General features: G+C 33.9%; 8 protein-coding genes and 1 long non-coding RNA gene across 9 annotated transcripts; 6 read left to right on the forward strand and 3 right to left on the reverse strand.

Annotated features, from left to right (window-relative positions):
* The first annotated feature begins 681 nt into the window (after positions 1-681).
* On the forward strand, positions 682-1,981 carry LOC123657899 (E3 ubiquitin-protein ligase RNF181). Its single transcript, XM_045593390.1, has 3 exons — positions 682-933; positions 1,498-1,675; positions 1,783-1,981. Exons 1-3 carry the CDS (start codon positions 800-802, stop codon positions 1,915-1,917), a joined length of 447 nt encoding a protein of 148 aa, XP_045449346.1. The 5' UTR covers positions 682-799; the 3' UTR covers positions 1,918-1,981.
* A 2,426-nt stretch (positions 1,982-4,407) lies between these two features.
* LOC123658038 lies at positions 4,408-27,244 on the forward strand. Its single transcript, XM_045593519.1, has 23 exons — positions 4,408-4,424; positions 4,534-4,645; positions 6,960-7,060; positions 7,533-7,586; positions 7,811-8,000; positions 13,918-14,018; positions 14,125-14,214; positions 14,540-14,575; positions 14,978-15,016; positions 15,522-15,566; positions 16,274-16,403; positions 16,854-16,992; positions 17,454-17,580; positions 17,660-17,893; positions 17,973-18,897; positions 19,106-19,258; positions 19,771-19,897; positions 21,504-21,640; positions 22,728-22,751; positions 23,319-23,480; positions 23,659-24,105; positions 24,644-24,900; positions 25,487-27,244. The coding sequence occupies exons 1-23, from the start codon at positions 4,408-4,410 to the stop codon at positions 27,228-27,230; spliced, it is 5,391 nt and encodes a 1,796-aa protein (XP_045449475.1). The 3' UTR covers positions 27,231-27,244.
* Positions 27,245-35,421: 8,177 nt separating this feature from the next.
* On the reverse strand, positions 35,422-36,196 carry LOC123657898 (uncharacterized protein CG16817-like). Its single transcript, XM_045593389.1, has one exon. It carries the CDS (start codon positions 36,011-36,013, stop codon positions 35,519-35,521), a length of 495 nt encoding a protein of 164 aa, XP_045449345.1. The 5' UTR covers positions 36,014-36,196; the 3' UTR covers positions 35,422-35,518.
* Positions 36,197-40,982: 4,786 nt separating this feature from the next.
* On the forward strand, positions 40,983-42,454 carry LOC123657901. Its single transcript, XR_006743797.1, has 2 exons — positions 40,983-41,372; positions 42,300-42,454. It is a non-coding gene; the product is annotated as an uncharacterized LOC123657901 (long non-coding RNA).
* A 2,526-nt stretch (positions 42,455-44,980) lies between these two features.
* On the reverse strand, positions 44,981-55,916 carry LOC123657884 (programmed cell death protein 2-like). The gene is made up of 8 exons (XM_045593376.1): positions 55,697-55,916; positions 55,339-55,505; positions 54,886-55,065; positions 54,458-54,567; positions 47,995-48,119; positions 47,613-47,766; positions 46,360-46,504; positions 44,981-45,272 (listed from the first exon to the last, which is right to left on the reverse strand). Exons 1-8 carry the CDS (start codon positions 55,802-55,804, stop codon positions 44,984-44,986), a joined length of 1,278 nt encoding a protein of 425 aa, XP_045449332.1. The 5' UTR covers positions 55,805-55,916; the 3' UTR covers positions 44,981-44,983.
* A 4,832-nt stretch (positions 55,917-60,748) lies between these two features.
* Positions 60,749-75,835, forward strand: LOC123658039. Its single transcript, XM_045593520.1, has 4 exons — positions 60,749-60,822; positions 65,901-66,187; positions 74,881-75,078; positions 75,522-75,835. Exons 1-4 carry the CDS (start codon positions 60,749-60,751, stop codon positions 75,788-75,790), a joined length of 828 nt encoding a protein of 275 aa, XP_045449476.1. The 3' UTR covers positions 75,791-75,835.
* Positions 75,836-76,576: 741 nt separating this feature from the next.
* Positions 76,577-84,139, forward strand: LOC123658040 (retinoid-inducible serine carboxypeptidase-like). The gene is made up of 9 exons (XM_045593521.1): positions 76,577-76,640; positions 76,772-77,019; positions 77,152-77,251; positions 78,713-78,843; positions 79,152-79,262; positions 80,528-80,855; positions 81,404-81,481; positions 82,375-82,523; positions 83,200-84,139. The coding sequence occupies exons 1-9, from the start codon at positions 76,577-76,579 to the stop codon at positions 83,263-83,265; spliced, it is 1,275 nt and encodes a 424-aa protein (XP_045449477.1). The 3' UTR covers positions 83,266-84,139.
* A 933-nt stretch (positions 84,140-85,072) lies between these two features.
* On the reverse strand, positions 85,073-104,655 carry LOC123658041 (RUN and FYVE domain-containing protein 2-like). Its single transcript, XM_045593522.1, is given in 14 exon segments — positions 85,073-85,250; positions 85,490-85,717; positions 85,920-85,994; positions 88,964-89,105; positions 91,283-91,380; positions 93,062-93,202; positions 94,032-94,157; positions 95,195-95,250; positions 96,527-96,663; positions 102,388-102,563; positions 102,799-103,006; positions 103,788-103,897; positions 103,982-104,207; positions 104,336-104,655. Coding segments are annotated over 14 exon segments (2,169 nt in total). The 3' UTR covers positions 85,073-85,124.
* Positions 104,656-107,777: 3,122 nt separating this feature from the next.
* On the forward strand, positions 107,778-117,977 carry LOC123658042 (malate dehydrogenase 3, cytoplasmic-like). Its single transcript, XM_045593523.1, has 6 exons — positions 107,778-108,031; positions 108,708-109,089; positions 111,478-111,693; positions 112,236-112,398; positions 116,289-116,419; positions 117,791-117,977. Exons 1-6 carry the CDS (start codon positions 107,778-107,780, stop codon positions 117,899-117,901), a joined length of 1,257 nt encoding a protein of 418 aa, XP_045449479.1. The 3' UTR covers positions 117,902-117,977.
* Positions 117,978-144,179: the final 26,202 nt, after the last annotated feature.

Genomic DNA, 144,179 nt, shown 5'->3' on the forward strand with positions numbered 1-144,179 from the left:
AATCCATACAGCCTAGTCTGAATTTGTAAGTTTCGTTCTGATATATCAAAAGGCCGGAGCCAAGTCTGAAGTAACTTTATTGTTCTTCTGATTCGATGACTGGTAGAGTAAGGCCGAAACCAAGTCTGAAATTTCATATTTTCGTCTACTCTTCTTTGTCTATAAGTGATAGGCGAGGTCGAAACCAAGTCTGTAATAGGCCGAAGCCGCTAGTATAATAATAAAAAGTTGATTTACCCTCGCCAACTTAAGAGAGCCCATATTACATCATACCAGCGTTGCCAACTTAGTAGTTTTACCACTAAGTTTTTATTTTTGGACAGTAGAAAAAATATTTATAGTAGGTAGTAGATTTTGTCAGTAGCATGGTTGGTCATCAGTATAATATACAAATTTTAATTTCTTAACCATCACATGTCAGCATACAAAGTTTAACACTTTAGTTACTTTTCTCATGAATGTTAAAATTAAATATGTATAACATACATACAGAGACGTACAGTTATGGTATATTAGCATTTACAGCGACATCTAATAGAATTATGATATAGGAGGAAAAAAAAAATCTCTGCAAATTTATCATAGTACATCTGCTGTACACCATAAACAAGTTATAATAATGGTTTTTTAATGGATGGGATTGGTCGAGGTCCTCTTAGATGCAGAGAATTCAGAATGCTGGCAACACTGCATCATAAATGACATACCATTTTTCATTTTGACTTTGACGTACATACTTGTCTCTTTTCTATTTACAAATAAATTCATCACCAAATCCCAGTACGTTAATATTTTAAAAATGGCCGATTATTATCAGGAAATGGGATGGAGAGAACTAGAAGATGGCGAACAGCCTAATCACCTTCTCCATATGGCCAGGTTTTTGATTGATTTTGGTCTTTATGAAGATAATTTTACAGGCGAATGGCCCAGGTAATTTGTATTAAATTTTGTACTTTACTCTTCTTTGCAATAACATGTATTTTCTATACCTACTGCTTTCTATATTTGAGTGTACTGATCATATAAATAAAATATTCACCACCGAAATGATGTTAAATAAACATGAGTTACATGGAATGTTTCACCAATTGCGGATAATGCTATTTGCGGATGATGCTACAAACTTTGCAAGGGGGAGGTAGAATAGGCCAGTAGGACCTGTTTCTCCTCAATTAAAAAATTCCAACTTTAAAATTAATGTATGAGAATAGAAATATCTCATAAATATAGTAGAATTTGATTGTAAAAAAGAACAATGAATCAAAAGCTTTACTGTCGGATACTGTCATCCATTAAATAACAATATCCACAAATAGTGAAACAGGCTATAGAGGTAAGATAGGTATATCATTGAAACAGGCCTTTTGAAAATAGAAATATCTGACGGATAAAGTGAAGCTTTAATAAATGCTTATTCAATTTAGAAAATAAAAATGTTGATAAATTCTTGCTTTCTTCATAATTTCACCAATATACATATGAATAATTTTTTAGATTACCACCAGCAGCATCAAAGGAAGCAGTCAAAAATTTAAAAGAGTTTGTTATAGAAAAAGAAAGTGACAAGAACTGTCCTATATGCTTGAAGAAATTTCACTTGAATGATAAAGCTAAGGAAATGCCATGTCAGCATTTATTTCATGAAAAATGTATTTTAACATGGCTCGATCAGGTAATTGTTAAAAGAAAAAAAAAATATGATAAAAAAAAACTACGAGAATTACTAACACTAATTGTATAACATTAGTAAAGCAACTCTCATCACATTTATTATTTCAGACAAATTCCTGTCCATTTTGCCGTTTTGAATTGCCAACGGACGATGAAGGTTATGAAACATTCAAAAAAGAAAAAAAGAGAGCAGAACAAAGAAGAGAAGATTTAGAAACTCTTCATAATTCCATGTTTAGTTGATTGTAAAAGAATTTGTTAATTATTTTTAACAAATTTAAATATGTACATTGTTGTACTAGGGTAATGGTTACTTTTATTTAACTTGAGTTCAATTAATTTATTTACCAAATTAATGACAAATCCATACTACATATCCCTACTACATATAATAAAGCAGAAGAGATTGTTTGTATGAATGCGCTAACCTCAGGAACTACTAGTCCTATTTAAAAAATTCGTTCAGTGTTAGATAGCCAATTTATTGAGGAAGGCTATAGGATATATATCATCACGCTAAGACCAATAGGATGGGAGTACCAATGAAGAATATTTCAAAATCGGTTTTTTTTTCCTTTTGAGAGCTACCACTGTGTGCGCTGCGTAAACAATTAAAGTTTTGCAAAAATCATGTATGACAGAATCGTTCCTATTCCACGCAGACGAAGTCGCGAGCAGAAGCTAGTTTATCAATAGATTCAAAATGGTTTATATCTTAAAAACAGTATAATTTATGTAATATTATGGTATTATTAATTGTTGTCTATATTATAAGTCCTTTTGTTATATATTTTTATTTTTACTATAAATTTGTGTTTTAGTGGTGTTTCTCATTTTTATATTAAAAACATTAAATTATATTGTTAAATACTTTACTTACATTACTTTTAATATCTAATGTAGGTAAAGTATATTGATATAATTGTGTTTGCTCGCAAACGAAAAAAAACCGCCTTCAATTACATCGAAGAGTAATACAACGTAGATCGACGAAAAAATAGTCAAGTAATTACGCGTTATCAGAGATTACTCAAAAATTAGTTATCAGATCTCGATAAAATTTATATGTAAATTTATATCTCGATAAACATCAGCTTTCGATTAAATTAAAAATTATCAAAATCGATACACCCAGTAAAAAGTTATTGCGGATTTTCGAGAGTTTCCCTAGATTTTTCTGGGATCCCATCATCAGATCCTGGTTTGCTTATCGTGGTACCAAACTAGGGATATCATCTTTCCAACAAAAAAAGAATTAACAAAATCGGTACATCAGTAGAAAGTTATGCGGTATAATAGTTTCATCAGTAGAAAGTTATGCGGTATAATAGTATCATCAGTAGAAAGTTATGCGGTATAATACAACGTAGTTCGACGAAAAAAGCGTCAAGTAAAAACGCATTATTAGATATAACTCGAAAACTAGTTGTTAGATCTCAAATAAATTTAAATGGGACCAATTGACACACACCACCTTTCGATTAAAAAAAAAAAATGTCGAAATCGGTCTACCCGGTCAAAAGTTCTGATGTAATATACATAAAAAAAAATACAGTCGACTTGAGAACTTCCTCCTTCTTTGGAACTCGTTTAAAAAGACTATTGATGACGTAGTTATTAGTTACATGTAAAACAAAATAAATCGATAAACTAATATAGATTGTAAAGAAAAGAGCATTTTCTGTCTCTTCCAAATATTTCCATTAATGTCTAATTTTTCGTATTTTTATTTCCTAAATTTATATTTATACTAGCTGACCTGGCGAACTTCGTACCGCTGTATTTTTTAGTTTTGCAATAAAAATATTGCGGTCATTAATCAAAATAAAATATAGCCTATATTTGAAGTTGGACAAAATTACATAATTATCTTAGCTGTGGTTACGGCAGTAAAGAATATAGCCACCCCCTCTTTTCCCGTGGGTGTCGTAAGAGGTAACTAAGAGATAACAAAGATCCACTACCACCTTGGAACTTAAAAAGCCGACCGATGGCGGGATAACCATCCAACTGCTGGCTTTGAAATACACAGGCCGAAGATAGGCAGCAGCGTCTTCGGTGCGACAAAGCTAGCCCTGCTGTCACCAACCCACCTACCCAGCGATATGACTATGGGCAAAACACATGAGGTCACCCCATTTTTGGCGCGAGCTTGTGGATGCCTATGTCCAGTAGTGAACTGTGATAGGCTGAAGTGATGACATAATTATCTGTGCAATATTTTGTATTTGAACAGAAGTCGAGATAGCTCAGTGAGTTGTGGTGGGTTGAAATCGCAAATAGGTAATAAATTTTGAGCAAGCAAGTTGCGTGTCAGGTGTCCTTAGTTAAAAAGTGCGCAAGTACTTATGTACTTAATAAAGTCATCTTGTGCCTGAAGATATAAGAAAAAGGGAGAATAGAAAGGTAGAGCGAACAATGCAAATGTCTGGAGAGATTTTTACGAATGTTTTGTGATGCAGTATAACTGTTATGCTCCAATAACGTTACACTAATTGATTTTATAATTTTTTAATGTTGAAATAAACGTTATGGAGAAAAAAAAATTAAAATACTCGAAAATTACGCCGTTTGTGTGTAATTGAGTACTTACTCTATGAATAAAATTATTTCCATAACCAACTAAATTAAAACCACTCCAAAGACAGTCGTGTCAAATTTCGAATTAAATTTGACAAATTAAAAGTAAACCGAAAATTATTTGTGTTGAAAAAATAACAAAAAATATATAAAATGAGTCAAAATAAAAGGTACTTTGTTTTTTTGAACATTAATTTACGTAGAGCGTATTTCCATTTTATTTATATTTACAAATAAATGTCTAAATTCTAATAAAAATAATTTATGAAATTATTTCAGGATTTGCAAATGCCCTAAAAAACTGCAACATATTTGCAAACACGCTAAAATAACAGAATGTAAAGATGTAGCTGAAATCATTGAGGCCTTAACCTACCAGGCTGAAAGTAAAGTGGTTCTTTTACATTTTTATTACTTTACTAGCTGTGCCCGCGACTTCGTTCGCGTGGAATTTAACAAAAAAAGTTATTGTTCAGTTCGCAGAGCAATAAAATAAATGAATTTCGAAAATAAAAATTACTTCTTACTACATCGGCTATCTGCCAGTAAAAGTCTCGTCAAAATCGGTCGAGCCGTTTCAGAGATTAGCCGGAACAAACAGACGGATAGACAGACAGACAAAAATTGTAAAAAATGTTATTTTGATATATGTATCGTGTATGCATCCTTATGCACTTAGTAAAAAGCGGTTATTTTAATATTAGAAACAGACACTCTAATTTTACTTATTCGTATAGATTTTTAGTGTACCTCTTACTAATTTTTTAATGAGTAAGATTTCTCTCTCTAGAATGGACGTTTACTTAATACTCTATGAATTTTATTATTATATTATTTACTAGCTGCTGCCCGCGACGTCGTCTGCGTGAACGCTATACAACACCAAAAATACCTACGATTATACCTTTTAAAATAACATTCATTTACCCGTTTCTTCTTTGCATTTCATATCTACAGAAAAATCTCATAGATGGCGGTGCTTTAAGATAGTCTTTTCTACTTATATTCACTTAATTATGTTTATCGGCTTAGTTACTTATATTGAGTGATTATTATATTGTGAAGCTAGCTTATATAGCATGGTTATTAACATAATAACAACAACATTCAAATATGCGTCGTTAGATAACACGTTGTTGCAGAATGCGTTGAGGAAATAAAGGTTCACTGCTCGTTCCCGGTAGGTGATAGAATGATAATATGTAGCCTATATGTTGACCCGACTTCTTAATAATATTCGTGCCAAATTTGAAGTAAATCCATGCGGTACTTTTTGAGTTTATCTCGGACATACATACAGACAAACAGACAAAAATTCTAAAAACTATATTTTTGGCTTCGGTATCGATTGTAGATTACACCCCAAGTATTCTTTAAAAAAAATATTTAATGTACAGTTTTGAATTTCCTACCATTTTATTAGGTATATGTATAGATACTACGTTAAGCCATCGGTCCCGGTTGTTATCATGTACACCTGATAGCGATCGTTACTCATAGTAGGGAATATATCCGCCAACCCGCATTGGAGCAGCGTGGTGGATTAAGCTCTGATCCTTCTTCTATATGGGGAAAGAGGCCCAGTAGTGGGATATTACAGGCTGAAGCGTATTATTTATTGCTTGATAAGTACCTTGAAAATTGTTCAATATTTAATACCCATTAGATGTAAAAATGCGTAAATAAAAACCAAATTCAGTTGAGGCAGATCATAGCTAGGTAGCTTCTTACCGCTCTAGTGTGGCTCTATAGGTGCGTGCGTGTGCGCGGTGCCTTGGCACACTGGTGGTTGCGGTTTCGATTCCCGCTCAGGTTGGATATTTGTACATTTATGTACTAATACTTGTTTCGGATCTGGGTGTCTGAGCTCGCGGGTCTCTCCATTGTTCATTGGAGAGTTCGTTAAGCTGTTAGTCACGGTTGTTATCATAAACACATGACAACGATCGTTACTCAGAGTAGGGAAAATATCCACTAATTCGCAGTGGTAGCGTAATAGGTTAAACTTTGAACTTTCAGAAGAAAAGAGGAATTAATCAATGGTAATAATAATAATAAAAACTAGCATACGCTGACTATCGTCCTGTTTTTGGTTTTCCTTTTCAATCTAATATTCTTGAGCGTCTAATCCATAAGAAATGAAAAATTTCACTAACCAGAAATATCTTCGAGTCCTTTACTCCTCTGTCTCGTTCCGGAGATAGTACCAACGACAACTGCTTTGATCAGAACAAACGATGATATCGTTAGGAATAGTTACGTTTTTTCTATGGGTCTTATATTCTCTTTAACATTATTATAATATTTCCAAATGTTATTTATCAATTGTTTTCAATTTTGCTTATCGTGTATAATCGTGCTGGTTACGGCGGTAGTGGTGTAGCGGCGGGGGAGGGGGGGCATCATGCCCCGAGCGCTACTCACAAAGGTCCGCAGCTGGACATATTATATGGTTTATGGTTATGGGGCGCTAAAAAGGTATTGTGCCCCGTGTGCGAGTTAGGCTCGCTACGTTACCGCTTGATTTCTACAATAATTATATTAAGTTCTGTTTATTGTGATACTTATAACTTATCCCTGCTACTTACATCCAGATCCTGAGATGAGGTGAGAGACCGTCACTTTTAAATATCTTCTATACATATTTTGACACTGTATTGTATTGTTCTAATGCAGTGTCTTCGTTTTTGTTTTTAGGTTCACAGAAAGTTCATAAAATAAAAACTCCACATTTTAAGACAAAACCTTTTAAGCCACGACACTATAAGGATACGTGTGTTCCTATGGTTCCTTCTATGCATACAAGGTATCATAAGAATAAAGATATATGTATTTTTATAACAATTATTTGTTTTATTTCATCATCATCATCATCATCATCACTGCTGGACTCAGGACTCCACAAGTTTGCGCCAAAAATGGCGTGAACTCATGTGTATTGCCCATAGTCACCACGCTGGGCAGGCGGGTTGGTGACCGCAGGGCTGGCTTTGTCGCACCGAAGACGCTGCTGCCCGTCTTCGGCCTGTGTATTTCTAAACCAGCAGTTGGATGGTTATGCCACCATCAGTCGGCTTTTTAAGTTTCAAGGTGATAGTGGAACTGTGTATCGTATTATAGTCGCCTCTTACGACACCCACGGGAAGAGATGGGGTGGCTATATTCTTTACTGCCGTAGCCACACAACAGATTTATTTGTTTATTTATTTTTTTAATATTTTTTTTATGATTAAAGAAATATTATTTTTTTTCTACTTTATAATTTCAATTGTTTTCAGGTTAAGATACATTGGCCATTGCTCTTTAGAGCCACAGAAAGATATGATGTCAAGGTAAACAAAATAACTATATCCAACATCCATAAACAAAGTCAATGCAAATAAATTTTTAATATCTTATTTTAATCTAAATAAAGAGATTAGTAGGTTCTTATTAATCATAATAATTAGGTGCCTATTTTTTTAAATTACATAATATCCAAATAGGTATTTAAGTACCTTCCTTACTTTAGCTTAGTATAAAAAATAAAGGTAATGGATACTTCGTTCTTCGGTAGACAAGCATATTCTGGTTATGATTTCGAATCGTCAGAAGAAGAAGAAGGTGGTGGTATTCTAAAAAAGAGAAAGAGAAAAGAAAAATATAAAAAGAAAGTACGATATTTCGATCTTCTACCAGGGGAGGTGTTGCTTCCGCCACCCGTACCAGTGATAAAACATTCGCCGTCGGATAAGTCTATTTTCAATGTAAGTTTATCCTCAATTATTTGGTATATACTGTATAATAAGAGCGTCAGGGGCAATTCATTAATTACGTCACACGAATTGCACAATTTTTTAACAAATTTTTAGTGTGATATGGTTGCACACTTTCATCACTTCAGCCTATCGCAGTCCACTGCTGGACATAGGCTTCCCCAAGTTCGCGCCACACATCCCGGTCTTCCGCAATCCTCATCCAGCCTACACCGGCAATCTTACGTAGATCGTCGGTCCAACGGGCCGGAGGACGTCCCACACTGCGTTTGCCAAGACGCGGTCTCCACTCTAGGACCCGTCTACTCCAACGGCCATCGGTCCTGCGACACAGATGACCAGCCCACTGCCACTTCAACTTGCTAATTCTGTGGGCTATGTCGGTTACCTTCGTTCTCTCGCGGATAGTCTCATTTCTAATCCTGTCTTTGAGAGAGACCCCAAGCATAGCCCGTTCCATTGCACGTTGAGCGACTTTAAACTTGTGGACCAGTCCCTTGGTCAGTGTCCACGTCTCGGCTCCGTATGTTAACACAGGCAGGACGCATTGCTCGAAAACTTTTGTCTTCAAGCATTGCGGAATCTTCGAAGTGAAGACTCGACGGAGTCTGCCAAACGCCGCCCAGCCCAACCGAATCCTCCTATCGGCCTCCTTCTCGAAGTTGTTGCGGCCTAGTTGGATAGTATGGCCTAGGTAAATATAATCCTGAACAACTTCGAGAAGGGTACCATCGACCGATACCGGTATCGGTATGACTTGGTTGTTAAACATAACTTTTGTCTTATCCAAGTTCATACAGAGATCGACACGTCGGGAGGACTCGTTTAGGCCGGCCAGCATTTGGCCTAACTCATCCAGCGTCTCCGCAAAGATGACAATATCGTCGGCGAAACGAAGGTGAGAGATGAATTCACCGTTGACGTTGATGCCCCGTTCCCCCCAATCCAAGGTCTTAAAAACATCCTCTAGCGCAGTGGTAAACAGTTTCGGTGATATTACATCCCCCTGTCTTACCCCGCGCCGGAGGGAAATAGGTCTTGTTCTTTGGTCATTGACATGAACGGTCATCGTCGCCGCGTCGTACATAGATTTTAGTACCTCGATATATCGCCAGTCGATATGACATCTCTGCAGAGAGTCCAGGACAGCCCAGGTCTCGACGGAGTCGAAGGCTTTCTCGTAGTCCACAAATGCCATACACAGCGGTTGATTATATTCTTCCGTCTTTTGGATAATCTGCCGAACAGTATGGATGTGGTCCACGGTGCTGTAGCCATTTCGAAACCCAGCCTGCTCTGGTGGTTGGAATTCGTCGAGTCTTCTGGCGAGACGATTCGTAACAACCCTCGAAAACAGCTTATAGACGTGGCTCAGAAGTGAGATCGGTCTGTAATTCTTTAACAGAGACTTATCGCCTCTCTTAAAGAACAGCACCACCACACTCCTGGACCACGCCTCCGGCGTGGTACCTCGGTGGATGACGGCGTTAAATAGTCTTGCCAAGGCTTTCAGGACAGGTCGCCCTGCGGCTTTAAGGAGTTCAGTGGTAACTCCGTCATCCCCCGGGGCCCTCCCGTTTTTAAGCTGCCCGAGCGCTGCACCAATCTCATCCTCTTCGAAGTCCGGGATACACTCCGAATAATGGCGCAACAATGGTGCCCGTGGATCTTCGGTGTCCCAAGTCGCAGGCTTGCGTGCGCTCGACGAGTACAGCTGTCCATAAAAATTCTCAACCTCTTCTCGGACCTGAGGGCGAGAGCAGACGGTTCTGCCATCTGCTGTTTTAAGCTTCGCAAGAAGGCTTCTCCCCAATTGTCTTTGGAAAACTTTGGACCCCCTATTCTGCTCAATCAGAGTAGCAACCTCTCTCGTATTTGAGCAGCGGAGGTCTCGGCGAATAATTTTCCGTACCCTCTTGGAAAGAGCCCTCTGTTCTGGCGAAGCAGCCGGCAACTCACGCCTCTGCCGCATCAGATCCAAGGCTTCGGGAGAAAGTTTGGACTGCTTCGTTGGCTTTGTTGGTGGAAAGTGCCTGCGACCCAGTGTACACACCGTCTTCACCACGTTGTCGGTTATCTCGTCCACGTCGCTAGTAGTTTCCAGCGAATCGAATCGGTTTTGGAGTTCCAACTGAAACTGCTCGGAGCCACATAGTATTTGGGGCAGCGTAGGTCGGAGAGTAGATTTCATCAAGCGGGTCCGCTCCTTTCGGAGACATATATTCAGAGTGCCCCGTACTAGCCGGTGGTCGCTGCCGGTGTTAAACCTGTTAACCACTGAGACATCTCTGAATATATGCCTTTTATCCGCTATGATGAAATCTATCTCGTTCCTCGTCACAGTATCGGGGCTTTGCCATGTCCACCTCCTTTGGGGCTTCTTCTCAAAAAATGAGTTCATCAAGAAGAGCCCCTCCGATTCGAGGAAGTTGACAAGCGTCTGCCCCCTGTGATTCCTGTGCCCCAATCCGTGTGGTCCGATGCTCGATCCGTCGCGGCCTTGTACTCCCACTTTAGCGTTGAAGTCTCCCATAACAACGCTGTAGAAGGTCGAAGTAGTGCCATGTATGGCCCTTGTAATATCTTCATACAAGGCTTCGACTTCATCGTCAGAGTGTGCCGAGGTCGGCGCATATACCTGTATCACTTTCAGGGAGTACCTGTCGGTGAGCTTAAGTACAAGGTACGCTACCCGGGTCGACACACTACTGACTTCCACAACGTTGTTAGTGAGAGTCTTGTGAACCAGAAAACCGACGCCACCTTGGGAAAGCCCATCACCTTCACGGAAGTAGAACAAGTGCCCGGAGTCCAGGATCATCGTGTCCTCTCCCTCTCTTCGGACTTCAGACAACCCCAGTATGCTCCACTTAATGTGACTAAGTTCTACCTCAAGTTCGGTGAGGTGATTGGTCCAACCGTAGCATGCGTCCATTATACGTAGCCAGGAATATTTTTCTATGGCAGCCTCCCGTACCCCGGTGATTCTTGGCACCCTCTACCCCACCGTTACCACGGCCGTTGCCGTAGCCGGGAATAGTGGGGCTGCCGGGAACTGAGGGCCTTATTTTTAAGTTCGAACTCATGGGGGTTTTTGCCCATAGTCACCACGCTGGGCAGGCGGGTTGGTGACCGCAGGGCTGACTTTGTCGCACCGAAGACGCTGCTGCCCGTCCTCGGTCTGTGCATTTAAAAAGCCAGCAGTTGGATGGCTATCCCGCCATCGGTCGGCCTTTTAAGTTCCAAGGTGGTAGTGGAACTGTGCTATCCCTTAGTCGCCTCTTACGACACCCACGGGAAGAGATGGGGTGGCTAAATTCTTTAGTGCCGTAACCACACAGCACACTTTGCAACTTTACAAATCAGTTTTAATATATTTTTAAAGTAAAACTTCTTTACGCACGCTTAACTTGGGGAGTAAGCTGGTGAATGCGTGACGAGAGCGTTACGAAAAGTGTGATTAGGCGAAGCGAACGGAAGTTGAGAGGGAGATATAAGTTAGTGAAGATAGAAAGAGAGAGTTGCGTTTCGTAAGTTTTACTTCAGTCGTGTCGTATAAAGCACACTAGATTTTTAACCGACTGCAAAGGAAGGGTTAGGTATGTTTCTCGCGCGTATCTTATATGTATGTGTGTAATATTCTTTATTACCTCACATCTCAAGAACCGCTGAACAGATTTACATAATTGAGGCTCGCCTTAGCAGTCCAAGTGTTCCATGGTAAAAAATCAAACATGGCGGCTTTGCGAAGCCATTGTAATTAATGAAAAAAAATTTTTTTTTTCGTATACTACAATATAATTATCAAATTAAAGGGCTCGATATAAAGATTTCAAAAAGATATATCATGATTGTTATTAACGCAATTGTTCTTCTTCTTTTACTTTGGCTCCCTGAACGATTTGCCAATATCTGAGTGAAGCTTAGTTTACGTTATAAGAATTGTTAAGTTAGGACAGAAAATTTTGCTTTGTGTAAGGCTTTGTGGGAGTGCAAGTCGTAAATCAAAAATAAAGACTAAGAAATGAATCAGAAAAAACGTCGGAGTTGTTGCCAGTTTTTCACAATTTTAAGTGCCGAATTAGTATCTGAAACAGAAAACAAACAAACATGTATAAACATTGGTTAGTAGGATTAATCAAGACAAACAGTGCTACAATCTAATGTTTTTTTTAAATTAATATATGTACATAAAATATCAATAAACTGAGAGTGAACTAATGATAAAAAGGACCTCAGGTTAGTTGGGCGAGGTATCTCAGGGGGAAGAACATTATAGAGGGAAAACTGGAGTTTTGGACAGTTAAAAATATGTGTTAAGAGTGCCTTCCTCAAGACCAAATTCGCAAAGTGAAGAGTCCTTTACTCTAATTATGTGAAGGAGAACAGGGGTGCAAGAATGACCTAACCTTATACGGCAGACAGTTGAGGTTACCCACTTACTAGCCTTTCTACACTTGAAAAACCATGGTTTGACAAGAATGGATCCCTGTAGCATAGAACATTCCTTTTGTTACACTTTAATGAGACCAGAAATCTTCAGACTTTGTAGTGGCTGAGGCCACCTGATGTTGTCGCTTCTTTTGCGAAAAAATCTACTTTCTCATTCTCTATAATACCACTGTGAGCCGGAATCCAAGCCATCTCGACACGGATGTTTTGTGCCAGATACCTAAGGAGGAGATGTCTAATTTTGAGAATAAAAGGGAGCTTAAATTTAGACTTGAATGGAGTCCGATAATATAACAGAGTTGTTTAATTGGTGTGACTCGATAAACGAAAGAGCCTCCAAGATAGCCACAGCTTACCCAGTAAAAACTGAGGAGGCAGGAGGCATTTCGCAGTTCAGAACTACATTAACTCTCGGAATCCAGACAGCTGATCCTATACATCCCTGTTCAGAAAGCTTAGAAGAGTTTGTGAATAAATGATACCAATCTTTGTAATATATGTTTATGGCATAGTTAAATTGCTGATTTGCTAAATGGGATCCCTTATCTATACCGAGATTGAAAGAAATATCGGGAAGCAGAACTAAAGCATCGAATGGAACCTCGTAAATACTTAAGATTCTACACTGACGGACAGGGGAAGGAAGGCCAATAAATTTATTATAGCTTTTAATTAGACATGGGGGAGATTTGTGAGACCAGTAGGATGAAGAAAGAACTAATTGAGAGAGTAGGTGTAGTCTATAGCTGACAGAGGATGGGAAGAGAGTTGGAGGGTTTTAAAGAGAAATCGGTCTGAGAGGTATTGGCGTCGCAAGTGTCGAGGAGGTTCCACCATTCCACCTATAGAGCGTTAATAGGAGAGGACTTCATGGTATCTAATATTATGCGGAGCGCTTTTGATTGAATTTTGTCCAGTTCGCGTATAATAGTTTTATGACATGGGTCCAGGATAAAAGATCCGTAGTCGAGATGGCTACGTATCAGAGCATTATATATTAACGTAATACTAATACAAAATACAATAAGAAAGTTAAAAAAAAATTTGTAATTTGCTCTTTCCCATTCCTATGCCAAGCAAGCTTTGAGCCGCGCTTCTTCCTCGCCTCCAAGGCGACGATCAACTTCAGACTATCAAATTCGGACTACTCTGTAAAAAGTTATGCATGATCAAACAAACAATATATATATAAGTAGGTACGTGGTGACTTTAGAACCCCTCTGTTAAACTATTTTAATGAATTGAACTGATTACGTAATTTGTCTATCTAAAAAGATATAAATAAAATAATAGTTAAAAAATGAAAAAAATGAAATTGAAGGATATGTGAATTGTTGTGGTTCGACACTTTTTTATATCAAGTTATTTGACCAAACAGTCAAAATACAACATTTTAATTTTATTACAAATTATTTCATAATTATATAGATTTTTCTTTGTTTGTTTTTAATTTTAGGTACCGAGTCCTAAGACCAGTGGCGAAGTAATCCAAGCCCAAAAAGCAACTGTTGTATCAGAAGATTATAAACCACCTTTGCCACCGAAATCTGGCTATGAGTGAGTTTAGTACGCGGACCACGAATTTCTTATATTAAATTATGATTATTCTTATTGCATTGGTGTTAGGAACGAGAAAATTGTCAATGTTATTTTATTTTTTTAGGCTGTTCAAACCACATAGCGGAATAATAGTAAATAAAGAAAAGTCCTTCATCCCCGACGTAGTACATATACCGGGTCCAAGAAAAGTTAGGTAAGATAACATACTTACGTTATGATTAACACATGAGTCGGTGTAAAATATTAGGTACCTACGTACATATGTATATGAGTACACTAAAATATTTTTTTATTGTTTTTCCTGGAATAGAATATATGTTAGAGTGCGTGGGTCATACGTATTTGAATTGGATCGATTAAATTAATTTTATCTGAGATAACCAACATTTCAATACGGAATGTTAACATATTAGTAATTAAAGAGTAAACAGTGTTTTAACAACTTTTATCTGAAAGTGTAAATTAAACTGTTACTGTTAAAAGACATTTGATGAAATATTTATATTTTATTCTTACAGCGATAAAGAGAAGAAATTACCGTGTCATAAAGGCGGGTGAGTCTTAAGTTTGATTCATTCGTTCTGCTAGCGTAGGTTTTTTCTGTAGGAGAAGGGTCGATGCTCCACTGCGGGCCGGCAAATCTATTACATCTATTTCTATGAGTAACAATCGCTATTAAGTTTCGAAGGTAAAAACCGGGACCGGCAAGTTTACGTGCTTTACGAAGCTCGGTGGGGCGACCCTTAAGGACTCAGGAACAAATCGGTAGATGTACAAATACAAGTATAAGCTCACAGAGGAAATCGAACTCGCGACCGCTATAGTTTTAGGCCACTACATACACCACTAAAGTCGAGCGGATGTTTAGACTTAACCTTAAGTTTATTAATATAATATTACTTATGTGTGTCAAAATAGAGTCAGGTATTTTAAATTATAATCAATATGTTTTACAGGGTTTGCTACAGAAAAACATGCCCTAGAAAGAAATGTCGGTAAGTAGTTATACTTATAATTATTTTTTTATGTATTATATGAACTTCTTTATATTGATTACTAGCTGTGCCCGAGACTTCGTCCTTGTGGAATCTAACAAAAAAGTTATTGATCAGTTCTCAGAGTTATAAAATAAATACATTTCTAAAATAAAAGTAGCCTAAGTTACTCCTTATTACATCAACTATCTGCCAGTGAAAGTCCTGTCAAAATTAGAGATTAGCCGGAACAAACAGGCAGACAGACAGACAAAAATTGTAAAAAAATATATTTTGGTACATGTCCCGTGTATACATCCATATTCATTTAGTAAAAAGCAGTTCTTTTAATGTTACAAACAGATCGGATAATTTTTATAGTTAAAGAACTGAAAACTAGTTTATATTGTAGTATTTTTGAGAGAAACACTATAATATATGTAATGACACAACAGCGCATTAATACAGAATAATTGACATTTATTTTCTGAACTTACATTTGATGTTTTTGTATACTTATTTCCAGAAGGTACGCAGCACTTAGAAAACGTAAAACGAAAGGAAAATCTAGGTAAAGAATCACTGTTAATTTTTTTTTAATTATAAAATCACTTTGCAAAAAAAATTTAATAAATTTAAGCTTATTAGGATCATTGCAAAAAGAATGGAATTCGAAAAACATAAAATAGTTATCCTTAGAAATAATCTCGATCTTAGTATTCTAAGATTCCAGAAAAAGTCAGATTTCTAAGGTATCAATTAACTGACTATGGTATAATTTAATTTTTTCCATTAAAATATAATTTTTCACTAACCGACTTCTTAAAAAAGAGGAGTTTCTCAATTCGACTGATTTTTTTTAATGTATGTACTTCAGAACTTTTGACTGGGTGGACTGATTTCGACAATTTTTTTTTAATCGAAAGGTAGTGTGTGTCATGTGGTCCCACTTAAATTTATTTGAGATGTAACAACGTCTTTTCGGGTTATATCTAATAATGTGTTTTTACTTGACTATTTTTTCGTCGATCTACGTTGTATTATATCGCATAACTTTTTACTGGGTGTACCGATTATGATAATTTTTAATTTAATCAAAAGCTATATATAGTTTATCGGGTGCTCATATTTAAATTTCATCGAGATCATAACTTTTTGAGTAATCTTTGATAACGCGTATTTACTTCACTATATTTTCGTCTCCCTACGTTGTATTACTTGTCGATGTAATTGAAGTCGGTTTTTTTCGTTTGCGAGCAAATGCAATTATTTTGATAGATATTCCGGAGATGTCCCGTATACAACATTGGGATCTATGGGCGAAAAGTCAAGAGCTAGAGGCACTCAGAAACACTTAAAAGACGATGATTCTGTTTGCGGCCTTGATGATATACCAAGACCGGAACATGTGAGTATCTAAAAAATATGTATAAGCGTATATTAGTTGCATGATGCATACAGGATGAATACAAGTGAGAAACATTAGTTAGAGCACTTGTACTGGATACCATAATTTTGTAGACTCAAGATATTTTTAGAACTGAACATCTCTTCTATTCTCTTTCTATTTGGCTGACCTTTGTTTACAGTAGGGAAAGGTATGTAATATATTTTCATTTAATGCCTCTCCAATGAATCTACCTGTTTAATATTTTTTTGTACTGAACATGAAACGACAACACTGAAATTAATTGGTTTTTACTATTTGGTACAAAGTAAAAACCAGTAACAAGTTTATAGTGAAAAGAAACTACGCTCTACAACAGTAACATTTCCAACTGACTTATACAGATTGTTTTAAAATATTAGTAGTTAATACGAGTAGTAGGTAAGTAAGATTTAATTTATTCACTTATAGGTCCGTATACCTGTCAATCTCAAACGCGGGACTCTACAAACTCATTCTTTAACAGTGTTACCGTGTACAAAGGAACGTAAACCAGAAATTCATTATGGGATACTTACTGGATCTTTTAATATGTACGATGCAAAATTCAGTAAGTTATAATAATATTCAAACCGATTTTTTTTATTTGTCACATAAATCATTCTTATTGATTATTTATATTATCAATACATCGACTGTGTCCCATTGGACTTAGTCTATTTTTAACCATATTTAATTCAGATTTTTTGGATAGTGATAGTCGTGCAATACAAATTTAAACTCAAACAATAACAAATATATTTATATATAGCTACATCATTAGAACTGAGTGGGGCTTGAAACCACGATCGATAGTGCTGCAGATAGTGACAACTGCGGTAGCTACCTGCCACTTGGTACTTGGTTGCCGTTTATATTGACTGTTCTGCTTGTAAAAACGTAGCACAATATTTTTAGATAAAGTGAGGAAGATTCCTCAACAAACAAGTCTACAATGTATTAAGAATACTTCTGTTTCATGAAATTAATATATTTACAATATACATGTTAAAAGTTTTTTTTTGTTTATAGGTGGTAGGTCTAAAGGACGACAAGCCCTTACAATGAGTGTCATGGCATATTGCTTAGCTTTTCATTATCATCCTAAGCAATGGACGATGAAATTAGTTGATAACTTGATAGACGCTGGTGACCAATGGTATATTGTCGTATATTAAATCCAAATATGAACTTACTATACAAACAATGTACTATTTATATTTCATATCTGACCTTAGGTATATACAATGCTTAGAAAAAGTCCATGACCATTCGGCGGTTCAAGGAATGTGTGAAGTTTTACCGTTTGGCAAGAAACAAACTTTGGTGTTAAACGGTAAACGAATGCAAGTTCTTCTCGGCGAGCCTGATATTGTAGGGTATACGATGTCTTTAGATCCCACAGTTTATAACCTTTGTAGAGGTCTCAAAGCTTTCTTTAAAGATAACCGTGCTGGAATTTTACTAACGAGGTGCTTAAAATTACAAAATTACTCAGGTATAATTTACTTGTAAATTTTAAAAAAATTACTAATTCAAAGTTATTTTAAGGGTGCTAAAAGTCGTAATATGGAAGGATAGAATATGCTACTATATATTTGATCCAGCTGGTAGAGATTCTAGAGCATATTCCAATTTTACTAACGGTTGCGCAGCTCTTATTAATGTTAAGGACTTGGACGCAGTGGCAGAAGTTCTATTAGCAAGAAGCGTAGTAGAAGATCAAAAATTTCTTTTGGCTTCAGTTAAAGTATTAAAAATGGTTGACGAAAAGTGTGATGAAGATTTTGAATCAGATAAAGAACTTACACAAACGGAAAAAGCTATGATGGGTTATAGAATTCTAAATGAAAATTGTGCCATAGTAAATGCTAACATGCATTTGGGCGATAAATGTTTCGAAGATGCTAAATACCGTCAAGCATTGACAATTGCTGTAGTAGCAATGACTTATGCGAAAATTTCTCCTCCCAATACATGGTTTTCTAAAACATTAGATAAAATCTTACGATTAGGCAATAAATTGTATGTCGATTGTGTTTATCCAAAAGTAATGATTGATATAACTATTGATAATATACCGAATGAAATCACTGTTGGTCCATATGCATGTGAAATAATCATATATCGAGAACGGGTTAAAGGACAATTGTTTACTACAAAAGAATGCCTACTCAATATACGGACAGGCTTAGAAGAAATCTTTAATCACGAGTATAACAGTGGTATTTTAGAGTTCAATAATTATGTTCTAGCAGTTTGGAGACAAAAAGATATGTACTATTTGTTTGACCCATATCCGAGAACAAATGATGGACTTAGATCATTCAAAGGTGGAAAAGCTTGTTGTTTTATGCTTTTAAACCCAGAAACAGTGGCAGATGTTTTCACAACGAATTGGGATTATTTACCAGCGACGACACAGTTTTGTATTCATGCATTTAAAGTTTTAAAACTGAAGAAAAAGGAACACAAAGTAATTAAAATATACCATTATACGACTATTTGATTACGTAAACACAGGTCACAAGTACTTTTAAGATCTAAAACGTTTAAAAAAATTTTTTCATATAATTTGCGTGTTGCAACTATGTTACTCTACAGACTTATAGCATTAGTAGTGCTGCTCAAAAAATTAGACCACAGACACAGTTACTTATTTTAACGCAAACTAATAATTCCAGGCTCAAATAATGTGTACATTGAGTGACGAACAGTTACCCGGTGTTAAGAAAGTGAAGCGAAAAGTCTTGCCAATGAGTCAATCTCGTGGTGATGGTAAAGAGCTATTCCATGACGTCTTCCCCGTTGAAGATTTTAAACAAATTTCAGTTAGGGTGTGTATTTTTTATCGAGGAGTTCATCAATTTTCATTAAACAAAACTACGTAATTGATTCTATTTTTGTACAATCAAGCCAAATTATTAAAACAGCAAAGAGCCCAAGCCTGAAGAGTGTTCTGCAATAATTAATAATATTTTATTAAATTATTTAAAAAACATTTAATTATTGTGAATTATTCATGATGACGGGTGAAATAAAATAAAGCAAAAAACTTAATGCATTTTTGACATTAGGTACTTTGAAGGATAAAATTGCTTTGGTATGATTAAGAATTAGATTAGCGGACTCCTTTCCTTTCCTTAATAAATGCTTAACGAAATTAGGGAGGTTTCGATGTCAACGGCCGTAGACTGTATAATTAATTTAAATAATCCTTCCTATACTTAATAATTTTTAAATTTAATAATGATGAAAGTGATCAAAAGTCATTATTTCTTTAACGAAGTAAGTACAGGTTCTCCTAATTTATTTATCAGTTTTTATAAATTCAAATTTTTTGCTTCAGCCGCAAGTTGATGAAGAGCAAATGGGAGAAATAATTTCTTTGGTTGATAGCATTCAAGAAGATTATCTACCACCAATACCCTTAAGATATAAAAATTTGCCTCCAGAGCCGATAGCGGAAAAAATAGGTAGGTATTTACTTTCTTTATGATAATTCTTTATTCAATTTTTGCGCAATTAGAAACAAAATAATTAACAATGTTGTGATCAGTAACTACATTAAGAGCCATTTCACAAAAATCGGTAACAATCCGCGAAATTGTAATATTTTGACGTCGTTAATCTCAGTGTTGGATGCAATAATGTAATTTATATTCTTGAAATATAATAGAGCAACCTTTGTTGTAGTCCATAGTCAGATCAGAATTTTGATTTATATTATGTGTATAAAATTATTAACCTTTTCATCAGCCTCCTCCCTGGATAAACGGTCGCAATGTATACTTTGAAGTCCTACTTTTCAATAACCTCTACGTTGAAACCATTTTAAAAAAATATCATAATATGTGGAATATAATTTTGTTGTCCACTATCATAGATTTTTATTCCATTTGTATCTCTATTAAACGATAAAAAAAATTTAAAGTTACGAATATTTTCCAAAGAAGTACAATTTTAAAAGCGATATTTCTCTTAGAAAACTAAGAAATTTTAACGAACTATCTTCATCAAAGTAAACTTACATCATTAAGGAATACAAAAAAAAAAAAAATAATTAAAAGATGTAATTATTTTTAATACATTTTATATTAAATAATAAAAAGATAGTATATATTGCCACGCATCAAGCCCGGTAAATCAGTCGAGCGCTAGCGCTCTTAGAGGTAAGGTCCACGCCAAATTCTGCGCAGCCGTCTCTTTCGCTCACACGCGCCAAGCGCCTGTTGTTATAGCGGATAAAACGCATTTGATACTTTCATAATAAAATATAAATAAAATAAACATATTACGAAAATGACTGTAAAATAATATAATGATAATTTCTGTAAACAAATGTATAATTTAATTTTCTTTTCTCACACTATCAATACAAATAGGCATTTCAATCTGTCTTGTTATTTGTTAATTAATATGTTTGTCGGTGTCGATGTCATAAAATACTATTTTATTCATATCGTAAATATTAGATTCATTCGTAAACTGAAAAAACTAAATCAATTTAAAAAAATTGTTTCATAAAATCTATTTTTTAAATTTTATTTTAAATTTATTGACTGTTGTTATATAACATACTTGAAATTTTTAACAAATTAATTATGTAAAAAACATTTTATACCATAGTTATAATTTTTATTATACATCAGAAAATGATCACGATGGTCTTTTGGTTGTCACACTATACGTACTAGCACAAAGATCGCGCGGCTCGTACGACTCGCGCGATGCGACCGAATTTACCTAAACTTGCAGAGCGTAAAATTGTGAAATGGCTCTTAATATTAATATTTAACGTGTGTCTGCAAATTAACCTTCGAAATACATAAATATTGTACGGGTACGTGCTATTCGATACATTTAACTGCTACGCCGACGATTCAGCCTGTAAAACTGCTGGGCATAGGCCATAAGGACAGGCATCCAAACAGGAAACAAATATTTGTAAAAATACAACTATCCATCCCGAGCGGAGATCAAACCCAGTGAACCGGTGTTTTATTGCCTATACGGCACACGCGCCACTACACCAGAGCAGTTGTACTACGCCGTTACATAAATATTGAACGTGTCTCCAAGTGAACCTAGACTCGCCGACGGTGTCGGTGACGCAGGTAGTCCCGCCGTGGCCGCGGCCGCGAGACAAGACTAACGAGCCGCCCGAGCCCGACCCGGAGCCCGAGCCCACCCCTCCACCCACTCCACCCCCAGCTCTGGTACGATCTTTATTGTAACAGTAGTTAGTAATAATAATAATAATAATATAAGCCTTTATTCAGACGTATACAGTTTCCAATAAAGTTTAACTTAATTTGACGACTGCTGAGTCGTCGACATCGACAGTACGGTCTGTCTGCCTTTTGGCAAAGGCCTCCTCCATTTCCTTCCACTCTGTTCTATTAAGTGCTCTTCTAGTCCATGTTTTTCCTGCCATATTTTTTATCTCATCTTCCCACCTCCTAAACTGTCTACCTCGATTTCTTTTCCCATTCCTCGGATACCAAAATATTGTGCTCTTATTCCATTTTTCGATCCCTCTTATTAGGTGACCAGTCCACCTCCACTTTAGCGATCTCACTTGTGTGGTTACACTCTTAATTTTTGTGCGTCTTCTGATATTTTTGTTTTGTGTTCTTTCAGACTTTCTTATACTTAGCATACTTCTTTCCATAGCAACTTGACACGTTTCTAGCCTTTTGTATTGCGCTTTAGTTAGGGCCCAAGTCTGACAGCCATACGTTAAGACGGGGAGTATACATGTATTATATAATTTTGTTTTGATGATGGTCTTAGTTTCTGTGTTCTTCATTATTTCTTTAAGCCCCCAGTAACGTTTCCATGCATTTCCGATTCTTGTGTCTATTTCCTTTGACATTATATCTGTGACTGAGATTTGTTGTCCTAGGTAAGTGTACTCTTTTACATACTCGACTGGCACGCCATATAAACAGTAGTTAGTAACAGTTTGTTAATAGCGGAAATTTTACTGATTTCAATTAATAGTATGATGTTTGCGACGTACTCGGAGTAAAAATCCTTATCATTATCATTACAGCCTATACAGTCCACTGCTGGACATAGGCCTCCACAAGTTTACGCCAAAAATAACGTGAACTCATGTGTTCAAAAATCCTTAATATTTTTATTTTCCTTAACTTTTTATTCCACTGTTGGACAAAGGTACATTTCTTAATATATAAGAAAGTTAGCTTATGTTAGCACTAAATACTCAAAATGTAGGAATGTTGTTATAAATTCCAAAAACTAACTAAATATAATAAAACAATATTTCTATTTTTTCAGCCTCCAGAGGGTGCTGAAGAAGAGGTGAGCTTAAAGATAAATTCGTCAACATTCAAGTTTTATATGTCATAGTACTCATAGTAACTATAAAGTACCGTCAGAATGCAGAAAGTTATCAAATACTATTATATATCATAACATTTTTTTTCTTTTTTCTTTTTACATTTTCGTAATAGGTATTGCTATGTTAATATTTCAAAGTTGAGAAGTTTGTGTGTTGTCTTAAAGCGTTTAACTGAGGATCTACCAACAAGAGTACCATTTTGAATTGTTCTAAATTATTTTCGATTTGGAAAGGCTGTTAAAAATTAAATCACGGGTCTTAAGAGCGAAGCAGTAACTGAATTTAACAGAAACAGCCTGTAAATATTCTAAAGCTGGACGAAGGTCACTTTTTAATGTCACTTTGCGGTTTGACGATATAATTTTGGTACCGTGACTAACAATCACTGTTAGCTGTCTATGATAACAACCAGGACCAACGGCTTTCCGAAGGGCAGAGTAAAACCGACAAAGACATTATATATTCTAGTTAATACTAAAATATTAATATAAAATTCATATGCTTTTTACCTGTAAACGACCTAGGAGGAGGAAGAAGGTGACGAAGACGATGAAGAAGCAATTTCTAAGAAAAAGAAAGAAGAGGAAGAAAGAAAGAGAGCTGAAGAAGAAGCTCGGAGGAAGGCCGAAGAACTTCCACCTCCTCTACCACCGCCACCGCCGTCGCCACAACCAGAACCAGAACTACCGGTTACTGTCACTTTTGTATACTTTTTAGGGAGTATTATCTAAAGGGTAATAACGATACTATTACTACGATTCAGCTGTCATGCTATCTATTTCTTACGTAGATCTACTCTTTACTGTATTAGTTTTTAAGCTTCCGCAGTCACTAGCCATATTAACGTACTTTATTTTGCAATTTTAGTTAGCGCAACCAATACAAATTGTTGAAGATGAAGTCCAAACCATGCCACCTGTGAAGGTAGACCGTGAAGTTCTACTCACGGAAGACGCCCAATATCGATTTAAATTGAGACAAATCCGGAAGAAAATGACTCCACCTTTAGTAGAGACGGAATTGGAAGTAACAGCCGAGGACGAACTTTCGAAACCGAGTAACTTTAAAAGTTTACCAGATAACACGCAAATAATAAGAGGAACGTCTGCAATAGCTGATGGAAAGACTATAGATATTTTACCTTTTGCTGCTATCATGGCAGTTGTTACATCCTATAAGTATTCAGTGAATACGTGGACGGTAGGCTTAGTAAATTTCGTGGTGGAAACGGCAAATAAATTATATCAAAACAAAAAAGAAAAGTTTCAACTCGCCCCTCTTCATATTATACCGAAGATAGCCATTGGGCATCAAGTGAGTTTTGGTCAAATTTATGTATTTCAACTTATTATAACAGTAAGTAGGTAAGGTGGATAGCAAAAGTTTTTTTTTTCAAACATTGTGCCACAAAATCTTTTAATTTAAGCTGCTGCTACTATTATTGTACGTAAAATATAATTGTCTTTGCTTGCAAATGAAAAAAAAATCCCGATTTTAATTACATGGACCAGTATACAACGTAGATCGACGACAAAAGAGTCAAGTAAATTCGCATTAGTAGCGTTAACTCAAAAAGTACTTGTCAAATCTGAATGAAATATAAATGAGACACGTACCACCTTTCTATTAAAAAAATCATCGAAATCGGTCAACCCAGTCATAAGTTTTGGTCACATAGGTACATTATAAATAAATAAATACAGTTGAATTGAAAACCTCCTTTTTTGGTAGTCGGTTAATATGATACTTTTTTAAAATATATAAAAAAAAACTGCAATAAAATTTTGATATTTGAAGTGTGTGTATTAAAAAAAATTGTATGTGAAATTATTTTTTGCTTAAATTTTTTTAGGCATATCATGCTACTATAGACGTGGTTGGAGAAGGCGCGACGTGGCAACTAGAAGATGTTTTAACTCGAAAATATTTACCCAAATATGACAGAGGAATGATAACCACAGTGGCTTATAGCTGCGCATTTTTTAAAAGAAATAACCTGTATTACTTATATGATGCCAGTTCTTGTAATGCTATGGGCTTAAGAGAAAACAACAATAAAGGAAAGGCGTGTTTTCTTCGATTCCAATCATTACATGATTTAGTAGTTAGGTAAGATTGACTATAAATAGTAATTGTTCTGTTAACGCAGTTAACAGTGTCTGTTTTCCGCTCAGAGTTGCGGCTTTAATTCCCGTCCTGTCCGTGAAGTCTGACGGTATTATTTATATACATATTTAGGTATAAACCATAGGGTTTATTTTACCTAGATTTTACCTAAAGCAAATAACAATACTACAATAAAAATAATTTGAATGTTCATTTTGGAATTTCAGAGATCTGATTCTGATGAGCTCTTCAAACTGCTAGATCGATTTTCACTAAACATACTTATTTAAGAACTAACGCTAGGAATCTCGCTTTCGCGAAAAAAATAATGTACAGACACACATGACAGTCAGACATTGCTGTTAAGCTTTATAGCTTCATATAAGTATAACTTCTATATTTTTGTTCTATGTTAGTTGTCAGTGTGTGTATTAAAGTTAATAGAGGAGGTTGAGGTAATCACCTAGTAGATAGTAGAGACTTTTAGACATTTTCATGAATCGTCATTTTATTTATAAAACCAAGAAGGTAATTTAAAACCTAATATTTTCTTTGTTTACACTGTATAATTCTGGTATCTTGTTTTTAGAGTGTTATACAACAAAGATGGGAAAACTGAAGATCAACAGTTTATACTAAGTAGAATAATAGTTAGAAGACTCTTAACTGAGCCAAGATTAAAATTACCTGAAGATTATGATTTCGCCACTGGTACACCGAAGTCTAAAAAGTCCAGATATTCACTTGTAGAATCTCCTAAAGTGTCGGATAAGAAAAAGTCATCCACCGTGACGACGACCGAGGCGAAGAGTGGAACATTAGTGGGATATCAACAAATTAATGGAATTTATAGAATTGAAGGTACAACAGCCTTGAGCGACAGAAAAGCTAGTTCTGACGTAAAATCATGTCATTTTGTATGCTTAATCGCTATGTTAATGGCAACAATGCACCCTATCCGGACGTGGGACCAGGTAATGGTAGACACTTGCGTAGAAAAAGGTTTAGAAATTAACGAAAAGGCTACAAATTTGAGTATTTGTGAGAAAAGAGTAATAAAAAATTTGATATTAGACGGTAAATTCGTTAATGTTAATATTAAAAAGATAATTGTTGTTAATGAAAACCCGGAAAAACGATTAGAACAATATTTGAAAGCGGTGCTCAATAGGCTCAGATATGTCATAATAAGATTTCCTACTTGTAGTATGGTAATTTGTCAGACCGAGGGATATTACCACTTGTTTGATCCATACCCGCCACCCGTTGAAAAAGCAGAACCAGGATTGATGAAAGAGGATAAAAAGAAAAGTGAAGGTATCGTGTCATCTGCCACCCCTCAAAAATTAAATGCAGTCGCTGGCTGGACACTATACGGCTCCATTGATTCACTAATACACAGAATAAACAAAGTAGTTGCAGTTACGAACTCTCCAGAATTTTATACATTTGAGTTAACTTCTATTAAAAATGCTCCACGCCGTTCGGCGCTCAACTACAGGCTTAGTCCTCTTTTCAAGCCGGACGTCAATCCGAACTTGCAATACTTAAAACGAAGAAGGATTCGTCCGATTGTGGACGAAAAGATTTACTGGCTAAATATTGAGTCTGTACCTTGGTCTCGTATGAATACAGTAAACGATCTAGGTTTGGAAAGAAAAACTCCTAAAACTATGTGGAAGGATTGGGATATTGAATTTCCCGGAGATCTTTATTCCCTTTGGGGAACTATACATCCTCTGGATGCGAAATTTGAAGAGGCTCATCGTGGGAAACAATATTTAGCTACATGTGTTATCGCCCTTGTAATGACAAAGGCGTGTAACTTGAGTGCCTGGACTAGTAGTCTCTTAGATGGTATAGTTGAATCAGGCAATAATTATCACAAAAAATGTCATGATAAAATTGCTGGCAATAAAAACCACGAAATCAGTCTTGATGACTTAGAGACAAAATATGATGAAATGTATCCTTATTCGTTCACAGTAAATTTCGATAAGGTTATATTCGGATTCTTATATAATATTTACCCTGACAGATTTAATCTTAGCAAGGCTTTAGTTTACTTTTTCGAAAATAATTCTTTAGGAATATTAATGAGTCCCGCAAAAAATTTAGCATTTGGTAAATTGGATAATTCGTATTTTATGTTTGATTGTCAGACTTATGGATTACCAATATTTAGCCCTGGTCAAGGTGCCTCTTACATATTAAAATGCGAAAGTCTCAATAGATTAATATACTGCATAACAGTAACATTGAATATTAGGCGACATGGACAACAATTTCATTTGTCTAGTGTAAATGTGAACCTGTCTGAAAAAAGTAAATAAAATTATTAAAACAATCGTATTTATTTACTTCTAAATATTAAAAGACAATGAAATGTATATTCTTAAATAGTTATAAAAAATCAATACAACAATTTTTTTATTTACTCCTTGTTTTTTTTTTTTGTTATTTAGTTTAAATTAGTTATAGCGTTAAGTAGTAAGGTTAAGGTGGGAAAGTGCGCCTAGCGGGCAAGTGCACCTACCACAAATATCTCGAAAACTACCGATTGGATACTAGTAGCCAAAGAGTAAAAGTAGCACCTTATATTGACGCTACAAACTAAACCATAGTTCTTGGTGAAAGTCACAGATCTAGACTCTAGTCATGTGAGTTTGAGACACGCGCCAATTTATTTTCACTCATATTCAAAGTGGTGAGGAGAGATGACTTTGGGGTGATCATCTTCGTAAATCTCAAGAAATCGAGTTTTTACTGATATACGAGTGAGGTAAGTGCCAAATTTAATTATTTTGCTTTAATATTCTGACCTTTTTTCACTCCTATCTAGTAAAATTTATATGTTTTTTGCAAGTTAAATATTCTAAACTCAAATTTATATAGTTGGGGAAGCGCGCCATACTGACTTTTTAAATGGCGCACTTCGCCGCAATCCAGAGGGTACAAACTTTTTAAAATGTGTGTCTTTGTTACAAGTATTTATGTAACTTGCAATGTTTGATTGCTTGTTTGCATGGTCGGGTCAAATCTTACAAATGAATTGTAAAGCAGTTATCTTAAACCGATTTAGATGTAATTTGCATATACGTTTAAAAAAGATGGTGCTTAATAAACACGTACCCCCTTAAAACTCTCCGATGACATTAACTAAATTGTGCCTGAACAAAATTAACTTTTCATTGAATTTTAACATAATTCCAATCAAAACTTCCACAAGCAACATAGACTCAAAAACCACTGAAATAATTTTTAACAAAAAAAACCGACTTCAAAAAGGAAACTAAAAAGTGAAAAATAAATTTACTTAGTACAAAGTAATTCGTATTTTGATTTAGTTAATCAGAAATGATTAAATAAATATTTTATAATTTTGAAGTCGGTGCCAAGTAAAACAATAACTACTCTAGTATCTACTCGTAAGTTGTATTCAGTTTTCTTTCATAATTTGTTTCATTGACTATTAGGTTGAATACTGTTATTATTCTGTTATTGTTTTGATATATAATAATATTTTTTGTACTTGTTTGTTGTGTGTGTGTTGTTTGTATTTGTTATTGTAGCCAGGTTGTATTTACTTGGCACCAATTTCAAAATTATAAAATATTTATTTAATCATTTCTGATTAACTAAATCAAAATACGAATTACTTTGTACTAAGTAAATTTATTTTTCACTTTTTATTTTCCTTTTTGAAGTCGGTTTTTTTATGTTAAAAATTATTTTATTTTACAATTTTTAGTGATGGGTAGACCTAACAAGGATGTTTTTTCTCTTATGTCGGGGGTCGGAAATATACACAATACACAAGCACTAACAGCCAGATCATGACAAACATCTATATGGCCAATACAAATGTCTGTCGTGCGCGGGGATTGAACCCACTAACGCCGGCGCAACAGCCAGTGCTGTGACCGCTGCGCTAACGCGTCGACATACTATGAGTAAAGTTCGCTATCAGGTGTACGTAATAACAACCGGGACTGACAGCCTAGCGTGTTCTCCGAAGCTAGGTTGGGAGAACCACAAGGATTAACAACTAGACCGAAAATAAATATTTGTATAAACATAACTATCCACTCCGAGCGGGAATTGAACCCGCGACCGTCGGTGTTTAGGCGCCACCGACACGGCACATGTACCATTATATCAAAGCGGTCGTCAAACAGCAAAAGGTAACTGCTGTAAATTGTTGAGAACTTCCCTGAGTGTTTATGGGCTCCATCATCAAACCTGGTCCTGTGACATAGATGATCACATAGCAGGTAATTGCTATAAATCGTTGAAAAGTTCCCTCGACTATCTTTCGTCTCCATCATCAGACTGTAATGGCACTTGTAACTCATATGGGTGCAAAGTTCCCATCAATAGAAACGAATTAAGTTCAAACAGCCGGTAATTGCTCTAAGTCGTTGAAGAGATCCCTCGACTATCTTTCGTCTCCATCATCAGACTGAAATGGTACTTATAACTCATATATATGCAAAGTTCTCATCAGTAGAAACGAATTAAGTTCAAACAGCAGGTAATTGCTTTAAATCGTTAAAGAGTACCCTCGACTATCTTTTGTCTCCATCATCAGACTGAAATGGCACTTATAACTCATATATATGCAAAGCTCTCATCAATAGAAACGAATTATGTTCAAAAAGCAGGTAATTGCTATAAATTGTTGAAGAGTTCCCTCGACTATCTTTCTTCTCTATCATCAGATCGACTCCCAGACATTTATTAAATAGTAATGCTTTATAGTACTTAATGAAAACATGATTAAATTTACTAGTCACCCGTACGATTTTTGAAAGTTTCCCTCGATTTCTTCGAAACAAGGGATATCTCCTTTCCAACAAAAAAAGAATTATCAAAATCGGTTCATAAACGAAGAAGTTATCTCCGAACATACATAATATATATATATATATATATATTCGACCGTATATATATATATATATATTTTTTTTTTTTTGAAAGTAGGTTAAAAAGTTTCATAGTCTCTGACTTAAGATTGTATGGCGCACTTAGCCGAAATTTGGTTTTAAATACACAGATTCTGGCGCGGCTGGCTGAGGTCAGGCTCGACCTCGTGATCAGCCGCATAAAGAGGTTGGGGCTCCGCCCGAACTTCGGAGGACCCAGCGCCGCCTGCAGACAGCTATATTTCGGAGTCTGCTGGAGTATGGCGACGTACGGTGCCCCGGTTTGGGCGGATCGCCTCACTGCGAGGAATAAGATCGCGCTGCGGTCGGCGCAGAGGATCATCGCGGTGAGGGTGATCCGGGGACCGTGCGGTATCGTGGGCTGCAGCTACTGCTCTAGCTGGCGACCGTCCATGGGAGCTCGTGGCGGAAGTCCTTGCCGAGACCTACTCATACGCCTCGGGTAGGAGGGCTTTCGGTGAGAACCCCACGTTGGATGGGATCCTACGGGTACGCCGGATGGGGCAAGAAGCGCTAATGCGGTGGGGGGAGGACTTGGCGGAGCAGCCGTATGACACACGCGTAACGGCTGCCTTGCGCCCGGTCCTTGAGCGGTGGATGCGCCGTAAGCGCAAGCCCCTCACCTTCCGTCTGACGCAATTTCTCACCGGGCACGGCTGCTTTGGTGAATACTTGTGTCGGACGGCCCAAAGGGAGCCGACGACTGGATGTCACGATTGTGGCGCGGCGGTGGACTCTGCCCAGCACACCCTTGAGGTGTGCCCGAGATGGGCGGCGCTGTGTCGCGATCTGACGACAGTTCTCGGAGGGGACTTGTCACTGCCGAGCGTTATCACCGCGATGCTCGGCGACGACGAGTCCTGGAAGGCGATGGTCTCCTTCTGCAAGACAGTAATGTAACAGAAGGAGAACGACGAGCAGATGAGAGAGGGGGCCGCCGACAAGGCCTCCGTCCGCAGGCGACGAACCCCCGTTCGTGCGTAGGAGACGCTACTTAATGCGCTTCCAGTAACGCCCCTGTGCTCGTGTCGGGCCGGGATGGGAACCCGGTCCTGCTAGACACGACGTCGTCGGGATTGTTCAGAGGCGAGCCGGACAGTCCACATGGAGGAGAAGTCTGGCCTTTTCGCCGAGGCCAGCCGGTCGCTGGAGGGATCCTGTTGCTTGCAGATCCAGGACCCTCAAATTAAAGCGGCTGAAGACTTCCGCAGGGGTTTTGGTCGGTAGTGCACTGCCCATGTGCCCCCAAGTGCTGAAGCCGACATACGGTCTAGGAATGCCTACCCGTGCATCCTGGGTATCACCCATAAATGGGTTCCCCTGCGATAACAAAAAAAAAAAACATGACTTAGTGCTCCCGCACACATACAATTAAGTTGGCCGACAACCGAACAACTAAATTGCGTACGTTTTCAATTTAGTTTTGATCAACTTTATTTTGTTGGCTGGTTAGCCGCAGACTATTCGATTTAATCGGTGACAGTGTTGCTAGCGCGGTGTGTGTGCGTGAAAATGCGAAAAAAAAAAACGTTTTAATTGCTCTAATAATAAAAAGAAGACGAAAACAAAAGAGAAAATTTTGAGTGCACCTTATATTAACTAATAGATTAGAATATGGAAAGCATCATACATTGCATTCTAAACTCAGATGTTATCCAGATAAAAATCATAATACAGAATGAGTATTTCGTCTTTTGATGAGCTCGTATATTTAATTGGGCCAGCAATAATCAAACAGGACACATCTTTTCGACTCGCTATAGCCGTTGAAGAAAGGATTTTTTTTTAAATATAATTAATATATATCCATGGGCTTTTGAAACCCGTGTCCTTTTTTATTTCTAAAACATGCTATTTTTTTTAAATTTAGGTTCATCTATAAGTTCTCCTACTTTTTCGTTTGCAACAAGTGATCGGGACGCAGACGTCGCGGTCGTATCCGTCGACGAAGATCCGGGCGTAGGGAAATCACGCGCACGCGTGTAGTCGTCTTCCATCTTGCCGTGCGACTGACCAACAGTTGGATAGTCAGCGAGCTTGTATAAGGTGCCCGTGCTAACGAACAGTTGGACAACTTTTTAATTGTACGTCGATCGGAAGTGAATTTCGATTCTGATGCAATCGGTATCCAATTAACTAGTTGGACAATTTAGTTGCAGAAGATGTGCGGGCTTCCATATGTCACTATACCTATTAGTATACTCTGCGATTTAGTCGGCCAACTTACAATTGTATGTGTGCGAGAGCACTTAGTGTCACTCATGAACTTAAACACAAGTAATATTGCACCAAAGTCAACTATGAAAAAAGTATGGCGCACTTTGCCCCCGTCACCTTAACAAAGTTGTATTTAGGTGTTATAATAATTTAATGTCGTATGACTATCTATACAAATAAATAAAATTGGAGTGTCTCCGCTTTTTACTAAATGCACATGGATGTATACACGGTACATAAACCAAAATAACATTTTTACAAATTTTTCTATCTGGCTGTCAGTTTGTTCCGGCTAATCTCTGAAACGGCTAGACTGATTTTGACGGGACTTTCACTGGCAGATAGCTGATGTAATAAGGAGTAACTTAGGCTACTTAAATCTGAGAGATGATCAATAACTTTTTTGTTAAATTCCACGCAAAGTCGCGGGCACAGCTAGTAATAATTAACTATAATATTAGTTGAACCCACCTGCTAAATAATATTTCTCTAAATGTCAGTTAAGCTTTAACAAATAGTAAATATCGTCTTAGTATCTAGACAAGTAATCTGATGACTGTGATGAAATCATGATGATGATGATGATGATGAAGTCAGTAACATCCCACTGCTGGGCATAGGCCCCGTTTTCTATATAGGAGATGGATCGAAACTTAACCCACCACGCTGCTCCACTAGAGGTTGACGGATATAATCGCTACTGTGAGTGATCGTTATCAGCTGTCTAACAACCAGGACCGACAACTCTACATGGTATGTGGTTGTCTACCAGTAGACAGCCATACCGAAAATAAATATTTAAACAAATACAAAAAAATCACTTAGCTGGAATTGACATTGTGAACACCGGTGTTTAGGCACCTATAAACATTACAACACCCTAAGCGGTGTGGATTAAAAATATGTACATACATATTTAGGACTGCTAAGATTTTTTTTAATTATTTCAATATGAGGCAGAATATTTGATGATTTTTATCACTAACTTTAATGGTCCCTGCCATTAAAATAGATTAATGATAATGTTGTACCCAAAAATCTGCATAAAGATTTTAGCAATTAGATTGGGCAAATAGGCATCAAGTTAAATAATAATAATAATAATAAATAACTTTATTGCACACAGTAACATATAACAATTACATAAGTATAAAGCTTAAAGGGAAAAAAAATAATAATTACGTCGCATGCGACGGGCGGTCTTATCACTAGATAGTAATCTCTTCCAGACAACCCACCAGAAAGGAGCTTGTTGAATTTAAGGGCTTGTGCAGCTTAAGAATATAATATATAATTAAATAATATATACAATCCATATATTATACATATATGTGGATACACATGCGCAATACTCACGGTATTGAAAAGTATAAATAGATAAAAAATAATTAAATGTATAATATAATAAATAAATAAATAATAATAATAAAAAAATAATACTTAATTGGGTACAACTATAAGTCGTTTTGGGAAAATAATGGCGAATGTATGCGTGTAAGAAATCAAGTCATAGTTTTCTAAAAGTTCTTAACTCGATTTTTGAAGACAGAGAACTAGAATGATGTATCTTTGCATTAAGATGATTAACTTTACCACTCGTAATGTCGATGACACTGATATCTAATAAAATTCTAATAAGTCTTACTGATTTTTGTAATTTATATTCTTTCTTTTATTTTTATGAATGAATTACACTTTTTTAAGGACACTGAGTAGGTTTTTTGGATCAAAATTTAAAACCATATTGGAGGTTTCAAATGATGTTGTATTTTAAATACATTTGATTTTTGAATATTTTTGATGATAGAAAAGAGGTAAAAGGCATTCTTAAAAAAGATGGTTACGACTATAAAATGGTAAACTAATTCATAATTTTTTTTGCTAGTAACATTTAAACTAGTTTTTTGTTTTTATTATAGTATAATTGTTTTCTCGCAAACGAAAAAAAAACCGACTTCAATTACATCGACGAATAATACAACGTAGATCGACGAAAAAATAGTCAAGTAACTACGCGTTATCAAAGATTACTCAAAAAGTAGTTATCAGATCTCAATAAAATTTATATGTGAACACATGACAAACATCAGCTTTCGATTAAATTAAAAATTATTAAAATCGGTACACCCAGTAAAAAGTTATTACGGATTTTCAAGAGTTTCCCTCGATTTCTCTAGGATCCCATCATCAGATCCTGGTTTCCTTATCATGGTACTAAACTAGGGATATCTCCTTTCCAACAAAAAAAGAATTATCAAAATCGGTACATCCAGTAGAAAGTTATGCGGTATAATACAACCTAGGTCGACGAAAAAAGCGTCAAGTAAAAACGCATTATTAGATATAACTCGAAAAGTAGTTGTTAGATCTCAAATAAATTTAAATGGGACTAATTGGCACACACCACCTTTCGATTAAAAAAAGTTGTCGAAATCGTTTCACACGGTCAAAAGTTCTGATGTAACATACATAATTAAAAAAAAAAAAAAAAAATACAGTCGAATTGAGAACCTCCTCCTTTTTTGGAAGTCGGTTAAAAATATGTACCTATAGTAGTCAAAATTAGTTTCATACTTTGTCATAAGAATCTAATTTGGCGGTAGTGTAATATTTATTCTAATTTTAGCCTTGAAAAAACTTGAAATAATTGTCATTAATAAAATAATTCATATTGGTCATTTCATTAAAAAAATATTAAGTATGAAGATTTTAAATTAATTAACTTCCCTTTTTGCATTAGTAATTTTCTTTGAGTTTTCAGCTTCCTGTATGTTTATTCAATTATAAAGCTTTAATGTTATTAAAACTATTGTGCTGTCAATATTCATGAAAAATTTGTAACTATTGACGGACAGCCTTACAATAGAAACTAAGAAATAATAGTTCAATATTAAAAAAAGTCACAATTAGGCTAGTTTTTGTAAAGTAAATTATTAATTATGAAGAGCGTTTGACTTACAAGAAATAAGTTTGTTTTTGTAATTTTATGTATGGCATATGTATCAGGTTCAATTTAATAGCACCCCAATTTGGTTCATTCATCACTTTTTTCTCACTAAAACAAAGTGAGGATATATAAAATAATATTTAAATTGCTAGTAAAATAAGAACACATTTATCTTAGTAAATAAATGTTCTCAGAATTAAATTTTTAGCTTCACATACTACTGATTTGGTGACTATGACTCAACATTTTGACCAACTATTTTCACTTCCATCATAAAACTAACCTAACAACATGTTGATTAATACATTATCTGTTTGTTATTAAAGCAGAACTTTAAATTGACATTTTCATAAGCTTACATTGATGTGTTTATTGTAATTTTAAGCAATCAATCAAACTGTAAATAAAAAAATATTTTTTTTTGTATGATTTTATTATAACTGTAAAAACCTTAATATAGGTACATAAAGTACTGAATTTTTAAACATAAGCTGTAGCACTACAATAGGTTTCATTCAAGATCAGGTAGGTTCTCATCGTCAGAATCGCTCTCTAGATCGTCAAATGAGGGTTTTTCGGCTTTATCACCGGCACCACCGCCCATCGACCGTAGCATCTCCTCGATGTCATAATTATTACCGCCACCTTCCTCATCTTCATCATCTTCGTCTTTCCATTTGTTAAAATCTATTTTAAGGTAATGAGGCTTCTTTTTGTCTTTTGTTAATGAAGGCCAATAAGGCGCGTCCTTCTTTTCTTTCCGGAGCACCATTTCTACACAGCGACCTTTATTTACAAAGCCGCTATTTTCTGGAACCACGGCATCATATAGCGGAATTGTCACCTCGTGGACCTTTTTATCTTGCGCATTAATGCCTTTAAAGTAAATTGAATCTTTTTCTATTTTAATAGCTGGGTCTTTGCATTCAACGCTAAATGTAAGTAAAACGTCTTCTTTTCGTTGTGCCCACAGTACTGGAGGAGGGACTGGTATTTCTCCTGACATATTTAATTTACACAATTTATAGCACACTATATAATATTTTCCACGTGAAAAACTGATTAAACGCGAACTACTATAGATATCACGATTCAAATTGCGATGATTGAAATTCTATTCTATGCACCAGTTGTAGACTCGCAAATTCATTTATGGAAAACTGGGTTGCCATAGAAAACTTGATAATAATACTGAGCCATTGCCAGTTTGGTAGCTTGGGATCGGTACTAAGTTACTAAACGTAGTAACTAATACTTAATCTGTGGTACTTTCTACCGAGAGGCTCCAAGGATACCTACCCCACCCCAGCTTGCAAAATAATGATGTTTGTAAAAAAGAAAAAATACTAATTGAAAGATTTTTAATAGCTCAATTCAACTACGTTGTCCTTTTAAATTGCTCACTTTAAACTATTTAATTAAAAATCGATTTTTTTTTAAAATCAAATATTTTCAAACTCTTTATATCTTTTGATGTATACAATATTTTAAATTGCTCAAAGTGTTAAAAAACTGCTCAAGTTGCATTTATAATTGCTCAAGTATAGTTTGGAACAGATCCACTTTCCTTAATTTTTAAATAAATATAAATAGTTTGAACAAATAAAATAATGATATTTGTAAAAAAAAAAATACTAATCGATACATTTTTAATAGCTCAATTCAACTACGTTGTACTTTTAAATTGCTTACCTCAAATTAAATAATTTGAGGTGAGCAATTTAAAAGGACACCAACCCGCCTGCCCAGCGTGGTGACTATGGGCAAAACACATGAGTTCACGTTATTTTTGGCGTAAACTTCTGGATGCCTATGTCCAGCAGTGGACTGTATAGGCTGTAATGATGTAATGATGAAATTATTTAATTAAAATTTTTTTTCAACGACTTTATTGATTTTTAATGAAATAATTTAAGGTGAGCAATTTAAAACGACAACGTAGTTGAATTGAGCTATTAAAAATCTAACGATTAGTATCTTTTTTATTACGAATATCCGCAATTTTTTTGCTTCCCATCGTTGTCTATGCGCATCCGCAGCGCTCACCTGGCTTATGATATAAACGTTAAATTTGTTCGAACTTTATATATTTATTTAAAAATTGAGGAAAGTGGAGCTGTTTAAATCTGTACTTGAGCAATTATAAAAGCAACTTGAGCAGGGTTTTTAACACGTTGAGCAATTTAAAATATTGTATACATCAAAAGATATAGGAGTTTGAAAATATTGATAAAAGAATATTTTTCAACGACTTTTTTGATTTTTAATTAAATAATTTGAGGTGAGCAATTTAAAAGGACAACGTAGTTGAATTGAGCTATGGAAAATGTATCGATTAGTATTTTTTTTTTACAAATATCATTATTTTGTTAGTTCAAACTATTTATATTTATTTAAAAATTAAGGAAAATGGATCTGTTCCAAACTATACTTGAGCAATTATAAATGCAACTTGAGCAGTTTTTTAACACTTTGAGCAATTTAAAATATTGTAAACATCAAAAGGTATAGGAGTTTGAAAATATTGATAAAAGAATATTTTTCAACGACTTTTTTGATTTTTAATTAAATAGTTTAAAGTGAGCAATTTAAAAGGACAACGTAGTTGAATTGAGCTCTTGAAAATCTATCGATTTGTATTTTTTTTATTACAAGTATCATTATTTTGCAGGCTGGAGTGGGGTAGGTCATCTATGCTCCATGCTTCAGAGTATGAGTACTGCTAAGTTTTCTTTAAAAAGCTGTTAAAAATCTAGTTAAAATTATTTATTTCATTAGATCATAATGAGCCATTTGAGATAAATAATTAATTTGTTTATAAGTATTTTATATTGTTAGGTATTTTTAAAAACAGATAATAAAGTCTAGTTAAAATGTATTTTAGATAACTTGTAATTTTAAATATTTAGTTGAAACTAGAATATAAGTCACTTCCACAAATATTATTACATCGCAAAAGAAAATAAGTTCATAAAATTAGTTCTTGATAACAATTATATTTGTTAATATGTTTTAAAATGTTTCAAAGTCACCAAAGAGTATATAAAGTATGAAGTTACTAGAACATTCTTTGATTATGATTTTCTATAATATTTATGCAGGACTGACAATAACATTTAGCAGCTAGCAGCATTATTATCTATAATATATAAATGAGTCGCTGAATGTGTTGCTAAGCGCAAAACTCGAGAACGGTTGGACCGATTTCGCTAATTCTTTTTTTTAAATATTCCTTGAAGTACGAGGATGGTTCTTACGGAGAGAAAAATTTAAAAAAAAAATTTAAATTTTCTGAAAAAGTCTAAAAACAACACTTTTCTATACTCCCATACAAAAGATTTGTGATAATACTTAAAGTCACTGTTAGGCGATACGAAGTTCGCCGGGTCAGCTAGTTTAAAATAATTATTTATTATATTGTGAGAGTTTCGAAGAAAATTTAAGACCTGAGGACTGATAGACCATAACTGAGGTAGGGAACAGCAGGAATTTCCTGCTCAAAATATGGAGCAGCCCGACTGGGGTGTGGGCCTCGACCTTACAGAAGATCACAGCTAAATAATACTGTTTTCAAGCAGTATTGTGTTCCTGTCGGTGAGTAAGGTGACCAGAGCTCCTGGGGGGGATTGGGGATTTGGTCGGCAACGCGCTTGTGATGCTTCTGGTGTTGCAGGCGTTTATAAGCTATGGTAATCTCTTACCATCAAGTGAACCGTACGCTTGTTTGCCGACCTAGTGATATAAAAGAAAGAGCTAATTGTAAAATAATCTTTTATACATAGTCAAATGCAGATATGTAATCAAAGGTTTAATTTTTTTTTAAATTAATGTAGTTCGTGGTTTAAAACTAATTTAATATATAATAGTGTTTAAATTTTTACTTTATTGTTGGTATACCTATACTAGTGATGTGCCAGATCGTCAAAAATGTATATCCATGGATACGGATATTTAGTGTCAAGATTTCCGGGGCAACGAATACGGATCGTACGGATCTTTATTTACTCACTCAATCTGTGTCGGTGCGTGACCTTGAAACGATAGTTGACGATACACCCGCCGCAACGAGGCGCAGGACTAGGGTTGCCAGATCGAATGACTCTATTATCGGGAGAAAAAAATTGGTAGTCTCTAAAGTTGGTTTACGGACTGTTAGGAGCCTCAAGGCGAGAGTCTTTTTAAAAAAAGGAAACAAAATTTATTTTTAAAACACACGTCTAGCGCGGATGGAAGATGGGAATGAGACTGAATGTGGCGGATAAGTAACAACACCTGCTAAAGGATAGAAGTACTAAATAGGCAGAATAGGAGTGCTGAATAGGGAATAAGGGTAGCTGATCAGGGTTATAACAGGACGATAGTTTAACGTTACAGCGTCATAATAAAACATCTCCTCGGACGCATCGGCCAATCGAGTGGAAGAGAGATCGATGCGGCGCAAGCGTACAATGAGCGTAACGAGATATCGATATGTAATTCATATTTAAATATGATTTCCAAAAAACACGTTTTACTAAAAATATCGAGCTAAGCTCGGTTACCCAGGTACTGTTTCTTTTAAAGAACAATAATCATTTTACACTGCATCATTATTAATGTCATTAGAAATGTTCGATTTTTTATAAGATCCAAGAGCTCATTCCATGAGAACATATTCTCCCTTTGTGGTGAAAATTGGGAGTCTTTTATATAAGAAGTTCGCACTGAAATAAAACCGTTCTTCTAAGTACTTAATAGCTCGTTTGAAAAACTGCTCTGCATCTTTATAAAATTGTTCCTTTTCAGCATCGGATACTCTAATTGACATGGATCTGTTCTTACGGTCATAGAATTTGTTTTGCATTCAGCCTTTGATCTAGCTAGTAGCTTTCTCATTAGAGCATCTTTTTTTTACAAGTAGATCGGCAAGCAATCGTAAGGTTCACCTGATGGTAAGCGATTACCGTAACTTATAGACGCATGTAATACCAGAAGCATCGGAAGTGCGTTCCCGACCCTACCCCCAATCTCAACAATAACAACAATATGCCAATACAGCCGGAGCGCCGAGTGGCAACGTTTCGTTTGACGAAAATTCGGAACTTAAAAATAATGTTTTCTAAACTGCAGTTGTTTTTCGGGAGATTTTTTTCTTTGTTGGGGTTCGGGAGGGTATACGAAAATTTGGGAGAATCCCGCTAAATCCTAACCATCTGGCAGCCCTAGGCAGAACAGGTTTCGACTTGCATTGCGTGTATTACTTTTGTTTAGCAACCAGGTCCAGGAAATGTCGAGAATCTAAAAAACTTAATAAACAGTGATCAAATCCGATAAATTTGTTTAAAAAAAAGTTATGCGTTTTTCATTTTCTTATATTTATAAAAGTATGTGATCTCCTAAGATAGTTGAATAAGTATCTTTGAGTTATATACTATTATAGTCGATACAAAACTCACAAAATAATAGGCCCGTTTTGACATTTGTCATCGGGACGTAAACCATGGAGCGTAAACCATGCTCCATGATGTAAACAGTGAAGTGAACCATACGACTCTGTATTCGATACTCACGATAAATCGATTCAAGTTTCTATGAGTATTTGATCGATTTAATTATATATTGTAAAGTGCTTGTGCATTTGCTTAAAATTTTGATCAGAAATTTATTTTAAGCTTAAATGTTGTAGGTAATTTGAAATAATACAATGGTACAAAAAGTCTATTTGTCTTTATTTTATATTGTGTTCTAGTGCTTACACATTTTAATGAAACATTTTTTTTTCGGATTTTATTGCGTTACCAAGTTACAGGGGTGTGAAACTCTCATACAATATCGTAATTCAAAAATATTCATACAAACTAACGCCATCTCTTAGAGGAGGAGGGTGAGTTCGGGGTGATAGATTAATGTGCCAAAAATAGATGGCAGTAGCGGCAGTAGAGTCTAGAATTTTTGCAAATATAATTAATTTAAATAATCAATCAAACATGTTTTGTACGATTCATAGGTATAAAAAAATATATTATAAAATATAAGTATATTTTAATTTATCTCCAATATTTTTTGCCGTGGCAATATTATTGAGGCCCATCGTGCATTAGTCGGCCATATTTGAATTTTGAATCACTCGTTTATTTGTGTTTGTTCAGTGTTCGTTGTGATTTTAATTTTATTGTGTTATTCCCTACGTTTTGGCTTGTTTACGGACTTTTTGATCTTCTACGTGTTACGACATCACCTGGATTGTTATTTGGACCCCGGACTGATTGCATGACTGTTAACTTGGCTCTTTATTACACGGATTACAATTTTTGCAATTTTGATTAAGTATTTTAAAATGCCGAAATCAGCTGAATTAAAATGTTATTTCAAATGTGATATTGATGGTGAGTATTCAAATTATTTAAAGAAATGTTTCAAAGCAGTATTTAGACATTAAGTATTATACCAAGATTACTCTTTTCTTCTCTATTCGACTTAGTAAAAAAAATTATAAAAGAAGTAATTAATTTGTATGCCATTTTAAAATTTGGTTAGCAAGAAAAACAGCCTATAAATCATTTGGCAAGCATACAAGGATTTTTTCAGTAATAATAAAATGAGGCAGCAAAATTTTTTTCTTTATAATATCATAATAATAGTTAGTAATTCAAACATAAGCAAGCAGCTTGTCTTATTATGTATCTACAAAAAAAAAAAACAGTCATACTGCAAAATAATTATTTGTCGGAGCAAGATTGATTGGCATTCATATTTAAATTTTGGTTAGCAATAAAAATAGATTACGTTTTTTTTTTCAAAATCAGCAGTGTTCGTTAAAAGTGGGTGGAAAATAAAGCTATATATATGACACTATCCCAATATTACTAAATAGGGATCCCTTTCTTTCGAATTTTTGTTTTTCTAATTTAATTTTGCAGTTAGGTATTTTTTGGCATACTATTTCAGTAGGCATAATTATCTTAAAGGCTTATATTACCAGCACATGGGTCACTCATTGCTGCTTTTACATATATTCAGCCACAAAAAAAAAAAAAATACTATAACTGTTCAGAGACAATACAAATTGCAGACGGATTTAGAAATATTTGCTGACTATATGTTGTTGCCCAATTGTACTAGCTAATCAGTAATATTTTTTTGCTAACAATGATACAAATACTTTGCAAACTGTTTAAATCACACCCTTAATAAAATAGAAGTAATAATTAACTCTTTTTATTCCTTTCATTGCATTTAGAATTCATTATTATGTCTCTTTAGTATCACTTTTATGTATAAAGCAATATTTTAAGAATATTAAAAAATTTCAGGACCCTTACATCGCTTTCCCAAATGGGAATATCCTCATACAGAGAAGTTAAACCAATGAAAATTTTGAAATTTTGATAGGAATGATCATGTTAAAAAACAAGCATCCGATTATTATAATAAAAGATGAAAATAAACAACAGTTTTATAAATTCTATATGGTACTGGTGTTTTATTTTTAAACCCTCGATTATCTGTTAATATTAGGTAAAATAGAATTAATTTGAAATCAAATTTTTAATACTTAACACAAAAAAAATAGAAAATATTCTTAATGTACAAACTTGTTACTTTTTGATAAAAGTTAATGATAAATATGAAATACTTTTCACACTATTTCCACCAATTTATTAATACGAACTGTTTGTATTAATAAATAAGTGGAAAAAGTGTGAAAAGTACATACAGTATATTATTTAAATAATAATCAATCTGGTAAAAAATAAATAAACAGCGCCACCTGTAGTATTATTATAGAAATAAAATTGTATGTGCACGCCATCTGCTAGTGGGGGAGGTCGTGATACATCAATTTTAATTTCTGAGTGGCGTATCTATACCAGTATATAAGTGTATAATCTATGACCAAGTTAGTTCGAGGGTATTTGTCAAATGTCAAAACGGGCCTCTTATTTTGTGACGACTATAGTATGGTAACTTATTATAGAATATATGCACAGAGTACAATATATGTTTGTAATTAAAGGCGCCAAATATTTTTTAATTATGCTATTTAATCACATAATCTAAGTTATTATGCTGCATTTTAACCTGTCAAATTAATTTGAATATTAATAAAAGATCCGCGAGAAAAGTGACGGATACGATGGAGGATTCCTCCTTTAGAAATTTCGTTTATCGGAGAAAGTTAACGTAATTAAATGTTAAAAGTTTGTGTCACTGCAAAGTGTGATTTAAAGAATAATATTTCAGTAAAGCAGCTAATTATATAGCCACTCGTGTTGCTTTTTTAATCAATCAGTTTAATTGCCACTAAGGAAAATAATTTTTATTTAAATGTTGTTTTATATACTATTATTACCTAAACTGGATCTCCAGACTCATTTAAGTATTTCTATAGCTCCAGATTTTTTTTATGTCTAATTAATTTGAGAATTAATTTTTCAGTACTGATTTCTTGTACTCACTCACTTCACGCAGTCCACCGCTGGACATAGGACTCCACAAGTTCACGCTAAAAAATGGCGTGAACTCATGTGTTTCCCGTAGTCACCTCGCTTAGCAGGCGGGTTGGTGACCGCAGCAGGGCTGGCTTTGTCGCACCGAAGACGCTGCTGTTCTTCTTCGGCCTCTGTATTTCAAAGCCAGAAGTTGGATGGTTATCCTGCCATCAGTCTTTCTTGTATATGACAAAATTTTGTAACAACAATGTAATTCATGAATTTATTAAGTCAATTGGAAAGGAAGAAGGAAAATCTTATAATGTGATGTTAATAAAAAAAAATTGATGCTCTAGATCTTTATTTAGGAGTAGTTCGTATTTTCTTAACTTAAATGGAACGGCTTAAACAATGATTTAGCTACTCATAATTTCTAAATTAATCTGTAGTAAAATTAGTATCGATTATTTGAGTATAGACTAAAATACAAATATTTTTGGTAAATAAATAAGGTATATTTTAATAATAAATAGATCATTATTTTTCTGAAATCTAAATTGTATGGACAAAATGAGTTACTCTAAAATGTATAACATATCCATTTTAATTTAGCGTTATCTATTTCTTATCGATTATATTTCTTTTGGAATTTAAAATTCGTTTTGAAGATAATTTTACACATGTAAACATATTTGTTACACAACTATTTAACTTCTTATACTTAGTTCTACTGGAAACATCAAAATTAGTTTATTTACAACAATTAAGTAGTTTATAAGTTAGTAAATTCAAACTTGAAATTCATAAAAAATCACAATACATCACTATCCTAACAAGAAACAAAAATAAAAACAAAAACTACAACTATAGGATACATTCTTAATAATTAATATAAGGCTTAAATTTAGGACGTTAAATGTTTACTACGTAATATTGTGCAAGTAAGTAAGTTTATGCACAGACACAGTTGAATGATGAGTAAAACCTATTTGGAGATAAATGCTCTAACGTTTTTAAGTAAGACAACTGCCTTTTTAGTAATGTTTAAACAATCTAAGACAAATCTAAAGAGGTTTATGATTTAAACAGTCTATTTATTTCAAAACATTGTTTCAAAGTGTCATAAATGCTCACGTTAATGGACACTGTTACTTGAAATTTATATTTACACGTGGTGCTATGTGGGTGACACTATGTTTACATGTAATTTTTGAAAACACCAAATAAAAATATATATATATATATATATATATATATATATATACATTAAATGATTATTAAAAAAACATTTAAATTACACTAAAATGTCTAATAGTGTGGCTAACCCATGCATTTACTACATATCCATAAAGATGCAGTAGTTGGTAACATGACTAGATATACGTAGCAGTATCAGCTAGAATAGAATGTCATGTGTATTTTTTGTTTATTGAACTACAAAGGACACCAAAGCGAGAGGTAAAAAAATATACACATAGCACCATAGATCGAGACATATTGAACTACGAATCTAGTATACACAGCTCAAACCTTTGGCTAAATTGAGATAGATATATTTATAACCTTTAGATGACCTCAGGTTGAAATATTACCATTTCTTCGACTAATTTATCATTTTGTTGCCAGCAGCTTTGTGAACATGTAAATATCAGAACAGAGAGGAAGTGTAGATGTGGTAGTGTTATATTACTTGGGAAAATGAATAAGGTATTTGCGAAGCCAGGAACAAGTTGTATTTCACAGATGAGTCTTGATCCGCAGCGCATACAATTGTTTGGCCTACATGGAGAATTCGATGCATTTTCTGATACTGGCAATGGGGCTCCAAGGAGAGGGAGAGCGTTACGGGAATATCTGAAAATTTAACTTGTTTTTAGTGTCACATAAATATGTTGAGCTTAAATATTTACAGAAATTTATATGGTTACATTAGAATTGCCTAAGGTAGGATTGCGACTTAAAAAAAAATCGATTGGAAAATAGTCGATTATCTTCTTTTAAAAATAAATCGATTAGCAAGAAATCGATTTTATTGTCAAATTTTAATCAATCAGTGAAATAATCGATTTATATGAAAAAGTGTTTTTTAGGTCGCCCTATAACTATAATAATGGATGATATATTTATTGCTAAACAAAATAGATTTACTATTTTTTTTTCCAAAAAATCGATTTTTCATGCTTCGGATAAATAATCTATTATTTTTCCGCAATCCTCATCCTGCTACCACCGGCAATCTTACGTAGGGTGTTTACCAAGACGCGGTCTGAATTTCAGGACACGTCTGCTCCAGTGGCTATCAGCCCTGCGACACAGGTGACTAGCCGACTCCGACTTCAACTTGCTAGATATGTGGGCTATGTCGATCACTTTCGTTCTTTCGAGGATAGTCTCATTTCTGATCCTATATTTAAGAGACCTCAAACATTATTCATCATCATTTCAGCCTAACGCAGTCCACTGCTGGACATAGACCTCCACAAGTTCGCGCCAAAAATGGCGCGAATGTGTATTGCCCATGGTCACCACCCTGGGCAGGCGGGTTAGTGGCCACAGGGCTGGCTTTGTCGCACTGAAGACACTGCTGCTCGTCTTTGGCCTGTGTATTTCAAAGCCAGCAGTTGGATGGTTATCCCGCCATCTGTCGGCTTTTTAAGTTCCAAGGTGGTAGTGGAACTGTGTTATCCCTGCCCTGAGATTCTTCATTGCCGTAAACACAGCAACTTCAAGCATAGCCAATTCCATTGCACGTTGAGCGACTTTAAGCTTGCGGACTAGTCACCTCGTCAGTGTCGACGTCTCGGCACGGTATGTTAAAACAGGTAGGACGCACTGCTCAAAGACTTTTGTCTTTAATACTTGTGGAACCTACGAAGTGAATACTCAACGATATTGACAACACTAAAATAATTGTTTTGAGCTTTCTAGCAAGTATAAATACCGTAGAATCTGTGTAGGATGCCAATGTAAACGTGTAAGAAAGGCGTGGAACAGCTTGTCACCGTGTAAAGGGTTCGCATCCTCATATGCTTCGTCCTCGGTCGGCGCTCCTGATACACGATCAGCCACACTGCCTACTTCTATTTCTAAAACATTTAAAAGTATTATTATTTAAAAACTATGGATGAGTTAAGGTTTATTCAAACTGCAATTACTTTTTGTGAAAGAACGTAATGCAACACGACGACATCACCACATAGTATAAAACAAAGTCGCTTTCTCTGTCCCTATGTCCCTATGTATGCTTAAATCTTTAAAAATACGCAACGGATTTTGATGTAGTTTTTTTTAAATAGATAAGAGTGATTGAAGAGGAAGGTTTATATGTATAATAATATCCATAAATAGTGGAGAAGTACTGTTATTTTTGAGGTTTCTAATGTGATGTCGTAAATAACTACATTTTTTCCGCTTACATTGCAAACGCAGCCTGAACCCTACGAGTACACATTGAAAAAGTCTACAGAAAGCTCCGCTATGGTATATGTCTATCTCTTATGGGTATCCCACAATAACATTTTTTGTCAATTATTTTTTACGAGAAATAATGGCTAATTTTCAAAGCGATTTTAACTAATACAGCATTAATCCTTATCTAATTAAATACCTTAAATACAATGTTGATTTAATATAGATCTACTCGTATATGGCCCTTTACAGCATATGATTTAAATTAATATTTTCGAAGATATTACAGATTTAAAAATTGCGCTACGTAGCGTTTGCGGCGTTTCGGGCCGGCTTTTACTCTAAAGTTAACGCGTGCAGGCCACGGGTAGTAATGAATAAATCAAAACTACTGGATCGATTTTATTAATTTTTTCAGTGAATGACATAGGCTATAATTATATTTTATACCCGTGCGAAGCCGAAGCGGGTCGATAGTTATTTATAATTCTATATTACATAAATAGATTATTGTTATATAGCAGACTAAATTCATCAACAATAAATAACTTGTTTTTTCTATCTGACGTAGTCTAATATCTAAGTTTTTCACAAAAAATAATTGCACCTTTCGAAAAACAAATATTTAAAATACAACCAAATTTCTTAATTTTCGCGACAAAATAAAAAGAAATTACATTTTGTTATTATGATTAATAGAATAAGTTTTGTATTAAATATTTTAGTAAGAGAAATTTAATATATATATTAATAAAAAATTATACTCTTGACTGGATCAAATATTACCATTATCTCTTTTGTATTTGTTGAGTAATTCAGTGATTTTATCGTCATCATACGACGCCTTGTTCCACTCTTCCTCCACATATATATATTTGGAAACGAATTGCAAAGGGCCATTTAAAAGGCGAGTTCGAATGTCCGCTGATAGTTCTGCTGTCTGTTATATAAAAAATTGTTTTAAAATACATTGTACAAAATGTTTATTTTATTTAATGTTGTAAGCAAGTCAATTTTCAAATAAGATTTTTTATTAATTTTAAAATAAAGATAAAAACCACCAATATAGGGCTTTAACGGCTTTCGTGAAAGACAACACATATTGCAACAGAGCATACATAAATCATCACCTTATAGCATGTCTAGTTCTATATAATGTGTAACTAACCTGGTTGAAAAGAGATACCATATTGTTCATCGGCGCGGTGGGCGTCTCAGCTATGACAAGACCAGATTCATCTTCCTCTTCTAATTCCGCTGCTGGTATCGGAGCTCCGACTTCACCGACTGCACCTGAAATAGGTTATTTAACTAATTATTGCAGATGCTACTACAGGCATGTCATTTATGATTTTCGTGTACTTTTTTTATTTCGGTTACTTTCGTTGTCCCGCGGATAGTCTCATTTCTCATCCTATCTTTGAGTGAAATCATAAGCATAGCCCGTCCCATTGCACATTGAGCGATTTTTAATGGACCAGTTCTTTCGTCAGTGTCCATGTCTCGGCTACGTATGTTAACACAGGCAGTACGCATGACTCGAAGACTTTCGTCTTCAAGCATTGCGGAATCTCCGAACTGAAGACTAGACAAAGTCTGCTAAACGTTGCCCAAGCCCAGCCCAACCGAATTCTCCTATCGGTTTCCTTCTTGAAGTTGTTGCGGCCTAGTGGATGGAAAGGAGTGGAAGGAGTGGTATGGCCTAGGTAAATATTATCCTGAACAACTTCGAGAAGGGTACCATCGACCGATAGCTCAATATGAATTCATACTGAGACCGACTCGTCGGGAGGACTCGTTTAGTCCGCCCAGCTTTTGGACTAGCTCATAGTGGATGCCTTGTCCCCGCCCGATCCAACGTCTTAAAGACATCCTCTAGAGCAGTGGCAAACAGTTTCGGCGACATTAGATCACCCTGTGTTACCCCGCGACGAAGGGAAATGGGTTTCGCTCGCTGGTCATGGATATGGACGGTCATTGTTGCCGCTTCGTACATACATCTCAGCACCTCGATATATCGCCAATCGATATGATATCTCTGTAGAGAACCCAAGATAGCTCAGATCTCGACAGTCTACAAATACCATACACAGCGGCTGATTATACTCTTCAGTTGTTTGTACATCGTCTGGCCATAAATACTGTTACAATTAAAAATAAACAAAATACTACATTTAAAATTTGGAATCTATCATTTTTATATGATTGTTAATTCTGTTTACTCATTTTAGCGCCAATACAACGTAAAATATTTTGATAAATTAAAATGGAGTGGGGTGATAAAGACAACCGAATCGCAGTGATTGCATTACACAAAGTAGGTATGGAGTCAAATACAATTTTTAAAATTATCCATACGCTTGGTATAGTTCGCGTCATGTAAAAAGGACGCTGGCCTTGAAGCTGCGCAGAGCGGGCGCGGGCGGGCGCGTTTATCACGTGTCGCATGCTTGCCGGTGTGCTATTGGTTGGACAGTTCAGTTTTACATAGAGAAGTGAGAAAAATTATTTATAACATATAATTCGCGTCACGTAAAAAGAACGCTGGCTATCAAAATGTGCAAATGTGATTTACAGTGTTGCCAACTCTTGAAAAAACTTTTTCGTACTGTCCATTTTTTGGAACAGTCTTATTTGGTAAACAAACCACTGTCAATCATAATTCACGTTTTTTTCCGCATTTATCACTCACTTTCACAACACATTAGCATACGGACACTTGTAAAACACCATTTACTATTTATTTCACTAAAAAACAAATATCAATTTATCATTTTAAACACATAAAAACTATTAAAATACGAATATCGAGAGTACATATAATTAATATTTTTGAATACATTTCAATAACTAAAAAATTTGTTATTACTTTTGTTTAAAAAAAAATGTAATTTTGTAAAGTGATAATTATTATACTTATTTAGTCCGAATTATTCGCACTGGTATTTCTATTATTTTTAATGTATCTACCAATAACCATTATAGGAAGCCGCGAGTGAAAGCCTAATTAAAAAATAAAACAGTAGTACTTTTGTGCGCGAGTATACCCATGCGCAAACGCACCCTCTCCATTTTCCTTCAGCGTTCTTTTTACATGATGCGAACTATAATAGTCAAATGTTTGTGTACTGGGCTATTGAAAGGTACAATGAAACCTCGTTTGTTTGTGACAGAATAACTGGCTGTCCACTTAGTGTTCGTACGAAAAAGGCGATCAAAGCAGTAAGGGAAATGATTCGAAGATTTCCTGTCCTAAAGCAAAAGATTTTATCTAGGAAATGAAGATAGCACCTAGAACCATGTCGCGTATTTTAAAAGATGACTTAGTACTTGCAGCCTAAAAGAGATGAACTAGTCAATTCTTAACTGATAATTAAAAAAAAAATATTGGGTGGTAAAATCAAGATAATGACATAAGCGGTACGCAAAGGGAGGTACCTGCTGAAAATTCCAAATAAAAAACAATGATTTGTATGGGAAGTTATTGTAAACTATTGTGTTTGAAACAGGGATTCCAAAATTTTTAAACAATTTTCATACAATTTTTATCTGTTTTTATCTTAGCTATCTAGATCCAGATAACTCTATCTGGAATCCAAAGAGTAGCTGACTTAAAAAAGTTTTAACTAGTTAAAAATCCCATATATTAATATCAGATTTGACTAGCTCGTTGGCTAGTTGCCCTGCTTTCTATGCCACAGGTTGCGGGTTGGATTCCCGTCTGATTCTAGGTGTAATATTTGTATTTAAAAAAATAATTTCAATGTATATTTATCAAAAAAAAAAAGAAAATTGTAATAACAGTCAGCTGTTATACAGGCATTAAGTTGCTTACCTTAGGAACAGACGACCGTGTGTATACGACAAGTATAAGATATCTATAATATATATAAACGCGAAAGGTCATTCATCACGAAATCTCCGAAACTATAACACCTACAAACTTGAAATTTGGCAGGTAGGTTTATAGGAAGTAGACATCCGCTAAGAACGGATTTTACGAAACTCAACCCCTAAGGGGGTAAAATGGGGGTTGGAAGTTTGTATGAGAGTCCCATGTTTTTGACGTAAGAGACTTGAAATTTAAAATGTATGCTCTATAGATGGTAACAAGGTGTTCAAATAATGTATCTTTAGAAATCAACTCCCTTTTGGGGTTAAAACGGGGGATGTTACGTTGACTCACTAATCACGAAATCTCCGAAACTATAATGCTTACAAACTTGAAATTTAGCTGGTAGGCTCCTTATAAGGCGTAATCTATTGCTAAGAATGGATGTGACGAAACTCGACCCCTAAAACGGGGGTTGGAAGTTTGTATGAAAGTCCCATGTTTTTGAAGTAAGAGACTTGAAATTTAAAATGTATGCTCTATAGATGGTAACAAGGTGCACAAATAATGTTTCTTAGAAATCAACTCCCTTTTGGGGTTAAAACGGGGGATGTCACGTTGACCCGCTCATCACGAAATCTCCGAAACTATAACAGCTACAAATTTGACATTTGGCAGGTAGGTTCCATATAAAGCGTAGTCATATGCTAAGAACTGATTTAACGTAACTCGACCCTTAAAGGGGTAAAACGGGGGTTGGAACTTTGTATGAAAGTCCTATGTTTTTGAAGTAAGAGATTTGAAATTTAAAATGTATGTATAGATAGTAAAAAGGTATCCAAATAATGTATCTTTAGAAATCAACTCCTTTTTGGGGTTAAAACGGGGGATCGTAGGTTGACTCACTGATCACGAAATCTCCGAAACTATAACACCTACAAACTTGAAATTTAGCAGGTAGGCTCCTTATAGAACGTAAATTATTGTTAAGAATGGATTTTACGAAACTCAACCCCTAAGAGGGTAAATTGGGGGTTAGAAGTTTGTATAAAAGTCCTATGTCTATGAAGTTATGAAGTAAGAGACTTGAAATTTAAAATGTATGCTCTATATATGGTGAGAAGGTGTCAAAATAATGTATCTTTAGAAATCAACTCCTTTTTGGGGTTAAAACGGGGGATGGTAGGTTGACTCACTCATCACGAAATCTCCGAAACTATAACAGCTACAAACTTGAAATTTGGTAAGTAGGTTCTTTATAGGGTGTAAACATCCGCTAAGAACGAATTTTACGAAATTCGACCCCTAAGGCAATAAAACGGGGGTTGGAAGTTTGTATAAAAGTCCTATGTTTTTGAAGTAAGAGACTTGAAATTTAAAATGTATGCTCTATAGATGGTGAGAAGGTGTTCAAATAATGAAACTTTAGAAATCAACTCCCTTTTGGGGTTAAAACGGGGGATGGTAGGTTGAGTCACGCATCACGAAATCTCCGAAACTATAACAGCTATTACCTTGAAATTTGGCAAATATGTTCCTTATAGGGCGTAAACATCCACTGAGAACGGATTTTACGAAACTCGACCCCTAAGGGAATAAAACGGGGGTTGGAAGTTTTGTATAAAAGTGCTATGTTTTTGAAGTAAGAGAGTTGAAATTTAAAATGTATGCTCTATATATATATAGTGAGAAGGTGTTCAAATAATGCATCTTTAGAAATCAATTCCCTTTTAGGGTTAAAACGGGGTATGGTAAGTTGACTCACTCATCACGAAATCTCCGAAGGTATAACAGCACAAACTTCACATTTGGCAGGTAGGTTCCTTATAGAACGTAGATATTCGCTATGAACGGATTTTACGATACTCGATTCCTAAGGGGATAAAACGGGGGTTGGAAGTTTGTATGAAAGTCCTATGTTTTTGAAGTAAGAAACTTGAAGTTTAAAATGTGTGTTCTATAGATGGTAAGGAGGTGTCCAAATAATGTACCTTTAGAAACCGACTCCCTTTTGGGGATAAAACGGGGGATCGTAGGTTGATTCATTCATCACGAAATCTCCGAAACTATAATAGATACAAACTTGACATTTGGCAGGTAGGTTCCTTATAGGTCGTAGACATCCGCTAAGAACGAATTTTACGAAACTCGATCCCTAAGGGGTTGAACAGGGGTTGGAAGTTTGTATGAAAGTCCTATGTTTTTGAAGTAAGAGACTTGAAATTTAAAATGTGTGCTCTCACCATTTATAGAAATGGTGAGGAGGTGTCCAAATAATGCATTGTAATCTATATATATAAAAGAGAAAGGTCACTGACTCACTCATCACGAGAACTCAAAAACCGCTGGACGGTCCATCCATCCAGGATGTGCAAAGATGAAATTTTGCAGGGAGGTAGATTATAGTTAGTCGACGTCCGCTAAGAACGGACTGCGATATTCCACCACTAAGGTGGTTTAATTGGGGTTGATAGTTTGTATGAAACATATACAGCAGCTATAAGTTCGCCTGATAGGTTATTTATACTGCAGCCTGAAAATAAAACTAAAAATGTGGTATATAGAGAGGTATTATAAAATAACTATTAAATTATATTAAATTGTTTCTTTTAAATAGTTACTCGGTCTGATAAGCATTTCAAGTGACAGAAATAAAAAAATAATTTGCGTTAAGCATCTTAATAGTAATACATATCTTCATAACCACGCGGACGTAGTCGCGGGCAACAGTTAGTGTATTATAAAACAAAGTTCCCAAAAGCATTTGTGATCTTTCACCAATGGAGAGAGGGCTTCAAGAGAAAGGTTTACGGAACGGCTAAGCCGATTTTGATGAGAGTTTACTGGAAGTTTTCCGGGAAAACTTTGTGACACACTAAAATTCAACGCGGGCGAAGCCGCGGGCACAGCTAGTTTATTTATATAATTATTAGATACTAGCTCTACCCGCGATTTCGATCGCGTGGAATTTAACAAAAAAGTTATTCTTCAGTTTGCAGAGTTATAAAATAAATAAATTTCTACAACAAATTTAGGCTGTTACTTTTTATTAAATGAGCTATCTGCCAGTGAGTCCCGTCAAAATTGGCCCAGCCATTTCAGAAATTAGCCGGAACAACAGACAGACAAAAATTGTAATAAATGTTATTTTGGTATATGTACCGTGTATAGATCCATACACATTGAGTGAAAATCGTTTATTTTAATATTACAAACAGACACTCCAATTTATTTGTATAGATTTTGTATCTTAAATAATAAACAAATAAACGCCTTATACTCAAGGTGTGGAAACACACACAATACACAAGTACAAATGCCAGAGCACGGCAAACAATCGTATGTCCCATACTAATGTTAAAACATCTTACTTTTAATCGAAGAAATGGTGTTAGATTGTTCTAAAACAAACATATCCTTCACACAAAAGGTTAGCTATAATATAAAATTTCTACTAAACCATTGTTAAATAAAAACCACGAAAACAAATGGCGTGTATTATTGTTTTGTTTATTGCAGGTACACCCATTTATGAAGTTACACTTATATAGCACTCAAAGTGCAAGTTAACTTTAACAAACCCATTTTAGGTGGTGAAACTATGTTTTATGTCAGCAGTATTTTTTGAGATTTGTCACAGTAGAAATGCCAAAATGTTAACAGTATTAATAATATAAGCACAATATTGTGTTCTCCAGTTTATGTTACATTGGCGGAATCAACCGTGCTTCACTGGACCAATCAATGAATCACAATATTGTCAAATAATTTATTTATTAAAAAAAAAAAAGGAAATTACCTTGAATGGGCGACATATTAGCATTATTTGAATCAACTTGTAAATTCTCCAAAGCCTGTTCGACGGTTTCCAACTCAAATGAATTACTTTCGTCTTCTTCATCAGAATTTCTATCAAAAGAAGTAAAATATAATTAGTAGTTGTATAAGTGTAGTATTTTTCCATTTTACATAGTCTAGTTGCTTTTGAAGTGTAGATCTAGAAGGATGTAGCCACCTTGTCTCTTTCCACGGGTATCATTATAAATGCCTTGACTAAACTAATTGAATATCTGCTTGTTTATATTACTGACTTAATTTTACTTTCATTTTAATACTTGTTTAATTACTTATTTTTATAAATACATGGAAGCATTACTAAATAAAATACATAGAAAGAAAATAAAATGTTCTTAGTAAAACAATCATCGTTTATATTAGGTAGTTCACCTTTGTATGCTATTATTGTCGATGTTCATAACATTTCCATTTGACGAGTCCCCATTATCATTTCGTTCCCAGTCATCTGATCCTTGGCACCAGCTGTAGTTTGGTTCAGAGGTTGGCATCACTACAACTGCACTGGTTTTATTTGGCACATCTTGTATCTGACTTCTTACACAACACCAACTAGAAGTGTTTAAAATGATGATAAAATTTTAAAATTACCCTTAAATCTATTAATGTTACATTTTCATTAAGTATATAAATGTTACTGGTAAGTGTTGGTACACAATTTAGACTTATTTAAGAAAACAGAAACAAGTAGTTTTAGCTATATCTCTATGAAAAATAATGATACATCAGTAGTTATAATGTCTATGGAACATTCCACATGATAAACCTTACTGTTTAAATTGGAACTCAAGATTGTGTCTATAATGTATTTAAAAAGAAAATTACCATTCAGATTGTACCCAACAAGGTGGATTTATACAAGCAAAAAGATATAAAGTGCGATGATAAACCGAGCCTTCCAAGGGAGCGTAGCATTGTACTACGAGTAGTCGGTGTAAGCCACACAAAGGACACTTTGTAGGAAACTGTATGTTTTCTAATGGGGGCCAGTTCTGTAATAAAAATGTAAATTAAATACATTATGTTTGAATATCTTGTGTTTGATTTGAAAACATATCTTTTATATTTTATTGAAAAGTATACCTAAATATCTTTGTATTATAAAATCTTAAATTAGGATAACTTATAAAAGCAATTTATATTTTTTAGTCTACAAATATTATACATTAAAATGTATTCTTACAGGTTGTCCCCCAATTTTATTAATTGTATAGTTTAATTGTTGTTTATTTCTTTCACTGATTGTTTCTTCTTCATATCCAAGGTAGACTTTGCCTTTGTTTTTAGCCATTTTATTTTTTTATTGCGAAAATATGACTCATTTACAATTTTCACAAAATGTATAAGAAATTGATTTTTAAGAAAACAGAATGATACAACCGTCAACTTGTACGGTTAGTCTGACACTTGACATACGTCGCTCGAGTTCTGACACACACACGGTTCTGACAATTGAATTATTGAAGGTTCAGCAATTTCAGCATCCCATAACCATATCCTGTTCAACTGTCACAAGCTCCTTTGCCCTATCTATGATGTCCTTCCTTCTGAAATCCCCTGTCCTGTAAATATTGTTTGCTTATTAATGCTTGTATTTAGTTCTCATTGTACATTCTTGTGTATATATATATATATATATATATATATTAATCGTAATAGAATTAAATTGTAAATATATTTAGGTGATTGTTCTAGCATTGTGTAGCTGTAAATAAATTATTAACAATATTCTTGTTTATGTATATTATGTGCTTGTGTTGTTTTAGGGCTAATTATGTACAAAATCGGCCTCTAATTTTTGAGGCTAGGGGGGAGAAGGGTGAAGAAGAGGGAGGTGGGTTTTTTACCCTCCCCCTGGACAACTATTATCGTGTAAACCCCGCGATTACGGAGATATCGTGGTTTTAAATCGGAAAAAATTAACTCACCAACTTTGAGGTTAGAATAACGCTAGGCTCCGGCACTGCGGGAAGTGCAGCTCTTCCACCCTTGCGTGCGAAAGCACGCTCACTCATGCTCCGTTCCACAGCGGAGGCTCCGGCTTAACAAAAAAATAAAAACGCTAGGGGAAGGGCAGACCTCTTGGTCAAAATCTCTTGGTCCACGTGGATAGTGGGGTGCTCCGATTCGGTTTTGGGTATTTTTCGAATTTCTATACCTATATTCTAGCACGCAATGTTACTAATTTTATTAGAATATTATGTCTGACGCGTTATTTTGTTTAAAAGTGTCTATTTGTCAGTCGTTAAAGGTCAATTCGTATCGTATATTGATCTTGCAGTAGAGATCGTTTTTACGTACATTTGTTCGAAAATAACGTGTGAAAGTCGGGGAACGGAGCATGAGTGTACTTCGCGCAGCACCAGAGTTAAGGTAGAGTCAGAAATAACAAAAATTTAACCTCCCATAAATTAGAGGCCGGTTATGTACATTACAATTATAAAATATACCGCTATGTAGTGTTAATTTTTTGACGTTACCTGTTGTATTTATTTTTAAACGTTATCGTGATTACCGTTAAATTTTTTAACGGTAATTAGGTAACGACAACGTTTTTTTAACGTTAGGTTTTACCGGTAAATAGAATTGTAACGATAACGATGTCGTTACCTCTGACATCACTAACGATATTTAACGATACCTCTTCGACGTTGCCGCTCCATGCAAAAATTGTTCAACTCGATGGGCGGGAATTCTACACCGCGTATTACCGCGCGGAGGCCACAGCGCGTGGCATTAAATTACAACGTTATGCAATCGAATAAAAGAAAGTGTGCGTGTCAGCTCCGACGCACGACTGGAGTTTACTCCTTCAGATCGACTGTCTAAATAGGCACAAAAAAGGCTTACTAGTCTAAGAAAACGATTAATACAATATCAAATGGTAAATAAACGACTCAAACACTCGGAACCCAATAGGGTTCCCATAGAATTAGAGATAGCGTTAACTTTTGTTACGTAACATGGTCATTCGTTCAGTAGACTTTACTCCTCATATTTTATTCATACCGGGAGCCTTAGATGAAAATCGATTCTTGAGGAGTAAACTCCAACAAACTCTAAATGTGTACTTTAGAATTAAAATTTCTTTAATTCCATCTATATCTAATATATAAAGTTCTCGTGTCACAGTTTTCGTTGCCGTACTCCTCCGAAATGGCTTGACCGATTTTGATGAAATTTTTTGTGCTTATCCGGTATCTATGAGAATCGGCCAACATCTATTTTTCATCCCCATAAATGTTAGGGGTAGTCCACCCCTAAATTTTTATTTTTATTTTTTAGACAAAATTTTTAATTTCTATTTTTTTATGATACAACATTAAAAAATACATACAACCCTAAATTTTCACCCTTCTACCACCAACCCCTATTTTAAAATAGCGTTTAGCGGCAAGACAACGTTTGCCGGGTCAGCTAGTGTATATCTATATCTTTCTTTCATCTCGCCCGATCATACTTTTTGTAACGCTCTCGTCACGCATTTACTAGCTTACTCCTCAAGATAAGCTTGCGTACAAAAGTTTAACTTCAATAAATAATAGTAGTTACGAACTTCAATGTACTTAAGCCTTCAGTGTACGTATCCATAATTCGAACATCAATAATATAGGTTACTAGCCTGATGTCGAGCTCATAAGAGTATCGTCTGAGTGACAATAGTCATTTTATAATTTATTTATTTTTTATTGTTGTAATTCATAAAATATTTTGGCAATGATTCATAAATATATATGTATATAATCAAATATATTAATACGCTAAGGTTAAGTTATTTGAATCCCTTTTTAGAAAAGAGCTCACAATAACTCCACATAAATTATATATCATTTTATAAATAATTGCTTGCTCTACCGGCATCCACAACAAAAAAAAAAAATAAAAAAATTGCTTTTGTTTTTTCAAATTATTTAGTTATTAAAATTACATATGCGACGGCTTTAAGTTTGAAACAAAGTCAACATGATGACGGTAACCTGATGGTCGGTAAATTTTTTGTTCAGTTTCAAATCAACTACGTGAGTTGTAAATACTTTTTGTAATTTTGTAAAGTGATTATTATTACACTTATTTAGTACGAATTATTCTCACGGGTATAACTATTAATAAATAATAGACTTCTTAAGTACTTGAGGAAGACTTTCCGTCGACGTCATGAAAAAGTTTAAATATTTGAAAAAAACTAAAAAAAAAATTGGTGAAATGCGAATGTCTCATTCCTTTCGACCCTATCTCCTCCCATTGACATAAATTGATAAAGCCAGCCCTGCGGTCACCAACCGTGCCCAGCGTGGTGACATTAAAGTTCACGTATGAGTATTGTACATATAGATACTTTATTAAATATGTAACAAACAGTTCGATCGTTTGCATTGCATTTTGCAGTTCGCGCCAGAAATTTCGGCTCTCAATTTCCGGCAGCTTAATTATTCCCGGCTACGGCAGCGGTAACGGTAACAGCGGGGTAGAGGATACTAGGAATTATTGGGTTACGGGAGGTTACACCAACCAACATACACCTGGCGACATTTAATGGACACACTCTATGTTTGGACCGTCGCCTCACCGAACTTGAAGTAGAACTAAGTCACATTAAGTGAAATCTACTTCGCTTCTCGCTTCGCACGGATTAAATTTTTTTTCTTATAAAAAGTATCCTATGGTACTTCTAAAACATCCAAGAATATGCGTATAAAGTGTCATGATAATCGGTTAAGTTCGTGCGAAACCGTAACAAACATTCACATTTATAATGTTAGTAGGGATTGCTTGTAAGCTCTATTTTCAATTCTTTATCAACTCTTTGCACACTTCCCTATCGCTTCTAGAAAATGTTCTACGCAATGTCTAGAAGAAATCGCTCTTAGCGATAAGACCGCCTTTGTACATCTTTCTTTGTAATATTTCTTTTTGACGGGTACTCGTCGGACCAAATGGCTATCGACGCTGGTGTTCCTCAGGGATCAGTCTTGTCCGCTACCCTCTTCCTGCTGCATATTAACGATCTGCTCGTCCCCGGTACCTTTGGGTACACTGACGACTGCACAGTGACGGACAGATACTTTTCGAGTGCAAGGGCTAGTAAGGATGTTATCCAGTCTTGTCGAGAGGATATGGTCAGCCGCTTGAACGTCGCCCTCCAGGCAGTCTCCGAATGGGGCGATGCCAATCTGGTCACGTTCAACGCTACAAAAACACAGGCGTGTGTGTTCTCCTCTAAACGGAGCCCTTTACACCTGGCTCCGACTTTCCAGGATGTTTTTGTGGAAATTACTGACTCCCTACAGCTCCTCGGTGTAGAGCTATCGTCCAATCTGAACTTTGGGCAACACGTCGAGTCCAAAGCAAAAACTGCAGCAAAAAAACTAGGTATTCTCTCTAAGGTCAGGCGATACTTCACTCCAGAACAGCTGCTCCAACTATACCAAGCACAAGTTCGGTCTTGTATGGAGTATTGCTGCCATCTTTGGGATGGATCCGCCAAATACCAACTGGCAACTTTGGACTCGGTGGAAAAACGAGCTAAGAGACTCATAGGTGACCCTACTCTGACAGACACCAAGTTGCAGAGTCTCGATCATCGGCGTAGGGTAGCTCGTCTGTCGGTGTTCTACAAAATATATTTCGGTGAGTGTGCGAAGGAATTACACGATCTAATTCCCCCAACAACCTTCCGCCATCGGGACACTAGGCGCGGTCGATCGTTCCATCCTTATGTCATCGATATGCCACCTACGCGCACAAAACGCTTTGGCTCTACTTTCCTGATGCGCACAGCTAAGGAATGGAACTCGTTGCCCGCGTCTGTGTTTCCCGAACGATACAATCTGGGTGCCTTCAAGGCCAGAGTGAATAGGCTGTTATTAGGCAGGCATGCTCCACCTTCGACCGCATCGTCACTTAACATCAGGTGAGATTGTGGTCAAATGCCTGCCTATTTGTCGTAAAAAAAAAAAAAAAAAAAAAATTATGGTGTACGATAAAGAGTCTTTATTATTATTTATTAAGTATTAAGACTATTGCCACAATACATATCAGTACAAAGAAAAAAAATGTTTATAATAGAATTTTGAAGTTGAGATACCGTTAACTATATGTATAATATTGTGTAATACATACAAATAAGAAATATGAAAGAGGCATACACAACTACTTATCATAAATACACAAGTTACCTACCTAACCTACGCATACTTGTTTCGAATTTACTTTTAAGAATGTAGGTTTTCACACGATGTTTTCATTCACCGCTAGTTGTAGCTCATTAACATCGGAAGAATTAACCAGAATCTTAACCCGTAACGTTTGGTACTTTCTTGTGATGTTATATTTTCACTGATTTACATCTACATATTACTTCATCGGTGAGCATCTGTTTGTCGATTCGTGTTTATTACATACTAGCTGCCCGGACAGACTTCGTTCCGTCAAAAGATAATAGTAATTTCTGACTGAGGTAGGGTACAGCAGGAATTTCTTGCTCAAAATATGGAGCAGCCCGACTGGGGTAGTACTTCGACCTTACAGAAGATCACAGCTAAATAATACTGCTTTCAAGCAGTATTGTGTTCCTGTTGGTGAGTAAGGTGACCAGAGCTCCTTGGGGGGGGGGGGGATTGGGGATTGGGTCGGCAACGCGCTTGCGATGCTTCTGGTGTTGCAGGCGTCTATAAGCTACGGTAATCGCTTACCATCAGGTGAGTCGTACCCTTGTTTACCGAACTAGTGATATAAAAAAAAAGTAATTTTTTTATTTTATATAAACCTTCCATAGGCCTGGAAAAAATAAATTAGCCGAATCGGTCGAGCCATTCTCGAGTTATGCGCTTAGCAATATTCGTTTATATTAATATAGATTTAATTTTATTAGTAGATTGGATTTTATTGGTAGATATCTTAAGCCAAAATTATAATGCAAGGCTTCTTAACCAAAATTAGGCAAATAATTAATTAAGTGATTATGCCATTTTATTTCAAATTATATTAAGGAGACTATCATTTAAATATTTTTGGATGTTACCAAATTCAAATCCCACGATCCAAAGGTGTGTTACGAAAACAATTTCTGTACCAATGTTACAATGACGAGGCGACATTTCGTCAATACCTATAAATGTATATATTCTGTATCTTAATATATATAAATTACACGTCACACTGTTTGTCCGCGATGAACTCTGAAATTTGCACAAGTTGTGAAGTTTGATACAAATTGAAAGATAGGCTATATTTTATTTGATATGAGTAATTATTATATTTAAGAAAAAAAAATCGTTTCTATTTAAAAAGTATTTGAAAGCACTTTAGTCTAAAAATTATTTAAAACTCACTACATTCTATTGATAAAAGATTTGCCATGAAGCTGTATATTATACGATTATTGTATTTATATATTTATTTGTATGTAAATGTTTATATTTATTTTTTTCTTGCGTACATAATTATAATATATATATATGTATATATAATTGTTATATATTCTTTTTTTACTTATTTATATTTATATACCACCTGCCCACCTGAAAAGCAATACCCCTTTCATTATCAGGTTGTCTGGAAGAGATTGCTTTTTAGTAATAAGATCGCCTGGTTGTACAATTTGTGACTATAATTGCTTGTAATGTAAAATTTGTTCTTTATTTAAATGTGTAATAAAGTATTAATAAATAGATAGGGAAGATTATTATTATTATTAATAAATAAGGCGATACGAAGTTCTCCAGCAGGCCTAGCATGCACGCCACGACAAAATTTTGTCGACCCCTTTTCTCGTATTATCTCTCTATGTCTACAGTAGCTAACATGCGTGCACGCGATACTCTTCTCGTTACGTCAAGAAGAGATAATCATTAAATTTTAGTGATCTGTGATATTTATCTCTACGGAAGCTAACATGACATCGTAATTTTGTCGAATTTTGTCGTTTTAGGAAGAGAAACTTCTCGTCTTCAATATTATCGACGAGAAAGACGATAAATAAAAAATAAATAAAACCGGGTGCCTATTTTTTGTATACCATGGCGTTTCCCTATTATAATTATATAATTTCGGTATACGAAGAGCGGGAAATGCGAAAAGTCGAGTGAAGTGTGCCATATAATGACACAAAAAACGTATTTGCGCCCTGTTGCTTCTTATTCTAAATAATAATAATAATAATAATACTTTATTTTAGACCAAAGTATAAGTCCATATTGGGTTAGTACAACAAGACAAGACAACATTCAGAATAAAAAACAAAACAAAATTATATTAAAAAAATCAATAACTAAAAATAAAATTAAATAGAATAAAAGTAAAATCAATAATCAAAAAAAAAAAAATTCAAAAATTCAAAAAATTTTAAAAATTAAAAAAAAAAAAAAACAAACAAACAATGCGTGATAGAATTACAATTATCTAATGTGCGACAAGATATAAAGCACAACACGAGCATATTGTTTTACATATATAATTAAATTCATTTACTTACGCCGTTTTATTTTCCATATTAGAGTTTTTTAAATTAGATATACACTTTTTATCTTAGCCAAAAGGCCGAGAACATTTTTAAATAAAACATGTGTCACTCGTTTGAAATTGGTCAATAACCTTGTAAATTCAACTTTACGACATAAGAAATAAGAATGATATTCAGTTGTGATTATGGTTGATAATGTTTCTCTACTCGACAAGGCGAAGTCTTCGGAAGAGAATTTTGTCTCTCGTAGTGCGCATGTTAGGGTAATCGAGAAAATACTCGATGTAGACATTATCTTTCTCTCTCGTCAAGAGATATCTCGTTGTATGCATGCTAGGCCGGCAGGTCAGCTAGTTATTTATATATGAACGTTAAAGATGAATTGAACTCAAGCAATCCGTATTCTTTTTAACCGACTTCCAAAAAAGGAGGAGGTTCTCAATTCGACTGTTTTTTTTTTTTTTTTTTTTTTTTTTTTTTATGTATGTTACATCAGAACTTTTGCCCGTGTGGACCGATTTCGACAAATTTTGTTTTAATCGAAAGGTGGTGTGTGCCAATTGGTCCCATTTAAATTTATTTGAGATCTAACAACTACTTTTCGAGTTATATCTAATAATGTGTTTTTACTTGACGCTTTTTTCGTCGACCTACGTTGTATTATACCGCATAACTTTCTACTGGATGTACCGATTTTGATAATTCTTTTTTTGTTGGAAAGGGGATATCCCTAGTTTGGTACCGTGATAAGGAAACTAGGATCTGATGATGGGATCCCAGAGGAATCGAGGGAAACTCTTGAAAATTCGCAATAACTTTTTACTGGGTGTATCGATTTTGATAATTTTTACTTTAATCGAAAGCTGATGTTTATCATGTGGTCACATATAAATTTTATCGAGATCTGATAACTACTTTTTGATTAATCTTTGATAACGCGTATTTACTTGACATTATTTTCGTCACCTTACGTTGTATTATACCTCATAACTTTTTACTGGGTGCACCGATTTTGACGTTTCTTATATAAATTAAAAGCTACTATTCGTCACGTGGTCCCATTCAAATTTAATTGAGATTTGATTAGTAATTTGTGAGTTATATCTAATATTGCGTATTTACTTGACGGTTTTTTCGTCACCCTACATTGTATTATACGTTATATCTTTTTACTGGGTGCACTGATTTTGATCTTTTTTGTATAAATCAAAAGCTAATACTTGCCATGTCGTCCGTTTTAAACATGATTGAGATATAATGAGCAATTTTTGAGTAATCTTTGATGACACGTATTTACATGACGATGTTAAGACGACTGTGGTCATGTTCAATACTTTGCCACAACGCCATCTATCAAAATTTAATGAAATTACTTCGTTGACTATCGATCAAATTACAATATTCCACTAGAGTAGAGAGTAGCAGTTTATTCGTTATAAATATATTTGTGCTTTTAATTTTTGAGTTATCGCTAATACTGGGTATTTACTTGGCTATTTTACGTGCCGACCCCGGAATGAAAAAATTGAACAGTAAAATCTACTGAACGAATGACCTTGTTAGAGATGGCGTTCAGACGTTTTCTAATAACGCAATTAGGTTCTGATAGATGGCGTTATTAGATTCATTTATTTACAATTTGATATAGTAATAATATATTTCTCAGACTAGTAAGCCTTTTTGTGCCTATTTAGACAGTTGATCTGAAGGGGTAAACTCCAGTCGTGCATCGGAGCTGTGTGAAAACATGAACAGTACATATTTTTAATAAAAAAGACATAAACCGTAATTCAATATAAATCCGCTTCAACTAAAAAACCCGCCGTAATAAGCGATGTCAGCGCTTCGCGCGAATCGACGACGGGCCTTTTATGAAATTTCTGCCTACAATCGCTAACAAAATGTTAAAAATAACAGTAGAACATTACATAATTCTACAATTTTATAATGTCGCGTTATATGGAATATGAACAAAGTATTACTATTTTTTCATCGATCTACGTTGTATTACTCTTCGATGTAATTGAAGTCGGTTTTTTTTTCGTTTGCGAGCAAACACAATTATTGTTGTATCGTTTAATGATATAGAATCTGTTGATAAAGAAAAGAAAAAAAAAAAACAATACGGGAATTTTATAAGCATAAAGTGCCTACATCATAAGTTTATAAGTATAGAAAGTTGTGATATACTTAGTTGACTGTATTTTTTTAGTGCCGTTAATTAATCAATACATGAATCATTTATCTCATAAAATCAATCGAAATCAACGGCGAAAAATGTAATTAAAATTGCAAAATATTAGTTATTAGTTTTAAAAATATAAACAAATATTGTTATTGAATGAAAATTGCAATTGTTCATATTACAGTATCCACATTAATTAAATAAATACTCAGAATAAAAGGTATATGCTTAATTTTATTTGCACTTTGGATACTGTTTCATTTAAATTTTAATCATTACTAGGAACGGAACCTCTAACTTTAAATATAAGCAAGCACAGAAGCGTCAAGGGTTTTACCTAATCAGTACCTAGGTATTTATTGTTACTTTGAGAATTGGAAAAACCAATTTTGAATATAAATCAGAATTTCTGTATTCACAAAGTTGATGTCCAATAATTATTATTTTAGACGCTTACTTTTTAGGTCAGTTTAGGTGCATTTGGTCATTTAACGTATAAGGACCGGTCATTGCCCAAGGATTTACACATTCATTTCGGGCGCGTGGGAGACCTCGAGCTTTAGTAACAGATACCTTATAACTTTACGTTCAGATAATAATAGGGCATTCGCATTTACAAACGTAGTTGACAATTTAGTTATACTTAGTCAATATAAATATATAGGAAAAAAAAATGTCAAAGTTTTCAAAATATTTTATTACTGGACTTATTACTATTGTATGTGAATTTTTATAATGAAGGTATTGTTTCTTTAAAGTGAAAATTACATTTTTAATTTTTCTTCAGATAACATGTTACGCTGTACAAATAGAAGCAGTGACAGTGAATCCTCTGTGCCCGACAAATAAAATCGCACCTCACAGAAGAGTCGCGCGTTTTGGATACAGTCAACCGAGAACTTTTGGCGAGTTTTATAACTTATTAAAGCCGAATAATTCGCCGAGCAGTCTTCAAGAAAAACCACAGGAAGACAATTCCGATGACTGTGGAGATATTGAGGATTACGATGAAAATGATCTTAGTTCAGGTATTTTTTTATATGTTGATCAAATAATTATATTATATTATCACCACAATTAAACCAATTTTAGTAATATAAATTAAGTCATTTTTGTTTAACAAACGCAACACATTACAACAACGATTTTTTTGTAGTAGTAGTGCGAGTAACGTTTGACGCCGGTGCCGATGGTAGCAGGTTTTTTAACCGACTTCCAAAAAAGGAGGAGGTTCTCAATTCGACTGTACTTTTTTTTTTTTTTTTTTTATTATGTATGTTACATCAGAACTTTTGACCGGGTAGACCGATTTCGACAAATTTTGTTTTAATCGAAAGGTTTTGTGTGCCAATTGGTCCCATTTAAATTTATTTGAGATCTAACAACTACTTTTCGAGTTATATCTAATAATGCGTTTTTACTTGACGCTTTTTTCGTCGACCTACGTTGTATTATACCACATAACTTTCTACTGGATGTACCGATTTAGATAATTCTTTTTTTGTTGGAAAGGGGATATCCTTAGTTTGGTACCATGATAAGCAAACTAGGATCTGATGATGGGATCCTAGACAAATCGAGGGAAACTCTCGAAAATCTGCAATAACTTTTTACTGGGTGTACCGATTTTGATAATTTTTAATTTAATCGAAAGCTGATGTTTATCATGTGGTCACATATAAATTTTATCGAGATCTGATAACTGCTTTTTGAGTAATCTTTGATAACGCGTTGTTACTTGACTATTTTTTCGTCGATCTACGTTGTATTACTAGTTGATGTAATTGAAGTCGGTTTTTTTTTCGTTTGCGAGCAAACACAATTATTGTTTGTTACTACATTAACTAGATTACTCGAAGTAAATAAATGTAATAATAATAATGTATAATGCCTTTGGCTTACGTTGATTTTACACTGTAAATTCTTCTATTATCTAATACTATTAAGCGAGCAATTCTTATATATATATATAAAGATAAAGAAGAATTCATTTTTAGAAAATGTTTTATCAATAATTTTAGGCAATGAAAAAATAGCTACAATATCGTTAGAATACAAAGTTAAATTTCGCAATTGTCAATATAATTGTAATAGCTCAGGTGGGAAATCGGCCAGTCGGGATTGACTGAGAAGACCGCGATTCAAATTCCCATCTCTCCAGATCGGTTATTTTTTTCCTTTTTTTTTCTAATTGCACTCAAGGTTTTAAATAAGCAGTCCATAATTTTTATTATTATGTCGGGAAAATCGGAAAATATTTTTCATATTGTATCAATATGTAATTCGTGTTTAAATATGATTTCCAAAAAAAACATGATTTGCTAAAAATACCGAGCTAAGCTCGGTCACCCAGGTACTTTTATTTAAGAGAGGAAAACGACAATTTAGGATTATTCCGACAGTCACTTCCTTAATAATGTTCTAATCACCCCGAACTTTGAATTGGATAAACAGTAACTATATACTGATTGCTTATGGTTTTTAACACAGTCGAACTAGTTAGGTCCAATAAATACACACTATTCCTTTTTTTTATTGAATGGGATAAACATTTCTCGCTAGAAACGTGAAGTTTTGTATTATTAAAGTAGAGCATAGCTGGAAATGTTCATCACAGCACTGCGCTCAAGTAGTGTTGTGTTCCTGTGGTCAGTAAGGTCAGAAGCCCCAAGGGAGGGTCGGGGACAGGGTCGACAACGCGCTTGCAATGCTGCTGGCGTTGCACTGTATCTGCTGTCAGTAGGCTAAGGTATCTGCTTATCATCAATGGGCCGTGTGCTGGTTTACCTCGTCTGAAGTATTAAAAAAGTTTTTATTTAGAAATTTATGAGTATATCATTTAGTTGTGTATGTCAGTTTCTTAATTTCAACAATAGTTACACAATTGCGCACTCGGAAAACGAGCTAAATTACTATAATTACGTTTAACTGCGGAAGAACAAGTTAAAACGTTGAAGTCCGTACCTTAAATTGATCTAAATTGTCATTAGGAATGCTCATTTTTTCATTTAATTTTCAAGATCGAATATAGAACTTTTTTATATTTGGTGTAGCTCATAGATAATCTTTGACTTAGAAGTCAGTACCTAGACTGTAGTTATTTATCCCTAAAAACATTATACATCTCTCGTTATAAAGACATGAATTATGAAAAGCAATACGAAATTTGTACAAAACCAATCAAAACAATGTATTCCAACGTAGCATATGCATAGGTTATATGCATATATATGCAGTCAGTGGCGTAGCGTGGTTGTCGGCCGCCCGGGGCGGAAGAAAATTTTGCCGCTCTTTTATTTAGGTATTTCAATTTAATGTATACTATACATTACATACATTATTATAGAGAATTTTTTGGCATTAACAGTCATCATGAGTGTCCGTTTGTAATATTCAAATAACCGCTTTTTACTAAATGCATATGGATGGATACAATACACGGTACATACACCAAAATAACATTTGTCTGTCTGTCTGTCTGTCGTTCCGGCTAATCTCTGAAACGACTGGACCGATTTTGACAAACTTTGAGTGGCAGGTAGTTGATGTAATAAGGAGTAACTTAGGCTACTTTTATTTTAGACATTAATTTGATTTTATATAACAGTTTTAAATAAAAAAAAATCTCTTCGGACGCATAGGCCAATCGAGTGAAAGAGAGATAGATGCGGTGCAAGCGTACAATGAGCGTAACGCTAAAATGAGTCATCCTTTTTCGTGTATGCTGTGTGATATACCGGCTTTTTAGACGGCGCGCCTATGCCGTAACGACCTCGCGGAGCACTATTTTCAGTTTAAAAAAATAATAATAATAATAGAGATAGAGTTCCGGGAGGCGAAATTCTTTTATTGGAATTTTCCTCCTCTTTCAGGGTTTTTTTTCAAAATTCCTTAAATATCATTATTTTAAAAATTATTAACGAAAAACTAAATACCTTATTTATCCTATTTTGTTATTTATCGCAATTTTTTATGTGCTAGTAAACCCTTAAAAAGATTTTTCCAGAGGTCATTCCGAATAGCTATCCCACATACTTTTAGGAGCTTTATTTCTATTTAACAAGTTTTTGAATTTGTTGACTAGATTATTTGTATTTTGTACGAAACCCTGGGTACGCGAGTGTAAAACTCGCACATCGCCGTTTTTATTTTTATTTTAATCCATCAATAAAATTTTCTTTGGATTTCCAAATTTTTTCAAAGAATCGCGCACTTTCCCGTACCTTAAAGGGACTTCCCCGTACGTAAAATAAACTATATTCAATTTAATATGTATACAGGATTCCAGCAAGATTCAGCGACTCCCTAACTTTGCCACAAAATATGTATTTAAAACTTCCGTGTTCCTTTCAATTTGTAGTTGTGTCAAATATTTACAAAATATTTTTATCATTTAAGTATTGTTAAATTTTGCCACCCCCTAAAACTTGCCGCCCGGGGCGGGCCGCCCCTGCCGCCCCAACTACGCTACGTTACTGATGGCAGTACATATTTCAATACCATTATTGCATAAAAAAATACTTTTTGAACTGATACATATAACAGACATGTAATTATGTATGCCTACAAAATGAATTGCTTTTATTAATTAGCACAACTTACTGGCAATGTGACCTTGTCCAAGAGAACTATTAAATAATATTAACTAAGAAATATTAATGATTATTTGTACACACTCTTATAATAATAGCAATAAGTGATTGTTGCTGCTACACTTTTTTGGCTACAATAATGTTTCGGCGATCTATGCCAGTTATTATCAATTATTTTTATATCTAATAATTATTACCATACTAGCTTTTACCCGCGGCTTTGCTCGCATTGATTTTTTTTTTAATAAAAAGTATCCTATGTTACTTCTAATACTTTCAAGAATATGTGTAAAAGTTTCATGATGATCGGTTAAGCAGTTTTCGCGTGAAAGCGTAGCAAACAAACTTATATTCACATTTATAATAATAGTAGGGATATACTATATAGTCTCCGTCACATTACTACAATAATATAATTTCCCAATTTGTGCTTATTTTAAAATAACGGCTTACGACCGAATGGATTAGGTACAACTATTGTATTAGATTAATTTTCCTAATATATATATATATATATATATATATATATATATATATATATATATATATATATATATATATCTATAATATATATAAAAGCGAAAGGTCACTCATTCATCACGAAATCTCCGAAACTATAACACCTACAAACTTGAAATTTGGCAGGTAGGCTCCTTATAAGACGTAGGCATCCGCTAAGAACGGATTTTACGAAACTCGACCCCTAAGAGGGTGAAACGGGGGTTGGAAGTTTGTATGAAAGTCCTATGTTTTTAAAGTAAGAGACTTAAAATTTAAAATGTAAGCTCTATAGATGGTGAAAAGGTGACCAAATAATGAATATTTAGAAATCAGCCCCTTTTTGGGGTTAAAACGGGGGATCGTAGGTTGATTCACTGATCACGAAATCTCCGAAACTATAACACCTACAAATTTGAAATTTAGCAGATAGGTTCCTTATACAGCGTAAACTACCGCTAAGAATGAATTTTACGAAACTCGATCCCTCAGGGGGTAAAACGGGGGTTGGAATTTTGTATGAAAGTCCTATGTTTTAGAAGTAAGAGACTTGAAATTTAAAAGGTATGCTCTATAGATGATAAAAAGGTGTCCAAATAATCTATCTTTAGAAACCAACTCCCTTTTGGGGTTAAAACGGGGGATGGTAGGCTGACTAACTCATCACGAAATCTCAGAAACTATAACACCTAAAAACTTGAAATTTGGCAAGTAGGCTCCTTATAGGTCGTAGACATTTGCTTAGAACGGATTTTACGAAACTCAACCCCTAACGGGGGGTGAAACGGGGGTTGGAAGTTTGTATGAAAGTCCTACGTTTTTGAAGTAAGAGACTTGAAATTTAAAATGTATGCTCTATAGATAGTGAAAAGGTGTCCAAATAATGTATCTTAAGAAATCAACACCCTTTTGGGGTTAAAATGGAGGATGGTAGGTTGACTCACTTATTACGAAATCTCCGAAACTATAACAGATACAAACTTGAAATTTGACAGGTAGGTTTCTTATAGGACGTAAACATTTGCTAAGAACCGATTTTACGAAACTCGACCCCTAAGGGGGTGAAACGGGGGTTGGTAGTTTGAATGAAAGTCCTATGCTTTTGAAGTAAGAGACTTGAAATTTAAAATGTAAACTCTATAGATGGTGAAAAGGTGTTCAAATAATGTATTTTTAGAGATCAACTCCTTTTTGGGGTTAAACCGGGGGATGGTAGGTTGGCTCCCTCATAACGAAATCTCCGAAACTATAACAGATACAAACTTGAAATTTGGCAGGTAGTTTCCTTATAGGGTGTAGACATCTGCTAAGAACTGGTTTTATGAAATTCAACCCTTAAAGGGGTAAAACGGTAGTTGGAAGTTTGTATGAAAGTTCTATATTTTTGAAGTAAGAGACATGAAATGTAAAATGTGTGCTCTATAGATGATGAGATGGTGTCCAAATAATGCATCGTAATATATATATATATATATATATATATATATATATAAAAGAGAAAGGTCACTGACTCACTCATCACGAGAACTCAAAAACCGCTGGAGAGTTCATGCATCCAGAATGGACAAAGATGAAATGTGGCAGAGAGGTAGATTATAGTTAGTAGACGTCCGCTAAGAAAGGGTTTTGCGATATTCTACCGCTAAGGGGCTTAATTGGTGTTGATAGTTTGTATGAAACATATAAGTTCGCCTGATAGGTTATTTATACTGCTGCCTGAAAATAAAACTAAGAATGTGGTGTATAGAGAGGTTTTATAAAAACAACTATTAAATTATACTAAATTGTGCCTTTTAAAAAGTTACTCAGTGTGATAAGCATTTCAAGTAATTGAAATAAAACAATAATTTGCGTTAAACATCTTAATAGTAATGCATATCTTTATAACCACGCGGATGTAGTCGCGGGCAACAGTTAGTGTATTATAAAACAAAGTCTCCAAAAGTGTATGTGATAGATTCCCTCAAAATCTACTGAACGGATTTTCATGCGGTTTAAGAGGAAGGTTTACGTAACGGATAAACCGATTTTGATGAGAGTTTCACTGGAAGTTTGCCGGGAAAACTTTGTGACACACTGGTTTCAACGCGGGCGAAGCCGCGGGCACAGCTAGTCTATAATATATATAAACGCGAAAGGTCATTCATCACGAAATCTCCGAAACTATAACACCTACAAACTTGAAATTTGGCAGGTAGGCTCCTCATAGGAAGTAGACATCCGCTAAGAACGGATTTTACGAAACTCAATCCCTAAGGGGGTAAAATGGGGGTTGGAAGTTTGTATGAGAGTCCCATGTTTATGAAGTAAAAGACTTGAAATTTAAAATGTATGCTCTATAGATAGTAACAAGGTGTTCAAATAATGTATCTTTAGAAATCAACTCCCTTTTGGGGTTAAAACGGGGGATGTTACGTTGACTCACTAATCACGAAATCTCCGAAACTATAATGCTTACAAACTTGAAATTTAGCAGGTAGGCTCCTTATAGGGCGTAATCTATTGCTAAGAACGAATTTTACGAAATTCGACCCTTAAGGGGGTAAAACGGGGGTTGGAAGTTTGTGTGAAAGTCCCATGTTTTTGAAGTAAGAGACTTGAAATTTAAAATGTACACCTTATAGATGATAAGGTGTCCAAATAATGAATCTTTAGAAATCAACTCTCTTTTTGAGTTAAAACGGGGGATGGTAGGTTGACTCACTCATCACGAAACCTCCGAAACTATAACAACTACAAACTTGAAATTTGGTAGGTAGGTTCCTTATAGGGCTTAGACATCCGCTAAGAACTGATTTTAAGAAAATCGACCCGTAAGGGGATAAAGCGGGGGTCGGAAGTTTGTATGAAAGTCCTATGTTTTTGAAGTAAGAGACTCGAAATTTAAAATGTATGTTCTATAGATGGTGAGGAGGTGTCCAAATAATGCATCGTAATCTATATATATAAAAGAGAAAGGTCACTAACTCACTCATCACGAGAACTCAAAAACCGCTGGATGGTCCATTCATCTAGGATGAACAAAGATGAAATTTGGCAGGGAGGTAGATTATAGTTAGTAGACGTCCGCTAAGAACGGATTTTGTGATATTCCAGCACTAAGGGGGTTTAATTGGGGTTGATAGTTTGTATGAAACATATACAGCAGCTATAAGTTCGCCTGATAGGTTATTTATACTGCAGCCTGAAAATAAAACTAAAAATGTGGTGTATAGAGAGGTTTTATAAAAATAACTATTAAATTATACTAAATTGTGCCTTGTAAAAAGTTACTCAGTGTGATAAGCATTTAAAGTGACTGAAATGAAAAAATAATTTGCGTTAAATATCTTAATAGTAATGCATGTCTTCATAACCAAGTGGACGTAGTCGCGGGCAACAGTTAGTGTATTATAAAACCAAGTCCCCGAAAGTGTATGTGATCGATTCCCTCAAAATCTACTGAACGGATTTTTATGCGGTTTCACCAATGGGCAGATGGCTTCAAGGGGAAGGTTTACGGATCGGCTAAGCCGATTTCGATGAGAGTTTCACTGGAAGTTTGCCGGGAAAACTTTGTGACACACTGATTTCAACGCGGGCGAAGCCGCGGGCACAGCTAGTATATATATATTTATATATATACATATATATATATTCACTGAATGCACAATCATATCGATGGCGCGCTTTATGGTTAATTTCATAATTATTACTCTATCTTTCGAAGTTTAAAATTCTATCAGTTTAGCTTCAACGTGAAACGTATGTATGCGATTACCTAGGCTATCAGCTTCTAGCAGTTACATTTTACCAATGTACTTTAGTACTTTACCGTTGTAATTTTTACAGACAGACATTTTTTTGGAATTTTAATTCGGTTTCTCGTGTATAAAGATCCAAAAAAATGTCTTCATGCGATAATTAGGTACAATGTGCAATGTGTTCGTTATATCAATCTCGAAGTTAAAGATTTTAAGAAGGAGAAGAATTTGTTAATAATTAAAGAGACAATCGTAACCTTTGTACCACTCGCTATTGATTAAGATATTGCTGCGATGCGATAGCTTTTATAAATAAATAATAAATAGCATGTTATATAATATTTTAATTTTTTATGCTTAAAACATAAACAGTAATTAAAAACATAGACTAAAAAGTAAACACGTAGTTAGTGACAAAGCTATAAAATTACTCAATTCAATTAATTGTTGACGCATTGAGATCGCAATTCAAAATAAAATTTGCATATCAAAACAGAATAATAAGTAGTTTTTGTATCAAATAACAAGAATGTTCCAAATTTTACATTTAAAGGACTTGCCTAGCTCAAGGTTCTTACTTTTTATGTAATTTGTACAAATCATGTTCAAGCATCAAAATTGTAAGTGTAAGGAGTAAATTTGTTAGGTAGTGTAAAAAAAAATTAGCATTAGTGTTTTTTTCTTAATTTCAGCATGAGGTCGAGATCAAAAAAATACTTTAAACGAATACAAGTAAAACAGTTTTTTTTTAAATTACAAACACGGAAGCAAATTTTTAAACAAACCATTGAAAATACAGCCTTAAAAACAAGTTGTACGCTATTTTTATCAAAACTAATCACAATTTGTGCGAATAACTTATATATTATTGTTACTTTATTTGTACAGTCATGCCATACTCATTAAGAAGGAAAGGATACAAAAACAATCGTTTTTACGGATCAAACCATTTCTTTGATCAGCTACTTGATTTCAACCAGAATACACATAGACCTGCTTTGCCCCCACAAAGACCAACTCGTCCGCCTGTTGGAGGATATTTTGGAGGTAACGCATATCGCCCGCCAGCAGTACAAGAACCTACAGGTTAATATATAATTAAGGCTAAATAGACATATAACTAATCCGGGTATATTTATAGTGTTTGACCTGATCATAGTTTATTAATAAGTCCGGAACTGTCACATTCAAGACATATCAGTATTTATAGTGTAAATTCTATTCTCAAGGGAAAGATTCCAATCGGTGCAGTTGCAGTAATATATTAATACATTGGCAACATAGCTTTTTTTTCAAGAGTAACTGCGGAGTTTTTTTATATTCTTCTCAGCAGAATCTACATTCAGAATTAGTAGTAGCGCCGAATATAATTATAATTTATAAAATCACAATTAAAAAGTGCATTTAAAGCTTACTTAATTTTAATAAAGTAATTTTTTAAGCTGTATTATTAGATTGTAAATACTTTAATAAACAAATAATGTAAAAAGGTCGGTTAGCAAAACATAAAATTTAAATTTTTTTTGCAGATCATCTTAAGCCTGTCCACGAAGGCGGTTATGAGCCGCACATGACGTATCGTCCTGGTATAGTTGGAGTTCCAATCGGTCATGTGATAGGATTACCTCAAGTTAAACCTACCCGACATCATTTAGAAACAACTACAAATAAAAAACCGTATAATCCGAATCACAACCAAGTTCATACGAGTACGCAGTCAAATGCGATAACTTACAAGCCTCACAGACCTAGAAATGTTGACGGAATATTAGGTTCATTCATTGATTTGTTTCTTTGAATAAATATTTTTTTAAGTTTTAATTAAAGTTATTTTTTCATTAAAGTTATTGTTTTATTGTTCTCGATTTGATCCACGTTTCAGTCTAGTCAAAAGACATAAATTTCAAAGAGAAGACATTACGAATATTTATATTATTATAATTAGCGCTACATTAATACCTTTGCTTTCAATTTAAATTTAAATAAGTATTACATACCTTTTTGCTGGGTTCAAGGTTAATACTTGATGTTTGGAACAGGAACCAAGCTGAGATTCTTTTACTTTTATAAATTTTATCCAATAATAAATTACGTGAAAGGTGTAAGACCTTTTGTTACCTTTGTGTCGTCATTTATCCATGCACCACCTAGATTCCATAGCCTTGGCACTTGATGTTGACTATTGTAACGTCGCGTTCTAATCTCTATCCCTATCCATTGTCGTGTCTTTATTTATAGAATAATAATCTAAAAGAGGGCATAACGGGAAATTGAACTTTACGAATTTTCAAAATCCACAAGTGAAACGTTTCATTTAATTATGAACCGGATATCCACCTACGTGGGTACTTATCCTCTAATGAGTAGCGCGTGACGGACGTTAGTATTAATAGTTTCAGGATATGTGGACATGTTTTTGTTAATTTATATAATTTAAACATTTAATTAAGGAGTATGATGATATAACCGTACGGCGTTTACTAGACGTGCGGTTAAATGATTTGGAGCGACTCCAAAGCACGCATGTGAACTCGGTTATTGTGTTATAAGCGTATAGTGCAGAGTGAATTTAATACGATTGAGAATGAATCTGGTTTTAACTTTGGTGTTTACGTTACTATTTATGTTACAACAAATAAAATCTGAAGGTAAGTGATGCATAGTTATTCGGGTCGTTGTCGGCAATAGTGATATACTATTATATTTATAAATAATATAAAAAATTTTTGTAGTTAGTTTAAAATTAAAATTTTTGTATAAACATATTTTTTTAATTCAGAAAAGAATCCGTACTTAGAGGCTCTTCGCAACAAATCATGGAAAAGTATTCAAAAATATGTAGAAGTTCGCCCTGGTGCTCATATTTTCTACTGGTTTTATTACGCTGATGGTACTATAATTGATGCCGATCGAAAACCACTGATTATATGGATTCAGGGTGGACCAGGGCTTGCGGCAACTGGAATAGCAAATTTTGCTGAAATAGGGCCGTTAACTATGGATATGCGACCTCGAAACCATACATGGGTAGGTAAGTTTTTCTTAAACGATGTTGATAATAAACAACTTTGGTCGCTACGCTTTTTATATGTATATAAATTCTATCAATACCCGACAGCTGACATACACCTAAAATTCAATATTTTTATTTTTTTTCAGGTACATGGCAGAAATTTACTGTTAATAGATCATCCAGTCGGTACTGGGTTTAGTTATGCTGAAAATAAATCTTTATTTGTAAAGACAGACAAAGACGCAGGTTAGTGCATTTTTAGCAATTTATAAATCAAACCAATTTCATTAATTATTCTAATTTCTTTAAATTTATTGAAGTTTAAAGAATGTTTGTACGAAAGTGTGACGTACTATTACATATTAGGTCGGGGAAAAAGTTTCTTCGTATTTTATCTAGAAATTCAAGATAAGATTTTACAAAATTGATTTACATGAATAAGAATATATGTGTACCATTTTGTCACCATCTCGTAGGTAGGGATAGGATTCCGTTGCTGTAGAAATTGTGGGACTTCTCATTAAAAAACCACGACAAGTAGTTCTGACTGTCCTCTCGTGATGTTAACTTTACACTACCTAAAGTATTCTGAAGACAGATGGAAATCTGAGGGTGCAAAATCGGGGCTATGTGGTAGATGCCTTAAAACGTCCTAGTCAAACTCTCTCAATTTTTGTTGAGTGGCTAAAGACGTACGTGTTCGAGTGTTATCGTGATAAAATACTACACCTTATTGATCAATTCTGGCCACTTATTTTCAATTTCTTGTTTAAGCCTCATCAGTTATTGACAGTGCAAATCCGAATCAATGGTTTTGCTCGGTGGTAAAAGCTCACAATGAATGATGGCCTTCAAAACTGTTTTATGGTCATATTTCAGATCTTTAGCTATATCGTAATAAACCCAAACATCGATTTAGCTCTACTTTTTAAAAATACCGTCACATGTATTCGTAACTGAGCGATATATACATGACAAATTTTTTCGCGGATTGAGTCATATTTTTCCCTTTTTTAAAGTACAACTTTAAAATGTACCGAATTTCGTCGTAGGATTTACCCATTTTGGCGGACAGAAAAACAAATAAGAGGTGGCTGGAAACTGATTTTTAATTTTTAATTTCAATTTTAAAATTTCACCTTTTCATGTGCTTTGTGGCTACGGCATGAACTTGTGGAGGCCTATATGTCCAGCAGTGGAGTGAAATAGGCTGGAACGATGGTATCAAAACCAGCCTATTACAAACAATACAACTAAAATCATTTTATTGCAACTTTTTACTAGAAAATACGAAAACCTTTTTTCCGATCTTTTGAAAATAAAATTAAAGAATTTTAATGCGTATTTATAAAATTAATGAGGTGGTACCTATGAGTACAGGTTAAGTACGTTAAGTTATACATCAGTAAAATAATCATGCACATAAATTATTTTGCATAATTATGATGCCTATTGTTTGCGTATCAAATGTTTTAGCTTGTTATTTAGTAAGTAACCTTTAGGTAGAGACTATTGTATTAAAAAAATGTAATAATAGTTATTATTTTAATAGCCATTAGACAAGCCGTGAGAATTTTGGCTATTCTTGTAAGAATAATAAATTAATGTCTTTATTAATTTTAATTGATTGGAATGAAGGTATGACGTCATAACTGAACTAGGGGATACAACAGCATTTTTTATTGTAATAATAGTTTTAATTTTCAGCAAAAGATCTTTTGAGACTAATAAAACAATTTTTAAAAACGCATAAAGAATTCCGCAAGACGCCAACGTATCTATTTGGTCAGAGTTATGGAGGTAAATTATGTCCCAGATTGGGTTATTATTTATACACGGTACGTTCATTTCATACTCTATTAAGATTTTTTTATTTAAATATACTGGAGGCTGAGAACTTTTTGTTGTTGGTTCAAAATGTTATAACCGTTATTTCATTTATTTTGTCTGTGAATTCAAAAACATTATATACTACTTTCTTTTCTTGTGAAGGTTAACTATTTACGTTTAAATGTAATAATTATTTTTGATCTGTCCAAATATATTTTCTGGAGCATTTTTATTTTTTTTTCTGTATCAAAAAATAAACTAGTCTTTATTATCACTTTTTACAAGGTTTTTAAAAAGTATTATTATTTTATTACAGGCAATAAGAAATAAACGTTTAAAAATGAACTTCAAGGGTATTGGCATCGGAAGTGGATGGGTAGATCCGAAACAAAGTACTTTAGTGCAGCCAGATTATCTGTACCACATGGTTAGTTCGAAATGTTTTGTTTTTTTTTTAGATATTTTCGAACATTTCTCTGAACTTCATTTTTGTTAAGGACTGATTACGAAGCTAAATCCAACACGCTATTCCATTGCATATTAACGGATGTACTTAAAATAGATTTGCCAATTATTCCCTACAATACAACATATACTTATTCATATACCTATTTGTTTACTGATTAATTTATTTTGTTTGCGTTGAAGTAAGTTAATATACATTAACGCATGAATCTAACCATTTTAACGTTTTAATGGAATATTATTCTTCTACACAAAATGGACCTTTTTTTTGTACGTGGGAAAATCCATCATGGATACCCTCCAGCGCGGGGGCGCCAGAGGGTTATGTCAGACTCCTACTGACTAAAAACCACCACGTGTTAGCAGTCATCCGCCTGGGTGGGGCGAGATGGGGTCGCGCATTCGCCATCTGCACAAAATAGACCTAACCTAAGACTTTATAAAGTTAGAAAAATAAATACCTAAATGAATACCTCACACGCAATTGCCTTTTAAACTAAAAAACATCCACCACAATAAATATCTGTTTATTGTTTATGAGCAGGAATCAAACTTGCAACAGCCATGTTACAGTGATTATTGGGCCATCCTGTCGTCAATAATGACTGACCTTATAAGGTGAAAGATTATGTATTCGTTAAAAAATAATAATTTCACATCTCAATAGAAGAATTATACTTCATCATCATCATCATGTTTCGTCATTGACCTTAGTCCGTCTATTACAGACGATTTATGTCAGACAGACACTGTGTCGCCTAGGACACTCTTCAGGAAAACGCAGAGTTGCCTAAGCTCTGCGCCACCTGTGCTGTGTGGAGCCAGTTGGGCTGCAGGAATCTTTTGCATTTTAGAACTATGCCACGAATGCTTGACGAAGACCCCATTTCGGGTTTCAAATGAAGTTTTTCTTCTCCAGGACTCTGATGATTTTGAGCTAGGTTTATCCCTCGGTCGCCTTTTACGACCTCTACGGGAAGAAAGGGGGTGGTGTAATTCTACTCGGCCGACACCACACGGCATAGTAGAATTATACTTCCGTATACATAAATATTGCATATTTTTTAATTCGAGGTATTTTATTGAAATTGAAACTGTTTTTATGAATTTTACCAAACGTAAATAAAATGTCGAAGAAGCCCATTAAATCTAGATACACCATGTAATAACCATAGATTCCTAATAGTAATGAACAATAACAATATTTTTTTTTGTTTTATATTTAAGGGTGTTATTGATGTAAACACCTATACAAAAACAATGAAAATAGCAAGGAAAATGAGTTACTTAATTGAGAAGAAAGAATACGCTACTGCCGGAAAATTGGATAGTTTGATGTTTAATATTCTGAACGTCGAAGCAGGGATGGAAATTAACTTTAATAATATCAACCAGCCAAGTCCATACAAAGACTTAGATGAGTTAAAAATCAAAGTAAATAAATACGTTAAACCAATTTTGTTAGAAGTAAATCAGACTTTGGAATGGAATTATATTTCGGATGAAGTATTCCATGCTTTAAATGAAAGTTTTCTAGTTCCTTCAACTAAATACCGTAAGTTTTTATTCGACCGTCCGCTACCTTTTTTTGTTTCATGCTAATACGTAAATGTCTTATTTTTGTTTGAACAGCGAAAGTTTTTAACTCTAAAACATTATTATTAATAAAATATCGGATGAAAATGTCCGATAAGCATTCTACATATTTAAACTTGATTGATATATCCGATAGTAAATAGTATATTTATATTTATGTATAACTGATGTGATCGCGACTTCGTCCGCGTGGGATTTAACAAAAAAGTTATTGTTCAGTTCGCAGATTGATAAAATAAATAAATTTCTGAAATAAACGTAGCCAAAGTCACTCGCCTTGTTACATCAGCTATCTGCCAGTGAAAGTCCCGTCAAAATCGGTCCAGCCGTTTCAGAGATTAGCCGGAAAAACAGACACACAGACAAAAATTGTAAAAAATATTGTTTTGGTATATGTATGTACCGTGTATAAATATGCATTTAGTAAAAAGTGGTTATTTTAATATTACAAACAGACACTCCAATTTTATTTAAAAAAAATTATAGAATTGTTTATTTCTCTTGTAGTCGAAACTCTTCTGAATCATACGAATCTCAAAATTGCAATCTACAATGGAAATCTGGACATTGTTACACCTCTTGCCGGTATGTACCTACAAGATTATTAAAACTTTACGTAAATAATTGTTTGTTCGCAAACGAAAAAAAAAAACCGACTTCAAATACATTGACAAGTAATAAAACGTAGGTAGACGAAAAAATAGTCCAGTAAGTATGCATCATCAATGATTACTCAAAAGATAAGCCGTGCTCAAAAGTACTCATTATATCTCGATCATATTTAAATAGGACCACATGACATGTAGGTATTTCTCAAACTTTCGATTAAAAAAAAACATCAAAATCGATATATCCAGCAATAAGTTATGAGGTATAATTCAACGTAGGTCAACGAAAAAACAGTCAAGTAAATAGGTACGTATTATTAAATATAACTCAAACAGTTAAAATTTCGAAACAACATATATGGCAACACCATACATAAAAAAGTATTTTTTTTCGATTTTAGAATCTCCTTTTTTTTGGAACTCGGGTAAAGAAACAAGCTATTCACCGGAAGCGGGTATTTAATAGACAAAAGTATTTGATACGAGTATAAATAATAATATCTTCGAGAAAGGATAATTTCTTTGTTTTCATCGAATTCGACTATATATATTTACGAGATATTTTTACTCGTAAATATTAATCTAAAAGTTGTACCTAGTTTATTAATTGAGGAGAAAGAGGTCCTAATGACCTACTCTACCTACTGCTGTTACAGTCTATTCGTAACTTATTTGCAGGCTAAACTATATCCATAACCGGTGAAATCGGCCTTGAAACTGTTATAAAATTTCAAAACTTAACAGATTTTTTATACATTACATCGATTTAATTTTGTTATTTTCGTTATCTTAAATAGCAAACGGAAACCTTTATATTCAACGCTTAGATATATTAATTGCGATATTATTTTCTTGTTGCATTACTTAAAGGTGCTACAAATTGGGTACACGCGTTGAAGTGGCATGGCACCCAAGAGCTACTGAACGCTAAACGTATAACGATTCGTGGCAACAAAAATGGCTTTTTCAAAGTAGCGAAACAACTCAGTTTTTGGAATGTTTTTGGTTCAGGACATTGGGTGAGTAAAGTGTATTTTGTTTATAAAATATAAGTAATATAAGGGGAATGAACTACAATATCCCGCGACCACGACACCTGGAATGTTACCGAAATATTAACGAGTTACAAAATGACAATCAGAGTAAGTCTCATATAAGTAAAAATGAAGAAAACATAAGTTTAAGGCCCAGCAGGAAATATCCTGCTTAAAATTGGAGCAGTCCGACTGAGCACACTTCAGCCTTAAAGAAGATGACAGCTAAATAAATCTGACCTCAAGGGGTGTTGCGATCCACTCCCGTGGTGAGTGTGGCGTTTGGAACGCATATGGTGTTGCGTCTATAAGCTACAGTAATTGCTTATGATCAGGTGCTACTGAAAATACCCTATTATTATAATTGTATGGCTGATAAGGCTGCTTTTAAGACATTATCTAATAGAAAGCGTAAATCGGAGAACCAGTTCAATACTAAAACAACTATATTATTTAAAACAGGAAGTCGCATGAGATTCTGAAGAATTAGATTCACAAAAATTACGATGTTAAGTATCCAATATCTACATCGACGAAATTAAAACAATAACTTGATAGAAAGTGTCATAACTTTTAATTACTATATGGCAGTTAAAAGAAGCGATAAAGCAAAATAAATCACTTCTTTTACTAATACTATATCTTTTTAATATTTTTAAAGGTTCCGGAAGACAATCCTGCGGCAATGGAGCAAATTTTGGAGCATATGATGGACGATAGTACATAATTATCTTCCTATATGTTAAGACTGAGTATTATATACCAATGTTTATATAAAACTATGTACTTTAGTGTAAGAAGTATAAAATTAAAACAAGTAGGTACTTTGTTTAGAACAGTATATTTTGTTCAATTAATAAAATCGATATACAATAAAATAATTACATATTTACATCAATAAATAACAATTACGCAATCATTGTATTGAAGCACCTTAATCGTCAATGTCTTTAAATTTGTTCTGAATTTTTTAGAAAAAAAAAAAAAAAATTGTTAAAGGAAAAGGAGAAAAGGTTTACAGTATCTACATCAAGTGTTTTTGTTGTATTTAGTTAAAATTGTTTAATAAAACATGCCATATTAAAAGTGCTACAAAGCTCTTGTAATTTTATAGTTTTAAAGACAGCACAGTTTATTTTGCATTTAATAACAAAAGCAGTTTAATGCTAATATTATTGTAATTTATTTTGTACAAAGATATAACATTTTGTAAAACTAATTGTAGTGAGGTAAAATAATTGGATGAGCAGCGATAACCAATACAGCGTTGTTGTGAATAATATTAAATAATAATAAACGCTTCACGCTCAACGGCCTTCGTCGGGGGTCCGCAAACACACAATACACAAGCACAAACACCCAGACCACGACAAACATCTTTATGGCCAATACAAAAGTCTGTCGTAAGCGGGGTTCGAACCCGCGACCGCCAGAGCAACAACAGTGCTGTGACCGCTGCGCCAACGCGTCGGAATAAAACAAACTATAGGGAAAATTATATCATTCATTAATATTTATGTTAAAGTATACGTAGGTAATCTATTATGTGAATTAATTCAATCAACTTGATGAAGCTCCGAAAATAAAAACATAATAACATTTTTAATTTTTTAAATATATTGATCACAAATAATAATAATAATAAAATAATATAATAATTTTGTCAAATCGATCAAAAATATTTTGAAGGATCCTAAAACTCAACGACAAATTTTATTTAGGTATCTTTAAATGTGACGATAATTATAAGCTCAAAATTATGTTTTTTCATAAATATAGAAAAAAAAATTAAAAATTTGAATTTCATTGGGAATATTCCTCAGTTGCCTAAGTATCGCATACAACAAAACAAGCAATAATAAAAATCTGAATCACATGTAATACTCGAATGTTTCTTTTTTATAGTAATCATTGATTTTTATTCCAACAATAAACAAGTGATCGTTAGAGGATAAGTCAAAAAAAATTTTTTTTTTAATAAATATTTTCGTAGTTCTTTGTAGTCTTATTTACCTATAGCTCGAACAGTATTTGACTCAATAATAGTCGAAAGTAAGACAATTTTTAGTTAACAATGACGCTGTTGCTCATCGTAATAACATTTCGTAGCACTTATATAGGTAACATAAACAAAGTTTTAAGAGTCATAAATATTACACGTCAAAAAAAAACTACATGTTCTCTAAAACCGTTTAAAGTATTTTTTTCTAATAAATTTTTAAATTCTGTGATTTTTCCATATATAATATTCAAAAAAAAAAAATTTAGTGGTTATCACCACTACATTAATGTAAGCTGTAATTTTCAAAGAAATAATTCAACGATTTATATGATGCGTGAAAAGAGCTTACTACTTTTATAAAATTATTTTTGACAACATCTATATCATTTAATATATTATGTTCATTTTACACCTAACCTATATAACATGAACTACAAAACCTCGCTTGACATTTCTGTCTTTATTTCATGTAGTAGTGTAAGTTTGTTCGAAAACAATTATAAGGTACAGGATTAAAAACGAAATCAATTTATTTAATAAACGTAGTTAAAACGTCATCAGTCTTGGATATATTTTATTTATTGTTACGTAAGTCTAACTTCTGTAAAGCAAGCGTCACACACTCGAACTGGCTTTGTGTTGCCAGCTAATGCTACAGTTTTCTCGCTACACGCTCCGCAGAAAATATGGCCACATCTTCTGCAATGATGCTGCAAAAGTGTTGAAAAATTTGTTTTAACAAAAAACTATTATATTAATTTTGTTGTCATAGAATGTCTAAAATGATATAATTCGAATAAAGTTCCGAAATTAGTTGTCTTTTTTATTTGGACTGGACAAATAAATGAAGATAACGATCGACCTCATGACTTTTCAGAGTCATGGACATCTAAAACAGAATCTGAATAGAATCGGGACCAGTACAAAAATGTAAGTAAGAAGTAAATACCTTTCTCCTTGCAATAGTAAATTCCTTGGCACAAGCTGCACAAGCTACAGCGTCCTTATCGCTTGTCCAGTTGGGAGTCTCGTCTGACGTCCTCGCCTCTTTTTCTAATAATTCCGCAAGTTGCAATTTATTTTCGCTAAGCGTTGCACCCACTTCTTCTAGGGTCTTTTGGGCTTCGTTATACTGGATTTTTAGTTGGTGCTGTTCTTCTTGTAGTGCAATATATTTCTGGAAATATTTGTGAGATTGGTTAAAAAAATAAAAATAGTAATACGAAAATAATAAAAATTACGAAAAGATAGTGCATTTCTAATCGGGCAGCTCATACATTAATTATTTTATTTTTCGTTATTTATGATGTTAATAACATGAGGAGATTTTTGGATGATCTAATATGCGGTGTTTAATAATAATAATTCAGTAACAATACCTGTCCTATTGATTTAAGAGATTCCACTTCCTGCGTTAGAATAGATATTTTGTCTCGATCCCTCATCATAGACTCCTGTAAAATAATTATTTAAATTTGAATCGTATCCTGTTTTACTTATCACTACGTAGTATAAAACAAAGTCACTTTCTCTGTCCCTGCACATGTATGTATGCTTAAATCTTTAAAACTACGCAACGGATTTTGATGCGGTTCTTTTTAATAGATAGATTGATTCAAGAGGAAGGTTTATATGTATAATAACATCCATTAAATAGTGGAGAAATACTGTTATTTTTGAGTTTTCTAATGTTATGTCGTAAATAATTATTATTTTTTTTCGCTTAAATTGCAAACGCAGGCTGAACCCTACGAGATTTATCAAAATAATGTACTAAGTATTGTACACATTGAAAAGGTCTACAGAAAACTCCGCGATGTCATATACCTATCTCTTATGGATATCCCACAATAATATTTTTTTGTCATTTACTTTTTACGACTAATAATGGCTAATTTTCGAAGCGATTTTAACCAATACAGAATTAATCCTTATCCAATTAAATACCTTAAATATATTTTTTATTTAATATAGATCTATATGGCCCTTTACAGCAAATGATTTAAATGAATATTTTCGAAGATATTACAGATTTAAAAATCGCGGTACGTAGCGTTTGCGGCGGTTCCGGCCGGCTTTTACTCTAAGTTAACGCGTGCGGGTCACGGGCAGTAATGAATAAATCAAAACTACTGGATCGATTTTAATCATTTTTTTCAGTGAATAACATAGGCTATAATTATATTTTATACCCGTGCGAAGCCGGAGCGGGTCGCTAGTAATCTTATATATAAAAAAGAAGTCATGGTAATCAATAAATTAATTATCTCATTTTAAGGGCTAGCAGCGTCTTCGGTGCGACAAAGCCAGCCCTGCGGTCACCAACTCGCCTGCCCAGGGTGGTGACTATGGGCAAAACACATGAGTCTACGCCATTTATGGCGCGAGCTTGTGGAGGCCTATGTCCAGCAGTGACTGCGATAGGCTAAACTAATGATGATTGCTAATGAAGGGCTAGCAATAATATCAATCAAAGGTGCAACATTTTGTCGAGTTAAGTTCTAATGTGACCTACTATTGCTTCGGTACGTATATTAAAGAATTACTTCGTTAATTAATAAAATACTGGCATATATTAGGTTCAGTTTTAAACATTAAATAGAGAGTCCAAGAAAGGCTTAGGGCATCAATTAAATTGTTATTTTGTCTGTACGATCGAATATTTCAGTTATATGTAAAAATCAACTGAGTAATTATTTATGACTTCTTACAGGGTATCTTTAATGTTTGTTTCTATATTTTTCATTCGTAATGAGATAAAAAGTAGCTCTATTATGTAAAGAACCGAGGGAGCATTGAAGGCGATTAATAAGTTTTGGTCGTTACTGACAGTACCTTCTCGTATTTTTAAATACAATTTCACGAGCAAATATTTTCAATTCCTCTAATTTATATTTTATATTACTGGCATACAATTGTATTAAGTTAATAAGTATTAGATTTAAAAAAAAAAAACTTTGTTGTCATCAGACCAACGTATATATAAAGTAACTTCTTTCTCGTATAACATGTCAAACGAATTGTACTATTGTTAATAAATAATTATTATAACCTGTAATTTTTCTGGTAGTAAGTAGGTACAGTATAAATTTTTGATACTTTAATTTAAATTTGACTTATCGCGATTACCATTTTGAGATTGCTAATAGTCATCCCGTGACCATTGCGTCTGCAACGTCACCGAAATATCATAAATCTCAGAATGTTAATTGTAAGTCCTATTTCAACTAAATTATTTATAGTGACTGAGAAAGCCTTAAGTTTCATACAGTGTATAGCTTATTAAAGAAATCTTTCAAGGTTTTTTTTTTATTCGTAATTGTTACAATATAATGATTTGTAAATTGTAATTGGCCCCACAGGGTAGGCTAGCTTAATGTATAGCCTTTGGATATTACCAAACATGTTACAGTGTTGATTTTAATAAAAAATATATTTAGTCCTACTTCTTGAATTAAAAGTTATTTACGCACGCTTGTCTTGGGGAATAAGCTGGTGAATGCGTGACGAGAGGGTTATGAAGAGTGTGATAGGGCGAGGCGAACGCAGCTAGAGAAAGAGAGGTGAGGTTCTCTCTTTCTCTCATAGCCAGTTACGTTTTGTATATCTAAGACACAGTGCAGGCCTATTGTGCAGGAGGTAGCGCGACCCTGAGCCCCACCCAGGCGGACGACTGCTCACACTGGGTGGTTTTTTAGTCAGTCGGAGTTTTACATAACCCTCTGGCGCCCCCATGCCGGAGGGTATTCATGATGGATTTTCCCCAAGTAAAAAAAAAGTCCTGAGTTGCACTCTCGTTTTTTAACCGACTTCCAAAAAGGAGGAGGTTCTCAATTCGACTGTATTTTTTTTTTTTAATGTATATTACATCAGAACTTTTGACCGGGTAGACCGATTTCGACAAATTTTGTTTTAATCGAAAGGTGGTGTGTGCCAATTGGTCCCATTTAAATTTATTTGAGATCTAACAATTACTTTTCGAGTTATATCTAATAATGCGTTTTCACTTGACGCTTTTTTCGTCGACCTACGTTGTATTATACCGCATAACTTTCTACTGGATGTACCGATTTTGATAAATTTTTTTTTGTTAGAAAGGGGATATCCCTAGTTTGGTGCCGTGATGTGCGTGTGACCAGGATCTGATTATGGGATCCCAGAGAAATCGAGGGAAACTCTCGAAAATCCGTAATAACTCTTTACTGGGTGTACCGATTTTGATAATTTTTAATTTAATCGAAAGCTGATGTTTATCATATGGTCACATATATATTTTATTGAGATCTGATAACTACTTTTTGAGTAATCTTTGATAACGCGTAGTTGCTTGACTATTTTTTCGTCGATCTACGTTGTATTACTTGTCGATGTAATTGAAGTCGGTTTTTTTTTCGTTTGCGAGCAAACACAATTATTTAATTACCTGTAAAGATATTCTCCATTCTCTTTCAATCCTGAGATCGCTTTCTGCAGCGACGGCTCTACTTTCAGCAGCTGCAGTCTTCTGACCGAGACATCTAGAACTTTCTTCTAGATTTTTCCGTGCCGTTTTATCTTCCTGTAATCTGTCATTCTGTTATAGCCCATATTATAACTTTTCTCCTATTTAACTTCAGATAGATATTTTTTAGCGATTTCTTTAATTTGAATTAAAATCTTCGATTATATTTTATAATATATGGTAGATGTATATATTGACACCTGATATGAAGAACTTTGTAACTAATGAAACAATGTTTTCTAACTATACCATCATAATACTGACGAAAGAACGTTTTTCAATCTGGGAACCATATTTATACGACCACTAGAACGATTTTTAGATGAAAAACAAATCATTGTACAACTTAAGATCATACAGATTTCTGCACAAAAAAAAAAAATGTAATTCCGGTTACGAAACTAAAAATAAATATAATATTGGTTTTCTTTGAACACAGTAACATAGTAATAACAAATACCATTTATTTAACTCAAATTTCAACACCACAGCAGCTTAAAATATACATTAAGTTAATGTACATTATTGAAATTGTTCATAAAATGTTTTTAAACTAAAACAACCGTATACTTGTATTGTATTATATCATTGTAACTTCAACAAAAACAGCTTTCCGTTTGATGTATCACAACGTGGTCAAGTTCATACTACAGAACGCAAAAATTAATATAAGAACAATTTACTTCATTACGGTTGCGGCTTTATTTAATATCACTTGACCACTTTTTAAATGCAACAAGTGGTGCGTGCAAGGAGTGCGTTACTCCTGAAAATTTAACAAAATCAGATACAATGTTCTTCATATGTTAAAAGTGTATTAATTATTTTTTTTACAGTATTTCTACATTATCAATAATAATAATAATAATAAAACAAAATAAACTAAAAAAATCTATAATATTTTTAGTGTGTTAGGTAAGCGTTTTCAATAAAAAATAATATCAGAAAAATCAATTCTACAAGATTAGTTTGATAAGTATTAATGACTGTTATAATTGATAAAATATTAGTATAAAAACCATGCAAACATAATTTAAAGTATGATAATGGCAAACCTGCACAATAAACTTAAATAACAAAAATAAATAAAACTGTGGTTTTTCGGTTTCATAAATAAAATACGGTATGCGACTGAATATCATTTATTACAAAGAAGGCTTTACATAACTAGAGCTTTAAAATTACAAAACTATAAAAGAAAAACTGACAAAGATTTTTAATACATTTTTGTTTTAAACGCTAATACAGATAAAACTTTTTTGCACTTCATAATCCATAAGCTATAAACAATTTTTTTATAATTTTAAATATAAAATTATTTCATCATTAATATAATTGAGATCACTAAATAATGTCATTTTCAAAATAATACAAGTCTATTGGTTTTATCACATTATATATATTTGAATATTTGAAAAATATATATAACATCTAAGTAATTTTGTATCATCATCTAAAATTTTCAAGAATACATTGTTATTGAGACTAAAAATCTTAAGAAATAATCTGTCTATAGATATAAGAATATGATTTAACATACCATTATTTAAAGCTATGACAAAAAGTACATGTCCATACCGATTCTGGTGGAAGAAATAATACTTTTCGGTGACAATATTTTGTTACAATAAAAACTAAATAAACCTAACAGAAACTTAACATGATTGAATAAATAGTATAACTAGTACTTTAATAATTAAAACCACAGCAAAGTTAAGCTAAAGCAATAGTAGCGCCTTGCCTTGTTTCTTTGTGGTCGTTAATATATCTAAAAATATATTTTATCAAAATATCGCTGTTATATTGCGAGGGTTTGCCAATATCGAATAAGTATCAAGATTTATCGAACAAGTATAAAGATGGTTTCTTTATTACTCGCAGCAAGCGGTGCATCGCTCACACCTAAGTGCGTTTTCGATAAATTGATATGTCAAGCAACACGTTATCTCGAATAGGGTATTTGACTGATCTATTTATTTATTATACTAAATAGATGATTTTATAATATATGGAAAACTACATATATCGAAGTTTCTTTAAAAATCGACCTTAGTATTTTAAGTTAAAACTCACTCTGCTTTTAGTTTGGATCTAAAAGTGAAAACTATGCATTGACGGTCTTCACTTTTACTTTACGAAGTTTCTATGTGTAACAAAAGTCAATTACCCTATTAAACATACAACTATCGTAGGCACTGTTCGCCGAGCGGTTTCAGGCTTAAGAAATCATATAGAACCTACTTCTCATCGAGCTGATGTATCGTGCTGCCCATTGACTCAGTCTTTGCTTCCAATTTGGCAATTAGTTCTGTTTTATGTTTCAAGGAACTTTCACATTCCTAAAACAAAGCCGGCATTTACAACTCGAGTCTTGAAAATGTTACATCAACGTTAGTAAGCATAAATGCGCATTTTACTAAGCGTAATCATGTTAGTCTAAATATCTGAGAAATAGATGGGTTGTGGTTATAAGGCTATTTATGATATTAATTCAATGATACCAAGATCAATATTCATATGTGGAATAAATCTTAATAATACAGGATTAAGTGTTAGTTATTATCGTGATAATCTATTCGCTAAGAGGAAACACCACCTTTTTTAGAATATTATTTACAATTGTCTACAATGTCATCAATTTTAATTACCCGTATGCATTACAGATTTATCGGCATTAGTTTTACGAAACGGTGGTATTTCCTGCAAATTGAGTTTCTTATTCGGTGGACCTTCGTCTTTCGACTTTGTACCCTTTTGTTGGCTACTTTGTGCTTTAAGCATTTCTAATTTATCCCCTAAATTATCGTTGCTGGGCGATTTTAAAGCTTTAACTAGGTCATGGTCCGGTCCTAGGAAGTGGTTATATTTTTCGAGGTTGTGCAGAATTTTGCCAATTTGCTCAGCTTTCCCTTGGAGCCTGGAGACCATTTCGCCCTTCTGCGTCAGTTCCATTTCGCATTCCTTCCGTACGACAAATGCGGCAATGACGAATACAGCATCGCGTTAGTATTAAATATATTATGAACAGCTAAATGGTTAAGCGTAACTGACGACTATACATTTACTACTAAAACCACTACGTGCCGGATAGAATGCGTCGGGTCGCAAAGCGTCAAAAGTACAAAACAGTATTATATAGGAAATAAAACAATATAAAAAGGTCAAACGAAATGATTTGAAGGTAGAATGGCAACGAAAATACATGGGCGGGTAATAATAATTTGGCACCCACACTCAATAAGAGACCTTCACGGGCCAATGACTTTTACGAAAAACATTATCTATATACATGTAATGTAATTGTTACGGGTCGAAGTTGTACATCAGAAATATTATAGAAAACTGAAAACAAGTTAGGATAAATCTTTTTTGTTTTTTGTCCGTTTGTAATCAGTATATTGAAAACCATACTAAAAAATTACTACACGAAATATTACATTAAACCGTATGGTTCCCCACTTGTGTTTCAGATTAATTAATAAAAATAAATAGTAAATTCATTAATGAATACTGATATTTAAAGATAAATTCCACACGTATAAAATTACAGGCCAAAACTAGTAAAAAAATTCAGAACACGGACGCGATATGCGTATGTATATATGTACAGTAAATATATATATTATAAAAACGTATTTAATATAAAATTCAATGACTGAACATATTGATCGAAAAGTATAAGGTTAAACTCGAAAATGTTTAACGTAGGTACTCGTAATATTCACAAAAATAGATTATAGTAAAAATTTGGTCATATCTTACTATTTCAATTAAATTAGTGGGTCACAATTATTATTATATTTCAAAGCAGTCAACTTTTTGTTCGGATTCGACCATGAATTGTTCGTTAGCAAAGGTTAACAAAACTAGCGTGAATGATGATTACCGGCAGACGACAAAAAGGCTTCGTAAAATAATTTTAAAAGGTGATCGAAATTTGTATAAAATGATGTATAGTATGTGTATAAATATATTCTGTAAAGGGTACAAAATCACACGCATGCTCAATTTATGACTTACCTGTAACTTCTTATACATTTCCAAGTTGATTAACTTAATATCGTCTAATTGTCGCCTTAGCGATATAATTGTGTCTTGCTTGTCGTGAATATCTTTTTCGAGCAACTTCATAGCGACCTCCATTTCCGCTTTCAAGGATATCTGTTAATATTTATAATTGAATATTAAGATTTCTAAAATACGACAAATCAAAATTAAGAACCAATTCCACCGATTGCTGATAAATTAATCTGACATATAACGGTATCCAACGTATAAAAGTGTAAGAATTGCATTTTGCAAAGCATTTTCTACCACCAAACAATACTTTATCTGTTAGATATTTACATTTGCTAAATCAAGTATGTGAAATAAAAAGCTGTAGTTTACAGGCCCTAAGGACCTGTCACACTTCCTCCAGATAAATGCTACCAGTAACTCATGTTCTAGATAAACTTTATTAGCAACCGGTATAAAAAGGGTCCAAATAATTTTTCAACATTGTTTTTTTTTTTTTTTTTGAAAGGATAACTTTGTCGTTTTCTCGCAATCATTTATTGTTTATAAAGCAACGTGATTAATGTTGACTAATTAACTGTTGAGTTTACAGTATCGTATTCTGAAGCAACGTTAAGTGATAATCGGCGATTAATAAAAAGCGGTAATTTTTCACTTAAATTGTTGAAGGTCCAAGTGTCACAACTTGCAATGAGACGGAAGGTCGTTAACTTTATCTTATTATTTTTTGTGATAAAATTAAACAAGACGCGTCTCGCGAATTTATTATAATTAATTCTTTAGTTTTACATTAATTAGTGCTCTTTTCGAATCTGATCTTTTACAGCCTATAGTTTACTTTGATAAATAGACTATATAAAGCATAGTATTTTTTTCAAAAAAGATGTTGTTTATTGAGATTACATTCATTCAACACTCGAAAAGTCTACTCTACTATATAGGTATTGGTTTAAATTTTATTTTATGTAAGTACCTGCAAGTCAAGTTCTTTCTGTAGCTCCACGTTTTTCTTTCTCTCTTCCTCCAAAACCTTACCCATTTCTGAATCCTTGTCATTCTTATATTTGTCCGAAGCGTTACTCTTAACACTTTTTTTATCCTACAAATAATTAAAATGTACACTAATACACAACATTAAAAAAATATTGTAATATTCATCATCATTTCAGCCTATAGCAGTCCACTGCTGGACATAGGCTTCCACAAGTTCGTACCAAAAATGGCGCAAACTCATGTGTGTTGCCCGTAGTTACCACGCTGGGCAGGCGGGTTGGTGACCGCAGTACTGGCTTTGTCGCACCGAAGACGCTGCTGCCCGTCTTCGGCCTGTGTATTTCAAAGCCAGCAGTTGGATGGTTATCCCGCCACCGGTCGGCTTTACAAGTTCCAAGGTGATAGCTGAACTGTGTTATCCCTTAATCGCCTCTTACGACACTCACGGGAAGAGAGGGGGTGGCTATATTCTTTAATGCCGTAGCCACACAGCACTGTGTAATATTTTATTTGATAAATATTTAACAATTATTTACTGCTAGTAAAAAGAGTTATTAAAGGATACAATAATAAAAATGGAAAGAGAAAACATGAAAAAATTAATAAAATTAATTTCAATGTATTGTATGTCACAAAATTTTCTACGAACCCAATAATCTACGATAACAAACAAGACTTCTGATGATGTCATTTACATTAAAGAATGACACGCTGTTGTTATTATACAAATGACATTGCAAACACATTAGATGTTTATAAACTGCATTTTAGTATTGTACTCGTAAAAAAAAAAACATTAATGTCTATGGAATCAATAAAACCTATTTGGAATTCAAGTATACTTGACATTATGAACATAACATTTTCAAGATAAGAGAACTATGTCAGAAACAATATAATTATTGTGTTAACTAAGGAATACTAGACTTATAATACAACTATTGTTATAGTTACATAATAATTCCATTTTTTATTTTTGATAACGATATTATGCTTATATTATTGCAATCCAAATTTAACTTCCGATAAACGATTGTGATACGATTGTGGCAATGTAAACAAAGCTCGACAGAAAAAGGAGATTGTTTTCTAATATAAATAGAAAATTATTTTAACGCAACGTTATAAGAAAAACAAACTGACCTCCTCATCTTGCAAGTCCATCACTTTCATCCTGCTATCTTTGGTAATGTCCTGACCTAAACAAAAAAAGCACGTGTACATTACGTTATAAATATACTAACACAAATAAATATATACCGAAATAGCTCACAATTTTTCCAATATGTTTTCCTTTGACTTTTTGCTGTCGAGTTGCCCATCGTACGATAGTGCATAACGGTTGTTATAATAATTATTTTGACAATACACCGGCGTGCGACGTCACCGGCATACTAATGCCTACTAAACTATACAAAAGACAGTGACTCATTGCGAGGTGTCTTATCTAATGCAGTCTCTCGTATTGCGAAGCGTTTTCGCACAAGTGTTTCAGGCTTATCGTTTGTAAGAAAATGTTTCTTAGCTATTTTGTAGTGAAATAGATTTTTAGCTACAACGCTTTTCGTCACAGTGTTAGGGGCCAAACTCCTCCGAAACGGCTTGACCGATTTTTATGAAAATTTTTGTCTATATTTGGTAGGTCTGAATATCGGTCGTAAACTATCTTTAGTTATAAGAGTACCCTAAGATATTTTTTTTCAATTTTTCGCCATTTTTTTTATGTTTATTTGATTATTATTTGGCATTGAAAAATACATACAACCTAAATTTTCACTCTTCTACCCACCAACCCCAATTTTTTTAACTCCAGCAAAAATTGTTTTGCCGGGTCAATATACAATAGGTATCTAATATAAATCAGTTATGGCGGATGATTTTGTTAGACTTTACTGTTATTTGAAAAATAATCTAGTTGTAGGGATAAACTCGTCTCTAGATTGTTAAAGTAATGATGTTTGTTGGCAATTTCGTCATATAAGAATTGCTGAAATAAGAATTTAAGAAAAAAAAGTTCAATTTTTTTTTTGGTTAACAAATGGTCACAATACTCTTTGGTACATGATTATTGTATAAAGCAATATAATATCTCAACACCAGTCAACCGTTTTATTTTTAACAGGATTACCTAGCTAAAATCAGTTTATCAAAGCCTAAAGAGTAAATATGTATCATAAATTATTTATAATAATAAATAGGAAATTTTGAAAGTGGCAAATGCGTCATGTTGAAACGTTGACTAGTTATTACCGAAAATACTTGTTTGATTGCAACATATGGTAAAATACGTAAGACAATATAAATGAATTTATAATAATAATGAATAATAAAAATATTTAAATATAAATGCACATAACTCCAATAATATTATTTATAATATTATTAATATCACGTTTTCCTCAAAAACTGTTTCATAAAACAAAAATGTAATAACCATTACGTATAAATAAAAAAAAGAAAAGAGAACAGAATTACCTAGAGCGTGTTTCAATTGATTGTTTTCTTCGACAAGCTGAATCATCGTGTTCTTGGCAATTGCCAAGTCCTCCTTCATCAAAGCATTAGTTGTGGTCAAACTTTCCACTTTTGACTGAAGATTTGCGACCGTGGCACTAAAACAATAATGTTTAGTCATAATAATATAATGTATGTTTTGAATTTTAATGTGTTAATATTTACGAGTATATATGTGATTCGTCGTGTTACCCACTCTGGATGCAACTCTGTCAAATGTCGGACCAAAATAAAACGTAAAACTATTATCAACACGTTAATATCCGATTTTTTTAATTAAATCATGAAAGTTTAAAATATGCAAAGTAGTTAATAAATAATTTTATCATTACTTATCAACGTGCGATAAAAATTGTGGCTACGTTTTTAAATCTGTGAACAGAAAGTACGAACGATTTCACAATCTTAATTAATTTAATATTTTGTGATGTATGTAAAATCTAATATATAAAATTCTCGTGTCGCGGTGTTTGTAGTTAAACTCCTCCGAAACGGCTTGACCGATTCTCATGAAATTTTGTGTGCATATTGGCTAGGTCTGAGAAGCGAACACCATCTATTTTTTATCCCCCTAAATGTTAAGGGTAGTCCACCCCTAAATAATTTTTATTTTTATTTTTAGGTAAATTATTTATTTTTTATTTTATGATGATTTGGCGTTAAAAAATACATAAAAATACATACAACCCTAAATTTTTACCCCTCTATCACCAACCCCTATGTTTAAATAGCGTTTAGCGGCAAGACAACGTTTGCCGAGTCAGCTAGTATGAATATATAATACTAAGTTATATTAATTTTTACGACTTTAGTATTAATCAAGATTATTGTAATACGTTCAATCTATTTTGATATGGTCTATAATTTAACGCAAACAAGCTTTCTCATCTATACATATATAAAAGCGAAAGCTCACTTATCACGAAATCTCTGAAACTATAACTCCAACAAACTTGAAAGGCAGGTAGGCTATATAGGACGTAGACATCCGCTAAGAACGGATTTTACGAAACTCGACCCCTAAAAACGGGGTAAAACGGGCAATGGAAGTTTGTATGAAAGTCCCATGTTTTTGAAGTAAGAGATTTGAAATTTAAAATGTATGCTCTATAGATGGTGAGGAGGTGTCCAAATAATGCATCGTAATCTATATATATAAAAGATAAAGGTCACTGACTCACTCATCACGAGAACTCAAAAGCCGCTGGGTGGTCCATCTATCCAGGATCCATCCATCCAAAGATGAAATTTAGCAGGGAGGTAGATTATGGTTAGTAGACGTCCGCTACTGTTATCTGTGTCTATTTTGTATCGACAATATTATAATATAGTAACACCACCTACCATAGTGTAAGAATGCATATTTAAGAATTAAAAGTTAAAATAAACGGTCACTTGTTATCTGTGTCTCAAGCGTTTCATTAATTAGAGGTTATGGGCCCAGCACGCTTCCACTGCGCCACTCTGCTGGAGAGTGGCGCAGAGAGCTGGCTTCCACCTCTAATTAATGAAACGCTTGAGACACAGATAACAAGTGATGGTATCCAGTGAAGTTTGGCATCGACGTCTCGGTCATGTTAATAGCCAATATTTGAAAAAGATGCAAGATGCTGTACAGGGATTGAGAATTAATAATAAGACAAATATATCGAAGTCATCATGTGTCGCGTGCTGTGAGGGCAAGCAGAGTCGCTTACCTTTTCCTAAAGAAGGTAACAGAAGTACTGAGTTGCTGCAAATTGTGCATACTGATATCTGTGGACCAATGGAAAACCAATCTATAGGCGGGTCTAGATACTTTATGCTGTTTATAGACGATTTTAGTCGTATGACATACATCTATTTCTTAAAAACGAAAGATTAGGCATTGAAATGCTTTCAACAGTATAAAACCCAAGTTGAAAATCAACTTAATCGCACTATTAAGATTTTAAGAAGTGACAATGGTAGAGAATTTTGCAACAGCAACTTTGACAGTTTTTTGATGTCGAATGGAATAATACATCACAGAACGAACCCGTACACACCTGAGCAGAATGGTCTGTCGGAACGTTATAACCGGACTGTTGTCGAAAAAGCCAAATGTCTGTTATTTGATGCAGGTCTTGAGAAAAAGTTTTGGGCAGAGGCGGCACACACTGCAGTGTATTTACAAAATAGAACTGTGACCGCATCTTTAAACTATAAAACTCCTTTTGAGATATGGACAGGCAGAAAGCCTGATGTAAGTCATTTACGTGTTTTCGGTAGTACAATCATGGTACATGTGCCGAAACAAAAGAGATTAAAGTGGGACAGAAAGTCGGAAGAATGTATCCTTGTCGGTTATTCCAATGATGTCAAAGGGTACAGGATTTACAATCCGAAATCTAATGTTATCACCACCAGTCGAGATGTTATAGTATTAGAGAAGATAGAGACAGAGAATGTTCTGAAGGTACAGAAGGATTGTTCAGATGAGGTGAATATGGTTCCAGTGGGGGACGAAGGTGTGACACTTCAGGAAGATTCACCTGAACAATCAGATAGCCTGAACCCAGATTATAGTGGTGAACTGTATGTACCTAGTGAAAATGATACATTGGATAGCTCTGAGTCCGATACAACAGACAGAGAAGACTCCATTATACCCAACAATGTCAACATACCAAATGGTCCTCGGCGTAGGCAGCAGCCAGACAGATATGGTTTTGCAAGTACTTGTATAGAAGATGACACGATGTTCACGGGTGAGATATCATTGCAAGAAGCCTTAGAAGGTCCGGAGAAAGCACAGTGGTTAGCGGCAGTGCAGGATGAGTTGCAGTCGTTTGAGAAAAATAGTGCGTGGGAACTCGTAGATGTACCAATAGATGCTACTATAGTGCAGTGCAAGTGGGTTCTGCGGAAAAAATACGATAGTGAAAACAATATGCGTTACCGTGCTCGTCTTGTCGCAAAGGGCTTTACTCAAAAGCATGGTGTAGACTATACAGAAACATTTTCGCCTGTAGTGAGACATAAAACTCTGAGACTATTGTTTGCATTGTCTATAAAGTTAGATTTAGATGTTAACCATTTAGATGTAAAGACTGCGTTCTTGAATGGTGATTTAGAGGAAACTATTTATATGAATTTGCCTGATTGTTATAATAGTAGTAGTTCAGTTTGTAAAGTATTAAAACTTAAAAAGGCCATTTATGGACTTAAGCAAGCCTCTAGAGCTTGGAATAAAAAGGTTGATAATTGTTTGATCAGTAATGGTTACAAAAGGTCAAAAATAGAACCATGTATGTATATAAAGGATATTAACAAATGTAAAACTATTGTAACAGTCTATGTCGATGATTTTTTTATATTTTCCAATGATAAAATTGAAACTAAGAACTTGAAACAGATGTTATCTAATAAGTTTAGTATTAAGGACTTAGGTGAAGTTAAGCAGTGTCTTGGAATGAATGTAACCTTCAATAAAGATAAAGGATATGTAACTTTGAGTCAGGAAACCTATATAGATCAACTGTTAAGTAAATTTCATTTCAGTGATTGTAAGACTGTTGATACTCCGATGGAGGTCAAACTAAATATAAATAAAGGTCAAGTAGGTGTAAATAATCATGTGCCCTATCAACAACTAATTGGTAGTTTGATGTACCTGTCAGTCTTAACTAGGCCAGATATTAGTTATTGTATAAGTTTTTTAAGTCAATTTAATAATTGTTACACAAAGGAACATTGGGAATATGCAAAGAGAGTATTAAAATATCTAAAACAAACTAAATGTTATGGAATAAAATATTGTAAAGGAGGTAATTAACTGGCTATGTAGATGCTGATTGGGGTTCTAACTCAGTAGATAGAAGATCATATACTGGAATGTGTTTTTTGTTGTCTGATGGTGTAATATCATGGGAGTGTAAAAAACAGAAATGTGTAGCCCTCTCTAGCACGGAATCAGAGTATATTGGTCTAACTGAAGCATGTAGAGAAGCATTATATCTAAAAGAATTACAATATGAAATAACTAATGAAATGTATACAATCAGCTTATTCAATGATAACCAGGGTGCACAGAAGCTGTGTGCAAACCCAGTTTTTCACAAACGTACAAAGCACATTGATGTTAAATATCATTTTTGTCGTGATCTAGTAAAAGATAAAATTGTTAAAGTGTTGTATTTGCCAACAGCTGATATGCCAGCTGACATTTTAACTAAAAGTTTATGTTCAGCAAAACATTATAAATTTATGTTACTCCTTGGTATAGTTTGTTTAAAATAAATTTGTATAAAGTTGTTTAATGAATATTGCGATAAGTGGGGGTGTTATCTGTGTCTATTTTGTATCGACAATATTATAATATAGTAACACCACCTACCATAGTGTAAGAATGCATATTTAAGAATTAAAAGTTAAAATAAACGGTCACTTGTTATCTGTGTCTCAAGCGTTTCATTAATTAGAGCTACGAACGGATTTTGCGATATTCCACCGCTAAGGGGGTTTAATTGGGGTTGATAGTTTGTATGAAACATATACAGCAGCTATAAATTAGCCTGATAGGCTATTTATTCTGCAGCCTGAAAATAAAACTAAAAATGTGGTGTATGGAGAGGTTTTATAAAAATAACTATTAAATTATACTAAATTGTGCCTTTTAAAAAGTTACTCAGTGTAATAAGCATTTCAAGTAACTGAAATAAAAAAAAAATAATTTGCGTTAAACATCTTAATTGTAATGCATATCTTCATAACAACGCGGACGTAGTTGCGGACAACAGTTATTGTATTATAAAACTAAGTCCCCAAAAGTGTATGTGATCGATTCCCTCAAAATCTACTGAGCGGATTTTCATGCGGTTTCACCAATGAAGAGAGGGTTTCAAGAGAAAGGTTTACGGAACGGCTAAGCCGATTTTGATGAGAGTTTCACTGGAAGTTTGCCGGGAAAACTTTGTGACACACTGAGTTCCACGCGGGCGAAGCCGCGAGCACAGCTAGTTATTATTATATTTAAAAATAATTTTGTGTTCCATTTATACTAATATTATAAAGCTGGAAAAGACTTTGTGTTGGATATTCCAATTACCGAGGAAGGCTCCACTATATTAGAGTATTTCAGTATATTTTTCTCTCAAATCAAAGCGGGTGAAACCGCGGGTTAGTTTTTAATAACGGCATTAAAAAAACTTTAAATAAATTAACTGAACATTAATTAAGGCTATCCAAAATTACGACATTTCCACACACATTAATACTGACCGTAGAAAAAAAAACAAACAAAAGAACCACCGTTGACCTCGTGTGAACGTTATAACAGTAAACTATTTTTACCAAGTTTGAGTAGTCCATTGGCGCAGTTTGTAGTGACGATGCTTTCTGCTCCAGTTGTGGGTTCGATTCCCGCCTGAGTCTGGGTATGTTATTTATATATGTATTATTTTTATGTATATTTATCAAAATAAAAAATTAGCTATATCAGTCGGCTGTTACCCATAACACAAGGATTAAGTTGTTAACTTTAGGAATAAACGACGGTGTGTGTATATTTAAGATATTTTTATACAACTAGGTAAGGAAACAAGCGTAAGGCTCACCTGATGGTAAGCGATTACCTTAGTTTATTCATGCCGGCAATATCAGAAGCATCGCAAGCGTCAAACCCTCCTCAGCAGCTCTGATGGTCACCTTACTCACCACAGGAACACAACACTGCTTGAAAGCAGTATTATATATCTTGATCTTCTGTAAGTTCGAGGTACTTCCCCGGTTGGGCTGCTCCAGATTTTGAGCTATATTTTTCTTGCTGTACTTTACCTTAGTTAATTTATATTTAAACTCACTTGAGGTGTCTGTTCAGTTCTTCGATGTAGTTCTTCTGGTCCAACATTGTGTTGATGTGACGTTGCTTCGGTTCATTGTTACCGTTGCCATTACCAGATAGATCGTTTGAAGAGTTACTGCCTCGGAGATATAGAGAAAAATCGATTACTCCCTGTTGACTGTCTAAATCTTCTTCCTAAAAATATTCTATATATTTATGCGTGAAGATTAAGAAAATATACTCCTGTTTGGATGTGAATCTGTTGATTTTGATTGAGTTATTAGAATAAAATGCTTTAGATATGAGTGAGTGTAATTAAACAAGTTCGTAGATGCGCAAAATATTTTAAAATTTTAACGAATTTATGTTCAAGATTAATGTGCTATATTTTTTGTGGTACAGTTGTTAAGAAACTTCTGACGTGATTTACCTTCACACATAAATTGCAGTCGACAACATTCAGGCCAACTAGCAATCCAGTAATAATCACGGCTTCCTCATTTAACATCAAGGCGTGCGGTTCGAAATATTCTTCAAGAGTTTCTTCGCGATGTTCTAGTAAAATTCTGAGGTAGTCTGCCAGTCTCTTTTGCATAAGTGCTAATCGTAGCCATGCCCGAGCGCGCCCCATAGCCGTCCTTTTTGTAAATAATACGCATTGCTTACTTAATTAATTATTTATTACTAGTTAGAATAATATTTTAGACATATTTCAAAAAAATTATTAATCAGTAGGGTTAGTTTTAAAATACAATTCACCACATGTGGACGTATGTACTATGACTTACCTAATATACATATATTTACATACATTGTAATTGTATCGCGTGTATAATTATTATTAATAAACCGGCCAAGTGAGAGCCGGGGTCGCACATCCAGGGTTCCATACAAACAAAATTATTAGAAATATTTTCATTAAATTATGTAACTAAAAATTTATGCTTTTGCAATTTTTCCTTTATCTTAGATATAAGACGTTGCTTTGTATCAAATTTCAAGATTTCTGAGTTTACGGGAAGTACCCTGTAGATTTTGATTCCCTGGCGAATGCCGAAAATTTGCACCATAAACGGCTGTATCTTTTGATTGTGTTGGCTTAGAAGTTTGATTTTTTTCACAGCTCTAAGGGACAGTAGATTTGATAGGAATTTTAGCTTGATACCTCCACGCGTTTTTGAGAAAAAGGGTCTTGACAGACAGACGGACAACAATCCTATAAGGGTTCCGTTTTTTCCTTTTGACGCACGGAACCCAAAATATCAATTAAAACTATGTTTCTCGTAATATATCTTCTTGAAAGTAGTCAATGCCAACCGGTTTGTTCTGTTTGAATATGACGTAACACGCGTAATCTTCTGTACATATAATGCGCGTAAGAACACTATTAGCCTTGACCTTCACTTAATAACCACTTACTTGACAGTCGGCAAATCTCTGATACTGGCTGTTATATCAGCTGCCTCGGGCGAATATTTCTCCACCATTTGAAGAATATCCCATAACTCCTTTTTCGGACCGAGTAAACCCTGAAAATAAACTCGATAAATAAAGCAAGTGAAAGGCTTCACTCTGATTTTGAACAAGTTTTTTTCTTGTTAAACAAGGTTTACCTTTTTTGGTTTAAGTCCATGTCGCATGACATGCTCGAGAACAATAAAGAAATGATGTAACGGCAAGTGGTCGCTGTCGAGCATCCGGCCATAACGAAGAGATTGCTCAATCAACTCCTTCACGATCAGTTTCGAGATGTTCACGAGATTACTGCGTTCTATCACTACGGGGTCGCGAGCTACGAAAAACATTTTTAATTGTATAAATGTAACTTTCGTATCTCCCCTCATGTTTGATACGATAGCAGAATACTTTTCACTAAATTAAACAGATGTAATGTAGTTGTATGATGTACTATTGACATTGTAACCGTTTTAGGTGGTGTTACAAAATAGTCACTTTAGACCAATCACATCTGTTTCTGCAATCTTCTGAAATATAAAATCTCTACATTCAACTACGCAATATTACCCATTAAAGAATGCATCGGATCGTCGGGCGATGTTATTGCACCGTTATCAGATTGCCGAGTAAACGAATCTTGCATTTCCATATCGTGCAATTCTTTTAAGCAAAGCCACTCTCCATCGACTGAGACGCGAAAATTGCACAGATAAATTGTGTCCTGCGCTCCAGCCATGTCGGCATCGGGATTATCGTCACTTGGTATTCCAGATGTTACGCCGAGGTCCGGCAAGGGATCCACCCCATGGACAGCGGTTAGAGAACGCATAATAATGCAGCAAAAAAAGTATAAAGCGAAACAACAAACACAGATTTGTGAATCTTGATCACTCTTTTATGGGCATCTTAACCAAACTTTAAGATAACTAACTCTATTTCAAGGTATTCTGGCTTCAAATAATAGTATTGTTTTACGCAAAAACCGATCGTGTTATTAAAGATGCTATTTATTTTGATCAGAAGGAAACACCTCGAAGGATAATGTCACTAGAATGGTTTTTCCAGTAGCTTCACAAAGTATATTGATTTCTTAGAAAGCATGTGTTGTTGGGAAAATCAATACTTCGTTAAAGTGCTGCCATCTGTTTCAAAATGTAAGCAACGTTTTGAGTACGGACTGCGTTTCTTTAACGGAATACTGATGGAGAGAAATTTTATTTGAATGATCCTTACTTTTTAAAGATGGAGTTAATTAAATAATTGTATCACTATTATTTCTAAGTTTATTTATCAAAAGTTAATGTATTGGAGTACTACAATTTACACTACATTCTAAAAAGTTGTGTCGTATTAATGGTTAAAAACCTTATAGTTTATTTAAAATGATTTTTAGTAGATTCACTAAAATTGTAGAGCATTAATTTAGTTATGAAATAATTCTTATCTTAGCTATAATTAATTAGATATATATATAAGATAATTAACATATTAATTAGCATTATAATTTTTTAATATTACCAGGGGGAAGGCATTATTTTTTATTTATGCAAATAAAAATAAAAGTATTCAGATGGTAAATATACTACTTTTTGAAAGGCCGATATCAACCTCTTTCTGTTTAGTAGTTATAGAAAAGGCTGTGTGGCTACAGCATTTATGTGGCTACGGCATCAAAGAATATAGCCACCCCCTCTCTTCCCGTGGGTGTTGTAAGAGGCGACTAAGGGATAACACAGTTCCACTACCACTTAGGAACTTATAAAGCCGACCGATGGCGGGATAACCATCCAACTGCTGGTTTTCAAATACACAGGCCGAAGACTGGCAGCAGCGTCTTCAGTGCGACAAAGCCAGTATGGGCAAAACACATGAGTTTGCGCTATTTTTAGCGCGCACTTGGGGAGTCCTATGTTCAGCAGTTGACTACGATAGGCTGAAGTGAGTGAGAAATATCTAATAACTCATATATTTTATTATGTGTGGAGGATTAAACTCTAATCTTTCTCTTAGAAAGAGGTCTATGTCCAGCTCGGGATGTTATAGGCTGAAGCTTTATACAACTTGCTAAGAAATATTATTTGAATGATTTTTTTTTTATTATTCAATTTATAAAAGCTAATTTTTTATCCCCAATTATGGTTATTGAAATTCCCGTGACTTTTAGGCAATACACATTCTTTTTGTATAAATGTTTGTATTAACAAAGATAAAGATGAAGTCTTAATAATGCATTGGAAATTCCATGCACGAAAAATGATGACTCATTGTCCCGTTACACTGATTGTACGATTGTGCCGGATCTATCTCTCTTTCACTCGATTGGCTTATGCGTCCGAGGAGATGTTTGGTTATGACATTGTCACGTTAAATTATCATCCCTAAACCAAACTTTACAGACAACCAAATTTTTTTCTGTTGTGAAATTATTGCATGTTTTGCTAACTATCCAGCTATTTTACTTTTTAAATATAAAATTGTATTTTGTATTGTATGTAAAATATATACACTAACAAGATATTTTTTATATTCTGCTAATAAGGGAATGAATACTTTGAAGTGTGTTTCTATTAGTTCTCAAAATTGTAATATGATACATGTGATATTGTCAGCGAAAATAGCTTTTACCATAATCTTATGTTTTACCACTTCCATACGGTGTGGTTATACTTTGTTCGATTACTATTTGAGGATTTTTCCTATAATTTAACATATAGCTGACTTCACAAAACAGTTGTATTTAATAACATTACATACAATATCAACTATGTATAATACAGGTAAGTAATTATTTTTTTAGTCTTTACCTTTGATCGTTAATAAAACCTTATAAACATAATTACCTGACATTGATTAAATGAAATACTACTCACGTTTTGTACTATAAAAATGGGATTTCTCCGGTTTGGATAGCAATAGTTCCGGCCATTTGTCTTCTCTATTAGAAGTTACTGAGGGTGATCTGTCAAGAATCTGAGATTTAATTGATGTCGTAGAAGTAGATGGGGACACTTCAGTCTTTTTATCTTTAGGAGAGGCCATGATTTTTATCTACTAATTATTAGGCGAAACATTTCTACACAAACAACTTATTTTTACTTGACGTGTCAAAGCGTCATTTATCGTTATCAGCAACTGTCGCTGTGACATTGATACGACACTTAGAACTCACGTTTCGTTCTATGAAGTATGTTATGCAAATTGGGTACTTTTAAATAAAATAGAATTCGTTATTAGTTAAGTTTTCATTTATAGAGTTGTAGATGTGTAAGTAAATATCACAAAAAAAAATGTTTTTTAGTACCGCGGAACGTTGTGCTGTTCTATTTAAGTAACTAGGTACATCACAAGAATTTTAAATTGTTTTCAACAAAAACCAAAAACATCAAAATGGTAATATTCACCAAAAAGAAAGTTATACGAGTAAGCATTTATAGCACAAATATCATTTCTCTGTCTTTGTTTAAATAGGGCTGTCACAATACGTTTAAACCTTCTACTTATTATACAATTTGTCATATCAGTAATTTTGATTTCAACGTTATTAAAACTTTTCACCCTACTTCACCAAAATAGGGGCCATTAAAATTACTTTTGACTGCTGTTAACGCTTAAAATTAACTTAGTATTTCTACCTACGATAAAAAGTTAGTAATCGTTTACACATTATTTAAAATATATAACAACGATAGAACTTGCGTATTTTAATTAAAAGCGCTCGAATATATCCTTCTTTCTGTAAGTGCAAGTCTGTAAGTATTGCACATTAGTTGTCTATTATGACATTTAATAATTAAAAAAAGAGTGATAATTTTTTAATAACATTAATTATTTTTTGTGTCAAAGAGGATATAACCACTATGTTCTCGACTCTACATGGCGGAATCAACCGTGCCCCACTGGCAAAACTGAAATCAATTAATCAAGAACTAATTCAGTAATAAAAATATCGCCATGAATTTGTTACATATAAATAAGCCATTATTGCAACCTTTAAAAGTTTTAGTAGTAAACCCCCTTGCGCCAGCATCCCAATTATTTATAGTGAAAATGATGTCTGGCGTTGTCTTCAGTGACGATCAATTGATTGATTTGAATCTTATAGTGTCTAGTAATGACTTAAAGTCGGCTGAATCTTTTGTATTGGAATTAGAATCATGTGCTTTTTCATGTACTAATTCCATCAAGATATCCTCAGACATGTCAAGGTATCTACGATTGTTAATTACCTAATTATTTTTAAACAATCCATTCTCATATATTATACCGTATATATAAATTTAAAATCGTTAGCGAAAATTATTCTTTTAAGTTCCAATATAAATAAAATCTTAAATTGAAATTTCTGAATAAAATTTAGTATACTGACACAAAGCTATTTTTATACTTCATACTTCTCATACTTTAAATAATACTAGCGACCCGCCCCGGCTTCGCACGGGTGCAATGCTGATACTAAATATACTACAGAATATCTTTATTTTATAGTATTAAGCTAGCCTACATCATGGTTATTAACATAATAACAACATTCAATTATGCGTCGTTAGATTACACGTTGTTACAGAATGCGTTGAAGAAATAAAGGTTCACTGCTCGTTCCCCGTAGGTGATAGCGTGATAATATGTAGTCTATATGTTGACCCGACTTCTTAATAATATTCGTGCCAAATTTGAAGTAAATCCACGCAGTACTTTTTGAGTTTATCCCGGACATACATACAGACAAACAGACAAAAATTCTAAAAACCATATTTTTGGCTTCGGTATCGATTATAGATCACACCCCAAGTATTCTTTAAAAAAATATTCAATGTACAGTTTTGACTTTCCTTCCATTTTATTATATGTATAGATTTAACTGAAAAGAAATTTTATTTACAGCGCTAACGATGCTGACGTTTTTTGTTTCATAACTGACTTTGATAATCCGAACTACGTTGAGTTTGACAATGAAAATATTGATAAGGAATTCAACGCTTTATATCTCATTATAAAATTGGCGAATAGTTTTAGTTGGCTAAATGATACAGACACTGAAGGAATAAAAGCAATTAAAAATGCTGAATCTTCGAGAAGTACTAAAAAACATACAGAAATGGAAAAAATTATTTCTAATAAAGAAAAGAAGGCCATATTTTTGGTTGACGGTATTGTAGCCATCGATATTCTTCAGTCACTATCTAAAAATATGCCATCCGATATATTTTTCTGTCCTACACCTATTTCTGCTATTGCGAAATCTGTTTTGGGAGATTATTTAAATGTAAATAATTCATAATTTATTTTTATTTATGTAATAATTTAGAAACTTTTTTTTATGTCCAAATAATTCTTTTTTTTATACAACGGTCGGCAAACAAGCGTACGGCTCACTTGATGGTAAGCGATTACCGTAGCTTATAGACGCTTGCAACACCAGAAGCATTGCAAGCGCGTTGCTGACCATATCTTCAATTCCCCCCAGGAGTTCTGGTCACCTTACTCACCAACAGGAGCACAATACTGCTTGGAAACAGTAATATTTAGCTGTGATCTTCTGTAAGGTCGGGGTACTACCCCAGTCGGGCTGCTCCTTATTAAGAGTAGGAAATTACCTGCTATACCCTACCTCAGTTATAATTTATTTTATATGGAACAGATTTTATCAATCTTCAATTTGAAAAGCAATAGTGAAAAGGACACCGGTCACCAAGCCGCATGCCCAGCGTGGTGACAACGGGTAAAACACATATACGTTCACGCCATTTTGGCGCGAACTTGTAGGCCTATGTCCAGCAGTGGACTGCGATAGGCTGAAGTGATGATGACGAGTGAGTGAAAATGAAAAAAAAAAATACAAAATAAAAAATAACTTTATTCAAATAAGCTTCAAATCAAGCTTCGTCATTTTTCGAATTAAAATTATAATTATCGTTTTGTTTTCCTGCAGAGAAAAATCAACTCCGCAGTTACTCTTTAAAAAATCTTTGTGTATTAATATAAAATTAATAATATCGTGCATGAAATATTTAATATTATATTATATTATTATGTATAATTTCTTTTCTTATTAATTAATTACTAACAATAAAACTTAAAAACTAACATAGCTTTAGTTATTACTTACATGGACTGAAACTTAAACTTATATACATTGTTTGGGTTTAATTTAAACTCGACATGGTTGTTTATCCCGAGGCAATACATTAGATACTTTTGTCCCGGAAATGAAAGTATTCCCAGAGGTCACTAAAAATATCCGATCCGATCATCCACGCGAACTATTTTGCGGATACGATAGCAACATGAAAGTGTTAAATATAGAAGCTTAAATATAATATCAATATTTAAAAAATGAGGGTCCTTTAGACCACACGACTGAAGTAAAATTTTCTTTAGCTCCATCTAACCTCAACTATCTTTGAGAGAAACCCCAAGCATAGACCGTACCATTGCATGTTGAGCGACTTTAAAGTTGTGGACCAGTCCCTTCGCCAGTGTCCACGTTTCGGCTCCGTATATTACCACAGGCAGGACGCGTTGCTCGAAGACTTTGTCTTCAAGCATTGCGGAATCTTCGAAGTAAAGACTCAACGAAGCCTGGCAAACGCCGCCCAGCCCAATCGAATCCTCCTATCGGCCTCTCGAAGTTGTTGCGGCCTAGTTGGATAGTATGGCCTGGATAAATATAATCCTGAAAAACTTCGAAAGGGGTTACGTCTACCGATACCGGTCTCGGTATGACTTGGTTGTTAAACATAACTTTCGTTTTGTCCAAGTTCATACAGAGACCGACACTTCGGGAGGACTCGTTTAGGCCGGCCAGTATTTGGCCTAACTCATCTAACGTCTCCGCCAAGATGACGATATCGTCGGCGAAACGAAGGTTAGAGATGAATTCACCGTTGACGTTGATACCTCGTTCCTCCCAATCCAAGGTCTTAATGACATCTTCCAGCGCAGTGGTAAGCAGTTTTGTTGATATTACATCTCCTTGTTCCCACGGCGGAGGGAAACGGGTCTTGTTCTCTGCTCCTGGACATGAACAGTCATTGTCGCCGCATCTTACATACATCACAGTACCTCGATATATCGCCAGTCGATATGACATCTCTGCAGAGAGTCCAGAACAGCCCAGGTCTCGATATATTCGAAGGCTTTCTCCCTGTCTACAAATGCCATACACAGCAGCTGATATTATTCCTCTGTCTTTTAAATAATCTGCCCAACAGTAGAAATGAGACTATCCGCGAGAGAACGAAAGTAACCGGTATAGCTTACAGAATTAGCAAGTTAACGTGGCAGTGGGCTGGTCATCTGTGTCGCAGGACTGATGGCCGTTGGAGCAGACGGGTCCTGGAGTGGAGACCGCGTCTTGGCAAACGTAGTGTGGGACGTCCTCCGGTCCGTTGGATCTACGTAAGATTGCCGGTGTAGGCTGGATGAAGATTGCGGAAAACCGGGATGTCTGGCGCGAACTTGAGGAGGCCTATGTCCAGCAGTGGACTGTAATAGACTGAACTGACTGACTAACTGAACCTCTTAACTTCCGTTTACCTCACCCGATCACACTTTTCGTAACGTTCTCATCACACATTCACCAGCTTGCTCCCCAAGTCAAGCATGCGTAAACAAGTTTTACTTAAAAAAATAATTATCAAATTATTCCCAGGTACATTGTAATGTCATAAACGACGTGCTTGTTTGGGCTGCGAATGATAACGTCTTTCATGTTGAGGTGAAGAAACCTATAATTATACATGACGATGTTAGCGATAATTCACACTGCGATGAAGACAAAGTAATAGGGAAAGATCTCCTGGAGCAGTTGAATTTAGACTCAACACAATTTAGTGCATCTTGGTTGAAAAAAGAGTTCATCGAAAAGGTAGCAGATTTATTACAATTACCTTTTGTATTATTAGAGAATAAAATCTAAAATATATACTAAAAAAGTTGACAAGATATTTTAATTTCATGGTCATGAACGAAGTTTGATACGATTTAGCCTGTAATATCCAACTGCCGGACAATGGCCTCTTTCCCCACGTAGGAGAAGGATCAGAGCTTAATCCAACATGCTGCTCTAATGCGGGTTGGCGGATATATTCCCTACTATAAGTAACGATTGCAATCAGGTGTACATGATAACAATCGAGACCGACGGCTTAACGTGGTCTCCGAGGCACGGTGGGGAGACCCACAAGGACTGCACAAACACTCAGATCACGGCAAACATCTGTATGACTAATACAAATATTTGTCATATACGGGGATTGAACCCAGAACCGCCAGTGCAACAGCCACAAACCAGTGCTGTGACCGTTACGCCAACATGTCGTCAAATTTGATACAAAATATGTACGTAATATCAATTATGTTTTTAATAATGTAAGGCATTAAGTTATCTCAATAAAGTTATGTAAAAAGGTGGCGTCATCTGCGTCGAAGAATCCTTACGGATGTATTTATAGAGCTGTGGTATTCAGCAAAACTTTGAGAGACATTTGGTTAACGCGTATCCAGGACGATGGCAAGAAAGTTTACAACAACATGGGCGTCATTAGTGATGGCTCACTTGGAACTATTAAAGGTAAAGCGGAAGAAATTATGCCAATGATGATGATATTATGAAATTTAAACTTGAGTGGAGTGTAGTGTAGTTTAATCTATAAGAAATCGGTCTCTTTAACTTAGTTTTTTTTTAATGTTTAGTTTATTTATGTTCAAGTTCATAAAAATATATTTGTTTCAAAGTAATTAGTTGTAAAAATTTCACTGCGGAAAGCAAGTCACCAAAAAAAAATTCAAATAAATATGTATATCAGCTTATATGTGCGTGTACACACAAATTAACCAGTTAAAGGCTTACAAACGTATACGGATTATAAGTTTATTGGGAAAAATGGGTATTATCCCATCTAGTTGTTAAATTTTTTCTAGTTTGAAATCGGTATTAGGTAGAAGTACTATCCTCGTATTTATAATAATATCTTATTTTTTTTAAATATCCTATAACAATGACACACAATTGTCTGTTCCTAAGATAAGCAACTTAACGCGTGTGCTGATATAGCTAAATATTTTTTTTTATAAATATACAAGGATATAATATGTATATAATATACAAATACAAATACTATACCCAGACTCAGGCGGGAATCGAACCCGTTACCCGCGGAATAGAAAGCAGGCTACTACAAACTGCGCCAACGGGCTATATACATTTATAAAAATGGGGTCTATTTTAAAAATTATTATCGAGTTTTTGGGAAGCAATATGGCTGTGGCAAAGGCTGGGTACGGTCTTATACGAATTAGTTCAAACAAAAGTATACTGTAGATGTTTAAGCAATCCCGTCTAGGGAATAGCCGGGACAAGGTCCGTTCCAAAGACGGTGAAATGTAAATAATTCTAAAATGTCTATTATTGAGTCATTGCCCAAAGTTAATGCATCGTTAAATAATAACGATGAACGGGATTAATCTAAAATACTGTTTCAACTCAAATAATTAGATAATAACATGTGCGAGCTTTCCCATAACAATTTGCTATCTACCGTACCATATCCTAAAATACGAGATAAATTACAAACATAAGTATAACACTTTAAAATTTAGCGATGTTAACCGCTTTTTGTACTCATGAAGAAATAATACTTAACATTATCAGCTGATTTTTGAAGTAAAACTTCATTACGCACGCTTGGCTTGCGGACTAAGCTAATGAATGCGTGACGAGAACGTTACGAAAATTGTGATCGGGCGAGACGAGCGGAAGTTCTGAGAGAAATATAAGTCATCACTAGATGATAGAAAGAGAGAGAGTTATGTTTTGCAAGTTTTATTTCAGTCGTGTGGTCTAAACATCACTCATTTTTTAATATTATGTCACAAAATACTTTAAAAACCACCAAATAATTATTATTGGGTGATTATAAATGATAGGTAGGTTTAAAAAAAAGTGTGTGTGTGTGTCAGCTCTGACGCACGACTTTAAAAAGAATAGTTATAACAGTTGGATGTTACCTGTAACACAAGCATTAAGTTGCTTATCATAAGAACAGACGACCGTGTATGTTGTAAGATATTTATTTATTTATGACTGGAGGACTTTATTCCTTCAGATCGACTGCCTAAATAGGCACAAAAGGCTTAGTCGTCTAAGAAAAAGATTAACCATTATATGGTAAATAAACGAATCAAATAACGCCATCTATCTATCTAAGATGACGTTTTTGGAAAACGTCGTTATGATTTATCAATTGGGTTCCGATTGATGGCGTTACGAAAAACGTAACGATGACTTCGTTCAGTAGATTTTACTCCTGATATTTTTTTTCATACCTTATATGAAAATCGATTCTTAAGGAGTAAACTCTAAAAATGTTATTATGTGATACTAATTTAAGTAATTTATAAGTAAACATTACATTTTAACAGTTCTTATATTTCCTAAAAAAATGCTAATGTTCATTGTTTTCCTGTTGATTTTTCTAAGTTTATGAAAATTAATTTTATTCACAAACTTCGATATTGTGCGTTGTTCTCAAATTATTATGAGCTCAGTTGAAATACCAATGCAGCGCAGTCAGCACGCAATATCTGTATCGCGAATAGGCCAGCGCTTTTTTGTGTTGATTGTTTCTGTTCTAGAAATTTTGATGAGAAACTATAAAAATGTATTGTTTTATCGTATAAAAAAATGCATCCCTTAAATTTAAGGCTTTGTATTCGTTACGATAGATAAATGAGTGCAATATATATCTCAGGGTAAATATTGGCACAATATGCGCCTTATTTTGGGTTTCGAAAAATGCAAGATGGTAGTATTGACTTCGCTATGAATATTACGATTTTAGTCCTTTAAATGCCAATCTTTGTTTTATAAGTGTTTGTGTGTCGAAATATATTTATGAAATAACTTAAAAAACATGTCTTGCATTCATTTTAAATAAAGTGAAGTTTTACTTGCGTCCCTATGCGGACGTAGCCTCGACCGGCCGACCGGTGTGCGACCGGCGACTGTGACAGTACCGTCTTAGTACGAGTACTTTGCCGGCCGCGCGCTCCGCGCGCGCGCCTCTGCACTACTTATTTTGAATGCAAGATAGGTAATAGGTAATGGATAGATAATAATGCATATAAGTTGAGGAATGGTCTAATTTTGGTATGTAAAATGTTTTGGTGATAGAAATTCGTTGTAGTTAAAGTGTAAAACAAATCGTAATGTATCTGTGAACTGCTGGACAATTTTTGTATTTTTACCCACATAATATGTTGATAGTTTCTCATGTAAGTGACTGTGTGTTTTCAATGAGAAAATAAATATTCTTTAAACCTAAATAAATAAGGTGGCTCATTACTATTATGTATTTATTTAGCGATATGTTAAGATATTTACCTATTACTTTGTGGCATTCAGATCACGATTTGACTTGTCGATTGATCTGAAAACTGTTATAATTATGGTTAGTAGTATATTTTCATTTATAAAAAATGAACTGTAACTGTATTTATTATTTGGAGCGTTGACGTCACCAAAATGGCCGTCACGCGAATTTACAATTTGAGGGAATTATTACCACATTTTGATTTTAGTAGTTTTATTTATTATCTTTAAATACAATAATAAATGAGGAGTAATAAATGAGGTACGTTCTTTTGCACTGCATTGCTACTGCATATTATAATTTACAGTAAATTTTTATTTTCAAGACGATAAGGCTATGTGTTGTCAAAGAACAAGTTTTTTTTTAATATTAAGCATTCCTTCAATCTATACAAACAAACAAAATTATAGTGTCTGTTTGTAATATTAAAACAACCGCTTTTTACTAAATGGATATATGTATACACGGTATATATATCAAAATGTTTGTTCTGGCTAATCTTTGAAACGGCTTGACTGATTTTGGCGGGACTTTCACTGGCATATAGCTGATGTAAAAAGGGGTAACATAGGCTACTTTTGTTTCAGAAATTTATTTATTTTATAACTCTGCGAACTGAACAAAAACTTTTTTGTTAAATTTCACGCGGATGGAGTCGCGGGTACAGCTAGTATATTCATATAATTTATACGTGACTAATTCACAACATGATGGTAATTAATGCGACAGTCTAGGACATATAAGAATATATATAATAAGAATATATAAGGGACTTATAAGTATTATTACGAGTATTTGATACATTTGTAATATGTCGTGTCGCGTAGCGTTACAATGGGTTATTCGATTTGACCTTCAATCAAATATGTATAAACTTGAGAACTATAATGTGTTAAAATGAAACAAATCTTTAATTGAAAAACAATCAAATGAGCATTTTTTGCTTTATATGAAAATAAAAAAATTCAAGGCGTCATCTTCAAATTCATATTTCAGATTAACAATATACCTACATATCCACTTTTTTAAAACTGATATCGACATTTTACAAGTAGAAGCTACATATGAATTAATAATTTAATTATTACAGGATTACCTTATGTTTTGCCAGTAGTGTTTACTAAAGGTAACTGGTCTGTAAACAAGCTTTACGAAGACGATGTTCATCTGAAGCAGGAAATAAACAGAATCAATAAGGAAGTTAAACAGCGTCATGATCAGGTTATTAATAATTAAACATTACATTACAGCTTACTTTGTATGTTGAGATGGTTTAGTAAATACAATGTCAGTATGTTAATTAAGATCTACGGTGTTATGTGGTCTCTAAGATTGCCTTGAAGAATGAAAAGCCTAAGAATTTCTGTGACACATGAGAATGTTCTAAGGAAACTTCGTAGGTTAAGCTCGGAAAGGTTCTCTTTAAGAGGAAAGATCATATTACTGTAAATAAATTAAGCTTAACTTTGACTTATAAATCCTTTTCGAAATAAACGGTATGTTTGTTATTATTATAAATAACTAAAAATAATAATAACATTAATAAAATAGTTTCATGTATGTACACTTGGCACTGAGCCATGACATGAATGTTACTTGAGCTTTAAAAATGTAGAAAATACTATGAGATGTTTGTTAATCTTAATAAATATAAATTACGCGTCACGTTGTTTGTTCGCGATGGACTCCTAAACTACTTAACAGATTTTAATTAAATTTGCACACCGTGTGCAGTTTGATCCAAGTTAAAAAATAGTATATTTTATTTTAATACAGCTGTGTACTTTGTCCGCGTGGAATTTAACAAAAAAATTATTGTTCAGTAATAAAATAAATAAATTACTAACATGAAATTAGCCAAGCAATGAAAGTTTCAGAGATTTCAGAGAACAAACAGACAGACAGACAGATTGACAAAATTGTAAAAAAAATGTTATTTTGGTATATGTACCGTGTATACATCCATATGCATTTAGTAAAAAGCGGTTATTTTAATGTTACAAACAGACACTCCAATTTTATGTATTTGTATAGATATGTCATTTTTATATTTAAGAAAAAAAGGCGATACGAAGTTCGTCAGGTAAGCTAGTTAGATTATAAATTTTGCAAATTGATCCACAATTTTTTTTTATTGTTTAACAAAAGTCTGGACAAGTAAAAGCCTTGAGTTTCTTCGTTTTGAAAGTATATTAAATATTTCTGGTGATTATAAAAATAAGTAAGTATGACAGAATTTCACACACGACAAACGACTATTGATTAGGGAGTGTAACACATTAAAAATAGGATATATTTTATAAGAAAATTAATCAAACCATTGTTGGAGCCATATTTTAAAGCAACAAGAGGAAGTCACGTTATAAAACTAGACTAGACACTCAGTGTTAGTTGGAACTTTATCAATAAATTATAGGAAGCGCGTATGATTTATATTTGATGTTGTCCTTTGAATTTTAATAGGTATTTTCATAGAATAAGGTATTTTAAAGTAATAAGGTTGTTTATTGATTCAGTTTAGGTATTCGTAAAAACATGTATATCATTATTTATCAAAAAAAAATATACATAAATTTTTTAAACACTTTTCAGATGATCGCGTACTGTAAAAAGTTTCTGCAAGATAACATCATCCATCAACCTTTCACAGATGAATATAGTACCAATTCTATGAGCTCTGTAAGCGGATACAAGAATTGTTAGACTTTTATTTCTAAAAATATTAATAAAATGAATTAGTACATTAATCTTAATAAATAAAAACTTTTTGTGACAAATATTTTAATTTTTTAAACGGTTTTATTTAGCTCACCCCGTTTGTTTTATTTATTTTTTATTATTTATTCTTGGGTCAAATTTAGTAATTCAAATTTCACCCTCTTCCTGTCAACCGATTAATCTGAAATTTTGTATACACTTTGGATTTTGGTGACAATACAATTATGTTTATTCATTATCATTATAAATTCAAGATGGCCGCCGCTACAAAATGGCGGATAATTTATGTTTTATTAATCCCATCAATATGGGTATCAAATGAAAGGGCTCAACAAGCAGAATACAATATACTATAAAAAATTTAAATCCAAGATGGCGGCCGCTACAAAATGGCGGATAACGTAGGTTTTATCAATCCCATCAATATGGGTATCAAATGAAAGGGCTCAACAAGCAGAATACAATATACTATAAAAAATTGAAATACAAGATGGCGGCCGCTACAAAATGGCGGATAACGTAGGTTTTATCGATCCCATCAATATGGGTATCAAATGAAAGTGCTCAACCAGTATAATCAATGTACTATATAAAATTAAAATCCAAGATGGCGGCCTCTACAAAATGGCGGATAACTTAGGTTTTATCAATCCCATCAACATGGGTATCAAATGAAAGGTCTCAACAAGTAGAATACAATTTACTATGCAAAATTGAAATCTAAGCTGGCCGCCGCTACCAAATGTCTGATAACAATTTTTTATCAATCCCACCAATATGGGTATCAAATAAAAGGGCTTGACAAGAAGAATACAGTGCACTATACAACCTCAATATTTAAGATGGGCCTTGCAATAATGAAGCACTAAATGAATTAAACAGAATGCGAAATAAAAACTAAAAACTAGAAAATAAAAATAGGTAAAAAAACTTTTTAAGTTAAACGGTTTTATGTTAAACATACATTGCAATGTTTAAGATAAATGTTTAAGACAATTGACGTGCCCCACGGTTTTATTTTAGTCTAGTCTATGCATATGTTTATAATTCCCACGACTGTATCTATTTTATTATTTTTTATTTAGAAAACCAACAGCTTTAAACAATGTATCTTACAGCTACAGGTATATGCTATATAGTATAGCCAATAACAGGTTTCCTTTAGAATATTTAGATTATGGAGTGTCCGCTTGTAACATCAAAACAACCGCCCTTAACTAAATGCGTATAGATGCACACACGGCATATATACCAAAATAACATCCCCTACAACCATAGGCGAAGTTGATACAAGATTGTGGCTGATAACAATTTGTGAGTATTTAATCGATTACAAAAAAAAAGGAGGAGGAGGCAACTCAACTCGACCGTAAATACATATATACATACACACAGACATAGACATATATACAGACATACACATATACACATACATATACATATGCACACTCACACACACACACATATATATATATATACATACTAGCTTTTACCCACGGCATAGCTCGCACTGAATTATTATAGCAAAAAGTATCCCGTCTTACTTCTATTACCTCTAAGAATATGTGTACAAAGTTTCATGATGATCGGTTAGGTAGTTTTGCGTGAAGACAAAATCAAACAAATTTACATTTACATTTATAATATTAGTAGGAAATACACATAAACACATGCACATATATATACATATACACACACACATATAGTGGCGACCAGTGCACTGGCCAAATCTGTTCGTATATCTATGCTGCACTACCCGATGCTCCAACCGAAGTAGACTCCGTTCTCGTTTGCTAGCAAACACTATTATTAGTGATATCTATCACCTTCCTTTTAAAACACAACTTGCTTGAGCAAAATAAATCGCCCTTACTGAACTTTGCGTTATATGTTCGGGGCAACCTAGCCATAACTGTGTTAGATGCGTTGTTAGTGCGGCGTAGAGGCACGTTTAAAAGTGGAGTGTGACGTGTTCTACGCCTGGGAACGCAGAAAGCCACTTCATGCAGCAAACTTGAGCAATCTACTCTGCCCCGAACAATATCGAACAGGAAGCTCACGTCAAGTAAGTCACGTCTCTCTTTCAAAGCTAATGGCTTATTATCGCGACAAGCTAGTTGGTATGATTCGCTTGACTGACGACTCCGGTACGAAATGTGTCTTATAAAGATTTTTTTGTATGCGCTCGAAGCGTTCGTTATAAACATTGTATTGAGGGGACCAAATTTGACTAGCGTATTCTAGCAGACTACGCACATATGCAAAATATACAACCTTCAAGGACACTATATCCTTAAATGTCTTGCAGGCACGCAAGACGAATCCCAGATTTTTATATGCCTTTTTTGTGACTAAGTCAATATGATCAGCAAATGTCATTTTGCTATCGAAGTAAACTCCTAGATCACGAATCATATTGACTCTTTCGATGTGAACACCATTAAAGGAATACGAATGTATAATGGAGTTCATTTTGCGAGTGATAGATATGCACTGACATTTTTTGGCATTCACCGTTATCTTATTAGTTAAGTAATAATTATACAAAACGTCCAGTTCAGCCTGCATCGTGTAACAATCATTGATGTTATCGATTCTCAAAAATACCTTTTTATCATCTGCATACATCAGATGCTTAGCGTGCGACAGACAATTAGGCAAGTCGTAAATGTATGCATTGTAGAAAAGAGGTCCCAAGTGCGAACCTCGGGGGATGCCAGATGGTATTTCTATGTAATCTGACCTGAATCCGCCCACCACAACCGCCTAGGAACGCTTGCTTAGGTAAGATTCTGTCCATCTTAGAAGGTGCCCGTGTATGCCAAGTTTCTTTAATTTGCTTAAGAGTATGGAGTGATCTACCCGGTCAAACGTCTTCTCAAAGTCCGTGTAGATCACATCCACCTGCCCACCATGTTCCATGTTACTGATTACATAATCTGAGAAATACGCCAGATTAGTAACTGTTGATCGCTTTCTAAGTAAACCGTGTTGGTTTTCGGGTATTTGTTGAGCTATTATGGGGTAAATATTGTTATAGACAATTTTTTCAAAAACCTTGCCTGTTGTATTGAGTAACGAGATTTCCTGAGATTGCTTTGTAATTTTCAACTTTGATTTTAGAGCCCTTTTTATGGATGGGTACGATGAGAGCTTTTTTTCATATATTAGGAAAGACGCCTTCCTTTAAAGAAGAATTTAAAATATAAGTAATAGGGACTGCGAGAACTTTTGCACATTTGACCCATAATATTGGAGGGTCCCGTCACAGCCAGCGCCTTTATTAATGTCTAAAGATTTAAAATGATTTTCCACTACACTATCTGGTATGGTGAATTGAGATAATGAGTTCAAAGAGGCACTCTCAGTTGAATTTTGAAAATCAGGGTTGAATGGGGCGCTGAATACGCTACGGAAGAAATCGTTAAAGGCGTTATAGATTGAAGTTTCATCCGTATAACTTATATCTTTATATAACAATCGTCTAGGGTAATTGGACACGCGTGGCAAGGATTTCAGATATGACCAGAAGATTTTGGGACTCTTTTTAAGCGCACTTCTGTATTTGCAACGTATGCATCGTAGCATGCATCTTTGCACACGTTTTTGTCTATCGCGTAATAAACAGAATTCATCATAATCTAGCATATTGTGAATTTTTTCTATCTCTTATGTGCTTTAAGCTTTTCTTTAATGATTTTGATTAAAGCTGGACTGTACCAGTTACGGGGTATTTGTTATTTGAAGAATATTTTTTATTGAGTGGAATATGTTTTTGAATAATATTATAAAGAGTTGTATAAAATATAGTAGTGGCGTTTTCTACAGTTTGTGAATGAAACAGTGCCTGCCAGTTGCAATCGCTAAGAGAATCAATTACACTCTTATAATCACTCTTTCTGAAGTTATATCTAGGTGAAACGATTTCTTTAAATGGTGGTATGGATATGTCAAGAATTTCAATATAGAATGGACGATTAGCGATATCTAATTTACAAAGGGGATGTTTACAAGCGCTTATCTCCAAGGGCAAGTCAGAAAATTCAAGATCAAGTGTGTTGCCAGCGTGATTTTTTAAGATGTTGTACTGATTTAGGTTCAAAAAACTTGAACTTTCCGCAAGAAAAATACTAGCGCTCTGTACGTTCGGGCTACCATATTTTGTATGATGCGGTCCATTTCGGTCCCATTTGAATACACGGTAAATTAAAATCCCAAATTACTAGAAAGTGATTATCGGTTTTGATGAAATGCTCCATTAAATTAACCATGTAGTGAATATCAATCGGAACTTTTAAAGAATCAGGAGGTATATAAACAGTCAACAAATAAAGGTCATTACGCGATAAGAGCTTGTGGACAGGTATTTTTACTACAATTATTTCTGTGGCATGGGAGTCAACAAGATCCATCTGCACAGCTTCTAGTTCACGGCGGACCAGAATCATTACCCCCCCCCCCACCTGACTCTTTATTCTAGTATTACATAAATGCGATTTATCTTCGTAAATAATAATATTTTTATCAAACGACTTGCGATAGTTATCCTCCGTCGACGCACAATAATGCGCGAATGGACATGCACATTAGCTATGAGCTCGCAGTTAGATGACACAGAGTAATGTTGATCATAGAGGTAACAATAAAAATGTACATGAATCGTTATGATAACATCCTTGAATTTAAACTTAAAAGATTTAGGGTTATGGAGAATTAAAATATTAAAATGTTTGTTGTTTGAAAATAAAATAAAAAGAACTGAGCACGAAAATTAAAGTTAAAGTACTAATTACTAGTTGAGCACTAATCTTCACACAATCCTCCTTAGATCCTCTTCTGTGGATATTAGAATTGGGGGTGATGTATTTCCTTTGCGGACAAAAATTCTTCCGTTTTTTGTCCAAGTATAGAGGAATTCACGTTTTTTAGCAGTATCCTTAGCTTTCTTTAAAAGTTGTTTATTTTGCACAGTCAGGTGTTCATGTATATAAAAGGCGGTGTGGACCACACCGCCTTTTAGGTTGATATCAGTAGTGGTAATGCGGCGTTTTCGTAATGCAGATAACAAGTTGTCTTTCAGCAATCTTGTTCTTAACTTTGCAACTATGACTTTCGTAACATTCACAAATCAATGTTTAAAAAATTTAAAATTACACAATTTATTTTTATTTTATATTTATTTTGGGAGGAACAACAGCTGTGAAATACAATATACAAAATGATATAGAAATAAAAAGCTACCAATAGTTCCCCACTGGTAGTCAAAGAATAAGGAAGTATAAAAAAGAAATCTTACGCTACATATTAGCCGTAGTAACAAGAACACGTAAAGATTACAAAATGTGGTTAGTGAAATGATGTAAGTAAACAGAGTTAGGTGCAGTCAAACTTTAGATACAATTATAAAACTATACATATATACAATTGCTGTGGGGTAACGGCAGAATATAGCCTCCCCCACTTTTAGAATTGCCTGAGGTAGGATTGCGACTTTTGAAAAAAAATCGATTGACAAATAATCGCTTATCTTCTTTTAAAAATAAACCGATTAGTAGGAAATCAATTTTATTGTCAAATATTCATCAATAAGTAAAATAATGCTGTGTGGTTGCGGCATTAAAGAATCTAGGCACCTTCTCTCTTCCAATGGGTGTCGTAAGAGGCTACTAAGGGATAACACAGTTCCACTACCATCATGGAACTTAAAAAGCCGACCCATGGCGGGATAACCATGCAACTTTTTTTTTAACTGCTGGTTTTGAAATACATAGGTCGAAGACGGGCAGTAGCGTCTTCGGTGCGACAAAGCCAGCCCTGCGGTCACCAACCCGCCTGCCCAGCGTGGTGGCTATTGGCACAATGATCTTAGAAAGAAGAAAACGGTTTTTTTCTAAAATCATTGTATTGGCAAAACACATGAGTTCATGCCATTTTTGGAGTGAACTTGTGGAGGCCTATGTCCAGCAGTGGACTGTATTAGACTGAAGTGATGATGTTGATGAGTGACATATATACAATTAAAAAACTATACAAGATAGACAATAATATATAATTGATATACAATTTTAGAATATGCATTAAATTTACTACCCGCCAGACAAATGAGTTTTGCATATAGTTTGTGGAAACTAGTGGTATGTGTATTATCGGGTTATTGCGAAAAAGTTTAGCAGGTACTCCTAAGGAGACTTTGGCTAAAAGATCAGGGCAATCTATTAAGTTACTTGTAAGTTTTAAAAATAGATTAAGTCACTAAGTTCACGTCTTATTTCAAGGGGGAGAATATGAAATTTTTTGCAAAGTTGTAGATAGTTCTTCGAGTTGTATGGCTGATTTGATTTGAAACAAATAAATTTTCTTTGTATGTTCTCAAGACGCACGATGTAAGTGTCATACCTACTTGGGGTTCTAGACCTCAGAGGCATACTCTAAATGACTTCGGATTAGTGAGCAGTATAATACTTGAATAGTTTTTATTTCATTGAAATCCACAGAAGTTCGCATGACGAATCCTAACATTATAGGTTATAGGTTATACATGTATAGGTTATACGTATCCAAAAAAAACAATTTCATGTTGTAACATTCACAAATCAATGTTAAAATTTTTTCGATTGCTCACAAGAATGTCTTCATCTCGAGATTCAGTATTGGAGGCATCAATTCGATTTGCCGCCATTCGATTACCCGAGGCGGAGTGTTAGCTTGATCCATTGGCCAGACGTCTGGCGTGCTAACGCGGTAAGGGCAAAACAAATAAAAGCACATTTACCAACCGATTAATATTCGACGGACCACGGTCTGGGCTCCCTGACCACATCGTTAGTTTAACCTCTTCTGTCAATTTGATTTCCGACCTCAGGGTATGTAATTTCCATTATGGAGGCGAAACGCTTTGTTTGTCGACGTGCGGAGTAATAAAACTCATGTATCTATTTTATCTATTAGCTAAGAAACTAACACTCTTAATTTTAAGAAAATAATAATATTAGAAAAATACATTATTTTATTAATTCGGTGTGGCCACATCTATCACGTCGGGGTCAACAGTTTGGCGAAGCGTGTGAAACGTAGTGTGAAGAATCGCGTCCGCCATCGAAAAGGGAGGATCCTCCAACCAGACGGGTGTTGTGTCTGGCGGGCTAACGCCCCGACGTTTGTTGTCGGGATCTTGTATATATACTTAATCACTTTGAAAACTCTGATAGCGCGATGTAGCATACGTCAGTTTTTCTCTAATTACGTAGTTTGTAGTCGTTCGTATTTCGCGCGATAGATGTCGCCACACCGGTAATCTATAATATAAAAATGAGTCGCTGAATGTGTTTCTAAGCGCAAAACTCGAGAACGGTTGGACCGATTTCGCTAATTCTTTTTTTAAAATATTCCTTGAAGTACGACGATGGTTCTTACGGAGAGAAAAATTCAAAAAAAAAATTAAATTTCCTGAAAAAGTCTAAACTAAACACTTTTCTATACTCCCATACAAAAGATTTGTGATAATACTTAAAAGTCAATTTGAACTTTAATACCATACGATAAAGTTTGTGTTAGGCGATACGTAGTTTGCCGGGTCAGCTAGTGTTATTATATTTATGTATTCAGATTTTTTGAGATATCTTAGTTAATAGTTTCATTTGGAAGTGTAATTTTAAAATGTTGCTACATTAGTAAATATCAATGAAAAAACATTGAAAAGAAAAATTTTGCATATTTATATAGATATGGGTATGCTAGTACAAATACTCCTATGTATATACTCGTACATAGAAAGTTATTTGTAAGTTTTCGAATCAGTTTGAACTTTGTAGTATGTTAGTAGTACCAAGATAAAATAACGAGTAAATGTTAATACTCTATAATATTCATCACAGGTATCAAACCGTAGTTAGTTTGTATGTTCACTATTACTGAGAGATAACATGCATCTGCGATAATTTTCCAACTCTCGTCTTAGTTTCAGTATCTAAATACCGCCCCGGGCAGACTCCTATACGTTTTGATATATAATTTACTTGCGATTTTCACTGATTCAACAAAGATCAAGGTAACATTATGTACTTTACAAACCCATAAATGAATACAAATGTCTTTATCTTCAGTATATGGTTATGCTTTGTAAATTATTTTGTTAAAGAAAAAATAAATTATATCTGTAAAAATATTATAAGCTGTATAGCTACGGCAGTAAAGAATATAGCCACCCTCTCTCTTCCCGTGGGTGTCGTAAGAGGCGACTAAGGGATAACACAGTTCCACTACGACCTTGGAACTTAAAAAGCCGACCGATGGCGGAATAACCATCCAACAGCTGGCTTTGAAATACACAAACCGAAGGCGGGCAGCAGCGTCTTCGGGTGACAAAGCCAGCCTTGCGGTCACCAACCCGCCTGCCCAGCGTGGTGACTATGGACAACAGACATGAGTTCACGCCATTTTGGAGCGAACTTGTGGAGGCTTATGTCCAGCAGTGGACTGCGATAGGCTGAAGTGATGATGATGATGATGATAAAAATATTATGCTCAAAGAAAAAACAAGGTCGAGTGCGAGTTGGACTCGCGCACCGAGGGTTCCGTACAAAAATTATAGAAAATATTTTATTCTATGAGGTAACAAAAAATTATGCTATTCTTTTTCTTTTATCTATGCTATAAGATGATCCTTCGTACCAAATTTCAAGATTCTGAGTTCACGGGATATACCCTGTGGGATTTGATTTCTTTGCGAGTGTCGAAAATTTGCAGCATAAGCGGCTGTATCGTTTCGTTGCTTTGGCTTAGAAGTTTGATTTTTTCACAGCTCCAAGGGACAGTAGACTTAAGTATTTGATGTGAATATCAGCTTGATACCTCCACGCGTTCCTGAAAAAAGGGTTTTGACAGATAGACGGACAACAAAGTAATCCTATAAGGGTTCCGTTTTTTCCTTTTGATGTATGGAACCCTAAAAACGCGCTAAAAAAGAAAAATAAATTTACACATATTCATATTTATAGGTTATCTAAAAAAGTATTAAGTGAAGAGCATTACAGGCAAGTTTACTACAGCACAAAATTACTAGTTTTCAGGGAATTCAAATCAAACTCGTCTCATTAGCTCGTACGGGAAAACTTGGATTAGTTGACCAACTTCTAGAAGTGGACCGGTCGGCATACATGACGCGCTGCGATAACTTTGGTTTGAAATTTTCTATTTAATTACTTTATAAAAATTTAAAAATCTTTAGGAGTTATGAATTATAAGAAAAGTCAAACTTCAACTTGTATTTTGATTATAAACATCAAACAGTTGATGAAGTTGTTTTATATTGCGTTAATATGGATGTCATTTAGTTTCTTTTACGTGTGGACATTGAAGGTCTTAGGGTCACATTAACAAAAGCGAACGCCTGCGATTTTCCAACCGAGTTGTGTCGCTCTAGAGACATTCGTTATCTGCCTCAGCTTGCTTGGATTTATTGACTTTTTTCCTGCCTTAATTTCCAGAGATTCGGTCGAATGGACGAACGCTACCACCGGAACATTAACGTGGCCCCGGGGAAATATCGTTTGTGTTTCATAGTATTTTAAATTATCACTTACGTCCACCGTCTTAGTGAAAGTAATAGGTACAATTTGGGTATCGGAAGAAACTCACATTTTATACGTAATTAACTAAATGTAGATATTATCTAAGGTAAACTTAATGATACAAAAGGCGTTCTAATCCCATATTATAAAGTGGAATCTCGGGTCCGTAGGTCGAAACATTTGTTTAAAAAATTCAATGCCTTCTATAAAAAAAACTCTCGTTTTAAGAACGCAACGGCCTGCAAACATTCCCATTTTCCCTTAATAACATGAGAGAAATTGCTCGATTAGTGCAGAAGGGGATAGATCCGAGCTTTCGATTGCGATACGTACCTAAATCCGAACTAAGCGTGCTCAGGTATTTTTAGTTTAATCTTATTTTACGTGAAAACATTTCGACTTAAATTCAAAATAGTTTGTTTGTTTTTTTAGCGATATGTTTTAAGGATATTATAAATTTTATACTTAGGTAGTTGGCCCCACGAATTTCGTACTGCCATATTTTTCTCGTGAATATATCATTTTTTTTTAACTTTGTTTATCATCGTTCGTCGTTTTGTATGCCGTCGTGCCATTTTCCCTGACAATAAAAATATACAAAAAATTATTATCTTATTTGGTGCAACCGTTCGAAGGTTATGCATGTTTATACATTTCGGCGATTTATATTTAGATTTTGTTAAGCAAGCGGAATCCTGTTTTAGTTAAAGAGTTAATTACTGCTTTATGTGATCGGTGTGTATCATTTTTCGTCGAAGTACCTAAAGGATTTAAAATTCGATAAATGGAAGAATCTCACCGGATAGAGTGCTCAACAAGCTTTCCAGTTCTCTTTAAAAATTTAAATCCATCAATGTGACGATACCATTTTCCTTTTCTATAGCTGAGCGGTATTTGGTATAAAATGATTTTATAGTTTGTAGATTAAATTTTTTTTTTGTTAAATTCTTAGATATGATTATATTGTTTCGTCTATTTTAAAGTTCATTTTTGATCGAATTTTGACCCATCTGAGATTTTTGGAATTACCAATTCGTCCCATTGTCGTAGTGTCTATGAATTCAACTTTTTTATAATTTGAAATATTATCAATAAATTCAAAAAGTTTATGAGAAACTTAAAAGTTTTTAACCGATCAATACATTGTCATGCTTTGCATTCCAATCAATCTTGTTAAATTGTGAATGAATTAAAGCAAATTTATACAATTTCACGTCCCACGTTATGTTTCATGACATCATTATGATATTTCGTAAAAATAATGGGAAGAAAATTTCCTGTGTATTTTTAACTTTCTGACTTTTATATTGCTTATTTTTCGAGTTGTAACTTTGTCTGTCAAGAAATTTTTTACTCATGCAGTATTTGTATTTTGTATTGCAGTTACCGAATAAATTATTGTAATTTACGTCCTCAATATCTGGGAAGATTTCCCATAAATTGAGGTAATAAGGTTTACTTTTGCTAGCAAAATAGATCTATGCAAAGAAACTCGAGTATTTTGAGCTAAAGTGTACATATATGAGACTAATTATAATATTGTTTTTCGCCGTTATTATGTATTAGAAATCTTTATATACATACTGATACATACACACACCGATACATCACATAGGTAATGTGCATCTGAGACAACGTTCTACAGAGTCGAAATTAGCCGACTGTCTCTTTCCAAATGCCGATGGGCGTTATTTATGGCTGGGGACTATAGTTTTTATTAATTTATTTGTAACGTTAAGAAAAGCATGCATTACATTACATTTACTTGCAAAAGTCCGTAGGCTTGTCTGCAAGTAAGAGTCTCACACATTTTATATAATACTTATATATATTGCTATAACATTTACAATTACAATAGTTACAGTTATGTTTTTAATGTCACTTGTTGTGATTTAATGCTAAGAATAAAAAAAAAAGAAACAAAATAATATAAATGACGTATATTTGTTCAAATGAAATGATTTAAAAAAAATGTTATTCCTGTTTGAAAGTCGAAGTATTTTTTATATTCACAGAAAATGCAGGTATTTGATGAATTATACTATACGGGCTAACTTAAACAATATGGTTAAATTACACCTAACATAAATTAAATTGTGAAAAAATAATGTGAGAAGAACACAATTACAATAACTACTTCACACACTACATCAGTGTAATCTTATATATGATCAATTTGTTAAAATTTAATTTTATTTTTAATTATTTAGGCGAGTGCCAAAATCTGTGCTGACAAGCGCACGCTTTAACTTACTGACAGCTAGGGTTACCATCTCTCGGAAAAATCAACCGGCAGTATTTTTTTCGATTAAACATTTCAAACGTGTGCTAGAAAATAAACTATTAATGTAGTCTACGGCGAAATACCTAGGCCTACGCTACGCTTCAGCTTGTAATATCCCACTGCTGGGCATAGGCCTCTTTCTCCATATAGGAGAAGGATCAGAGCTTAATCCATCACGCTGATCCAATGTGGGTTGGCAGATATATTCCCTATTATGAGTAACGATCGCTATCAGGTGTACGTGATAATAACTGGGATCAACCACAAGGACAGATATCCAAACCGGAAAGAAGTATTTGTACAAATACAAATATCTACTCCGGGCGGGAATCGAACCCAAGACCGTCGGTGTTTAGGCGCCGCCGACACGGCAAACGCACCATTACACCAGAGCGGTCCTCATGTCGAAATAATTATGTCTAGTGGCTTTCAAATAGTTAAATTATAACAAATGAATTCATGATAATTTGCCAAGAATTCTTTCTTTTTCTTTTTGCAAATCTTAAATATTCGCTAGAAACTATCAAAATAATTTCAATAACAATGGACACATTCAAAATCTTTTTAGCAAAGTCGTGTAGAATGCGGTAAGTACTTCCGGACAATTCTTCTTAAATATTCATGGTTTCAAAGTTTTAAAATTTTTGATAAATTAATAACTACTACTGATGCAGTATTATCTACTAGAAATCTGAAAATTATTATAATTATATTAATATTGGCTCACCTTTATTTGTTCGTAATTATGTTTTACTTCAAAGTGATAATTAAAGATTTATTCTTTTATTGCTACACTATTTTTTAATCTTCATACAACTGTAATTAGTTTGTTTAAATATCGCTTTTTACTAAATTAGTTATTTATTCGCTGAAATATTTTACTGTTTTATTTCTTTAAATAAATAAATAGCTTAATAATCTTACTTATTAATCAATGTAAGACGATTTTAGCAATACGCTAGAGCTACAGCAAACAACTACTTGATTTGTTTTTTCGTATGATATTTTTAAAGGAGAACTAGAATAAATGGCGCGGATATTTTGTAGCCTGAGTCTTGTCTGTGGTAACATCGATGGTACTTGATTTTACAAAAGCATAATTTTTTTATAGAGTACCCACCTAGGGCAAACAAGAGTACGAGTCACACTATGGTAAGCTGTTACTACAGCCTATAGACGCTTGCAATACCAGAAGTATCGCAAGCGCGTCCACCTTACTCACCACAGGAATCCAACACTGCTTGAGAATAATATTATTTAGCTGTGATCTTTTGCAAAGTTGAGGTACTTCCCCAGTCCCGCTGCTGGAGATTTTGTGCAGAATGTATCATGCATACTACTCAATAAACAACTTCAATATGCTGAATATAGCTTATATATTTTACTGATTTTATCAACCCACTGGAGGTTTCCCTGTGGAAGAATTTCGATACCGGTAATTAATTTCTGTTTTATGATAGCAATAATACTTCGAATACATTCGTGATAAGATATTCTTAATAAAGTCTGTTATGTTTCTCATTCTTAGTCTTTTTTCGCTTACATCGTATGTTGATAGCCCATTGGTCGGTAAAAGATTGCATTACATTGCATTGCATTCACCCTGTAACGCATCTCTGCTGGGCATATGTCTCTTTCTCCATGTAGGAGAAGGATTAGAACTTAATTCACCACGCTGCTGCACTGCGAGTTGCAGATATTTTCCTTACTATGAGTAGCGATCGGTATCAGGTATTTATGATAACAACCGGGACCGACGGCTTAGCATGCTCTCCGATCCACGGTAGGAGACCCACAAGGAGAGGAAAATATTTGTACAAATACAAATATCCATCCCAAGCGGGAATTGAATCCGCAAACCTTCGGTGATTTAGATGACTACTCGCAACACTACACCAGAGCGGTTGTTATACGATAAAGGATTATTAGTATTAAATTTTTTGTATACAAAATAATTTGTTACCACCAGTATGAAAATACACGCTTGCAATTAATTCACCATTCATTGCTTTGCATTCTCACGTGACTGACGTTAAGAAGGCGAGTCAGCTAGAAACAAGATCTAAACAAATAAGTGGCTTAAACAGGTAAAACGGTGCGGTGCTGTTAAAATCGGGGCGACAGGAGTATGTCTATTAGCAATTTATATTTATTTTGCTATAATTAAACAACTTTTTTGTTTTGTTAGTAAAACACTTCAAAAATTGAACATTATTAAACTTTCTCAGAATTTTCAGGATAATTGATAACCCTACTGACTGTAGGTAAATTCAAATGCATTAATTTTAATGTACCCGATCCGGTCACATTTTTACACGCAAAAATAAGAATAGACATATTAAATCCAGACTGGATAGTCTAAGATCTGAACTAGGCGTGATCTGTACCTATCAGCATGGATAAAAATTAAATAGTTATCTTCTTAAGTACATTAAAGATAAAGCGTGAAATGTTTGGCTGAAAAATTCCTGGCCTGGCCTTATTATATTCAGCAACCACCATTCAAAATAGACATTTAGCAGGCATCAGCTCTATATCATCATATTCGCAATGAAACAGCACTCATTTTGATGTAAGACTTATTTATTATACACGTGGGTGAAAGTAATTAGAACAATATACATTAATATACCTGTTTATACCTTTCGCCCAGTAGTTATGCCAGGATAAGAATAGACAACCCAACGTGTGCGTTTTCTGCAGGGTTCATATTGTCGGTAGGTCTTAAATATATTCTTTAAGCTCGTTGGTGCATCTTTACTCTATAGAAATAAATAAAATTGAAGTGTCTGTTTGTAATAATAAACTAACCGCTTTATACTAAATGTATATGGACATATACCCGGTACTTATACCAAAATGACATTTTTTACAATTTTTGTCTGTCTGTCTGTTTGTTCCAGCTGATCTCTGAAACAGTTGGACCGACTTTGACGAAATTTTCACTGACATATAGCTCTGATGTACATACTTTTATTTTAGAAATTTATTTATTTTAAAACTCTACGAACTGAACAATAACTTTTTTGTTAAATTCCTCGCAGACGAACTCGCGGGCTCAGCTAGTTCTTAAATATGAATAAATTTTCCAATTTTGAATTAAATGTAGCCTGGCTAGGAATTTTTAGTAAACCTTTTCACGATTATTTTTCTAAGATACTAAAATAAATATAAATTAATTTTCATTAATTATTAAGCAGATGGGTAAAGTTCGTCTCTAGTTCGGATCTACAACTAATATTATAAAAAAAAATAGTAGAAATATTATCGGCATTGTTCTTTGTATTTAGTTTTAAGGTTTTAAATTTAATAACGAGTAGTTATATGCATTTTTTAAGATAAGTAATGAAATGCTAATCTAAACTACGTGTAGATAAGAATGTAAAATACCTAAAAAAAATCTAAGGACAAAGTGAAAAGTTCTTGAGTGTGTACTCTTTATTTAATGTCATGGGAAAGATAAACTAAAAATAGCTCTGACATAATTTAAATATAAATAAAACAAAAAAAAAATAGGGAAATAGTAGCCAGTAATAGTAGTTTTTTTTTACAAATAGAATAAAATTACACCATATTAATATAATAAATATTGTAAGATCTACAATATTTCAAATTGAATGGATATAATTCATTAATTTTCGAAAGAAACTCAAAAACATACACATCTAACAACCTGTAATTAAGGTATGATCCTGTCACATAGGTGAAGATAATCATGGATGAGATACATTATAGATGAACATATACTTGCTAACAACATTGGTTGCTGTACATGTTATAACAACAAATTTAGTTTATCTCATTTGTATTGTTATTTCAAAACAATAATAAAGGATCTAATTGAAATGAATCTATTAGATTTATTATTAAATTAGCGACCCGCCCCGGCTTCGCACGGGTGCAATGTTTTTACTAAATATACTACACAATGTCTTTATTTATAGTGTGAAGCTTATAGCATATTAACATAATAACAACAACATTTAAATATGCGTCGTTAGATTACACGTTGTTACAGAGTGCATTGAAGAAATAAAGGTTCACTGCTCGTTCCCCGTAGGTGATAGCGTGATAATATGTAGCCTATATGTTGACCCGACTTCTTAATAATATTCGTGCCAAATTTGAAGTAAATCCATGCAGTACTTTTTGAGTTTATCCCGGACATACATACAGACAAACAGACAAAAATTCTAAAAACTATATTTTTGACTTCGGTATCGATTGTAGATCACACCCCAAGTATTCTTAAAAAAAAATATTCAATGTACAGACTTGTTTGACTTTCCTACCATTTTATTATATGTATAGATATATTTTAATTGTAATATTATAACTATTAACAATTCACAACTTAAGAACAAAATATTTACAGACAGGTATGATACAAATCATGTCCGCGTGGAATGGTGCCAAGAATGCTAGCAGCATATCTTATCGACAAAAAAGCACCAGCCCTCTTGTCACAAGTGGAGGCAAGAATATGAAGAGTTATCTCTTTTAATTTTTTTAGCACTGCTACTTCAAGGTCCAAGTGTTTCGACTGCAAACGGCATAAAGATGTAATTTGGAATTATTGAAAATACACCGTTTAGTTTCGTCGTTTCAGTTTTTTCCGCAATGGCTCCCGCTCTTAAGGCTGTTTCCCTGACATGAGACGGAGCAAGTGTGTCGGCGCAGGCTGCACCCCACAAAAGCAGCCGTTGTCCCAGGAAACCAACGTCAATTCATCAGGTCTCTTGCCATCATCGCGACTAATTTCAGTCGGCTCGATAAGAGCAGAAGTGTCGATGGTGGCAAGAGCTCTTATTAGAGCTCTGTCTATTACATATAGATAATATAGAGTAATTAACTAAATTTGACTTAATAATTTAACAACTAATGACTATAAAATAAACTACCTGTAATTACGTACGTACCTAAGAAGAAAGAAACTTAATATGAGAACTAGTGCGAAGTACTTGAACAATCGATTGTTCCTATAACTGCAAATAAAGTGTGCGATGTGAATCCAATCATAGACTTAGCAGAGGTAATTCTAGAAAAAGTGGGATATCTTGTCGGATTAAAAGCATTCAATTTAAATACCCTGGACCTTTGTCCTGTGAGTTTCCGTAGGCAACCGGGCATGAAATTTCATTTAATCGCTGGAAAGAAGTGCGTCTCGGCTAATGCAGATTGCGAAGCTCACCCTCGGGGCCCGGTTAATTTATAGCTCAACAAAATTTTATTCTTTCTTTAACTGTTCATTCGTCCATTTTTTCATAGTTAATGAACTGGACTTACTGAATTAGATATTTAATTTGGGAAAATGCGCTGTGCCCTTTGTCGTCGAGTCCTCGGCGTACTTAGATTTTTGTACCTTCTTACCAGTGCTTGGATTTTATTATTTAAGTAATTCTTTTGAAAAATAAATCACACTGGTTTTGTTTCAGGCATTGGTACAAGCATTGTAAAAAAAAAACGATAATAACATATTTTAATAAAAAAATAACATAAATAAAACATTGCAACAGTTGTTAAAATTACACTTTATTTGCAGTAAAAAACAATTTTACTTATATCTTATACTCGAACGAATTTCATTTTTAAACCAATTTGCATTTATACAATATACATTGCTCTGTAAGCCTTAAACAAGTTTTTAACAAATTAAAGAATTAAAGAAAACTTGAAAAGATATATTTTTATTTTACTAAAATTTGTTTTCATTAAAAAACTTGAACATGTACCTATTTAATTGAATGCGTGGCAACTGAATGTAGTAATATGAAGCTGTGACAAGTGACATTATTATTTTTGAGTTTATTATGATATTAATCAAGTAGGTACTTTGATTGAAATTTAGATGACGCGAATGCAAAGGAATTATATTGAAATCGTTATTATTGTGTTCTTAACGCTAAATAGATAGGAATAAGAACAATAACCAAATTCAGAGGAATAGAAAAGTGTAAACAACCAAAATCTTTCGTTTACCCAATATTGAATAGGAACCAATTCCCCCATGATTTGGTGACCTATTCATGTTGACATCTTTATCGAACGATTTCTAAGATGTGAGGGCGTGGAAAAGTTAAATAAATTTAAGGAGGACATTAGATAAGGGAATGGCTTTTGTAATGTCTTCGGGACGCTGTAAATGCAACCAATGTGTGCCATAGATATCTGTCGAAAACAAAATGTTGTTTTCTATTTATAATTTTTATTTTCTAAGTACCTTATTCCGATAATTCTTTGTAAAACTTACAAACGCTTTAAATTTAAATTAAAAGATCTGAGTTGCAATAGATGTTACTTATAAAATAAATAAATATTTATTATCAAATTACAAGTATCAATTAATAAATTAGTTAAAGAGAAGTAATGAATTTAGATAAAAATATGTGTATCTATTAAATAATCTATATATTGATACGTGACCCAAATTTTTTGTGTCCCTTTTTACGAAAATTGCGCGGATGGAGGAGTATAAGTAGGAGAGTAAATTTCGTACACTTAAAGTTCATATAGACAAGGAGTGCAGAATGCTAATATTTTTTTAAATTATGCATTAAAATACAGTAAATCAATAAAAAAAAAACATTACACATATTACTGTGTATTTGACGCGCACGCACACACACACACACACACACACACATATATATATATATATATATATATATATATATATATATATATAAAAGTATATATATATATATATATACTTTTTTGTTTATTATATTATAGATGTAGTACCTGGGTGACTGAGCTTAGCTCGGTATTTTTAGTAAATCCTGTTTTTTGGAAATCATATTAAATACGAGTTACATATTTATAAAATGTGAATAATATTTTTTTTACCGACAATAATAAAAAATAAAAAATGATAAAGATAAAATATGAATGAATAATAAAAATTCTAATCTCTCTAAGAAATCTAATCTCTCTAAGAAAATATTTCTTTATCTATATTTTAAGTGTAGAAAAACATATAAAAACTTTTTTTTAATATATATTTCTTGTATATTATTTTTACGACGCGTTAGCGTAGCGGTCTCACCACTGGCTGGTGCGCTGGCGGTCGCGAGTACGATCCCCGCTTACGAAAGACATTTGTATTGACCATATAGATGTTTGTCGTGGTCTGGGCGCTTGTGCTTATGTATTGTCTGTGTTTTTGGACCCCGGACACAGGAGAAAATCCTACTGCGGGCCGTTGAGTGTGAAGCGTTTATTTATTTATTTATTATACAATATAGACTATTAACCTCTTATAGATAAATCTTCCAATTTTGTGCATATAAACTTAGATCTACAGTTGAAATATATCGGAGAATGTATTCAACTACGTTTTTAAGTTACTGGCTTTTTTAAAATTCTTGGGCTAACTTTTATTTGTACTATTCATTCAACTAACTTCAGTGCGTATTTTAAATTTCAGCTATGGGTTAATGCAAATAGTATTAAGCCTATATGTGTTTTATAATCTCTGAAATTGATATTTATTTTATTAATAGCAATAACTTAAGTAACTCAAAGATATGGTATATATATAAGTTTGGTTCGAATCCCCTCTTTAATTCCCGTCGCTAGACCAGCTGTTAATATGTATGATGACTATGCAGATCAAAATCTCAAGATCTTTATAAAAAAATCTAAATGAACTTTATGACTACATATGAAAAAAGTAAAGTTCAGTAAAAATCTTAGTTTAATTTTGTTTCCAACTGAAACAGTTAAACAAAGTTTAAATGTTTCACAATTAAAATAAATGAAAAAAATATATATTCCCATGGAGAAAATATTTTTTAGGTTTTTTTTTTCTATGTTTAATATTGTTTATAGCTATTTTTAAGGGTTTTGTAAAGTAATTTTGTTTGAGTTTAACAAACATCCAAGCGCTTTACGTTAAATTATGTTTGTTCGCAAACGAAAAAAAACCGACTTTAATTACATCGACAAGTATACAACGTAAGTAAACGAAAAAAATTAACAAAAGCACTAGGCACCACTACAAATTTCATAAACGACGAAGTTATCCGCGAACACACATTATATATATATACGGTCGAATTGAGTGATCTCCTTTTTTGAAGTCGGTTAAAAATAAACACACGTTTAACCAAAGGCAAAATAAATTGATCAAACATGTTTATAGTTGCGGTTTTTTCGCTGTCATATTATGCTGTCATTCTATACATCGATTGGGACATTGTTGTCAAGCGTGCTGTCAAACAAGTAGATTGATTGACAAACGCGTCGAATAAAGCTGCATACTATAAAGCATTTGTACTGATACAATGTGCATCAGCGTTTGGGCTGGCATTCATAATATGATATGATGTCAATCAATCTTAACTTAAATAAGACGCAGAAAATTAAAAAATGTGTAGTACGTGGTTCAATAAGCCTAAATTTGTATGTAGTGGATCACAAGAAAGAAAAATTACAGTACCGTCTTCAAAATATTTTTTTAGGTCAGGTATTCTAAGCAAAACTTATTACTGATTGTATATTTTTACTGTTAACAGTAGTTATGTTATTGTCTCCATGATTAAAGTACATGAAAACATTTAGGATAATTTTTGTACAGTTTGTTACAAAATAATAGAATGGTAAACTATCTCTGTAATATACGTCCTTTCAACCTCATAGGGTTAATTTCAAATTGTGTCACAAGTTCCGAACACAATATGGCATCATTGAATAACCGCGGTGCTTGAACGGAGCATTGACGTTGACGAAGATTGCCTATAAATAATGGAGTCAGCTAACGACTGACGCCGAGCGCAATATGTCAGAATCAAATCTATTGTTAGTTCATCAGTTCATACTACGGTTCCTTGTTAGTTACATCAATTATCGTTCTCCGCTACGTAAACTATTATTTCCTTTTCCTAAAAACGGAAGACATGAACTATTTAATATAATAACGTCTCAAATTACCGATAAAAATATTGTATTATTAACACTATTTTATATAAGGTTAGCTTTTTAATTGTGTTAGTTATTAAGATAAGATTTTGTTATGATTTTTTCTGCTATTGATATTAATTGATTTTGGAAATATATAAAAAAGTACACAAACATGTACCTACCTATAAATGAATAATATTGTAGCTTGCAAATATTTAAAAAATTGACACAAAAAATTTGCTACATATATCGCATAAAATGTTTTATAATAAATATAAAAACAATACCATTTTACAAAGAAATTAAAAATCGTAAAAATGACATATGCATACAGTACGTTAAAATATTCAGAAACTAAAGCATAATTCACGAGGACATGATGAAAACAGTGAATTGGTGAAGCCTGGCTGTCGGCACGCGTGTACAAATGTATCTGATTTATCTGCGCCACATGTCCGACTCTATTTTATAGCTCTATCGTTGTTTTCCACAGCCCATTGCGCTCATCAGTACGCGATGCACTCCAAACGAACTGATTCAATTCTACGTAATGATTATTAACGATTTTCAACGCATATGCGCAGCTCGGTATCACGGTAAAACTTACTTTTATTGTGCCACCAATGTTGGTAACCGCAATGATTGTAATACAGCTTGGAGAATTAAATTTTACTTCTGTTCTTTGTCTATTTCAGTAGCGATTTTGTCAATATTTTACATAATTTATGATGAAAGTAAATATGGTTCCTATAAGTTGAGGTACCGGGAATGAGATTGATAATAATTGAGACTCAGGAGTAGTTTGATCAAGAACACAAAGAGGAGCTGTTAGCAAAATTTTACGTTCGATTATAGTCAATATTGCTCTAGTTTCTGTATTGAGTCATTTGACTACAAAACTATTTGAACTTAAGTTGAATTTTCAACTAGATTTCCTACGTTGATTGAATGATCGAGTGTGTTGATACCGTTTTAGTTATAGTTTTATCTCGATTTCAGGCAATTAATACTCAATTATTGTAATCAAACTATTAGTAATTGTTAATTTATTCACATTAAAACCTAAAATGATAAACTTTTTTTCACCTTAATACGATTTCAAAATAATTTTATAAAAATCCCCTTAATTTTTATACGTCAATATTACTTTACAAAGTATCGGAAAGTTTTCTCGCTGTGCAAGATATTTTATGCGCATACGAAAAGGTATAAATTACGTGCGCATTATACAGTTAAAACGACCAGTTGAATGGGACCGGTGGACGTCAATAGAGCTTCTATTCTCGTATTGAATTACTTAGGTCGGCATATGAGAGGGGTTGTTGAGGGTTCAAGCTTAAATGGTGGAGGAAGGTGAGGTGTAGCAATTCGTCTCGTCAGTCTGGTCTGGGCTTATCGAACACTCCACACGCCGTACAGTTGGCACATGGTTACTGATACTGATATATGACGTCGGTTACACTTTATTTATAAATGGACACTGTTATATAAGATTAGTATACCATAATATGCATGAGTAATATATTATGCGTCCAAAATTAATATAACTTTAATTTAACAACTTAAACATTGTTTAAGTGAGCAATAATAAAATATTTTAGGTTTATTTATGATGTGAAGTCCGCTTTTAGTTTCAAGATTATTACAATTTGTAAAACATAATTATTTCACCTTTGCAATTGATTTAAATAATTAGCTTTATCAGTTAAAGTAATTATTTACAAGGTTGTAATTGTAAACAAAAGGATTAGGATCTAGTTACTTCGAAAATACGTGTAATCGTGCAAATATTTCTCAGTATCAAAGAAATTGTTGGTTAAATGGTATTTCCAACTTAATCTTCCACTTAGAAGAGTACAGATTGTACTGACATTTTATTGATGCCTGCGAAATTAAGAACGGGGCTAAAACGGCACTACTATTTTACCAATAATAATAATGATTAAAAGTTAGAGTATATTTTTATAAGAGTTCTTATTAAATAGTTCTTATTAATGTAATTTTAAGCTAATTTAGGCGGTTGTTGAAAAAAAAAGTCATGATCTTACCATAGCTTACTAAAGTTCTTGACGCCTAAGACATTATGTTAATAAACTAGCTGTGCCCCCCGATTTTATACGCGTTAAATTGAGGAAAAAGATAGCCTTTCCTGGTAAATGGGCTATGTATAACACCAAATTTTAATATAATTTTTTCAATTCGAGCCAGTATTTCCACAGATAAGTGCGTTTAAATAAGTAAACAAACTTTTCAGCTTTATAATATTAGTTTTGTATAGAGTTGTTAGTAAGAGTTGCTCTACAACCTACTCTATCTCTAATGACAGTCCCATAAAATTCAGTTCAGCCATTCCGAATATTAGCCCGAACAAACAGATAAACACAGACAGATTTTAAAATTGTTTGTTTGTGTTTTAGTATCGTGTAAATAACTAAAGAAACATAAAAAAAAAACACAATTATTTTGAAATCACAGACAGACATTTCAATTTTATTTATACGCATAGATAAAATTTTATAGTATAAAGTGTTATTGTTACTGAAGTTGTGAAAATTGTTAGAATTAAATATGTTATAGTTATGAAATAATATTTGGTATTATTATATATTAATTTATGTTTGGCTGCGGCAGAATAGAATATAGCTTATCTCTTCCTTCTCTTCCTGTGCGTATCGTAAGAGGTGACTAAGGGAGTCCAAAGTTCAAATACCACCTTGAAACTGTTGTAGCCGACGGATGGCGGGGTAAGCATTCAACGGCTGGCTTATAAATACACAGACCGGAGACCGGCAGCAGCGTCTTTGGTGCGACAAAGCCCTGCGGTTACCAACCCGCTTGCCCAGCGTGGTGACTGACTATGGGTATTATCCCCCTGATTTCAGTTCTCGGCAGTCCCACTATTCTCGGCTACAGCAGCGTAAGGTAACGGCGGGATGGAGGATGCTAAGAATCAACGGGTTCCGGGAGGCTATCACTACACAGTGGCAACGTACAATGGACGCATTCTACGGCTGGATCATCTGCTCACCGAATTCAAAATCGAACTCTTTAGAATCGGTTTGTCTGAAGTCCAAAAAGGGATGGGAAGGGATGTTTCTGGATTACGGGTACTTATTATACTTTCATAAAGGTTTCCCAAGGTTTCTGATTCACAAGTCTATTACTAGCAACATTGTGGAACTCAGCAGTGTGTCGACCTGGCTAACGTACCTTGTACTTAAGCTCATTGATAGGTACTCCCTGAAAGTAGTACAGGTATATGCGCCAACACCGTCACACTCCAATAAGGAAGTCGAGGCCGTGTATGAGGATATTACAAGGGCCATACATGGAACTACATCGGACTTCTACAACGCTACTTTGCCGACGATATCGTCATCTTTGCTGAAATGTTGAAGTAGATGAGCCAAGTGTTGGCAAACGCATCGAGAGATGCCCTACGGCCCGCTGGACCGATGATCTACGTAAGATCGCCAGTGGGGTCTGGATGAGGACTGCAGAGAACCGGGAAGTTTTTCGCGAGTTTGGCGAGGCCTACGTTCAGCAGTAGACTGCGACAGGCTGAAGTGATGATGATGAAGTGATAATGTAATAATACTACATATTGAGGAGTTAGCACAAATACAGTTGAAAAACGTCGCACTGAAGTTTGTTGTAGTATTTCATATTAACTAGTTAAATTATGATTCTTAATAAATGATAATAAACATACGTAGATAATTTTGCTACAAAAATGAAACTAAATTCTATAGTCATAAAACCATTATTAATTTAAGTTTTACAGCTGGTAATTTTTAACTCGATTGTTACTCTCATTTTTATACGATTTGAACACGTAGTAGTGGACCTATAGATATAAACACGATTTGACTGTTTCACGGCAGTAGGTATTATCGCGTCCCGAGGGAAGTTTCATTTACTGGTGATATTACGTTACAATGTGCCTGGGAAGACGGTTCTGTTGCGCTGTTTTGACCTAATTAATATATCACCGAGGGATAATGCGTCTACGGCACTAATTTTGATTAATTACTGGAGCTAGAGCTTAATCGGGCCACCTTAAAAGGGTGCAATTACCTTATCTTGAAATATAGCGTTTTTTCTTAAAATACATTTTAAAAATTATTTATATATTTATATAATAAGTATGCTTGCGTAAAATTTTGTTACTTTTGTATTTAATCGTAGATACTCCTATTAGTATGATGCAAACATTGCATAGTTTATATAGGGTACTATATACTTTTGTAATTTTAAAGCTTTTATTTGGTTTACGTTATTTAATAGTATAAGTAGGTATATTTAAATTACTGCAGGTATTTCAATGCTACCTGATTATACTTACATTTTGAGAGAAATTTTTAATACTGTATATTATTCATGACTTAAAAAGTGTTACAAATTTTTGTAGAATAAGTAATATACATAGTTTTTTGTTTTTGGCCAGTAATGTTTATTTCACATTTTGATTCGAATAGAATCTGTTAATATTGATGTATGTTTATATGAAATACTAGCTGTAACCGTGACTTCGTCCGCGTGAAATTTTGAAAAAATATTGTTCTGCTCGCAGAGTTACAAAATAAAAATATTTCTAAAGTAAAAGTAGCCTAAGTTATTCTTTATTACATTAGCTATCTGCCAGTGAAAGTCCCGCAGCCGTTTCAGAGATTAGCCGAAACAAGCAGACAGACAGACAGACAGACAAAAATTATTAAATGTTATTTTGGTATTAGCTGTGCTAACGACTCCGTCCACGTGGAATTTCACAAATATGTTATTTTTCAGTTTGCAGAGTTATAAAATAAATAAATTTCTAAAATAAAAGTAGCCTAAGTTACTCCTTATATTGGCCAGTGAAAGTCCCATCAAAATCCGTTCAGCCATTTCAGAGATTAGGAACAGACAGACAAACAGGCAAAGATTATAAAAAAAATATTTTGGTATATGTACCGTGTATACATCCATATGCATTTAGTAAAAAGTGGTTATTTTAATATTACAAACAGACACTCCAATTTTATTTATTTGTATTGATAAATTATTATTAGAACTATAATTCATTCGTAAAAAAATATTAAGAACCTTAACAAAGTTAAACGTAATTTGTTCGACTTAAACAAATAGTGCCTCGGAGCATCTGGGTCTTGCGTTAATTCGGGCCGTGTAACGACCCGCAGGTTATACAACATTATGTTTTACCGTACCATGTAATGTATAAGTGTGTAAGTAATCCTATAATTACCTCAGTTCAGGCTCCGTTTTCATTGGTCGTAAACCTCAATGGCTCTGCAACACCGGACCGTCCCATTGCACTATAAAGTGTCGGCTAATAGGGATTACTACACTTAACGTGAGATTTACTTTAATGTTTTTTGGATAGTTAAAATTTTATTTTATTTCACTTATTACATAATTGTTTATCGAATTGGGGGAAAACTTAATTTAATTCGATTTATTTAAATTCAACTTAATAATTTGTAACGAGGTGTTTATTAAGTTTTACTGC

Source organism: Melitaea cinxia, chromosome 11 (genome assembly GCF_905220565.1).
Source record: "Melitaea cinxia chromosome 11, ilMelCinx1.1, whole genome shotgun sequence".
NCBI classification, from domain to species: Eukaryota; Metazoa; Arthropoda; class Insecta; order Lepidoptera; family Nymphalidae; genus Melitaea; species Melitaea cinxia.

Coding starts and splice junctions, on each gene's coding strand:
- LOC123658040 (XM_045593521.1), top strand. CDS start 76,577: ATGAATCTGGTTTTAACTTTGGTGTTTACGTTACTATTTATGTTACAA. Junction 78,844..79,151: donor TGGGTTATTATTTATACACG/GTACGTTCATTT, acceptor ATTTTATTACAG/GCAATAAGAAATAAACGTTT. Junction 80,856..81,403: donor AGTTCCTTCAACTAAATACC/GTAAGTTTTTAT, acceptor TTTCTCTTGTAG/TCGAAACTCTTCTGAATCAT.
- LOC123657899 (XM_045593390.1), top strand. CDS start 800: ATGGCCGATTATTATCAGGAAATGGGATGGAGAGAACTAGAAGATGGC. Junction 934..1,497: donor TTTACAGGCGAATGGCCCAG/GTAATTTGTATT, acceptor ATAATTTTTTAG/ATTACCACCAGCAGCATCAA. Junction 1,676..1,782: donor TTTTAACATGGCTCGATCAG/GTAATTGTTAAA, acceptor TTATTATTTCAG/ACAAATTCCTGTCCATTTTG.
- LOC123657898 (XM_045593389.1), bottom strand. CDS start 36,013: ATGTCAGGAGAAATACCAGTCCCTCCTCCAGTACTGTGGGCACAACGA.
- LOC123658042 (XM_045593523.1), top strand. CDS start 107,778: ATGAATTTGTTACATATAAATAAGCCATTATTGCAACCTTTAAAAGTT. Junction 111,694..112,235: donor AAAAAGAGTTCATCGAAAAG/GTAGCAGATTTA, acceptor TTATGTAAAAAG/GTGGCGTCATCTGCGTCGAA. Junction 112,399..116,288: donor CTCACTTGGAACTATTAAAG/GTAAAGCGGAAG, acceptor TAATTATTACAG/GATTACCTTATGTTTTGCCA.
- LOC123657884 (XM_045593376.1), bottom strand. CDS start 55,804: ATGGCTAAAAACAAAGGCAAAGTCTACCTTGGATATGAAGAAGAAACA. Junction 55,506..55,696: donor ATAAAATTGGGGGACAACCT/GTAAGAATACAT, acceptor TTTTTATTACAG/AACTGGCCCCCATTAGAAAA. Junction 54,568..54,885: donor GACAATAATAGCATACAAAG/GTGAACTACCTA, acceptor TTCTTTTGATAG/AAATTCTGATGAAGAAGACG.
- LOC123658038 (XM_045593519.1), top strand. Junction 22,752..23,318: donor CAGAGGGTGCTGAAGAAGAG/GTGAGCTTAAAG, acceptor ACGACCTAGGAG/GAGGAAGAAGGTGACGAAGA. Junction 23,481..23,658: donor AACCAGAACCAGAACTACCG/GTTACTGTCACT, acceptor TTGCAATTTTAG/TTAGCGCAACCAATACAAAT.
- LOC123658039 (XM_045593520.1), top strand. CDS start 60,749: ATGTTTTCATTCACCGCTAGTTGTAGCTCATTAACATCGGAAGAATTA. Junction 60,823..65,900: donor ATCTTAACCCGTAACGTTTG/GTACTTTCTTGT, acceptor TTTATAATGAAG/GTATTGTTTCTTTAAAGTGA. Junction 75,079..75,521: donor AGCAGTACAAGAACCTACAG/GTTAATATATAA, acceptor TTTTTTTTGCAG/ATCATCTTAAGCCTGTCCAC.